At 41.2% G+C, this 144,179-nt stretch overlaps 2 protein-coding genes across 4 annotated transcripts; one reads left to right on the forward strand and one right to left on the reverse strand.

Annotated features, from left to right (window-relative positions):
• Positions 1-11,961: 11,961 nt before the first annotated feature.
• Positions 11,962-63,263, reverse strand: SLC9A6 (solute carrier family 9 member A6; the record flags this gene model as incomplete). 3 transcript variants are annotated; one of them, XM_079728622.1, is made up of 17 exons in its annotated part: positions 11,962-12,291; positions 16,010-16,115; positions 21,853-21,932; positions 24,209-24,239; positions 25,399-25,488; positions 30,398-30,551; positions 31,475-31,586; positions 37,379-37,492; positions 40,103-40,191; positions 40,488-40,593; positions 42,439-42,580; positions 48,625-48,730; positions 51,200-51,312; positions 51,616-51,692; positions 51,985-52,062; positions 53,927-54,126; positions 62,936-63,263. In XM_079728622.1, the coding sequence occupies 17 exons, from the start codon at positions 63,261-63,263 to the stop codon at positions 12,019-12,021; spliced, it is 2,199 nt and encodes a 732-aa protein (XP_079584748.1). In that variant the 3' UTR covers positions 11,962-12,018. The 3 variants fall into 3 exon arrangements, with proteins under 3 accessions (XP_079584748.1, XP_079584750.1, XP_079584749.1); XM_079728624.1 differs by lacking the exon at positions 25,399-25,488 and having other exon boundaries at positions 54,023-54,126; XM_079728623.1 differs by lacking the exon at positions 25,399-25,488.
• A 14,544-nt stretch (positions 63,264-77,807) lies between these two features.
• On the forward strand, positions 77,808-85,954 carry MMGT1 (membrane magnesium transporter 1; the record flags this gene model as incomplete). Its single annotated transcript, XM_079728625.1, has 4 exons — positions 77,808-77,886; positions 81,685-81,737; positions 84,070-84,173; positions 85,795-85,954. The coding sequence occupies 4 exons, from the start codon at positions 77,808-77,810 to the stop codon at positions 85,952-85,954; spliced, it is 396 nt and encodes a 131-aa protein (XP_079584751.1).
• Positions 85,955-144,179: the final 58,225 nt, after the last annotated feature.

Genomic DNA, 144,179 nt, shown 5'->3' on the forward strand with positions numbered 1-144,179 from the left:
TGATTCTGTTTATATGACATTCTGGAAAAGGCAAAACTATATAAACAGAAAACAGGTTTGTGGTTGCCAGGAGCCTGAGGTGGGGAAGGGACTACCTACAAAGGGACACATAGGGCTTCCCTGGTGGCGCAGTGGTTGAGAGTCTGCCTGCCTGCCGATGCAGGGAACACGGGTTCGTGTCCCGGTCTGGGAGGATCCCACGTGCCACGGAGCGGCTAGGCCCGTGAGCCATGGCCGCTGAGCCTGTGCGTCCGGAGCCTGGGCTCCGCAACGGGAGAGGCCACAACAGTGAGAGGCCCGCGTACCGCCAAAAAAAAAAAAAAAAAAAAAAAGGGACACAGGAGGATTTTTTGGAGTGATTAAAATGTTCCGTATCTTGATTGTGGTGATAGTTACATGATCGTATGTGTTTTTCAAAACTCACAGAACTGCACACTTAAAGGATAAACTTTATCATATATAAATTGTTCCTCAATAAATCAGATTTTTTTTTTGTTAGAGTCTGGATCATTTCTCTGGTTCTATTATTTTTTGAAGAATCTAATGGACCTAGGAAGATAGTGACAAATTTGGAGGATATGATCTCAAAAGGAAGATTAAAGAAAGAGATTTAAAAAATTTTCATATTCCTCTCAGTCTCTTCAGGTTCAGCCACAAATGGCTGGGGCTTGAGCTTGGTGTTTTGGTTTTACTCCCTTTTTAAAGTGACTTGAGACCAGGATACATGAAAGACATAGTTTTTCTTGGTATTTAATGAGGTGACTTGAGTATGAATTCAAGTATATGATTTGCAACTGGAGTGATAACTTTATGAAACATTTACATCTGTGACAACATCTAATAAAACTTTTTATTATTATTAGAAACATTGCTTGTATGGTTAGAACAGACTGTCAAAATAATCCCCCTTGGACCAGACACATCACAAATTGATCATTTACCTTGTTGCTCTTGCCAGTATCATATCTAAATTCAGGGGACTTCCCTGGCAGTCCCGTGGTTAAGACTTCGCCTTCCAAGGCAGGGGGTGCGGGTTCGATCCCTGGTCGGGGAGCTAAGACCCCACATACCTCGCGGCCAAAAAACCAAAACATAAAACAGAAGCAGTATTGTAACAAATTCAATAAAGACTTTAAAAATGGTCCACATCAAAAAAAACCTTAAAATTAAATAAATAAATAAATAAGTAAATTCAGTCTGATGGAGAATCGAGAAAAGGGCAAGCCACTGACACAATTTTCTTTACGAAGATTGGGGTTTTCATTTACTACAAGGGACACAACATAAAGACTATCTTTGAGTAGGAAACTACATGACCAGAAACTGGCAAGAACTTAAGATTATCTGTAGAAGGAGTGAGAGATGTCTAGACACAGACCCTCCTTCACACAAAAGGACTTGAGGACCCCCTGTGTGTATGGCATAGGGATGGGTGCTACAGTTCCTGTCCTGAGTGACCAGGGTAGACACTGCTGTTCAAATTCAGTCATATCATTTAAATATTTCAGGCTGCTTTGCCCTTTATTTAATATCGAATCAGATCATTGTCCATAAACACTGACATTAGATGCTGTTATAATTGAGGTAGCATCGAAGCTACTTTCATTTCTTCCTTAGGTAAACAGTAACAAGAGGAGATTCTAGAATAAATCAGTGTTATGGAAAGGAGATGGGCAACAGGCTCAATACAGACAGAAGAGCTGTTCCACTTACTTTTTATTAACCTGTAAATTCTTCTGTTTCTCCTCAGAAGTGGCTTCAAATGCGTGGTACAGAAACTGCATGTACAGATGCTCCTGGTTCAGATAAAATCAGTTGAGAAATCACAGAGAAATACCGAAAATCAGAAAATATCTAAGCGATGGGTCCTGGTTAAGGGCAAAATGAAAAGATGGCATGGAGTTTTCTACAGAAAAAAAATTGGCCATGTTAGTCTATTTTATTTACAAACTAGGAAATTCGAGCTCTGGACCCATAAAGCCAATGGCCCACGGGACATCTCCACTTGGGTATCCCATAGGTACATCATGCTCAGTGTGTCCAAACCTGAATTCCTTCCCTTTCCCTCTCTCCCTGCTCTGCTCCTCCTGGGTTCCCCATCTTGGTGAATGGAACCACCACTCACCAGTCACTCAGTCCAGAAACCTGACAGTCATCCCCAACATCCCACTCTTCCTCACCTCCCATATGCACGCAGTCAAAAGGTCTCCCCTAAACCTGCTTTGCCATTCCCTTACTGTTACCACTGGTCTCCATATTCCTGGATCCAATGGATGCTCTCCTGTCTTTGTATGACTTGATCTCTTTACAGAATTTGACATTATTGGCCATCCTTTCCTAATGAAAACTCTTTCTCCTTTAATATCTGTAACAGTGCTCTCATTTTCTACCAACCTCTCTAGTCTCTTTAAACATCACTGGTTTTGCTTGTTTGTTTGTTGTTGTTTTGTATTTTTTTCTAGGACTCTTCCTATTGTATACTTGCTCTTGGGGATCTCATCTGCTCCCAAAGTCCAGATTTTTCTCCTGTGCTCCAGGCTTATATATCTAAATTATCCTTTAAGGCTCAATTCAACATGAACTTCCTCAGGAATCATAGAATAGTAATTCATCTAATTACAAGTCTGTCTCTACTACTAGACTGTGAGCTCCTTGAGGGCAGGAACCATGCCTTATTCACCTCTGAATTCCCAATACCTTGCGTAGGCACTCAGATAAAGTTTGTTGAATGAATGAATGATTAGTAGAATCAAGTCATTGGTCTCCTATGAAAGGTAGAGGTTTGAATCACCCTACTGACATCCCTACCATTGGGTCAAAAAGAGTAGAGTTCAGCTGGATAGAGTATACTGTAATGAGAGCAAAGTTGCTGGCTACGTTATTACCCAGACCAGCCAAATTTGTCCTGGGCAGTAACTCTAGGCCAACTGTGAACTCTGACCGGCTGTCTTGTAAACGTAATGTTAGTCATCGAGAGGAGTGGGTGAGAATGCAGCATCACTAACCCCGATGGTGGTAGGGTCTCACCCCAGTAAGTAATCTTCTCCTCTCACTGGTGTCTCCATCTGAGCCCCCTTTTGGGGTGGGATTGGTGTTGGCTGAAGAAAACCTTGGGGAGAGGGAGAGGAGACTTTTTCTTCCTAGTGTCCCCAGTGGCTATATATCTAACCCCGCCTTCTACAGTGAAAGACTCAGGTAAGCCAATGAAGTTTTCTGTATAGGTTAAGGGCATACTTTGTGAGGTTCTGAATTTAATATACATTTTTAGATCAGCACATCAGTCCTACAATCTCTGGATGGGGGAATAAAATCCTGCTGAGGAAGGAATCTAATCATGAGTTAACATAAAAGCAATTTTAGGAACTACCTATCGGGATCAACGTTACCTTTTTTTTGTTTGTTTTTTAATGACAGCTCTCTGTGGATCATCTTTCTCTCAAGGTAGTTCTGAACTGACTTTTCCCAACAACTCCGGAGGCAACGAAGACTTCATTTTGGAAACACTGGCTGGGTGAGCTGATGACTCACACCTCAGATGAATTAATAGAAGTTAAGAAAACAAAAACCAGATGTTTCCTTCATCTTAATATAGGCCTCTATGCTTTCTTTTGTCAGTTATACTGTCAATTGCTGGTTTCCTTCTCTTGGGGCAAAAATCAATTTTTAAAAGTTTGAATCTCTCTGCATTTTTTGGTGAACTCTGTCCCCACAGTTGCTATTTGGCTCAAATGTCCACAAAGACTGCAGCTCCGGCACCGACGGTTTCAGCAAGCGAATGGCACACAGTGCTTGAGGACAGCATACCAGAGGGCTTTGGATGCTACACTGGATTTGCTAGAGAACTCCTGCAACAGTCTTTGGGGAAAAGCACAAAGTGAAGCAGTCTCCTTGCTCACACGTAAACCTCCCCAGAAACAGAAATGGTCTGGCCAACTAGCCGAGGCTTCCTTTCCAGATCCAGGATTTATTCTTTGGCCCTTGACCCTCCCGGAAAATGCTAAGAACTGCATTTTGAAGTGCCCACAACATATATTTTCATTCTCCTGGCCAGACCAGTGGAGGATACACCGAGATCCAGAGTGACGCACTCTCTAAAGTTTCCTAGTAATACCACCCATCACTCCCTGAGAACTTCGGAAGCATTCTGTTTTTTGTGAGGGAAAATCATTTATTTTTTCCTCCATCTATTGTACTTTGGTTAAGGCAATTATTTTCCCCAGACACCACCCCAAGCAGAAAGCTCCAGATGTTCTTTGGTCATAATGGGAGAATGGATTGCAAGTCCTGGTGTTTTCCAAGCTTGCATCCTCTCATCCTCTCCCAACTTTCTCGTTTGGAGCCCTGAGTTCCTTTCTCTCACCCCTCTTTTCCTGCTTGGGTTCCATCTCCCCTCACCTTCCAGAGGCAAATTTAGATTTGCACCTTTCCTGCCTACATTTCTGAATGTCTTTGTCAAAAAAGGTATTCTCTAAAACTGCACTACTACCATTCCACACACCCATTTGCCCAACCCAGATCGCTGGGAATCATCGTAATCCACCTCACCCCTCACTCATTCACAGCATTTAGTCTCCAAGTCCTGTTGAGTCTATTGACAACATGTCTCCTGCGTTTGTTCCCTCCACTCCATTCCTCCTGACGTTTCTATAGTCCAGGCCACGCCCTCTTTCACCTGAACCACCATCCCTGTGTTCGCTTCTCCTCTGTCTGGAAAAGCCATCCTTCCCACTGCAGCCACAATGAGAGTGATCCTTCTAGAACCCAAATATGGTCATGTCTTCCACACACTGCCACTCCCTGGTCAGATAGTGGGCGTGGAGGCCTGGGAAAATCCCTTACGCCAGTGAGTAATGTGGAAGTGTCCGTTAAAGCTAGGCTAAAGTCACAGAAATGGCAGGGCATTCCCCAGCCTCCTGACCCCTCTCCCAGCTGGGCGTTTATCATCCAGACTTTCCTCCATCCCGGTGCCATGCTGTCTGCGTACTTGCTAGTCTCCCTCACTGGACGGTGGACTCTGGATCTTGTTCAGTTCTGTACCCGCAGCACCATGCACAGTGCCTGACACACAGCAGACATTCAAAACTAAGTAAGAGACAAAATACCCTCTCCCTCCAAGGCAATGTGTTAGTTACCTACTGCTGCTATAGCAAATTACCACAACATAGTGCCTTAAAACAACCTGCACTTGTCATCTTATGGTTCTGTAGGTCAGAAGTCTGACACAACTTCACTGGGCTAAAATCAAGGTGTCGGCAGGGCTGCCTTCCTTCCAGGGGCTCTGGAGGAAGACTCTGCTTCCTTGCCGTTTCCAGCTTCTAGACACCGCCTTCCTCTCTCTTCAAAGCCAGGAATGTAGCATCCGTCTGCCCCTGCTTCTGTTGGCCATCTCTTTTTCTGAACACAGTCAGGAAATGTTCTCCAATGTTGTGGGCCCGTGTGATTGGACTGGGCCCACCTGGATAATCCAGGATACTCTCCCCATCTCCAGGTCAGCTGACTAGCAACCGTAATTCCATCTACAACTGTAATTCTCTTTGCCATGTCACTATTCACAAGGTTCCAGGCATTAGGGTGTGGACATCTTTAGGGTTCATTATCCTGCCCACCATAAGCAGTAATGGGTAAGGGCCCTGAATCCCATATAGCGGTCCCTTTCTAATGCTTTTCACATGATTGCAATGCTTTTACCTAATTGGCTGCAGCTGCCTTTATATCAAAACCATGATTTAAGTCACCACTGTGTTCCTAGTGCCTGGTCCAGGGCTCAGACCCTGTGAGGTGCTCAGTGTTTGCTGACTGGAAGTTAGGAAGTAAAATATTGGTTGGCTGGAATGTTTAAATAGCAACTTCTTGGTTCCCCTTAGAAAAGGGAGCTTTGATTGTTGGTCTCAAGAAAGTGTTAAAAAAAACAATTTTGTAGCACAATCGGGGGTCCTATCGCCATTATCTTGCCTTCTCACACTAAACCAGCTCTCAGATTGGAAAAACAGTCAGCTTCCATTATCTGACAGAAGTCTTCCAGATTTTTCAGATGAAAAAACAGCTCACATGCTTTCTGCCTAGTCCACATGGGAACACAGCTGTATAGGAAATTCAAGCGAACAAAAGAAAAAAAATCATGCAATAAAGCCTTGTGACTCCCCAGGCAACCAAGAACTGAATACTTCTCAAGCAATTTTGGTAGGATTAGTATTTAAACACACAGTGAACAACCTCAGTTCCAACAAATCTGGAGAAATTAAACCTTGTTTCCAAGAAGCGCTCACAGAGCTTTCAATGCGTTTTTCCATCACGGCGAAAGAAAGAACGTGCACAGCTAAGCTGCATCTCTTGAGTGGGATCCCACGGCCATTGGACAGCAGCAAGTTTAAAACGAGCAGGACACCAGGGGGCAGGGCTCCCAGGCTGCAATGGCGGTACGGGTGCCCGGTAAAGGAGAGGGGCTCTTTCACTCAGCAGACAGAATTGTCCAGAAACTATCAGGTCTCATGGAGTTCAGGCTCCAGCAATGACAGCCCCAGCCAAGCCGGTTCTCAGAGTTCAGCCTTCACCGTGGCAACCACTTGGGAAACCTCCAACTTGCTGAACTGGAGATTCTGAAGGAAAGTCACCCACAGTAGCAGCACGGTCTGCAGAGAGTTTTCCATATTTTATTCATATAGCACCTCATCAGCAAACCTGACAGAATACTCAAGCTCAATGTCAAGAGCCTTCTGAACCCCGGTCAAAACGTTTCAAGGTACATCACTTCATCTGATCCCCCAAACAGGCCTGGCAGCTGCTTGGGGCTGGAATCATACTCCAGTACCTACCACAGGGCTGGCACATGACAGGAGCTCAATAAATGTTTGTGGGATCCGTGACCTGTCATCATTTTATAAAGGAAGAAACAGCCTCAGAGAGGCTTAAGCAGCTTCCTCAGCATGCCCAGCGGCAGGCAGGGCTGGCCTCCGGCCTCTGTCTTCCCACTCCACCATGCTGGCCTCCCAAATCCAACTCAGTAAAGGGCAGGAGGACGTTTTGCTCCTTTTCGACAAACATTCATTGAGCGTCTACCCTAAAGCAGACCTTCCCACCACTCCTCGCTGTCCTCTGCCTGGGCAGTTCCTTCAAGCCTTGGTTTTAGTGTCACCTCCTGAGCAAGGCCTCCTCGGTGAGCCCTTCCACAGCCATTGGGCCACCACCACCTCGCACCCAGTACCCTCTATGCCGTTTCCTGTTTGGTACTTATCCCTGTCTCTAATTACTTGATGTGCGTATTTGTCTATTTATGGTTGGCCTTCCCCGACTGGAAGCTCCGTGATGGCAGGGTGCCGGCTCAGGCTTTCTGGTGATGCCATAAGATGAGGGAGATGAGGCCACTGAAACAAACAGCCAATGTGCTCTCAGGTGCATTCATAAAGATATCCAGAACAGTGGACTTCCGGTGCATGTCTGAAAGACAGGGAGGCGATGGGGTTGTCAGCGTGGGGGCGGAAAGACTCAAGGAAGACACACCAGCTCTTCTTCTCCAATGTCTAAAGGCTGCGACCCAGAAGAGGGCCATGGACTTGCCTCAGAGGGGCGGTGGGAGAGGGCTGGAGGGACGAAGTTGCAGGGGCAGGCTTGGGTTCAAGGTGCTCCTCGTTAGGATTGTTGGGTACTTCCTGTCTTGCACACTAACGTGTGAGTACTAAGAGGGTGGCCGGCATCCATTTTATTCCTCTCTATATGTAAATAGCGCAGTACCTGGCATGTTTGTCACTCCGTAACTATTTGATTGAATGAATGTTGTGTCGAAGATCAGTTACAGGTGGAGGCTGTCACTGTTCACTCTGCCTGGAATGTTCCTCATCCTCACCACCCTGCCTGTCATCTGCTTGACCCTCCGGTTACTCTGTGGTCTAACCTTAAATATCCCGTCGTCAGGAAAAGCTTCCCTATCCCCCTATCACCAAATTACAGTCCCCTCTCAGAGCCTCCTGTATTTTTCCATTGTGTGATGATTGTATTTGATGTTATTTGCTGGTTATTTGAGGTAGATATTCCCCTACCCTAAGGTACTCAGTCTCTCTTGCCTGAATGATCCCCAACAATGCCGTGAGATGGCTGTTGGCATCCCCTGTAGAATATGCTCTGTAAGAGCAGGAACTGCTGTTATTTGCTGCTATAGCCATCACGTGGGGCACAAAGCAAGTACGCAAATATTTCTTGAATGAATTAACTTTACAACTAAGAAATTGCTGAAGGCTCAGCAACATGTAAGTGGTCGATGTTACACAATAAGCCCGCAGTAGAGTCTAGATTTGAACCCAGGTCTGTGTAACTCCAAACCCTGGGTTTTTTCTACTACACCAAACTCTGCGGGTGCAGAGCCATTGTTCAGGACCTCGCGGTCTGCCATAAAAGGTGGGCCCCTTGGTGAAAATGTTAGAGGCAGAGTGTGAAGGCATGGCACTAGCCAGGTTGCCTCACCCATGGGCTCGAAGAGATACAGGAGAGCACTTCACTAAGAATTCGAGAAACTTCCCAACTAGGGGAACTTGTGTCTGGCAGCCAGCAGTGCAGTAGACGGAAGGACAGAGCTGAGACTTCATGCCCTACCCTGGCCTGATGGCAAGCAGGTGGTGGATGGGCAGCAGGATGGACGTCTGCAACTCCTTTCATCATCCTTCTAGTTATACTCAAGATGGACTAGCCCATCGCGTGCTACTGGAGCTGGGAGAGTAGTAGGTAACAAATCTAGACTTTGGATTTGAATCCTGGATCTGTCACTTACTAGCAGTGTGACAACTTCCCTCCACCTGAGTTCCCTCATCTGTGAAAGGAGAATAACACAAAGCATGATTAAGATTAGATTAAAATGTGGATGAAAAGAACACCTCCTATATACACTGCCTGGATCTAAGGGGGCTCAAAAAAATGAGAACTACTATTTTTATCATTCCCAGTTTACTTCAAGCCTCATACCTCAATGCTGCATTATCTGTGTGCAGTACTTCCTGGCAAGGACTTTCTGATTAAGTCAAGACATCTACATTTTCATATCCTTACACCTGTGCACTGAGTCAGGTAAACAAATAGACTTGCTCAAATCTAATGCAGGGTTTTATTTGTGAATTAGGAAACATGTGTTTGTTCAAGAAACGAGCAGCAAAGCTGCTGTCACCAAACCCCACCTACAAAACTTCTTACGTACAAAGAGAAAGACCTGTCTTTAACTTGGAAAAAGGACTATTTGTGTGATCGTGCTCTCAACCCAACTTGCAACTGCCTTTCTACCTAACTGGATACAGAATTTACTCCCCCCATATAATGGAACTAACATTTTCATGACATTATCCACCACTGAGCTAACAGGCTACAAATCAATGTAATAGAATTCGACTGCTTTGAGTCGTATTTCTTAAATGGTCCCATAAGCAAATACATCCAGCCTCACACATAAGCACCAAAAATTTGCCACCCCGTAAGTTACGTTCCGTAAGGTTTCTGTTTGTTGCTTTTTAAAACATCAGTCTTCCCCCTTTCCCAGTAGGTATATAGGTAGAAAAATAAATGAAGTCAGCACTCTTTACTTCTCACTAGAATAAACTGTGACTCAAACACTCTGAGTGGTTATTTGCAAGGCTATAATTTTTTTAATGACAGATTTTCCTAAAAGAAACCACTATAACATCTGTCCAAGAACTCCAAGGGAAAACAAAAAATACATAAGAGATTAAAAGTCTATTACTTTAACAGCACATTGCCAAACACAGACAACTAGGATAAAATGCCAAGGAACCTTAAAAAATAACTTGAAAAGATGCAACGTTCAAGTCATTCAAACGTGTAGGGTCCACAAAGAACAGAAAAACAAGTCCGAGAACAGTTCTACTTGTGCATGATGGGAACTCAGACTGTACCTCATCCAAGTTCATTCAGGTGTCTCAAACCAATAGATGTAAGAGCAGAGTTTGTTTTTTTCTTCTTTGCTTGGAGATGCGCACGCAGATTAGAGGAGAGGAGAATCTACCAGATGCTGATGTAAGCGCAGCAGGCTTGGTTCCCCTCTGATAAAGTACGAAGGCAGATTTAGTTGACTCAAGCTTTACCAGTTTCCCTAAGAAAAAGTCTTATGCATGCTGAAACAGACGAGTTACTGAATTTGTCATGCTAAGTATTTACAGCCATTTTCATAAAGTGAGCTCAGTAACTTGACAGGATAAAAAAGGTAGTTGTGAATTTCTTATATAACCTTTTACAATGTGAATGACTTCGTGGGTAAATGACGCTGAAGTTCAAAGCCCCTCAAACACACATTAACAAGAAATTATTGACTGCATGAAGAGGCACACATCGTAGAAAATGCACACTTCATGGGGTTCCTGCATAGCAGGAAAGTCGCTACCACTACATAACAAATGGCTATGCCAACAGTTAGAGCTGCCACTCAAGGGTCCAACAGTAGAATTCCCTCAAAATCGCAAGGAGTGTTTGCATCACAGCAAGGAAACCTTTGGGAAGACAAGTACATATTTTGTTTGCAAAGATATTTTGTGTTGGACAATTTGAACATCACATAAACAAATCCGTTTTTGAATTGGGTATGATTTAAGGCAATGCTACTCAGACCTGAGGGGGAAAAAACCCACAGAAGTTTCTAGTTTTCTTCTGAAACTTTGACGGGTCAGAATCAGTGTTGGAAAGGATCCCCCCACTAAGCATTCAATGCACCATTAGGTATCTGCAGCTTACAAGATAGAATCCACTTTCATACTCTGAATATGAAATGGGCAATGTTATGTACTCTTCCTTGAAAACTGTAAAAAAACAAAACAAACATGGCAGCTTAGGTGTTTCATATTAAAATGTCACATGAGCATGAAGACAACTACACCTGGCGCACGCAAAGGAGCAGCCGCCCTCACGGCAAGCTCTCCGCAGCTGTATTTCTCTCATGGCTGGCTGTGGTGTAGTGTGGAACGGTCAGGGATTCATAAATTAACTTTTAACATCAACTATAGACTAATGAATGACAATTAGACACAAGTAAGTTCAAAAGTTTTACATTTTGCTCCTGTTTGGCTGCTAAAGAGCAGCGATTTAAATCGATATAAAAACTTCTGACCACAAAGCTTGCTATACACATAAAGTACATAATCAAAAAGTAAGCAGCAACTGAATTTATTTAAACTTATCTGGTATATAGTATTTACATATTTGGGGGGAGAGCTCTCTGAAACCACCATGCTCCTCACTCCCCTTCCTGGCCTCTGCCCCCTCTCCGCCTGCCCCAGCCCCTCCAAATCGAAATCAAGTGCTCTGAACTATATACAACTGTACTTTGGCTAAGTGGGCTGGATGGCGTGACTCCTTCCCAGGTCTTGGAGTGGAAGAAAAGAAACAAAGTCTTGGAAGTCATGTGCAGCCTTCTTTTCCGAGTAGCAGTGTACTGTAGCCAACAAATCTGTTCTTTTCATGGCAAGGGGGGCAAAGGGCCCCCGCACTTCACTCCCCAGTGTGAATGGGGCAAGATCCAAAGCCATTGGCCTCTCGCACCACAACAGGCCACCAGACAAAAAGGAAAGGAAAAGGTCACGACAGAGGCAGCAGCAAATCAACACAAGTTTCTCGACAAAGGAACTTCTCCTGCTAGCACTCCCCCCTTCCTCTCCCTCCCCTCCCACAAACTCATTGCCTTAAAATTAACTCATATCACGAGAACTCGGTACTCCGGTTAAGTGTCAGGTAAATATTAGAAAGAGTAAATCTGTCACCGTGTATACTTGAACTGGGACATAAAGCTTGGACACACAACATCACTGAAATTAACTTCCTAAAACAGATCCGGTCTACATAGTGCAGCCAATAAAACGTAAGAGTTTGTTCAGAATCTGCCTTGTACAGGGTATTTATAGTCTTTCGATGCCATATAAATAGCATTTATACAGCTTAAACATCCAGAGACATGCACTGGGACTTTTTAGGTAGTACGAATTTCTTCACAATCACATGTGCAAATTTTACAGATCACTAAGTGAGTAATGAGTAAGCTTAGGCTGGACCGTGTCTTGTATTATCTAACAAATTTAACGGGGGTTCAGAGTCATCCATAGGAAGAACCAGGCGTGTTCCCCGAATGACCAGTTCATGGTCCCCGAATGCAAGCTCCCGATCCAGGGCATCTTCAGAACTGTTTCCCATAAATCTCCTAGGGGCACCGGACGATGCTGATTCAGTGTTCACGGTAGAATCTCCATACGTCAAACTAATATCACCATCATTGAGAATAAGATCAGAGTCATCATCTTTCAACTGCTCCTGGTTCTAAATTCAAATAAAATAAGTTGTGCAAATTGTTATGAAATTCAAGAAACATTTCCAATAGCAGAATTTTCAAGGATGCCCTATTTAAAACGCTTCAGGGGCTGCTCCCTGCCCTCAGGATAAAGTCGAAAGTCCTCACCTTGGCTTAAAAGACACTGTGCGACTTGGGCCCCTCAGCTTCATCTCCCACCACCATCTGTTTCTCTGACCTCACCCGCCCCACTGTGTGCCCGAAGACTGGAGTGCTGACAGCTGCCCCAAATCTCTCGTGCTTTCTCTTACGTCCTGTCCCCTCTCCCCTCCTTCATGTGACTAGCACCTACTTATCACTGAAGTCTTGGCTGAAAGGTCACTTTCTCCCAGAAGTCTTCCTTGATCAACCAAGGCTAGCTCAGGTGTCCTCCTGTGTTCTCCCCTAGCGTCCTGTACTTAGTCTTCTCCCTTTGCATAACTACTCAGGCAGTGGTCTGCGCCACACACACCCCCACACACTAGACCCTAAGTCCCTTGTACACTGTACTTCAATCACCTAATGGTTTGGGGGCACAGAGAAAGTATTCGCTAAATATAAGTTCAATTGATTGTTGAACAGAGTTATACAAATGAAGCTTTTACTGCCGTATCAACAATACCTAGAAATACTGAACCCTCACTACACACTTGTCACCCAGCTCAATGGGCTTTGGTTCTAATGGAAACTTTGGGGCCAAAAAGAATATAAATCAATAAAGTTCGAGAAAAGGGGAAAAATGTCTAGCATATATAGTGCCATTGTGGCAAATTAAAAAGTGTACATGTGCACAGGAAAGTCTAGAAGGTATTCAACAAAATGACAGCTCTGCATGACAGAATTGCTAGTGGTTTTTATTTTCTTATGTTTTTGTACTATCTGAAATTTTATTATAATGAGTACATATTACTTTTAAAAATCAGAAAGTCATTTTTTTAAAATGTAGAGTAAGAATCATTCTAAATACTCATATTGATCTAGCAAAAAAAAAGTCTGTGACTAATACTCCTTGAGGGAAGTAGAGCTGACAGAAACATCCTACACTCAGCTCTCCTATCCTGTGCGTGTTTAAAATCTTTAAATTTGTCTAAGAGGGTCAAATAGACTGAGGGCACGATTGGACAAAAATTTTAAAACTTAAAAAAAATTTGCTGTTGCTAAAAATTTGCCTAAATACTCAAAGACAAAGACATGTGAATTAAAAAACAAACAAACCCATTCCACCAACCAGCCATAATCCCTTCCTGCCCAATCCAGTTATAACAGTTAAGTTTAACAAGCGTGTCTATCGCTTAATTCAGCAATACTCAAAGCTCTGTGGTACCTTCATTCGTCAGCAGGAGCTCTTCAGCACCTTCTAATGCATTTATTAAGTTTCAGGTTTGGGGCAATATCTACCAAATTTTAAAATGCATATGACTTTTGACCCAGCAACTTAACCTTTAAAATCTATTCTTTATAACTTTATATTCTTGGGTAAATTTATATACACGAGGATATTCACTGTAAACATTGTTTGTAATAACAAAAACACAAAAGGAGGAACAATGTAAAGGTCTAGCCACAGGAGACTAATTAAATCAATCTTGGCAAAACCACACTGTGCAGCCACCACTAGAGAGAAGGTAAGGGATCTCATGGACTCTTAGAAACATATCCATGCTGTATCATTAAGTGGAAAAAGCAAGTAGCAGGACAATACTCTTATTATGATCCCATTTGTGTAAAACAATAACAAAGAGGGCTATATATACACATAAAAGTTTGTGTAGATAAACTATAGCAGGGAGTATCCAAAATAAACCCTTAATAAAGACTGCCTCTGGGGGATGGAGGTAGGAGAAAGAGAGCGACTTTTATTTTTCACTTTGTACATTCCATACTGTTTGAATATCTGGCTGCAAGCATGCTACTTTTATAATTTAATAAGTAGTTAACATAGCAAAACATAAAATTAAAAAATTAAGTTTTATGGTTGTTATGGGTTACATGGTATCTCCCCCCCACACACACCCCACCAAGAGATGTGAAATCCTAACTCCCAGTACCTGTGAATGTGACCTTATCTGGAAATAGTCTTTGCAGGTGATCACATTAAGATGAGGTCCTTGGTGTGGGCCCTGATCAAGTATGACTGGTGGGTGCCCTTATAAAAAGGGGAAATTTGGAGGCACAGACACACACGCGCACACAGGGAGAACGCCAGGTACAGATGAAGACAGAGATCTGTGTGATGCATCTTCAAGCCAAAGGATGCCAAAGACGGCCAGCAAACCACGAGAAGCTGGAGAGAGCCCTCGGAAGGCCCTAACCCAGCTGGCACCTTGACCTCAGACTTCTAGCCTCCAGAACTTGAAACAGTAAATTTCTGTTGTCAAGCCATTCAGTTTGGGGTACTCTGTTATGGCAGCCCAAGGAAACGAATAGAACAATGCCGTATTTTGCTATCCACAGGACACACAGGCATTGTGGAACTCTTCTGGCTTTTGGTGATGGCGAGTGGGTCTTTGGAATCCCAGAGCCAGACCTCACTGATTTAACTGACAAAGCTGGCTGACCCCTCAGCACAGAGCCACATGGGCTAACAGGGTAAAGAGGGAATGGGGGCCGTGCTTGATACGGGAGCCTGGGCAAAGTGGGAGGGAGGGACAAGACAACACGGGGTGTTCCCCCCAGCCTACCAGTAGTCTGTCGGAACTGTGCACTGACTCAACATAACACAACGCTGCAGAGTGCTCCTCCCTGACCCAGGTGCCACTCCTGCTAAGACTCCTCTTCCCCATCCATTCTCTGCGGGATCTGCTCGAAAACACCACGGAGGCAGTCACAGGGAACTGGAGGGTGCACGTCTACACTGCTTTACCACACAGCCTCATCTCTCAACTCAAGGTGTTGCATCAGAGTAGTCAAAATTGGTGGGTTTTGTTAACATGGGCACTTTATTTGATGCACCAGATTATTTTTGAAGGGTTGGGTTAGAAGTAAAGGTTTTTAAAAAAGAACTTGAAAAATTAAATGTTCATATTTTAAAATAAAAACCGGTTAGCATTTGTCATTTCTTTCTTTGTGGCAATACCTGCTGAATCACTAATCTTTTTTTTTTTAATCAGAAAGCGTTTACAGTATCATGACTTTATTCATACTGATTTTCTTCATCATATGCATGAATCACTAATCTTATGTCTGCAGCTAAGGAAAAAATATGGAATCTAGATTATATCTAGATATATCCATGCCTCCCAGCGATACGGTACACAGGTAGATAAACTTTCCCTAATACCTGAAATAAAAGAGCATCTGTTGCACTTTAGGGGCATCAAAAAATGTTTTAGTAATCCTCTCCACATGATTGTGACAACCCTGATTTATAGATTACAATATACGCAGTTAGTACTAAGCTCAGGCCACATGCTGCAAATAAATGAAAACCAGCATGGAAATAGAATTATTTACTAAAATCACTGACAGTAAGATGAGATGCTATTCTATATCTTTTTTCAAATGACGGCTCAAAGGCTGTGAATTATATTTATAGATTTCAGTGCATTTTCTGGCTGAGCAAAATATGTTTATATTCCTGCTTGTGGATTTTATACCTTAAACGCAAGCAAAGCAAAACAAAACAAAAAACAAGTAACCCATCCATAGAGCAGATAATTTTAAATTTAACTTAATGAAGAACTTAGGTTCTGGATAAAACCAACTTACCTCATAAGCCTGGGGGCTGGTTAGGCATCTCGCAATGGGTCCACAGCAGGCAGGGAGGGTTGTCGTAAGAGGAGGTCCACTGTGCGTCAGCAGAGGCTTTAGATAGCTGTGCCAGTTAAGGAAGAGCTGTGTTCCTTTCTTTACCAATTTAAAAGAACAATCTGTTTGATAACAATCACTGTCACAGTGTACCTACCAATTCAGATAGCAAATGTTGTCCCATTTCATGACCCTATTATGCAACGGGAGGGAGATTTTATTATTATCTCTGTTTTACAAATATGGAAACTCAGGCTCATAGAAGTCAATGATCTGCCTAAAGTCACACAATTAAGTAAACGGAGGACCAATACTCGAACCCAGATTGGTTTGATTCCAAATCCTATGCCCTTTCCACTACATCATATTGCCTTTCTGATTTTACTAGAGCCAAAATGAAGACAAAATCGCTCTCAATTTAGCATTGAAGGAGACACAGAAGAAAGTAAAGAATGGTAAGAGCCTAAAAAGAGATTAAATATTCCAGTAGTAGAATAGAGTAATAAAATGGTTTTAATTATTTATTGTAGATTCAGCTGGCCTCTTCAATGAGTTGAAACTTTAGTATCAAAGGAAACTCAATTCTAAAAACATTAAAAAAATTATGCATCATGAGGTCCTCTGTCATAGACTCTTATTTCAGTATTCATCTATTCTCCAAAAATAAAAATAAAAACAGATGCAACAATATATTTGATACTCAGAAGAAAAAAAGAGGGAATCATGAGAAAAAGCAGAAAAAGGGAGAAAGACACATACATATTCGCTACTTTCTAAAATTACAACTTAAGGTTGTTCTCAATTAAAAATGAGGAGGCCAAAGAAATTTACATAAATTCACATATTTATAAACTCTAAGATTAAAGTACTTCATATAAACACACTTACATAGTTCATAAAACATCTTGCCACACAAAACCACTGAAAATCTGGAATGATGAATTCTACTAGTGCATTAAGTATAGAAAGTACCAGATCGTAGTTTAGTGGTACTTAACAGGCTAGTACTGAGGCTAATAAGTCTTGGTATTTAACTCTATAAGAACAAATTCCCTAAAAACTAAAACTTACCAAATATTGACAAAAGGAAATCTGAATAGTCCTGTATTTATTAAAGAAACTAAAAACCTTTTCATACAAAAAGTTCCAGGCCCAGAAGGCTTCACTGGTTAAAATCTTCCCAGACTTAAGAAATAACACCAATCTTACACAAACTCCTCCAGAAAAATAGAAAAAGAGACAATTCTTCCCTACCCGTTTTATAAAACTAGCACAATCTTCCTATAGAAACTTGACAAGGACATTACAAGAAAAAAAAAATCATGAGCCAATACCTCTCATGAAAAGACACAAAAATCAGACACAAAATATTAGCAAATTAAATCTAGTGACATACACAATGAATAATATCATAATCAAGTGGGATTTGTTCCAGCAATGTAAGATTGACTTAACATTCAAACAATTGATGAAAATCAGCAAGATAACACACTAAAGGAGAAAAAAATAAATACATGACCATCTCAGTTGATGTAGAAAAAGCGTCTAATAATATTCAATACCTATTTATGGTAAGAACTCTTAGCAGACTAGAAATAGAAAGGAATTTTCTTACATTGATCAAGGATATCTCAAAAACTGACAACTAACATCATACTCAATGGTGAAATACTGAAAAATTTCCCCCTTAGGTCAGGAATAAGACAAGAATGCCCACTATCATCACTTATATTTAACATTGTACTGGGAATGTCCAGCCAATATAATAAGACATAAAAAAAAATTACAAGGTATTGGACAAGAAAAAATAAAACATTATTATTCACTTGGTTATATGCATAGAAAATAGAAACTAAAAACTATTAGAAATGTAAGTGAACTTAACAAGATTGCTGGATACAAGGCCAATATATAAAAATCCAATTGTATACCTATCTATTAAGGGCAAAAATGTAGAAAATAAAATAAAATGAAATACATACCATTTAAAATAGCACCCAAAATACCAAATATAGAGAGATAAATATAATGAAAGATGTGCAAGACCTGTCACTAAAAACTATAAAACATTAATGAGAGAAGTTAAAGAAGATCTAAATAAATGGAGGGATATACCGTGTTCATGGATTGGAAGACTCAATATTGTTAAAATGTCAGTTCTCTCCAAATTCATCCACAGATTTAATACAAATTCAATGATTTGCCAGCAGGTTATTTTCTGTGTGTGTGCGAGCATGAGTGTTCATGTATGTATGGAAAATGACAAGTTGTTTCTAAAATTTAGATGAAAATGCCATGGACCTAAAATAGCTAAGGCAATACTAAAGAATGACAAACCTGTAGAATTTCTCCTATTGGATAGCAAGACTTATTAAAAAGTACAATAATTAAGAGAGTGTGGTATTGATGTAAAAATAGACAAACAGAAAAGACGGTCCGGAAACAAGAACCCCCTGACTTATATGGCCAAGTGATTTACAACAAAAGTTCCACTGCAGTACAGTGGGTTAAGGATGGCATTTCCAATAAACGGTGCTGGGTCAACTGAATACTCATATGGGAAAAAATAGGTCTTGACCCACACCTCACACTATACACAAAAATTAATTTGTAATGGATCGAAGACTTAAATGTGATAGTTAAGACAATCATATGTTTAGAAGAAAACATAGGAAAATATCTTCATGACCTTGGGATATAAAAGATCTCTTAAGACACAAAAAGCACTAACCATAAAAGAAAAGATTAATGAAATAAACTTCATTAAAATGAAGAATTTCTGTTCCTCAAAAGACAGGATTACAAAAATGAAAAGGTAAGCTATAGATTGGGAGAAGATAGTCACAATACATGTAACTAACAAAGAACTCAATTCAGGAATGTAGAAAGAACTACAAGTAAATAAAAAAAAGATAAGACAGTTCAAATAAATAGTGAGCAAAAGAACCGAACAGACACACTTCATAAAAGAGGATATCCAAATAGCCAATAAACATATGAAAGGAAACCTCACTGGTCATCAGAGGAATGCAAATTAAACCACATGAGATATCACCACACACCCACTGAAATGGCTAAAATTTCAAATGCTGACCAATACCAAGTTTTGGAGGAGATGTGGAACAACTTAACTTGCTTGTGGGAGTGTAAATTGGTTACAACCACTCTGGAAAATGGGTTGGCAATATCTATTAAAGCTAAACATACACTTGCTCCAAATTCCACTCTTAGGTGGAAGAGAAATGAGTGCCTATGTTCATCAAAAGATGTACAAACAGGGAATTTCCTGGTGGTGGTTAAGAATCCGCCTGCCAGTGCAGGGGACACGGGTTCGAGCCCTGGCCGGGGAAGATCCCACATGCCGCGGAGCAACTAAGCCCGTGCGCCACAACTACTAAGCCTATGCTCTAGAGCCTGCAAGCCACAACTACTGAGCCCACATGCTGCAACTACTGAGCCGGTGTGCCTAGAGCCCATGTTCTGCAACAAGAGAAGCCACCGCAGTGAGAAGTCCGCGCACCACAACGAAGAGCAGCCCCCGCTCGCTGCAACTAGAGAAAGCCCACCCGCAGCAACAAAGACCCAACGCAGCCATAAATAAATAAATTAATTAAAAGATTATTTAAAAAAAAGATGTACAAACAAATGTTTAGCTTTATTTATAATCGTCAAAAGCAGGAAACAACCTAAATGTTTATCAACAATAGTTTCTGAGATATCCTTGACCAAAAAAAAAAAAAAAAAAAAGAAAAAGAAAACCCCCAAAAACCAAAACCCTGTAGTATATTCATACTATTTATGGAACACTACACAGCAATGATAAAGAATGAATTACTGGTACAGGCAACAATATAGATAAGTTACACAATGTTGACTGAAAGAAGCAAAACATAAAGTAATACATAGTATATAATTCCATTTATATGAAGATCAAAAATAGGTAAAACTAATCCATGTTGCAAGAAATCAGAACAGTGGCCGCCCTTTTGGCTGGGATAGGGTAGGCCTTCAGGGAAGGCATTACTGACTGCAGGGAACACAGGGAGCCTTCTGGGGTGCTTGAAATGTTCTTCATATCTTTATATGGGTGGCAGGCACACAGGTGTATACATAAGTCAAAATTCATTAAGCCGTACCCTTAAGATTTGTATATATTACAAATATATATTTAAGTTATATATTAAGATATATTTAAGTTATATCTCAATTATAACAAATGAACAAACTGACTGCACAAAGGAACTGAAATCTAGAATGATGAATGATTAATTCTACTAGGGCACTAGGTATTAAAATTACCAAGTCTTAGTCTAGTAGTACTGAGTCAAACAATTCTTGGTGGTCACTTGTATAATATAAAAAAATATTATTCTACTCTTTCTCTACATTAGGATCATTTAATTATTTTGTATATTATGCAGAAAATATACAAAACATTTATGAAGGAAAAACTAAACAATTTTTGTTAAATCAGAGGGATGAAAAAAATCCCAAGAGATATGGGAGTGGCTTATACCCAAAATGCTGATAATGGAGCCAAAAGCAATGACATAATCATTAAACAATTTTTTTTTTTTTTTTTTTTTTTTTTTTTTTTGCGGAACGCAGGCCTCTCACTGTTGTGGCCTCTCCTGTTGCGGAGCACAGGCTCCGGACGCTCAGGCTCAGCGGCCATGGCTCACGGGCCCAGCCGCTCTGCGGCATGTGGGATCTTCCCGGACCGGGGCATGAACCCGTGTCCCCTGCATCAGCAGGCGGACTCTCAACCACTGCGCCACCAGGGAAGCCCTCATTAAACAATTTTAAGGAGCCAGGATCTCTCTCCCTCTAATAGGAGTCTTAATACCATAGATAAGCGAGCATTCATGTTTCCATACATTAATTTTGAGTACTCGCAAAAAGTGAATGTAAAAACCTAGCAAACAGAATATAGTAAATAGTAGCTTCTAATGATAATTGTCAAGCGCATTTTTCTTAAACACAGAAGGTTTTGATCAGAAAGTCAAAAGCAAGGGGAAAACATTTTACATGGTTGTCCCAAATTTGCTTCAATGGAACATAAACCAGGTTTTGAATCCCTTACTGATAAGTCTCAGCCAGAAAGAACTCCATGGTCCCTTTTTCTAGTTCAACTTTCAAATAAGAAATTAATTTTAATAAATAGTGAGTGATAAAATGTTTTTTAAAAGGCATGATTTAAACAGGTTATTATATATAACCCGACCCAAAGTATAGCTATGAAGAAGACTGTTACGATAGGACAAGAAAGAAATCTGGTAAACAATGAAGCACTGGCATTCTGAATGGAGAGGACAATCTCCCAGTCTGTGGAAAGGTCAGAGAAAAAAAGACATCGCTGACTATTGCGGTACCTAGCATCACTGAATTTCTCATTCTCATGTTTTTTCCTAAGGCAGTCTTTCCTCTTTTACTGTAACAAGCACACTGACAAGCACCAACAAATCCCTTTTGCGGCATTCACTCGGTTAGCTAAAGGACAATAAATATTAAAGTTTGCTCAATAAATAAACCTATATATCAAAACAAGTCTATCATAAGGGCTCCTGAGTCCCTGCACACAGCAGGCTTCTGCAATAACCAGTCCTTACTGGTTCCATGGGTTTTCAGAGGATTCATCTGTGTGGGTTTCCTCTGGTAACCTTCTCTACTACACTGAAGAGGAAAGGGAAGACCAAAGGCAGGTTTTATATTCCAGTTCAGGAAGAGAGTGGTCAAAACCGTTGTTCCATTAAACTCTAGCTGTCCATGTCCATACTACCATTTTTTTTCTCAGTTAAGGATACTTATGATCAAAGTTATACCATATCCGGAAAAGCCAGGCACTCTCTGCTTTGGTAGTTCTTCTTTCACTTTCAGGAATACCCTGCAAACAGATAATAAATCAATACATACACAAAGATAAAAACACATTTATTTAAGAGTCATTTCTTTGTAGAATCAGGAACATAGTCTACCACATACGAGATAGTCTCCAACATGGGTAACATGAGAAATTTAATAGCTTGTACACTGCGGCTTGGGAATAAAAAATTGAAGTGTTTTTCTGAACACTTCTATTACTCAGGCTGCTTACTGATTTATGAGTCTACTGGCATTTAAAAAAATCAGTGTGGGATAATCCACCCCCTAAATCTGAAAGGCTTACACCCACGTGAACTGCACCTTAAGTAGAAAACATCCCATCAACATCCCGATCTTTGGGAGTTGTCATGGGTCCCAAAGTTAACTGGCATTTTCAAAGTTGTTACTATGTTCTTAGAACACTAGCAAAATGTAAGTAAGTAGGGAAATTCCATGTTAAGCCTGACTGGGTAGGAGGGAAAAGTAACACAGCAAGCAGGCCTCTTCAAAAACAGCTCCCCCAAAACATAAACTGGGTCCTTATGTGTGATATGATGTGGTCAGTCAGCAGTGGCGCTGTTAGGCCACCTGGTTCGTCTCGGCTCTGACATGAACTAGTTGGGCAACTCCCTTTCCCTCTCTCCAGGGGAGTTTTTTCATGTATACAATGTTACTCGAAGGCTCTTTCCAGCATGAATGCTCTATGTTTCCGGGATTTTCGAAGAGTATGGAGTTTAGATTCTGGGTTTTGGTTCCTGTTCTTCCTGATTTTCGAAATAAATGAATCTTCCTCTCAACATGTATCAAAACATAGACAATACAAAAATGTTTGAGAACACTGTATGGGTTTACAAGAGCGGAGAATCACCCATATTTCCTTTCACATCAGGAGGCATTGGTTTGCATGTCTCCGCTTTTTGAAGAGAGACGAATCTGTAAATCTCACACGATCCTCTCACCACATGAGCACCTGTACACCCAACTCCCACACGCTCCGTAGTTACTAAAATCTTTCTCTGGGCTTCCCAGCGGACACTCAAAATACTGAGCAAACAATATACTGAGCCAAGGCATCCATACGGTTTTGAGGGCAAGGTAAAAATGATATTTTCTTCCTGGATGTCACAGCTGCTACTCACCTACCTGGCTCTCTCCCTGCCACTCCATTTCCATTTGTCCTCTGTGGTGACAGAGGGGACATAGCAGGTGGAGACTTATGCAGATGGTGATCAAGCATTTGTCCAGGGACCTGTTTGGTAACTCTTCTTGTTTGGCCGTGGGGGTGGAGGCACTGAGGAGCTATTGCCCCTTGGAAAGCACCCCAGCAGCTCGCCATCATGGGAATTTATCCAGCCTTGTACAAATAGTTCAAGCCCATGAAATTATACTTTAAGGTTCTGACCACAAAAGGGGCAAGTACTTACTATGTCACGTACACACTCAGCACTCAATAGCTAGCAAAATTAGCATTCAGGAAATGAATCTGATAAAAAATTTTTTTAAACTACACTCTGAAGACAAATAAACCAGGGCTTGTTTCAGACAAGAAAAAGAACTGTGTTTTTAAAGAGATGCTTTCCATCTTCAAAAACCTCATTTCTGTGATTCCCCATCTCATGTCTAGGGCAGAGGCACATAGTCAGTGGTGCTCAGAAAGCATTAACAAGTGGCGGGAAAATACCAGAAAAGGGTGGTCAGTCTAGGGAAGGCACTGCGTCACACTGCACTCAGTCTACCAGGTTCAGGTTCAGAGGAACAACTGAGAAAGTGACACATGGAAGTAAGCAAGGAAACATGGGCAAGGCTGAGGCACGGGGTAAGAAAGCACATTCTCCTGAACAGGCAGGGAAGACTGGCTGAAGAGTCCAACACTTCTGGGCAGTTCTCAAGGGCAGCTGCTGGTCATCCAATTTGAAAGTTACACAGGAAGAGCAGCTGGAGTGGGGCTTACATCAGAGACAAGCCTTCATGCGCAAACCAAAGTGGAAAAAGCCTCCCCGTGCCAGAGCAGTCACTTGAAAACCCAGGAGCACTTAAGGGACTGCTCTCGTCTGTGGCCAAAGCCCAGGTTGGCCCAAAGATAGGAGAGCTGTCACCCTTGATAACCACACGCTGCCTAAAATTCAGTTTTGTCTCTATCGAGCAGTGAGAAAAGCCAGGAATGATGTCAGTTAAAAGCTGATGCAAATAGGACAGGATCTAAATAATAGTGACATGAAGTCTACAGTAGATTTGTTTTCTTTCCAAGCGACTACACATTTGACAGAAATGCCAGAGACAACACAAATGCATATTTACCAAATGTTCTTGGTCTGAATCAACACCAACCCTAAAGGAGAAACACAAAAGGAAAATGAGATCTTGAAGTCAAAAGAAAAATTGTCTATTCACATATGGGCACTGTCAGGCAACTACTTTTCTCAACGCAGAAGCTATGGAATGCTTAATATTTTCGTGCTTCTCGATGGCTGGTGACGTAGACTTTTGGCTCCCGCCACTCTCCTTAGCAGCAGCTTGGACCCTAAGGCAAGCAGGGTCTACTAATATTCTCTTCCTGCAACCCAATCCCACTTACCAGTTTCAGAAAAAGAACTTTTTCTTCTCTAAGTCCACTATAAGCAGGAGTCAGGGAAAGCAGCATTGCCCCAGTGGTTGAATAAGAACTACAATGTAGTTCCAAAAACAAGGCTGGCCCATTGCAGTTCCAGGAGGGAGCTGCATGTTTTCGGACCTCTCGGCTCTCACGGCAATATCCTCTTATGATGACTGCAGAGAGGGTCCAATTACAGGGGTTTTCCCATAGGCTAATGGATAGACATTAGCCTTGGTTCTTCAGAATTCTTTCTTATCTGCTTTCCATATCCCAGGGAACAGCTTCATTATGAAGAAGCTCCCTTTGACTCCTCTACCCCTCAGCACAAGCACTCACCAACCCCGCTCATTCTTCCTCTAAACTGTTTCTCAGGTCTTCTCCCCTTTCCAACTGCTCAAGCTCGGGCCTCATTCCGACTCATGGGGTCTGAAGCAACTGGCTGTAAGGTTGCCCAGCTGCCAGGCTCTCCCCTAGAGTTAGCCGTCTAAAGCAGACAACTAACTCACTGGCTTGTTCCCTGGACAAAAGACTCTGAGAGCAGCTTGCAACCCAGAGGGTCAAGTCGCAAGTCCTTTGTGTGGCATGCAAGACTCTACAAATTAGCCTCCCCCGCCGCTCCAGCCTAGATTTCCCCTCATCCTGGCCCACATACCCACTGTTAGCCAGACCCGACTGCTCCTCTCCCCAAATCCTGTCCTCTCCCGAGCCTCCATGCCTCTGCTCACGGTGTTCCCTCTATCGGAAATGTACTGCCCCTTATTTTTCTTTTTGTCCTCCTTTTTCAAGTTCCAAAGGAACCATTCTATGGTTCCTTCAGGCGGGATTTTTCCTCTGTGCTTTTACAGCACTTTCTAGATTCCTTTATTATAATACTTAGCACAGTACAGTTATTTACCCGTCAGTCTCCCCCAAAAGACTGTGAGCTCCCTGAGGGTAAAGGCCATGTCTCAATTCATCTCCGTATCCCCAGAGTCTAGCACAGTACCTGACACACAATAGGTGCTCAAATGTTTATCGATTAAGGTCACTACTACAGACAATACAGAAAAAATAGCAGTGTGAGAAGCTGTAGCAGGAGCAGCCCAGTAACACCGAAGGGAGGAAAATGATGCACGACCTTATCTGGAAGGCAAGTGAATCAGGGCCAAAGACTTGAAAACAGATGGCCACGACCAGATTCAGAATTGAAAGAAACGCTCATTTCTTCCTTGTTGAGATGGCCAGAAGCTGTTTAATATCTTCTTAGCCAGATTAAACTCTAATCACATTTGTGTATCTCAAGTGACATCTAGTGGTCTTGAAGACAGCACATTTGTTTTTTTTTTTGTTTTTTTTGTTTTTTTAAAATAAATTTTATTTATTTACTTATTTATTGGCTACATTGGGTCTTCGTTGCTGTGTGCGGGCTTTCTCTAGCTGGGGTGAGCGGGGGTTACTCTTTGTTGCGGTGCACGGGCTTCTCATTGTCGTGGCTTCTCTTGCTGCAGAGTACGGGCTCTAGGTGTGTAGGCTTCAGTAGTTGTCGTATGTGTGCTCAGTAGTTGTGGTTTGCAGGCTCTAGAGCTCAGGCTCAGTAGTTGTGGCGCACAGGCTTAGTTGCTCCATGGCATGTGGGACCTTCCCGGGCCAGGGCTCCAACCTGTGTCCCTTGCATTGTTAGACAGATTCTTTTTTTTTTTTTTTTTTTTCGGTACGCGGGCCTCTCACTGTGTGGCCTCTCCTGTTGCCTCTCCCGTTGCGGAGCACAGGCTCCGGACGCGCAGGTTCAGCGGCCATGGCTCACGGGCCCAGCCGCTCCACGGCATGTGGGATCTTCCCGGACCGGGGCACGAACCCGTGTCCCCTGCATCGGCAGGTGGACTCTCAACCACTGCGCCACCAGGGAAGCCTGGCAGTCAGATTCTTAACCACTGCGCCACCAGGAAAGCCCCCTGAAGACAGCATATTTGTAATTCTCAGATGGAACAGTACTGGAGGCCAAGTCAAGGTAATAAAATTTCTCAGAGCAGTTATTATCTGCCAGGCACTGTGCTAAGCACAGGGCATAGACATGAGTTAGACACGGCCCTGCCCTCAAGGAGCTCACAGACTAGTGGGGGAGACAGACACAACTAGAGCGTAATCTCTAAGGGCTTTGCAATCCAAGAGAGCTGGGTTCCAATCTGACCTCATCTCCTTTCTAGCTGTTTGAACTCAGTCAAGTTATGCGGCCCTATGAACCACAGTTCGATCACCTGGAAAATGGGGATGACAGACCCCATACAGAGTCGCTGCAAGGATTAAACAAGAAAATGTGTCTAAAGATTTTAAAACAGTATCCCATGCAACACTAACATCTCTAAATGGTAGCTCTTATAACAATATCATTATTACAAGGCTGACTGAAACATGTGTTGTAACAGAGGTACTCCATGTTAAGCAGACGGAAGAGTGGTGCCGAGAGAAAAGCAGAGGGCAAAAGGAGGAGGCATTTGAGCTGTGCCATCTCCTGGGAGTGAAAGAGAATTCCAGGCAGAGGCAACAGTGAGCAAAGGTTCAGAGATGGAGAAATGCAAAGTATGTGTGGTAAATGACAAGGAGTCAAGGGTGACTGTCACAGACTATGCGAAAGGACCTACGAAGAGCTGGCTGGCTCTCACTCACTGAGGAGCCGTTGTCCATGCAACAGGACAGATCATGTCACTTTCTTGCTTTCAAATCCTACAAGATTGTCAATTTGGATTTTAAAATCCAAACTCCTTACCGTGTCCTACAAGACCCAATAGCAGGGGTCCACAAACTATAGCCCACAGGCCAATTCGGTGCACCTCCTGCTTTTGTGAATAAAGTCTTGTGGGAACACAGCCATGGCAACAGATTCACATATTGTCTATGGGACTTTCACGCTGGAGTTGAATAGCTGAGACAGAGACCATACAGCCTTCAAAGCCTAAAATATTACTCTCTGGCCCTTTACAGGACACGTTTGCCAACCCCTGCCCCTAAAGGATCTTGCCCACCTCGTTTCCTACCTACCTTTCAGTCACTGTAGTCCAGCTAGGTGGGCTTTGTTTCTTTTCATTCAATAGGCTACATTTGTGCCTACCTCAGGGCCTTTGCACATGCTCTCCCCTCTGCCTGGACTGCTCTTCCTCCTGCTCACCATTTAACTGGCATCAACTTGTCATTCAGGTAGACTGAGCTCAAATCTAACCTCGGAGAGACCTTTCTTGACCTCCACCTATAAAATACATCTATCCCCATCTACTATCATAGTACCTTGTTTGCCATCATAGCATTTAACATCGTCTAAAATTGTCATCTTCATTTATTTACTTGCTAGCTTACTATCTGTCTTCTTCCACCACAGTATAGACTTTATGAGACCAGGGACCTTTTCTATCTTATTACTATCACTGCACCTCTCCAGACCAGGGTCTCTTAACCTTCATATCACCAACATCTTGGTCCAGATCATTCTTTGCTGTGAGGGCTGCTCTGTGCACTGGAGGACGTTCAGCAGCATCCTTGGCCTCCCCTCTTAGATTGTGACAATCAAAAATGTCTCCAGGCACTGCCAAATGTCCCTGGCAGGGGGGATCACCCCCAGTTGAGAACCACTAAATTAGAGAACCACGGCACATAGTTGGTTCTCAATCAGTATTTATCGAATGAATGAATAAAAGGCTTTATAGACATTAGCTCACTGAATCCTTACAACAACCCTGGGAGGGAGGTACTATTACACACATCACAAATGGGGAACCTGAGGCTGAGAAAGGTTAAAGAACTTGCTCAAGATAACAGAATTACTAAACGAAGGGGCAAGAACTCAAAGTCAAGTCTGATGCTGCGTGAATCTTAAACCTGGAGGACTTTTTAGTATCCTCACAGTTGTACTACACAAATTTGGGGGGAGGTAAGAAAAACTTAAATTCCGGTCTCTGTTTGAAAAGAGGCCCAAAAAAACCCCCCAAACAACAACAACAGTAACAAGAGTTAACCTAAGACTGTAAGGTAATGGATACAACTGAACGCCAAACTATGCTACAGGACAGGCAAGATGGAGCCAAAAAGCTTGCAAAGCTGGTGAGGTAGATTTGACTTTATGTGAATAGGTAGGTTTTTGTGGGGTTTTTTTTTTGGGGGGGTAAGCGTGGGTATTTGGTTTGGTTTATGTGGAAGGCAGTTAGGGAAGAGAACTGATTCTACTTAAACACTGAGACTCCACTTAAGACTGTTATTTTTCCTAAATTATCTTACATTTAATTTTGTTGTTCTTAGTAGAATAAGGAAGAGCCTTCATTTACAAGCTCTTGAGGAAAAAAAGGAGCTTAATCCTTCGAAAATGGACCACCCTCATTTCTTGATGCAGCATTCTAGGAGAAATTAAGTGAGACTGGAGGCTCCTCTGTCCACCATTTAATGATATGTATAACCTTGAATAACTTAGAAACTTTCTAAGCCTCTATTTCCTCACTTGTAAATGGAGCGATTGTCATTAGACAAATACGTAAAATGTACCTAGCACAATGCCTAGCACATAGTAGGTGCTCAACAAATGCCAGGTCCTCCCTGAAGTAATAATCAGGGTTACAAGAACATTATTTTGGTGTATTTTCAATTATCTACAATAATAGCACAGGAATTGTAAGAAAGGGATTTGAACAGTAAAGGGAGAGAAAGGCAGTAACAACATTCAAAGTCTGATTGAGCGCCGGTTGCAATTTAGAGTGTTAAGAGAAAGGCATAATAGAATGAAAAAAAATGGAGAACAGATTCTGTAAGATGTGAAATACTGTTTTCTCTAATGAACCTTACACATGCTGGAAGCTCAGTAGCTCTTAAGGTCTATGAAGTTACAGCCAAACACAGAAGTAAAATCTACAAAGGCTTTAGCAACATACACTGCTATACCCATGGAAACAAAGGCAGAACTCTTGAGATACAAGGGAGCTTTCCAATTGAATACATTAACTAGTGTGCATTCAAGACTAAGACGTCACAACCTTGGCCTTGGATTGTCAGGTCAGGAACCATGCTGATCATGAAGATGAGAAAGAATGACAATATCCAGTTGTGATTGGGGTTGGGATAAACCGGACTGCCTCATATACTGCAAATATAAGAAAATTTTTGATCCGGTCTGGTAATACGGATCATAAACCTTAAATAGAGGCATATGGGCTTCCCTGGTGGCGCAGTGGTTGAGAGTCCGCCTGCCGATGCAGGCGACACGGGTTCGTGCCCCGGTCTGGGAAGATCCCACATGCCGTGGAGCGGCTGGGCCCGTGAGCCATGGCCGCTGAGCCTGCGCTTCCGGAGCCTGTGCTCCGCAATGGGAGAGGCCACAACAGTGAGAGGCCCGCGTACTGCAAAAAAAAAAAAGAGCCATATCCCTTGACCAAGCAATTCCACTTTTTAGGAATGCATCCTAAGGAAACAGATAAGTGCACAATGGTGTATGCATTTACAAACGTTCACACTCAGTAAGAGCAAAATCCTCAATTGTTAGCCTTAACAGCAAAATCCTAGAAACAATACAAAAGTCCAATGGTAGGGATTTGGTTAATAAGTTATAATATATGCAGCCACTAAAATAGTGATATTTACTAACATAAATGTCTATGCTATATTACATTTAAAAATCAGTTTACAAGAGTACCTGAAGTGTTGCCCCTTTTTGTTCAAAGAATATGTAAAAGCACAGCAAGAGGCCTGGCAAGACATCCCTCAAAAGTGTTAACAACAGTTTTTATTCTTCTTTTGCATATTTTCCATTTTTTTCTGTACTACGTTATATACTTTTTAAAAGGAAGAAATGAAATATTACCTGTCAAAGCTCAAAATTGTCTCATGATTAAAACAACCCATATTATATTTTAATATTAAAATGAGGGCCCCTCGCTACTTACCTTATATGCAAGCATGACAGCATGGCGGTGGTGCCACCACCAAACACCCACACAGTAAAAAACACGATCAGAAGCGTGGTGCTGAACATCATTTGGCGGGCGTAAGTGGCGGTATCTCTAATGGCCAAGGCAAATGCCATTGCACCACGAAGGCCTACAAGGGAATGGAAGAAGGACTATGTGAGCTTCATAAATTCAGAGAAATAGGGCACATTCTGAGACCTTAGAAGAGCATGAACAAATACGTAACATATTTTAACATACAAAAGTATATACAAACAAATACAAAAAGAATTAGTAGATGATACAGGCATTGATCGTTTAACAATTTTTTGAAATTTGTTTTAAAATTTACTTACACTAAAGTTCACTCTTTTGGGTGTACAGTTCTATGAATTTGACAAATGTATAGAGGTGTGTGACCACTACTACAAGTGAGACACAGAGCGGTTTCATCGCCCCTCTCCCAAATTCGTTTGTGCTACCCTCATTTTAGTCTAAACTCTCGTCACCCTACCAAACCCTAGCAACCACTGATCTGCTCTGCATCACTGGGCTTTTGTCTTTTTGAGAATGTCGCGTAAATGGAACATATGGTATGTAACCATTTGAGCCTGGCTTCTTTCACTCAGCATGATGCCTCTGATGTCCATGCATGTTGCTGTGTGTATCACTAGTTTGTTCTTTTAGTGCTGAGGAGCATTCCATGGCATGGATGTACCACAGTTTGCTTATTCCCTCACCCACTGGAAGACAGACGGTTGGGCTGTTTCCAGGTTTTGGCAATTACAAATTGCCATAAACGTTCACATACAGGTTTTTGTGTGAAAATGCATCATCTTTACCTCCTCCACTACATGTGACATAGTTCCGAACTGGGAATTTGGAACCAGAACATGAAAAAATCCCCATAGAAGGGAATGGCACACTTTTAAAAAGGATTTTCTACTGGAGGTTGCAACTTTAATATTTAAGGGAGTCTCACATTACCAGCATATCATTTCCGTCTAAAATCAAGTTGGTGTACGCACTGTGAATTGTTTCTTGGAGTAAGCGAGAGAGGGAATTATAACTTACCAGCAAACATCATCATGTGTTGAAAATTTGATCCAATCTTACTTCTTCTACCCAAATTAAGTAGGAGGGACAAGGGATAAATATTTGCAGCTCTTCCCAAGAAAATAGCAATCTAAAATTATTAATAGGTTAAGGATAATTCTTTTTATTATTAACATTCTTTACACTAACCCTTCAAGATGGTGAAACACTATCTTAGGGAGCTCAGTTTCTAATACACAGTCTTTATTTATTTTTTTAATTAAAAAATTTTTTAACATCTTTACAGGAGTATAATTGCTTTACAATGGTGTGTTAGTTTCTGCTTTATAACAAAGTGAATCAGCTGTTCCCATATTCCCTCCCTCTTGCGTCTCCCTCCCACCCCTCTAGGTGGTCACAAAGCACCAAGCTTTTATCCCCCTGTGCTATGCAGCTGCTTCCCACTAGCTATGTATCTGACGTTAGGTAGTGTTTATATGTCCATGCCACTCTCTCACTTCATCTCAGCTTACCCTTCCCCCTCCCTGTAACAGTCTTTAGATTCCACTCTCTGACACAGCACCGTCCAATGGAACTTTCTGCCATGATAGTACTATAGCTGCACATGGTGAGTGCCTGAAGTGTGGCTAGTGTGACTGAAATTTTCATTTAATTTCACTTTAATTAACTTAAATTTAAATAATTACAAGTGGTTAATTGCTACCAAATTGGACAGTGCAGGTCTAAGATATAGGACATTCATTAGATGAATAGGAACATGGTTAAAAACAGAGCTTCTTTGGCATAACTTAAGATTACTAACATAACAGTCTAGTTCATCTTAACTGACAATGTTGGTAGGGGGAAGAGTAATACTGGCTAAACTTGCCCTTGCTTCCTCAGAACAAAGGGGCAGCTCAAACACCTCATACCACTGAAATTCCTGCTAACCTTGATGTACTCCTCTGAGTTTACACTTTCGCCCTGCTTCAACGGGAAGGCTTAATTGGAATTAAGAATGGTTTTAACTAGAAACCAATTTTAGTGTCTTTTTCTGCAGTTTGCTCTCTATAGAGACTCTTGCTTTAAAATACAATTTTGGTTTCAGGGGTTACAATACAGTCTCCACCTCATTTTCTGAAAGGAATATAAAGGAAAATCTAAGATTAAAAACAGAAGAAGATGGGGAAAAAAAAGAAGGTGGGGGAAAACAGTGCTGACCTAAGTAACTTTGGAAATGGGTGGAGTTTGTAGGACTAAAGGCAAAAGGAACTGCACATAAGCATTACATGCTTATTGATAAAGTTGCTTCCCATGGGAGCACTGGATAACAATCCTGATATTACTATGCATGCTGGAATGGAACAGTTAAGTAATGGATGGTAGAAGGTTGGAGCCAGGTTTCCCACTATTGGAATGGGGATTCACAGATCAGCAGGGGAGGAGCTAGAATGACCCATATGGTAACGGATTAGAGTTGGAGACATTGGTATCTGGCTTAATAGAAATACAGATGGCTACCTATGTAAATATTTATAGATACACATATATTCAGGAGCTAATATATACATATATATTCCTCCTCTGTCAGCTGGAAGGGCTTAGAAGCCAGGACACCCAGTAGCACTGAGCATACCTAGAGCCCAGATCTTGGTTTCTAATACCATTCCCCAATAAAATGAACCAGGGCTCCTTGGAGAAATGGCTGATTCTAGGGCTGGGGCAGAAAATATATAAGATGAGCCTGAAGCACCTTATAGTTCCAGAAAGTGAGGAAGCACTCACAAAAATTTAAACAAAAACAAAACAAAACAAAAAAACACAAGGGACACAGGAGCCCACTGAAAGACCTTATAGTGGCCAAAGCTGGAACAGGTCAAGCAACACAATTTTAAAAGAAGTACTGTATTATAACCTGAAGTATAAAATAAACATCAATGAGTCTGTACTGATATAAATAAGTGATAGCTTAAAACAATAAATGGGGGAGAATAGAAAAATCTCCCGTGGAAAGAATTTCAAATAATTCTCTAGATACTCTGCCTTCGAGGCGGTGGAACTGAACTCCTCAGTCCCTAAGTGCAGCTCCCTGTAGTGACTCCCTTCTAAGCAGTACAACATAGAAAGGGGGGAAATTGAGGAACTTTACAGTGGAGCAACCTGACAAACACTATCTAGGCTAAGTGATTAAGACCAACACAGTCAAAAATAAATAAATAAATTAATTAATTAAAAAAAAATGAACAAGAAGTAGTGAGGCATAAACTTAGGGGGGGTTTTCCTGGCACATTCCAGGCTAACTTACAACCTAGGAACACGACTTCCAGGAAGGCTCTGCTGTCCTAGTAACCAGACTTGGGAATGGAGAAACGCTGCAGCCTTTTGGCCGTTTCCTGCAACAGCAGCTTTAAACACAGTGCTAATGGTCACTTAATATTCACAATAATTGCAGACCCATAAATGACACCTCCCCTCAAAAAAAACTGGGGCATCGAAAATCGACCAAAAATTTCCAAAGAAGGCAACCTTTCAAGAAGACAATTTCAAGAGGCATATTTTACTCACATTTTTTTCTTTTTCTTTTTTTTTTAAACAATAAAGGGCATGGAAAATGCTCAATATCATGAATTAAGAAAGACGTGCAAATCCAACATTATTAACATGCTGTTAAGTATGTGCCCTTGCCATGATGTGACGAGAATGGCACTTTACTTCTGTGGTCTTCCTCCCAAAGAACGCACAAGCCCGGTCTAAACACGGGAAAAACATCAGGCAAATTCCAGTCGTGGGACACCCTGAAAAATACCTGACCGGTACCCCCTCAAAATTGTCAAAGGTCATCAAAAACAAGGAATGGGGCTTCCCTGGTGGCGCAGTGGTTGAGAGTCCGCCTGCCGATGCAGGGGACGCGGGTTCGTGCCCCGGTCTGGGAGGATCCCACATGCCGCGGAGCGGCTGGGCCCGTGAGCCGTGGCCACTGAGCCTGTGCTCCGGAGCCTGTGCTCCGCAAGGGGAGAGGCCACAACAGTGAGAGGCCCGCCTACCGCAAAAAAAAAAAAAAAAAAAAAAAAAAAAAAAAAAAAACAAGGAATGTCTGAGAAACTGTCACAGTCAACTGGAACCTCCAGAGGCATGATGACTCGACAAAATGTGGCAGCCTGGATGGGACTTTGGATGAGAACAAGGACATTAGAGAAAAACTCTGGGGATCTGAATAAAGTGTGAACTTCAGTTAATAATAATGTATCAATATTGGTTTATTAATTTTGACAAGCATGCCATGCTAATGTAAGATGTGAACAATAGGGGTAACTGGGTGTGGGGTATATGATAACTCTCTGTATTCACAATTTTTCTGTAAATCTAAAACTAGTTTAGAATCCAAAGGTTATTAAAAGTAGTGATTCCCTGAAAAAAAACAATAAACAAGAAAATAAAACAGTAACAACAAAACATGTGGGTCAATGTGGCAGTGACCGCTAGTTATATCCCCAATATCTATTTTTTCTTCCCTCAATAGCAGTAGATACTCCTCCCCGTCACCTCCAATTTTCATCTGAGTATATAGACACCCAGCCTCCTCTGCTGAGAGGTGTAGCCCATGGGTGTTAGGTGGAAGTGATGTGTGCATATTCTGGTGGGGGTGAGCCACCTGGCACCCTAAGAACAAGGGCAACTCCCTAAGGATGCTCGTAAGGCTGCTTGGGTCCCTGCTGACTTTGTGGAGCAGAGCTTGCCACATCAGTCCAGACTTTCCCATGAGAAAGAAACACACTTCTATCCTCTTTAAACCTTGGTTAACTTGGGTCATTGCCACATGAAACCAAACCTATATCCTAACAGACATAGCAAGCAAGAGAGCAACTCTCTCCTGGTAAGAGTCAATTTCCATGGTAGGATTCTGTATTGAGGAACTTCAATTCCTAACAGACTCAGAAACCTAGAGAATATCTAGCCTTGTTTCTGGATAAGTATAGTGGATCAAGCCACTTGACTGCTCAAAAAATTTCTCATAGACTAGCAGGATATGAAGTTACTGATCTCATGGGAGTCTTCCAGCTAAGGTTCTTCTCTTATGAATAAGGCTTTATCTTTTTTTGCCTGAAGTTAATTCTCAGAAGACTAAGACTGCAGAATGGCATTTCAGTAATACTTCACTTTGTAACACAGATCCTACTTAGAGCTTTAATTAAAGAAATATTTCTGCCAATCTCTTTTGGCAGAATCTTCATTCTGAGGTGTTTTTTTTTAAAACAGTACTTCTTTTGAAAATCACTAATTCAAACATCCCTCTCTCTGACCACAGTGTTTCATGTTCATCTATCCCGGATAATTCTTCCACCTCACTGGGACCTCCAGTCCAAAGATCCTGCTACTTTTCCATCAGTCAGTCCTCTCCTTTCTTCATTTCCTTTTTTAGCCACATCTTAATAAAACTCATTCCAATACCCTGCATTCACTTACCCCTCTGTTTTCATTGCACCGACTTGACAAAACACCAAACTCAGACGGACTCGGCTATCTATTTTCTCCACGCTTACAGCTAAATTCTCCTGCACAAAGTCATACAACGGGGCAGATTGATTCTACTGTTAATACTTATTCCTCAAACTCAAATGGGTCCCTAACACTGCTCAGCGATTCTACTGCATTCCTTTGGTCAACTCACTTTCCCACTCTTGCAATAACTATTTCCAAACCTTCTCCTCAAAACTCCTATCACCTATGGGAGCCAGCCTCCTAGAGGGTTCCCTAGTATTCACACCCTTGTGTAGCCTCCGCTAACACCGTACCAGGTTTTGTCTGTGTGACCAATAGAAAATGGCAGAAGGGGTGATGGTACATCACCTCCAAGATTAGGTCATAAAAGGCTCTTTGGCCTCCATCTTGGTGCTCTCTCAGCTCACCCCCTCTGGGGAAAGTTATGTTGTGCGCTGCCCCATGGAGAGGTCCATGCGGAGAAGAACTGAAGCCTCCAGGTAACAGCCGTGTCAGTGAGGTTGGGGTGGCTCCTCCATCCCCAGTCAAGTCTCGAGAGAGTGAAGCCCCAGCCCAGAGCATGACTACAATCTCAGGAGGGATCCTGGAGCCAGAACCAGCCAGTGAAGCTGCTCCTGGATTCCTGACTCTCAGAAACCACGTGAAATAATACATGTTTGTTGTTTTAAGCTGCTGAATTTTAGGGTAATTTATTATATAATAGATAACTGATAGGCCACCTGCTCCTATCTCACTTTCAGCAGATGATCTCACCTCCTACTTTACAGATAAAAATAAAAGTAATCAGACAGGGACTCCATCTTGCAAATGTACCCTCATCTCTACATACCCTACCCTTTCCTGGAACAATGGCGGAGCTGTGCTCCCTCCCACTGAAGGCCCGTCCCTCCCCACGAGCTTTGGATTCCATCTCCTCCTGCCTTCTCATGAGGCTGGCACTATTGATTGCTGTCTTTCATGTAATCAGCTTCTCCTTTTCAGCTGGGTTTTAAAAACTCAATGAGAGAGAGAGAGAGAGAGAGAGAGAGAGAGAGAGAGAGAGAGAGAGAGAGAGAGATGGGGGGGAGGGAGGGGCGGGTGAGCCTCCTTCCATCTTTCATCATCTTTCAACTACTGCCCTGTGGCACAGACTGCAAACTGCTCCCCACCATCCAATCTCTCTTTCTTCCCTTCAGTAATAAAGGACAAACAGTTTTATCTTTTGGGGTTGGCAGAATGGCAGGAGACTTTTTTCTGTCATTTCAATCTGTTAGTATTATTTGTGTGATAAACAAAAAATGGAAATAGAATAGAATATATTATAAAGTTGAAATCCTTATTTGCTTTACTCAGAGGAAAATTTTATATATTTAACTGTATTCTTATCAATCACCCCTCCAGAAAACCCATGCAAATCTCAATTTAAACAGAAGTTTCCAAAATGGAACACATAATAAAGGATACAAATGCTCCTACTACAAATGTTGGGTTAAAGACATGATTCTGGAATGTGAACAGTGTCAGTCCCATGTAGGAGAAGATGAAATTCTCTGCCAAGAAATTGAGAAGCTCAAACAACTGAAACGAAATTTTAAAAGGTTAGTCCAGTAAACAAAGTTACATAATTTGAAAACATGAGTATTACTAAGATATTGAAACAGATACTTCAAATATGGAACGTTCATGTATATCCCCCAAAACTCATGATTCAGAGGGGAGCAAATGTAGAGATGGCATTTTTCTGGTCCCATAGAAAAAGCCAGAAATGTTACCCCTTCACTTCCCCAATCAGCTTCCCTTCTTCAATCCCCATATTCAGTCATTCTTATCCTCATCCTGCAAACCCTGCCAATGTTTTCTTTTGCAATGTTCTTTGCTGTCCCTGCCACTGCCTTAGTCTAACTTTCCTCACTTCCCACCCATAATGCTGTGAAAGGGCCCTAACTGGTAACCCTGCAATCCCTAAAAATATGGCAGTTCCAAGATATGTCCCTCTTTACGGGCTGTAAGATCCAGTTCAAATCCTTTTATCCTGGCACAGAATGCTTCATGACGACTCTCACAACAGCACCTTGCCATGTGATTTCACTTTTTACATGGTCTCAGCCCTCACTGAGGGAGTAGGGGCTTACACATTATAGTCCGGTGCTCTGTACCCTCCCCTGCTGCCTGCCCACCTCCACCTGTTCACATCACTGTGATGAAAAGGCCACAACTAGAAGCACGAAAATTACGAAAGAAGAAATCTCATTGGTAAAGGCAAATATACAATAAAGGTAATAAATCAACCATATATAAAGCTAGTAGGGGGCTTCCCTGGTGGCGCAGTGGTTGAGAGTCCGCCTGCCAATGGAGGGGACACGGGTTCATGCCCCGGTCCGGGAAGATCCCACACGCTGCAGAGCGGCTAGGCCCGTGAGCCATGGCCGCTGAGCCTGTGTGTCTGGAGGCTGTGCTCCGCAATGGGAGAGGCCACAGCAGTGAGAGGCCCGCGTACCACACACTCACAAAAAAAGCTAGTAGGAAGGTTAAAAGACAAAAGTAGTAAAATAATCTGTATCTGCAATAAGTAGTTAAGGGATACATAAAACAAAAGGATGTAAAATATGATGTCAAAAATAGTAAACGTGGGGGCTTCCCTGGTGGCGCAGTGGTTGAGAGTCCGCCTGCCGGTGCAGGGGACACGGGTTCATGCCCCGGTCTGGGAGGATCCCACATGCCGCGGAGCGGCTGGGCCCGTGAGCCATGGCCGCTGAGCCTGCGCGTCCGGAGCCTGTGCTCCGCAACGGGAGAGGCCACAACAGTGAGAGGCCCGCGTACAGCAAAAAAAAAAAAAAAAAAAAAAAAAAAAAAATCGGAAAAAAAAGAAATAGTAAACATGGTGGGGCTGAAATGCATTTGAACTTAAGAGCTCAGCAAATATATGCACCCCACTGTTCACTGCAGCATTATTTATGATAGCCAAGATACAGAAGCAACCTAACTGCCTATCAATAGATGAATGGATAAAGAAGATGTGGTGTGTGTGTGTGTGTGTGTGTGTGTGTGTGTGTGTGTGTGTGTGTGTACCCAATGGAATATCACTCAACCATGAAAAGGAATGAATTCTTCCCATTTGCAACTACACGGATGGACCTAGAGGGTATTATGCTAAGTATAATAAGTCAGAGAAAGACAAATACTATATGATTTCACTTATATGTGGAATCTAAAAACCAAAAAAAGAAGAAATATAACAAAACAGAAAAAGAGTTACAGATACAGAGAGCAAACAGGTGGTGGCCAGAGGAGTTGGGGGTGGGGGAAGGAAAGAAATAGGTGGTGGAGATTAAGAGGTACAAATTTCAAGTTACAAAATAAATGAATCATGGGGATGAAATGTACAGTGTGAGGAATATAGTCAATAACTATGTAATATCTTTGTACAGTAACACATGGTAATTAGACTTATGGTGATCATTTTGAAATGTATAGAAAAACCAAATTGCTATGTTGTATAACAGGAACTAACATAGTGTTGTGGGTCAATTATACTTCAAAACAAACAAACAAACTCATAGAAAAGAAATCAGATTTGTGGTTACCAAAGGCAAGTTGTGGGGAGAGGGGGAATTGGATGAAGGTGGTCAAAAGGTACAAGCTTTCAGTTATAAGATAAATAAGTACTAGGGATGTAATGTACAACATGATAAATAGAATCAACACTGCTTTATGTTATATATGAAAATAGTTAAGACAGTAAATCCTAAGAGTTCTCATCACAAGAAAATTTTTTTTTCTGTTTCTTTAATTTTGTATCTATATGAGATGATGTGATCATCATTTCATGATGTATGTAAGTCACATCATGATGCTGCACACCTTAGACAGTGCTGTATGCCAATTATATCTCAATAAAACTGGAAGGATAAAAAGCCATTAGACAAGGGAAACAAGGAAAGGAAGCTAACTGACTGACCACTGGAGCCACAATAATAAGAGCCCCTGGCTATTCTGCTGACCTATCTATACCCTAAAAGCTGTCACCCTTTAATCTGACAATCCCATCTATCTCTGGAGTCAACAGAAGAGGGGTTGAAATGAGCAGACATCACTTTGAACAGAACAAAGATTATTTTTCAGTAAAGAAAAAATTTGTTTTGCTGCAAGGAGGAGAAGTTTATTCACAAACTATAAAGTTTCTCTTACCTGTTTAGTTATATGCTGAGACTCCGTGGACAAATTATTGTATGTATAATGGGCCTGTGTGATGCCACAAAACAACACTGCAACCACACCTATAAATACAACAAGTTCCAAGTTCACATAAAAGGAGAGTTCCCAGCTTTTATACGGAGGCTCTTATTTTATAGAAGTAAATTAGATGCTTAGTGTTAAAATTTTCAGTTGTGACTTACTTTGTTGAGAGGAACTGCTTCCATTGAAACTCTTTTACATTCTAAAGTGACAGCATAAATCCCAACCCTAACAAGTGTGTTCAAACACTAGAGGAGTTGGTCCACACCCAGAAAAAAAATCACTGGCTAAGTCCCTCCTTGTAAGGGTTTACAATTAAAAGGAAAAAGTAACCTACCTGTGAAACCCCATGCTTCAGCCAAGAGGAAGGTACTCCAGGACATCAAGAAGAACAGGCCTGTCTCCAACAACTGGAACTCTCGTAATTTGGTGAACTTTGTCACGTAAGACTGTCAAGGTTGATAACAAGATCTCATAATACAGAAGTGTGACTAGAAAAAACAGTAGTCGAAGCAAGGCAAGCATAAAAGCAAAAGAAGGGTTCTCCAGTCTCTAACACAAAAGTCACAGAATAAGGAGGTACCAAAGCAAAGAAACTCTGAATACAAGCATTGTACTAAGGAGTCAGCAGCCTTCCCTTCCATGAGAAAGTCCTACAGCTTAGTCCATCCAATTGTTTTACGGGTATCACATGCCTTGCTAGAAACCACACAGTAAAGAATAGATATGACAGTAAATGACAGGAGTGACAGATCAGATACCCAACATGCCAACTCTATTAATTTGTGACCCAAAGCAAGACAGCTTCCATAATGATAGCAATTTACATCTATTAAGAAATATGTCATTTCCATGAGATTTCATGTTTACTTAATCATCTAACACCTCTGTGATGTGGAGAATTCCATGATGAAGAAACTGAGGCACGTCCCTCACTCATACTAGTCTAACAAGTATATGTTACTTGCCAGTGGAAGGGCCCGTGTCAAGCTGTGGCGAATCTCAGGCTGGAGTCTACATTCACTTCAACAAGTGTGTACTACAACACAAAGATTAAGTTCCTCAAGGAACTTATGCTAGGGAAGAAATCCTGGTCCTTCTTCAGAACTCTTTTTACTGTCCTTTTATGCCTCAGTTCATCTGTAAAAAGCCCGAGGACAAGTTTCTTCCACCACAAAGCTGAAGTATAGAAAATGAATATATTCTCAGAAAAAGTACTTGTTTTATATGAAAGTACCTTAGAAGTTTTACAGCTGGAAGCTCTTTAGAGATCAAGCCCCACTCATCTTCCCTGCTGTCCCAGCCCTCTACCTTCCTACACTAAGGTCCCATGAGGTGAAGTGTCAACGCTTCTATATCAGAAGCTCCAAAAGGCAGAGGCCACGTCTGTCTTGTTTATCTTTGATACACAGGGCATAGCATGTGGCAAGTAGCAGGCAATCAAGATTTCTTTTTGAAGAATGAAACATTGATATAAAAAGGAAAACTGAAGTTCCAGAATTTTAGGGATATTTGCACTTAAAGAATCCAATAACAGAAAATTTAGATCCATTTATTAAACTATCATTTTCTATTATATTTTAACGTATGAAAGTAAAACAACAATGAGTAAGAAAAAAAGAGGGTTTGTTTTTGAATGAATACAAGAATGACTTGCTCAATATTTCTAACAGCAAATTAGTGGCAGTGCATAGGACTCGAGAGCAGAAGGTTAAAATCGGTGACAGCTGAGATAAACTCCCAGATATCCTAACCTGGGAACCTTATTTTGTTCAACTGGCATCGAGGTCATACATTCCTATTTGTCCTATTAAACGAAGAGCAAAAGACTGCCAGGATGAACAGCCGTACAGAACAAGCAGAGGCTCTTTGGAATATATCTACCTTTATATCAATTTAGTCTACAACCTTAAAGTTCATCCCCATATAAAGCAGAAACTAACACACCACTGTAAAGCAATTATACTCCAATAAAGATGTTAAAAAATAAAAAAAATAAATAAAGTGGATGGATCTTAAAAAAAAAAAGTTCACCCCCAAAGGGTCACTGTGTCCAATTAGAATTCTGTAGTGAGTGTTTGAGGGCATGAAGTCCTACACAAAACAATGAAATTCTTTTATTTATTTATTGTTAAAGATAATTGCCTAATGTTTTCAAACCAAGTACTTGTTTATAAGGTTCATAATTATAACACGATGTCAATTATGGAACTAGTGGAGACCATGGAACACAGTATTCAATGACTCTGTGAGGTTAACAAGAAAAGATAAATAGAATAAAAGGATATTAAAGCTGTCACCACTCCAGTAGCAGCACCCATCGCGAAAGAGCCACTGAAGATTCCAAGGAAAATCCCGATAGACTTGAACATGGCTGTGACATCAAAGGTGTGGCTGTTGTCTCCGGCTGGCTGGTATGCTACTATTGAGCTACAAAAGAGAGGTGGTTCTTACTTCTAGAAGCAACTTTTACTTTTAAAACATTATCTAAAAAAAGAGTAAAATAAATTTAAAAAGATTACCTAGTGTAGAGCTTGAAGATGAAATCAGAGGGCGTAAAAACCAAAAACTTTGGATTTGAATTGCCAAAATAAGGTTGGACCAAGCCTTTTCCTCCAGCCTCAAGATACTGTGCAGTACTATTCTTTTGTGACTCTGTTTATGACTTACTGGTACTGAGTGCCTCAAAGCCCTAATGTACTAATGTGAACAAACTAATGAAAAATTCCCCGTATTTCCAACAGAGGCATAAGAATATAAAGGATATTATTCAATACTCAACCCGGTCACATTTTGTTTTTCCTGTGGGAAAAAAAAAGATGACTAAAGTACCCTTTCAACTTTTAGAATAGCAGAATGGGCCCAATGCCTCCTATCTATTCATTCACTGAAATGGACTTTTATAGATAAAAGGGCTTGAAAGGCCTGCCAAGGAATTAGAATCCACTTGACAGTACTTTTAGCATACCCAGCTGGATCCTCCACCTCAAACTTCTGAAAGAAAGTCCTCTGTAAGAGGCCAAGACAAGCAATTAGAAGGGACACTCTCCATCTTGAACTCACAGTTCAAACCTAGTCTAAAAATACTTCTTATAAAACAGTCGCCCCAGGAAGTAAATACAGCGGAGAAAATCACTGTTGCTAGTGGGTCTCTGGCAAGAGCGCCTACCATTACTAAATCAGTTCTCATCTCAGTTAATTGAGGTGCCAGTGTTTCTATAATAAATCCAGACTCAAAGACATCACGCAAGTCATGTCGAAGAAAAGAAGCAGAAAAAACACATTCCGAAGAATATAACGAATTCTCCCTGTGGTTACTGCAATGTTTTTTATGGTTCAAGGCTAAAAAATGGCCTTGCTATACCATGTTTACCAAGTTCTCTTCATACCTCCCTGGTTAAGCTAAAAAACAGAACAAAACAAAACAAAATCTAAGACCAAGCTAAAATTTCCTAATTTTACCTACTTTATTGAAGTATGACTCTAACATGAATTTCCGGTAGTGGCATCTAGAAATTTCTGAGACTCAATCTGAATTGAAAAATTTAAACATTTGCATTTAAATCTTCAAAGTGACCAGATCATTTTGGGACTGGTAGATTTCATATTATTTCAGTGAATAGGAAATGGCCTTTAATGTCATGCTATCTTACCTACACATAAAGGGCTCGACCACTGTAAATGAGATTTTACTACATTATAGCATGAAAATATAGCAGCTGGCTGGAGAAGAGAAAGGATATTGCTACAATAACCTTCCTCCCCGGCGATAGTTTTCAAAATGCTGGCAAGAACAAAATATCGATGCCATGCCTCCTGAGACTGCTTTCCCTGGATTGGTTCATGGAAATTCAAGATTCACACTAATCATTATTTTATTCTTTAATCACTAAAATGTATAAGAACACAGGAAAAGCATGGTGGGCTGAGAAGAGATGACAGGTTTGTTTCCTTCCTTTTCCAGTCACATGTTGGCCTCTGGATTGAAATCTTAATTCATCTTTTCTACATCAGTCAACATTTTATCTTGAGGCAGTAGCATTTTTATGAATACTTAAAAAAATCCTGAGAGTAATACAATGTACAATTTAGGGGGGAAAATCACCCCATCATTCCACTACCCGGACAGATCTATTATTTTCCTTCTGTATTTCTTTCCCCTCTTTTTGTTACATGCATGCTATTTCATGTTTAGTTGTAATCATAGTGAACATATGGTTTTGAATTCTGCTTCTTCAACTGACAATGACATAAGAATTATTACAGTCTAACCGTGGTTTTTTAAGACTTCAAAAATGATCCAAACGGACATAGCATAATTTATTTAACCATTTCCTCTCTGTCGGACATTTAAAAGTTTTGCTTCTATTATTTTTGCTACTATATATAACAGTGTGAAGGAACTTATTTGTGCTTTCTACAAATTTTGGACGATTTTCCTGTGCTACATTCCTAGAAATAGGGTATTACTATACTTATGGCTCCTTTTACATGTTGAACAATGGCTTTCAAATAGATCTGTATTACATTTCAGGAGGGAAATATGACTACATCTCTCAATGTTTTAGTGATCATATCCATTGGCCTAGAAATTCTACTTCTAAAAAATATCCTACAGAAATACTCTCAAGGATTCACATAAATATGTTCACTGCAGTGCTATTCACAATAGTACGATATTAGAAAACACCAAATATTAATCAACAGGGGGTTGGAGAGGTAAATTTGTAGTGCATTCATACAATGGGATAATGGAGGTATTAATACAGTACAATGTCTATGTGAAATAAGCAAGTTACAGAAAAGTATGTATAGTGCTATGCCTCTTTTTGTTTAAAAGTTAATATATTTATATGTATGCTAATATCCTAATGGAAACAATCTGGATGAAAACCTTAATAGTGGTTATTTCTGAGAGCTGAAATTTCAGGAATTTTCTACTTTCTAAATCAACTACTTTGAATATTAATCTTATTATCATAATGATAAAAAATAAAATATAAAAGAGTAGGTAATACCAATTTCAATGTCAACAACAATGTACAAGTGATATAGTTTTACAACTCCAGGGTTTCTCAATCCTGGCATTATTGATATTTGGGGCCAAATAATCATTTGTTGGGTGGTGGGTGCTGTCCTGTGTATTGAAGGATATTTAGCAGCACCCCTGGCTTCTACCCACTAGATGCCAGTAGCAGCCTCCTCCCATTCATGATAACCAAAATGTCCCCAGACATGGCCAAATATCCCCTGGTTGGGGGGCGGGGGCTGCAAAACTGTCCCCAGTTAAGAACGACTGTACTAGACCATTACCAGCAGTAACTATTTTCACTAACAATTTTTTTTCTTGTTAACTGAATAGGTAAAAATGGCCACTAATTTAATATGTATATCTCTGATAATCAGTAAAGTTAAACAGTTTGTCAGCCATGTTTGTTTACTCACACTTATATTTTATAAAATGTAAATGACCCTAAAAACATATTTTAAAGTAGTATGAATTTAGGTCTCAAGGGTAATCATGGTATATCCATTCAGAGGTATACTATGCAACTTAGACTTCATCTCTAACTAGATATGTATGACACTATATCAGTACACACAGCTCTACCTCATACAGCAATATATGAGGGAACCAGTTTCACTCCACCCTCACCCGATTAAAAGCATTAACGTTAACAAAAAAAAAGTCACTGCTAACCTAACAGGTCAAAAAGCAAACAAAAACAACTTCCAACATAAATTTCAACAACAGATGTCTTAACCTGTTAATTGCCAAGCAGAAGTCCTTCAGAAAGGGGCCCCCCTCTTTGTAAAAGGCTGTTTCTATAGAATATACACATTAGAAAATCATCAAACGGAAGTCAACACAAGGTAGACTATTTCTATCTAACGTACTTTTAGAGGCAAATGAAAGATGATGAAAAACATAACGCCAAGCACTACAGCTAGTGACCTCCCATAGCCAGCAACATCACTGGTTTCCCTTCATCTTTTGGGCAGGAACTCATTTGCTCACTTCTATTAAGATACTCACACAGCTAACGATTCCCCGGGTATGATACTCTTTAAATACAGTCCTTCTCCACCACAGTTCCACCAGACTATGGAATGAGTTAACTCACCGCCTGTGAATCTAGAGTAGTACTAGCTATGTACCATCCTTAGGAAAATCGAGGAAAGAATCACTTGAATCGTTCTCTACAAGGCTTAAATTCTCTCACACGACCCTGTTTGAGAAAGGTTGCAACAGAAGGACAAGAAGCCCTTTCCCCTTTGTGAGAAGTGTAACGGAAAGGGCATTCTCTTTCTAACACATTTATTCTTCACCAACACTGATACGTACATCCCCAAGCTCAAAATTTTCCAGTGGGTTTTCTTCTTTTAACACTATTCAACTGTTCTTAAAGTTGCAGGAAATAAGTTACTCTATTAATGGAAAAACTAAGGCACAGGGCACATCAGCTTAAGATAGGACCAGGAAAGAGGTTTTTCTGACTCTTATCCATTAGGGCAATGAGGAAGGAACACATATTAGTAAAGATGATTAAGTAGCAGAATAATTATCTAGGATGGCGAATTGATGCTAAAAGTAACTGCCTGTACCCTATTCTCTTCGTCTGGTAGCACTGATGATCTTACATGTTCTTATGTGCTGAAAACTTCAACAATCTTTGTAGCTTCATTTTTTTTATAACACGTAAGTTATAACCACACTATCCATTTCTTCCTCCCTTCAAACAATAGAAAACTTTTACTTTGCACCTATCATCCTTGAAGGTACATACATTTAGTATCAATATTAGTTCTAGGCTTTGAGCTTTATTTCTTAAATTAAATTTACATTAGTTGTAGACAGCTGCAAAAAAAATCTGGCAATAAATATGGTGGAGGGGGTAGAATTTATATACATTACATTCACAAAAGAAGATTTGATCTTTCGCACATCTTCATAAACAACATTTAAGGGATTAGTGTTACATCTCAGAAAGGATAATTTTCCACTTTGAAGTTAGACAATGCGGGCAATCAAGCTGTGCAAACCAGAGTCAGTGACTGATTACTCTTTTATAGTTAATGAAGTGGAAATTAAGGAGAGAAATAAAAGTAAGGAGGAAAGGTGAAGGGGTTTTACTTCTCTCTTGTAGAAAGTTCTGGTGTGGAGTAAAGGCAACTGTCTATAGGGTTAGATATTTGCTTAGTAGGAGTGAGTTGGCAGGACTGAGTTCCTCAGAGGTTCAGACCCATTCTTTCACCTGCAAACACCTTCTGGTAGCATGTATAGTAATTTCTACAATTAGATTAAAATATTGCTCATTTTCATTGTCTTTAAAAAGTATATTATTTAACACTTCTAAAAATTAAAAAGTTTCTGAAATGATTATGTTAAATAAGAGAAATATGAATTAAACTATGAGGTATTTCTCAATCATCAAATTGGCAAAGATACCAAAGCCTGACAAATACTCTGTTGGTGAAGCTGTGAGGAAACAGGCACTCCCACAATTTGGTGGTTAAAATGCAAAATAGCATAATACGTTTGACAGGCAATTTAGCAATGTAACAAAATTACAAATGTATTTACCCTTTAAGCCACTCATCTCACTTCTGGGAAGTTATCCTACCAATATACCAGTGCATGTATAAAACAGGTTAAGTTCAAGGTTAATCACTGCAGCATTATTTGGGATAGCAAAGAATTGAAAACCCTTTATGATTCCACCAATAGGAGACTGATTAAATAAACTATAATACAGTTCATAGAATAATATGCTCCTGCAAACAATGAATGAGAAAATTCCTTGTTTTGATACAGAAAGATCTCCAGAATATAGTTATGTGACAGAAAGTCAGGTAGGTATAGAACATATACAGCAGGCTACTTTTAAAATAAGAAATAAGAGGCAAATAAGAATATTTATTCATATGTGTGCTTACATTTGAATAAAGAAATACTAGGATACACAAGAAACTAATAAAATGGTTACCTATATAAGGGGCTACAGGGACAGGTGGATGAGGACAGGAGTAAGAATGTGACTTTTCAATGTATACCTTTCTATATCGTTGTGATTTTTGAACCATGTGAATATATATCTACGCCAAAAATTTAATTTGATGAAAAACTAAAATGTCCATGTTATAATGTTAAAACAGAATACAAAATTATACATACACTACAATCACAACTATGTAAAAATACTATGCATAGAAAAAAAAAAGAATTTTTAAAAATGTCCTAGAATGTTTACAGTAATTGTCTTTAGATGTCAGGAGTACATATCATTTTTTCCCTTCCTTTTCTTCCGTGCATTTTCCATGTTATCTATAAGTATATATTTCTTCAAGAGGAAAAAAATGCTTCAGTTTTTCAAATGTTTCCATTCATAATGCACTTCACTCAATAAGTGACTTTTGGTTCTTAGAACCCTAACATTCAATATACAGAATATAATAAGAAAACAAACACTTACGAAGATAGCACTATGGCAACAGCATCATTGAGGACACTTTCACCAAAAAGAAGTGCATAGAGTTCAACGTCAACTTGAAGCTCGTGGAATATGGCAAGAACAGTCACTAGCAAGTAGAAAGAGTCAGAGGAATATTAAGACATTACAAATATAACATTTTTCCCTCCACAGATGATCGTAATAGCTATTTATAAATTCATTTCTTTTTTTTTTTTTTTTTTTTGCGGTACGCGGGCCTCTCACTGTTGTGGCCTCTCCCGTTGCAGAGCACAGGCTCCGGACGCGCAGGCTCAGTGGCCATGGCTCACGGGCCCAGCAGCTCCGCAGCATGTGGGATCTTCCCAGCCCGGAGCACGAACCCGCGTCCCCTGCATCGGCAGGCGGACTCTCAACGACTGCGCCACCAGGGAAGCCCTATAAATTCATTTCTTCATCTCAGAATTCAATCCTAATAAACATTCTCTTACCATATCAAAGATTTAGTAATTTTATGTCAATATTTTTCTTTTCCATAACTGTGTAAGTGTAATATCTCCCTTCTCTCTCTTACAAACAGCTAAAAATAACCTTGGAGGACTGAGTTGGCCTACATTCTTCATGCAAATGCTAATAATCTTGTCTTGTACATTTCTTTTCCATAAAAAATACATGCAGAATTTCTTACAGACCAGGTGATCATTAATCTTTGATGAAGAAAACTATTATGAAAAGCATTTCCTGCTGCAAACTTCATTTTTTCCTCGGAGCCTTACAACTCACTTCTATTTGACTTGCAAATTTCAAGCACACCAGTTTAGCAAAGACAGTAGGAAATGAAAACACAAGTTTGGTTTTCGGTTGGGATAAAATTTATGACCAGAATTACAGCTGCTATATTTAACTTAATAAGAATCCAATCATTAGGCTATTACAGCTTGAGAAGAAAAAAAAAACCTTCTCTTAGGAAACAATTACATGAGAATTCTTAGAAAATCAGAAGAGACTGAAGTTGCATTATAACTTTAATTGCTGAGTCACGTACAGCTCGCTTGCTAAATAAACCCAAGCAGACATGAAAGATTATTATAACCAGAGTTGGGAGAGCCTCTTCAAATGCCAACCAAAAAACAGGAAGCCTGTATTTTAAAAGATATAGTTTCTACTGCAAAGCATTTCATCTGGGATATCCTGATATCAAAGCTAACCAAGAGAAGGAGAAAAGGAGGGCAGGAGCAATGCTGTAGAATTTTAAAAAGAGAACCTATGGCTCATCCTTCTATCAAGTGAACAACTGCAAAATAATAGAATTATTTATGGGAAAATACCTATATAATTCAGAAGAAATATAACTATCCAGCTGTATATAAGCAGAACAATTTTGCTTGAGCCATCCAGGCAATACTCCTATCAAAACAAAACCAGTTTTAATTAATGTAGCCAGTCGAACTGACTCAGATTTCTCATAGATTTTGAAAAGTCGAGGACCTTGCTTCTAGTAAGAGAACACGGAAAACAGAGACCACTGGCTTCCTGCAAAAACCATCCCACCTTCATACTGATAATGGGAACAGCTACAAACAGTAAGGTGGCAGCCCTGACTATCTTTAAGGAAGCGATTGCTTTTCAGTTCTAAAAATGCCAAACTATACAAATACCTCTCTAAAATGTCCTCTGAGCTTCTAAAATCATCTCCTGTAGAGTACAGAGCATATTTTCCTATTTTCTATAACACCTGTGTTATCAGAGTTAACATAGGAATTCAGAGATAACCTTTGACTATGCTGGATGATAATTAAAGAAGATTATTAACTTACAAGGTCAAAGGGTAAAAGAGAACAAACCTCTACCAAGGATCTAAAATCTAGCATCAGTAAAAGAAAACTTGCATCCTTAGTTCAAAAAATGCAGTCTCTGCTCTTCAGCCCATATATTCTCTAAGTTCTTAATCTGAATGTAGCTGTGAAGCTCACCAATACTATATTAGAAAAACTACAATCTAACTCATCTAACTCAATACAATTAAATTCATTCTCTAGTTATGCTAATATCAAAACTATTTTATAATCTGAAAGCCAATTTTATAAAAACAATTCTTTAATGTATATTACTGCCCGCCAATGACCCCAAATCACACTTGTTCTAGCACAACAGCCTTCTAACAATCATTTTAAAACTTTTTTTCTTACTCTTAAATGCAGATAGCTGAATGTAAATAGATTTTTAGGGATCTGTTTTCTAGAAGCTTGAAAGGAAATGTATAATTATTACCCATCTTAACTAATATAGTTCATCTTCTATACCCAGTCACTAGGGATAGAGACCAACCTGAAATTCTGAAGAAAATACCTTACGGCCCTCATTTAAACATCATCAAATTGTGGACTAGTAATAGGAAATACAGTAAAAAGAAAAAAAATGTGTGCTTAAGCCAAAAGGAGCCATTAATTTTGTTTTTTTCCTCCACAGTTGGAAAGTATAGTAAGATGGGGAGTACCTAATCCTGAATTCTACACCTCAAAGAAATACGTACATGTGTGTTGATGGAAAACCACTGTACAACTTAAGTACTTAAGCTCCACACTCATGTAAAACATACCTGGATCAGTTGCTGATACGATGGCACCAAACAGTAGGCAATCTGTAAAGTAAAAATCTCCCGCAAGTTGTCCAGTTACTTTCATCAGTGTTACACAGCCATACATTATTGATCTGTTCAATAAACATATGTCTACTTTAGAAAAAAAATCAACTGTTAAAGAAGTTACAATACAGTAAGAACAGAAAGATGGGTCTACTGTAGTACTTTGTGACTAATCCCAAATTTACTGCATGTCATTTAAATATGGTAATGCCTTAGCCTTAAGGAAAATTCAAACAACTGATCTGTGTGAATACATTTTACTGCAAAAGTTCTTGGACTCATTCGAGAATACAATGCTGCAGAAGTCAAATACATATTATTTTAGAATGATAATTTGAAGGCTAAAAGTGTTTTAAGCTTCAAGTACTTACCCAATTACAAAACAAGAAATTGCGGTTCCAAGAAAAGCATACGCTAAGATAGACCCAAGGTTTCGAAAGAAATGTCTCTGACAGAAAAAAAAAAGTTACACTGTGTTAGAATACTCACCAATTATTTAAAAAAGAAAAGGTTTTCTATTCTAGTGTGCTATGCTCATATTAAATGCATTATTCATTCAAGGAAATAAGTAAGAGAAAGAATTTTTGTATGGGCATAAACTTCAGCATGTCAAAAGGATAGGAGAGGAGGGAGGAGGGAGGGGAACCTGGAAGGAACTGCCTGTTTCTGAAGGTGTCAAAGATGATAAAGCCCATGGAGTTTAAGACTGTTCAAAGTATATGAAATACAAAAGCACTTACTCTTTTCAGACTATATCCCGCATAAAATATGATAGGAGGAAGTAATATGTTGAAAAATACTTCTGGATCAAAAGTAACCTGTTAAAATAAAGAGTGTTCTTTTAGATGAATTCCCTCAGAAGATTTCTTATTACATTATCAACTGAGCAAAAAGAAAAAAAGATTAAATGTTAAACTGGCAAAAGGCAAGAATATTACCACCGTGGTAAGTGAAAAATATTTCATATAGGATAGCTGTTATTCCACTTCTCAACCAAATAACAAGGAGATGATAGCGTTGGAACAATCAGTTAAGTCCTATCTGTGCAAAGTATCTTAAAATATTATGATAGCAAAAATTTTTTAAATAAGAGAAAGTATGAACATGTCTGCTTTAAATAAGAGACCCAAAACTGGTAACATAAAATTTGGGGGTACAACATTGTTGTTGGCAAGAGGAAACAGACTTCTTGCATAGGTAACATCTCTAAAGGTATATAATATAATATTGTGGTAAAAAGTTTCTGTACAAGTCAGATTTCTAGTCCTGACAGCCCATTCCTTTTTTTTTTTTTTTCTTGCGGTACGCGGGCCTCTCACTGTTGTGGCCTCTCCCGTTGCGGAGCACAGGCTCCAGACATGCAGGCTCAGTGGCCATGGCTCACGGGCCCAGCCACCGCTCTGCGGCATGTGGGATCTTCCCAGACCAGGGCACGAACCCGCGTCCTCTGCATCGGCAGCAGGTGGACTCTCAACCACTGCGCCACCAGGGAAGCCCCAGCCCATTCCTTTTAATACCTATTCCCTATAATAATACAGATGCCCCCTTCTGTTCATAAGGCTGTAGTATTTGACATGAACACAGAGCAGCTACACATACTCATGCTAAAATTTCATTTCCTAGAACTTTTAAGGAACTGGAATTTTCCACAGGTGGAAGAAAAAAAACTCTTGCTGCAAAGTAAACTGTAAGTTCATATGAAATTTTTTTTTTTTTTTTTTTTTTTTTTTTTTTTTTTTTGTGGTACGCGGGCCTCTCACTGCTGTGGCCTCTCCCGCTGCGGAGCACAGGCTCCGGACGCGCAGGCCCAGCAGCCATGGCTCACGGGCCCAGCCGCTCCGCGGCATATGGGATCCTCCCAGACCGGGGCACGAACCCGTATCCCCTGCATCGGCAGGCGGACTCTCAACCACTGCGCCACCAGGGAGGCCCCATATGAAATTTTTAAAAGCATTAAAGATGGTCAGGAATACAACCAAGTAGCTATAAAAGCCACGTCCTGCCAATGTAGAAGGCAGAAGTGCAGGCAAATGGCCAAGGGTGGGCGAAAACAAAGACATGAGCAAAGAGGCCCTGAGAAGCTTCAGGATGGCAACTATGGGGAGGACAGGAGAAAGCAGCTGCAGGAATGTCTGGATGCCAGTAAGACTGCAACCCAACCTACACCAAGCTTCACGCACACCGTGGTACAGTACCTGATACTCAGGCTGAGGCCCCTGAAGTTGTGCCAGATTATGAGTCAAAGAAAGATTAACTTGTGCTCAGCACAGAACACAATCAAGGCAAGAAAGAATTCAAAAAAATATTAATAGAATATTTTAGGTATTATCAAATAAACTCAATGTGCTAAAGTACGATAAAACGCTAAGGGCCATAAGCAAATTGAAAGAAACACTTATAAATTCTGCTTCACTCAATACTGGTCACCATTTATTACAACTGTAAACATTACAGAGTGAAACCAAAAGGGTTGTAGTACTTAGCCTCAATCAGAAAAGCAAACTATAGACATGTCAATTTCCTTAGCCTTGCATTACATTCGTTAATTGAGGTTTTACTCCATTTGAAAAGACTGATTATTCTAAATATCATTAAAAATGCATTATGTTTCTCCTGAATCACTTTGCTGCTATTATATACCTTAAAAGAAAATCCAAAGATTCCCTTTAACGAACAACTTACCTTTCTAAGCATTTCATTATCTTGAACGTTATTGAGCTCATGTGAACTGATCTCTCCTTTCAGCGTATACTCATAAAATTTTCCACTAACATTTACCAATAAGGTAGTTGGGCTTGACTGCACTTCACAGCTCAGGGTCACATTATTCACATCACTTGGAACATGAATGCCATATCGAAGCACAAGGCCCACCAAAAGACCTGGAAATAATAAAATAATAATATAATCTCTTCTTTCAGACAGAGACTACTTCTTTTGTACCCCACACATACCTTTGAATTGATAACAGAAAATCTCTTATGATAGTCCCTTGTGATTCTAAACTCATTTTTAGACCAAATGAAGTTACATTTTAAAGTATTACTAAATTCACAAATCTAAGAGTTCGATATTCATATAAGCCAGTGGGACAGGAAGGGAAAACATTCCCTAGGGTAACAACGTGTATCATTGCATCCCTAGATCAAGATATAAATAAGTGATTCGGAAGGTAACAAAATGAGGAAATACCTTCAAGTCATCTGTACACAGAATATGCTCCAAGGTGTCCCAAGCTAACTGTGTAATCATGTTAGAAATGTGTTTACCACCTCCATCCATCAATTCACAAGACTTAAACACATGCATTTCTCAAGTTATTCCTAAATCACATGGCTGGCCAAATAACACAAATTTTACAAATTGGAAAGTCAATAATTTTTCTAGATTGATTGAGTTCTTCTAATACTAAAAGGTCAGATTTTAATTTTAAAATATGTTTCAAAATCAAAACATGGAACAGAAGTCCTGACTTTGACATTATGATGTCAATGTATTGCTGGAATTTTACTTAGATCATCATATTGACATTCAAATATGCACAATGATCTAGGTACTATAAACCTATACTGATCAAAATGTTTAATAATGATTTTATTGAGATATAATTCTATACCACAAAGTTTAACCTTTTAAACTGTACAATTCAGTGGCTTTTAGTATATTTGCAAAGTTGGATATTGATCATTACTATCCAATTCCAAAACATTTTCATTGCTCCACAAAGAAACCCTAGACCTATTAGCAGTCACTCTCCATTTCCCCTACCCCGACTCCCATCCCCTGGCAACCACAAATCTACTTTTTCTCTATATAGGTTTGCCTATTCTGGACATTTCATATAAGGAGAATCCTACAATATGTGACCTTTTATGTCTGGCTTCTTTTACTTAGCATGATGTTTTCAGGGTTTATCCATATTGCAGCATGTATCAGTGCTTCATTCCTTTTTACGGTCAAATAATGTTCCAGTGTATAGATATACCTCAATTGCAAATTGAACTCAAACGTCTGGAACTTTCCTTAACTCCACTATTAGTGGCATTTTACCTTCCTGTCTCCTTTCTCCTTTCTCTTTCACCCTGACCAGTCAGCCTTTCTTTTAATATATGTGAATGGACTACTATGCTAAGTAGGCCCCCGGGGTTCACAGATGAAAACAAGGTCCCGCCTTCAGGGAGCTCTCAGTCCAGTTGGTGAAAACAGACTGAATAAACAATTATAACACGATATATGTGTGTGTGTGTGTGTGTGTGTGTGTGTGTGTGTATAAACACACACACACACACACACACACACACACACACACACATACACATATATACAAGGTATTATAAAAACAGAAAAGATGTACCTAAGCAAGCCTGAGGGAGTGGGACATTAGTAAAGTCCTTCCAGAGGTGTCACCTAAGCAAGTAACAAAGTAAGAGAAAATGGTTTTCCAGGTAGGAGGAATAGTAGTACATACCCAGTCAAGGAAGAGTGAGAAAACACAGCCCGTTTAGGGAATCATAAATAGTTCACTATGGCTGGGATATAAAGTGGCAAGAGTTGAGGTGTGAAAGACTGGCAAGGGCTGAACCACAAGAGACCTCGCATGTTGGGGAAGGGAGTGTAGACTTTGTCCTGAAAGCAAAAGGAAGCCACAGAACCACAGATGTCAAAGGGCTTGACATCAGATTTTTATTTTACCAAGACTGGTCTAGACTACAGAGGTTCAGAAAGGCCAGATAGAAGGCCACTGAGGTGATCCACGCACTAAGAGTGCAGGGCCTAATCTAAGAGAGCAGAGATAGGGAGAGAGGGGGATTTTTTTTTAGAAAGTATTATCTTGTAGAAGGATGTGGTGACTGACTGGACTGGGAGGAAGGGAGATGAAAAACTAAGAGGAACCTAAACTGACTTGGCAACTAGGTGGGTAAGCTGGCCTAGGCAATCAGGGGGGCAGGAGGGCCAGTCAGTGGGACAGGGAACAGATTTACAGGGGGAAATGCGCAGCTCAGTTTCGGACATGTTGAGTTTGATGTACCTGTGACACATGCACAGCTGAGTATGTGGGATCCGGACCTCAAGGAAGCGGGTGGATCTGGACTGGAGATATACACTTAGCAGTCATAAGATGGTTGAAGTGAAGCACAGATGGGATTACTCAGGGAGCAAACAAAGCGGGAAGAGGACTATGGATACATGCTCGGAGTTTTATGCCAAAATTAAGGGGTTGGTAGAGGAGGAGGAGATGATGAGGAGTCTAAGAAAGAAAAGCCACAGGAGTAGGAAGAACAGAGGAGGAAGTGGTGAAAACTAGCAAATGCTGCAGCAAAGTCGAGGAAGACAGGCATTAAGTGTCCATTGAGTTTGGCAACAAGGAGGTCATAGGTGACCTTGCTAAGAGCAGTTTGAGTGAAGAGGTGGGAGCAGAAGCCAGACCAGAGTGGGAAGTGATAAAGCAGAAACGGGGAGTGTGAGAGCAGTAGTTGGCTGAGAAGGGAGGAGGAAGCAGAGATGAAAGATCCTTCTCGTCAACTTACAGTCACGTGTATTTTTTTTAAGTGAGGAGCAACGAGTAACTGGTATACAGTACAATGACATCAACTCTAAAAAAACGTTTTAACAAAGGTTCAGGTTTAAAATAAATGAAAGATAAAATATTTGCAAATCACATCCTGATAAGGGGCTAATATCCAAAATATATAAAGAACTCATACAACTCAAAAGCAAAATAACAATCTGATTAAAAAATGGGCAGAGGATCTAAATAGACATTTTTCCAAAAAAGACACACAGATGGCCAATGGTACATAAAAAGATGCTCAATATCACTAATCATCAGGGTAATGCAAATCAAAAGCACAATGAGATATCACTTCACACCTGTTAGAATGGCAATTATAAAAAAGACAAAAAACGGCAAGTGTTGGCAAGGATGTGGAAAAAATAGAACCCTATGTGCTGTTGGTGGGAATGTAAACTGGTGCAGCCAGTATGGAAAACAGTATGGAGGTTCCACAACAAATTAAAAAAAGAGCTACTATATGATCCAGCAATTCCACTTTTGGGTATTTACCCAAGGAAAATGAAAACATTAACTCAAAAAGATATATGCACCCTTATGTTCATTGCAGCATTATTTACGATAGCCAGGATATGGAAACAACCTAAGTGTCCACTGATGGATGAATGGATAAGATGTGGTACATATACACCATGGAATATTATTTAGCCATGAAAAAGAATGGAATCTTGCCATTTGAAACAACATGGATGGAGCTCAAGGGCATTATGCTAAGTGAAATTAGTTAGACAAAGAAACACAAATACCATATTCTCTCTCTTATATATGGAATCTACAAAAAAAATCAACAACAAAGCTCAATAGATACAGAGAACAGATTGGCGGTTGCCAGAGACATGGGGACGGGGATGGGAGGTGGTAGAAATGGGTGAAGGGGGTATAAATTTATTTAAAATTTAAAAATAATAAATGAAAGATACACTTTGAAAATATCTCACCTCCAAAAAAAAAAAACAAAATTAAAAAGTGATGGCTGGATATCAACCGTGTTTGATAAACATAACCTGGGAGAGAAAAGGCTATCACTCTATAGTCATCCTGCCCATATGATACAGGAACAGCTCTTTTCTCTACTATCTCACAAGACCTTCTAATTAAGATGTTCAGTAGTACTAAGTTGTCCCATTACATTTATGTGTAAAGATCACAGTTAAGCTACTACAAACAGTAAAAATATCAGCATAAATTCTTTCCATATCCCCAAGCTTGACTGTGTAAGGAAGAGTACCCACTAGTTCTACCGTGCCCTGACCCAATGCTGAAATGTCACTGGGTGCCCTGAGGAGGGCTCAGCACTTGGACAAATCTGAAACACACACCTTGGCAGTTAGAACACCAGCAAGGAGAATAATTACTTAGGTTGGAAAAAATCAAGATCCTTTTATTACAGCATCAGACAGCTGAAAAATTGGAATTTCTTTGAATATAGTTGACAGATCAAGTTAACTTGGGTTCTGTGAAAGGTCAAATCCTAATCACGGAGTTAAAGCAATTCTCACTAAACAGAAAGTACACAAAAGGAGTGCTTTGTTAAGGGGATAAGGCAGAAAATTCTAGCCTCCTACATAGACAGAGGCACAAAAACTACTGATATCATGAAATTTAAAATTACCACTAACAGGCAACAAAGAGTACAACCACAAAGAGATATCTTTCACAAAACAGAGAAGTCCCATTCCTCCTACACATTCCTGACCCTCTTGTGCTAGAGACCCTCCCAGGGATACAGAACTCAGTATCACCCAAGGCCGCAACACTGTATGAGTCTCACAGTGGAAATTGGTTTTCTAATGGATTTCAGCACATTCTTCCAGATTATCACACTAGAAGCCTCTAATAGTCAAAAATATGGAAGGAACATCACTGGGGTGTTGAGTGTGGCCAAAATTGATAAGATTTCTACAGATTAAAAAGTGTATGTATGTGTGTGTGTGTGTGTATTTATGTGTGTGTGTATATTGTGTGTATGTACATATGTAACACTTATCTACTTCTTGAAGAATGCTGTTAGATTCTGTCTGAAAAGCTAATAGAACTACTACAAATCTCTCAGTCATTATTTTCTCATCTATAAAATGGGGATAAATGACTTGCCCAACATTATTTGGCATTAAGTGGCAAAACCAGAACTGAAATCTGGGTTTTCTATTTCCAAAGTCTCTATAATTTTCTAATCACCTCCTTGCTCTCTCATCACTACTAACTTGCTCTCCGGTGGTCAAGTCTCCATTCTCTCATAAGCTTCCCTCACAACTCACCTCCAAAACCCCTGTAACTTTAAGTGTTAACTCCCTTCATATCCAACCTTATTAAATTTAGTACAGCAGAGTGTAGGAGAAAAAGCACAAGTTTGGAAGGCAGATAGAAGTATGAATTCTGGCTCCATCAAGTTCTAGTCTGTGATCCTAGGGTACATAACTTCTCACTGAACCTCAGTTTCCTCATATGTAGTGATGATAATACTAACCTGTTTTGTCTTTATACATAAGTTTTACCTCTTCAACATGAGGCAATATGGTTCAAGGGGCTAAGAGAATGGGGCTCCTGAGGCCGATTGACTGTGTTTGAATCCTGCCTTAATACTTACAAGTTATGTGACTTCAGGCAGGTCATTTAACCTCCCTGTGCCCCAATTTCCTCATCTGTAAAATGGGAAAGATAATAGTATCCATCCCACAGGGTCGCTATGAGGTTTAAATGAGATGATATTTGTTGAGCATCTAAGCAGTGTCTAACACATTATAATGCTCAATAAACACTACCTATTCAGTCACTAGATTGTAAGTGCTTTGTGGACAGGGATGATGACTCATATCCGTATTTCTTATCATATCGCATACATCAAAGACACTTAATATATATTTATTGATAAATCACATTAGTTAAACCTAGGACTCTGGATGCTGTAGTTTGAGGCATAATAAATATTGCTTCCCTGTCTTCTGCTTTGTATACCATCTGTAAGCATACTGCAGTGAGTGATCACTTTTCAGACTTACTAACGGTGACTCACTTTTAAGCTTCTTAAGCAAGCTTGCCCAATGAACAGAACACTTGGGTGCTTCAACATTGTAACTGGGGCAATTAGGCTATATTACAATCTAGAAACTGACCACATTGGCAACTTAATCTCTCTCTCTCTTTTTACCCTGGCTTCTCAAAACAATAAAGGAGAAGCTTATTTTAAGTAGCATTTTTCTGGGATTTAGATAGCTAAATCATCAGTGGGCTGAAACTTGGAGGTCTGGACATTCCCAGAGTAAGAAGCCCTTTCATCTGGAAGCCAAGCTGAAAAATAAAGGTCTTCAAACAATATGTTAACGTAACAGCTATAATGGTACAAGAGTCATAAAAATAGGTAAATGGCAGATGGTAATTAGGATTAGAAAATGTCCATTTCCATGGCACTGAAAATACTTTGACCCAGCCCCATCTTTTCTCAAACTGGACTTGGGAGTCGGTCAGGAGGCTGCTCACCCACAGCCCCCATCACCCATATTGAGAAAATGGGACAAGCGAAAGAATGCCAAGTCGTGGCAAATCAACCCAATTTGACTCACAGATAACACTCTTTCACTTTATATTCCACAAGAGACACCCTTGCTTTTCCTTCACAAAATACCAACACTAAGGTACTCCATCACTTTTCATTAACTTAGAAACATCAGGGAAAGCAATCAGTAATCCCACTTTTCTCCTTCAGCCCAAGAGTTAGAGGAGGTTAATGATTATCAACTACCAAGGAGCAAATATTTTCAGGGAAATTCTAAGTCCCTATTTGATTTTTATAAAAAAATACTATACCTGCCTCTTAACTTACAAGACTGAATAATTAAAAGAACTATTCTGAGCCTAACCTGAGAAAATGCAGTTATAACAGCAATAATAATAACAGTATTGCAGCTCTCATTTAATGAGCATTTACTTAGGGGTCAGGTACGAAGCTAAAAACATTTCTTCCTCACAATAATGCTACTATCAGTGTTCCTAATTTATAGATGACAGTGTAAAAAGGTAAGGGACTTGCCTAAGATCACACAGAGTTATTGGCATAGTAAGGCAGGAACCCAGGTCTGACTTTAAAGCAGGGGTTGGAAATCACAGTGATGGTCTGTTTTTGTATGGTCCAAGAGCTAAGAATGGCTTTTAAATTTTTAAACGTTTACAGAAAGGAAAAAAGCAAAACAAAGAAGAAAACGCAACACATTTTCACAACACAGAGATTGATGTGATCCACGAAGCCGACAATATTTACTCTCTGGTCCTTTACAGAAAAAATCTGCAGACCTCTGGTCTAAAGCCTTACATCTTTAACCACTTCATCACACTATATCTCTCTACAGGAAAGAGGTTTCTGTGATCAGTTCCTTCCTTTAACACCGTAATACTCACTTGGCATTTAATGGAATTTAAGATGCCTTTATTTTCTTTATATGACCTGTCTACCCAAGAAGGATAAGTTCCCTGAAGGTGGGGATCATATACTTCTTTGTATTTTCTGTGCATAACATAGTAGGCTGAGTAGCAAAGGTTTGTTGAGGATAGTAAATAAATCACACACAGGTATACAGAGAAATTATATAGAGATATATAGCTTATCTGGCTAATTTAGCTTAAGGAGCACTGCAAATAGAATGCAAAAAAAAAAAAAACAAAAAACCATGAAATATGCAAACCACCCAATATGCCTAAAAACTAAGAATCCTAGGGAGCAAAGATATTTTGCACACAGGCTTAGAATTTTATTACCTTACAAATGAAAAAATAAGCCTGAGTTCCTGCATTTTCCTGATGGACACAACTACCTTTCCTTGCTATGCTACCCTTGAGCTGCACATTCCAGAAGTCTGTATTTACTGGAAAGGGGCGGGGGGGGGCGTGTGTGGAGAGAGGTCCTTTTGTGCCAAGGCTTCTCCCACCTATCTGCAAGTCTGAGACACAAAGCTCAACAAGCTCATCAGTTTAAGCCTGTTCCAAATGAAGATAATCTTCACTCATGTACTGCACAGAAAGGATTGTTTGTCTGCCCTCAGCTCTCCAGCCATATATGCCTCCGCGGTCATCTTAGATTAAGACAGTCAGCAATATGCATCTTTTCCTCTCATGAGGCCAAAATGCCTCTGAGTCCATGGTTTGATTTGCCCTTCTCTCCTCATGACCAAAAAATAAAGATAATTAAGAAACCTCGCAAAGAAAGCACACTAAGACACAAGAACTGAAGCCATTTACTAAACGATCTGTCAATGATCTTGTGCTACCAGGAAGTCACCCATAATACTGCATATGCGTGGTGCTCCTAATTACTGTTTGGCCGAACTGTCCTGATCATCCTACAGTACAACATGCTGCTGGAAGATCTTTACCTCTTGTCCTCACCGCGGCACGGCCTGAATTAGAAGAGGCAACCATACGTCTCCATATCAGATATTACAGGCATAGTACAATACATCAGGACGTCATCAAAAATGCCCTAAGCCGTCTTCGGCTTCTTTCCTGTTCAGGTTTTTACTTGGGGTACACGGGAGTCAGCTTTTCATTCTCAACCTCCAAAGGACAGGGCGTAGCAAGATCTGGGTGATGGGGACAGGTGGACTCTGGCTCCAAAAGAACGCCAGATGCTGAGCAGCAGAGATACTACTGCAGCTTCAAAGGACCTTAAACGAACTGACACCCAGAGAAATGGATAGCTATGCTGGCTTCCCCTCCCCCAGTCCTCAGCCCAATCTGAGACACCGCACCCACTCCCTTCCCATCCTCAGTCCCGGGTCCCGAGCTCGGTAGGCAGAGGCGGAGGGGGTGGCGGGTGCGGAAGAAAAAGGGGGTGGGGTCGGAGGAAAAAAAGGTGTGGACCGGCAGAGGAAAGGGGGGGCGCGAGGCGGAGAAAACGGGGGGCGAGGCTGAGGAGGAAACGGGGTAAGGCAGAGAAACGAGGGGCGTAGCAGAAAAAAGGGGGGGCGAGGGAGAGAAACGGAGGTGGGGGAGAAAGGCGAGACGGAAAATGGAAGGAACTGGAAGGGGAGCCGAACGTAGGCCGTGCAGGGCCAGGAGAGGAGGCGAGGCAGCCGGGGACCAGAGAAGGGGGAGAGCGCCAGGGGCGCACACGGTCTTGAGGCACTTGCCATAAATCATAGCCAGGCCGGTTTCGTGCAGGAAGCGGGCCCGGCGGTGTTTGAAGAGCCAGATCGTGAGAATGGTGAGCGTGAGCAGCAGGATGAAGATGAGCAGATTGGCGCTGTCCTGCCGGTGGCTCTCCTCCGCTTGCTTCTCTGACACGATCTCCTCGTCCATGGCTCTCGCTTCTCCGCCAGCGCCGTCCGAAGCCCCGGCCCAGCCAAAGACTCCCACTGCGAGGAGCAACCAGAGCGGCCGCGTGAGCCGGCGGGCCCGGGGGCCACCGCCGCCGACGCCGCGGCGGAGGGGCGCCCGCAGCCAGCCGCGCCGAGCCATGACTCCCCCCGCCCCCCAGCCCGCTCCTCACCCGCAGTCGCCCGCTGTCGGACCACTCCCCGAGGCCTCACGGGAAAGGGGCGGGGCCCCAGGGAAACCTCCGGAGCGCGCGCGCGCCGCCGCCGCCGCCGCCGCCGCCGCCGCCGCCGCCGCCGCCGCCGCCGCCGCCGCCGCCGCCGCCGCCGCCGCCGCCGCCGCCGCCGCCGCCGCCGCCGCCGCCGCCGCCGCTCTTAAAGAGGACGCGACACTCCCAGCTTGCAGGGCCCCAAGCCTTTGGCCTTCTGTCCCCCACTGCACCAGCTCCCGGCTCAGGCTCCGCTGCCAGGCAATGAAAGACCGTCGAATCTAGCCCACTGCCTTCTGGAAAAGAAACCTGGGCTCAGCGTAATCAAAGCGTGGCAGATTGCGCTGTGTCTAGTTCGATCCCATTCTTAGAGCTCTCAGGGGAATCGATCTTTCATAACCCATCTCAATATTGTCCCCCAGTGTCTCTTAACAGGATAAGAAGTTGTCCTCTTGGGAAGGGCCTAAATCTCCATCTGTAATTTAAATCGGAATCTGCTTGGTCTGTCCTCGTAGGGAAAAAAAACAACAGCACTGTAGTAGTTCACAAGTAATTGACTCAAAGGCAAGGATTATGTGTGTGTCTGTGTGCTCGGTTTTCTTTACACGTAAATTACCTGGTGTGAGTCATCTCTTGCAGATAAACTCCTCAATCTCACAAAGATTCAATCGGTTTGTGCTCGGATTTACCCGTGCTCCAAACACTCCCCTCCCTCCCCAGGAAGAAATCTTCTCTGCTGTGATCAGTTTCTCCTCCCCCTCTTGCTCCTTTTCCCTTCTATCTTAAAGCAGATTTCCCCAGCTCAGAAGCCACCTTTGACACCATATCTCATCTCTCTTCCTCAAAGGGTATTTTCCCTGTTCTCAGCCTCTCAACCTTGCACACCAGAATTCTCACAGTTCTCACCTCTTTGAGAACAGCAGGTTTCTATTTTCTCCATTCTCCTCAGATCACTCATTAGTCTTTGTGGGCTTTTTGTTCCCTCTAGACTTTCTCTAGAATGTTTCATTTCTACCTCTGCAGGAATGAACTCCAGATCCCAAGTCCTGACCTGCCACCCTCCCTTCAGGCCTCTACCTGTTGGATGCTGAGCATATCCTGCTGAGGCTCCTACCAATCTCCAAAACTAAAAATGTTTTTAAATGAGCTCATTTTACCCCTACCGACATATAGTCTTTCTCAATTCTTTCATACCATTGATGACACTAGCTATCAATCCAATTCCTATCATTCTGCCTAGAAGTCATGATTCTCAAAAGTTTTGGCCACGTTAGGGCCATATAACCTCTTTGCTAAGGCAAACGACAACCAGGCAACTCCCAGCTGTCCCAGTGTGGATTCACTCCCATTAACCAGCTCATTAAGTTCTGTGAGGATGGTGAGCTAAAAAAAAAAAAAAAGTGCTGGAATGGTGCTTAAGTCCGAGTTCTATCCCTGTCGGGTCAGGAGCTGTGCCAGTGACTGAGCCCAGTCTCTCCTCTTAGTCCTGGGTCTGCCTGTCCCTTCCCAACCTCATGGCTGCCGGTCCCCTATACCCTGCCTCCAGCCTAACCTCACGGCCTTGTGTGAACAGGGCTGGGCTGTGTAGAGACAAGAAATCCAAGTGAGGATCCTTCCCAGTCTCCCCACTGCCCCCCCTCCCCAGACCTACCTCTGTCACCCCAGAAGACCTAGCGAAGGAGTATCCCCGCTTCTTCAGGCCTAACCACCCAACCCAAGGCTGTTTTGCCCCAGCACAAAACCATTTTTCATTCTCCTAGTGTTTGGAGCTCAAGAAAAAACCAAAACAAAATGAAAGTCACAGATTTCTTGCCTGGCAGGAGTTAACAAACGTCTCCAAGCTCCAGACTCTACCTCTGTTTACTGGCCCCAGCGATTTAGTATCCCCACTCTCACCCTTTCCCCAGCAACCTCGTTAGAACAGAGTTCCAGGAGGAATCTTGAGAGGCCGATAATTTTATCAGGCAGGCCAACTCCATGAGCCCTTGGCTCCCCTCAGAATGTACTTCTTTCTCAACCCAACAGTGCCCTGTGTGCCTCTCGCCCTCCAGTTTCTCCTCTCACTACTGCTGCCCCCTGCCAAGCCTTGTCATGTGCTTTCTGGAGTACCCTCCACTAGGAGCAAACTGCCCAGCCCTCTCAGTTGCTGCACTGATGCCCTCTCCATCTCCTCCTTTTCCCGGTACCTGAATCTTGCTCAGGACATCACAAGCTCTGCCGCTGTTTCAAGTGGAGGCTGCTTATTTCCTCACCACTCCACTGCCCGCCCCCCCCCCCCCCACACACACACTCATGATCACGCTCACGCTCACGCCCTGTATCAGGTGGCCTGAAGGAGGAGCGGGCACTCCGCTCACTCCCCATTGATTGTTGTTCCAGGCTCCTCACTGCTCCACCCTGCCTCGAAGCGCTAACACCCTCCCCTTTCCCGGTGTTCTAACGACTTCCTGGTCTCTCTCGCACTTTCACCAAGCACTTGGGTATCTGCTTCACAGCTTCCTCTCACCTCCCCCCACGCACCGCCCCGCGCCTACCCACCTCAGCCCCGCCTTCGATGCTCCAACAGGTAAGTCACACGGAATTCGAGACTTGCCTCCTTTTTTACTGGGAAAATCAAGATCCTCAGGAAAACAGTCCTCACCGTCCTCACCGTCCTCAGCCTGCGGTCTCCCTTCAATATACCATCAGTGCCCACGCGTTCCTCCTCCCCTCCAGCCTCAGTGCTAGAGCTGTTCCCTCCTCCCTTATGAAACGTAAGCCCCAGTCTACGCTCCGCATCCCGCCACCTCCTTCCTGCCTCTTCTAGGACCTACTCCAACTGTCATCTCCCTCCACCATCTTCAGCGGCTCCTTCTCCACCCCCTTCCTGTTCTCTAAAACCGCCTTCAGGTCTCTTTTAAGAAACAGCACCCCGCCCGCGCCCCTCCAGTCCACGCACCCCTCTTCTACCGCACCATTTCTCTCCTCCCGTTCAGACCGAGCTTCTCAAAAGAGTCGTCTATACCGCCGCCTGTTTTGGTATGGCATGCTTTTGACATTTTTTAGTGGTTGAAAAGTAAAATCGAAAGAAGACTGTTTTCTGACATGTGAAAATGCCGGGCAATTCATATCGCAGTGTCCACCAGTAAAAGTTGACTGGACACAGCTATGCCCATTTGTTCACTGATTATCTGTGGTAGCTTTGGGACTACAAGGCAGAGTGAGTGGTTGCAAAAGAGACTGTATATTAATCTCCAAAATTTACAAGCAGCTCATGCAGCTCAATATCAAAAAACAAACAACCCAATCCAAAAATGGGCAGAAGACCTAAATAGACATTTCTCCAAAGAAGATATACAGATTGCCAACAAACACATGAAAGGATGCTCAACATCACTAATCATTAGAGAAAGGCAAATCAAAACTACAATGAGATATCACCTCACACCAGTCAGAATGGCCATCATGAAAAAATCTGCAAACAATAAATGCTGGAGAGGGTGTGGAGAAAGGGGAACCCTCTTGCACTGTTGGTGGGACTGTAAGTTGATAGAGCCACTATGGAGAACAGTATGGAGGTTCCTTAAAAAACTAAAAATAGAGCTACCATTCGACCCAGCAATCCCACTACTGGGCATATACCCTGAGAAAACCATAATTCAAAAAGACTCATGGACCACAATGTTCATTGCAGCTCTATTTACAATACAGGACATGGAAGCAACCTAAGTGTCCATCGACAGATGAATGGATAAAGAAGATGTGGTACATATATATACAGTGGAATATTACTCAGCCATAAAAAGACAGGAAATTGAGTTATTTGTAGTGAGGTGAGTGGACCTAGAGTCTGTCATACAGAGTGAAGTAAGTCAGAAAGAGAAAAACAAATACCGTATGCTAACACATATATATGGAATCTAAAAAAAAAATGGTTCTGAAGAACCCAGGGTCAGGACAGGAATAAAGATGCAGACGTAGAGAATGGACTTGAGGACACGGGGCAGGGAAGGGTAAGCTGGGATGAAGTGAGTGAGTGGCATGGACATATCTACACTACCAAACGTAAAATAGATAGCTAGTGGGAAGTAGCCGCATAGCACAGGGAGATCAGCTCGGTGCTCTGTGACCGCCTAGAGGGGTGGGAGAGGTAGGGTGGGAGGGAGACGCAAGAGAGAGGAGATACGGGGATATATGTATATGTATATGTATAGCTGATTCACTATAAAGCAAAAACTAACACACCATTGTAAAGCAATTATACTCCAATAAAGATGTTAAAAAAAAAAAGAAAATATGAGGTGGGGGGAAAGAAAGAGAGAGACTGTATAGCCTGCAAAGCCTCCAGTATTTCCTGCCTGGTCCTTTACAGGAAAGGTTTGCTGACCTTTGCCTCGGCCTCTGCCAATCATTACTCTACACTTTTACCAGCGGGATCTTTCTGAAGCACAAGTCTGATTACATATATCACAGCCCTGCTCCAACCCTCCACTGACCCCATGGCCTTCAGTTCTGGCTCCTTAGCTTGGCACATGGAGCTCCACACATCCTGACTCCAGACTGTTTCTTCACCATATATCCTGTCTTTCTCCCCCAAATATATTGTGCTTCAGCCTTTCTGAACTCCTTGTCGTTTCCTGAAAGCTTCATGTGCTCTCATGTGTCTATGTACCTTGCCATGTTCTCCCTCTGCTTGGAGAGTCCTTCAACACATTCCTCACCTAACTAGCTTCTCATGTGACAAAACTCAGTTTAAAGGTCACCAAGCTTTCCAGGATGCCCTCAGGCTGAGTTAGGGGCTCCTTTTATGGGCTTCCAGAGCCCCGCCCCCTCCCCAGGCAAGTCTCTCTCTTAGCCCTCCTGAAATATTATGTTTGATTGAAATGTTTCTGATGCCACAGGTCTTGAGTATCTTGAGGGCAGGAACCAGGTGTTACTTATTTCTTTACTGACAGCCTCTAGCCGAAGGCCTAACCAAAACAGGTACTCAATACAACATATCTGAGCATCAGTGAGTGTCTCTTCAATTTCACTGAGTACCAAGGAAATCTCCATGTTTGTAGATGACATTATATTCCCCTAGGTACCTAGATTCAGTTCAAGGATAAAAGAAAGAGGACTTTACAGTACTGGGTACATAGTAAGTGCTCAGGAAGGACTTAATAATTGAAAAGTGTACAGAAGTTTAGGCCAGCGTTTGCTTCAGTCCTTGGTTATTTGGAGGTGCGTGATAAACATTGAATTAATTAATTCATATGTTGGGGGAAAGGCTGAAAAAGCTAAGTTGAGGCCGTATTGTGGAAGGTCTTAATGCCGCAAAGAATTTTAACTCATTCATTTCCCTGCTCAAAACCTCTCCAGTATTAATTTGGCAACAGAAAGGGGGATAAATGAAATGCAGAGTGATGGGCGATGTGGGAGGCCAGTTAAGAGGTTGGAAAGGTAGTCTTGCTGAAAAGCAGTGAGGCCTTAATTTTTGGGATGCAGTAGGGATGGAAACGGGAGGCTGGGTGAGAAAGCCAACGTGGAGGGTGGTAGGATAACCTGTTTTAGCAGCTGATTTGGTGGGTGGATGGGGAGCGCTTGAGGAAGAAGGATTGAAAGATGACTCCAAGGTTTTGAACCTGGACAACTGGAAAGCATAAGACTACTAATAGCATTAAAATGGGAGTCAGAAGGTAGAGCTCAGCTCTGGACAGGTTGGATTTAAGGGACTGGTGTGATATCCAAATGGAGGTATCGAGATGGGTGGTTAGAAGCTGGAGTCTGGAGTTCAGGAGTGAAGTCAGGACCAGTGATAGAAGTTGGAGCTATGTGCACAATACTGAAGCATGGGAGTCATGTGTTCTCCAAAGAAGAGGGAGTAGAAAGAGAGCCAGTACTAGGACAGTAGTATAGGGAAAGCCTATATTCAAAGAGTAGAAGGAAGAATAGAAGGTAACACATATCAGTTAGAACTCAACATAATTATGCTGGAGTTTTCAGTTTATTTCCTGAACATACCAGCCCAATGTGCTAAAAAAAGCAAATAAGATTTTTGGTGTCATTTTCAGTGTCAAGGCTATTTGAAATGAATACTCGTATTAACCTCAGACAAGTAACCTAGGATACTTTGTGCAGATGTACTAATGAAACCCCATGAGAAATATTAGTGGATCTGGAAACAGTCCAGAGAATAGCAATTAAAATAATCAAAGGGGTGGAACAACTGATGTTTTAGGAAAGACTAAAGGGATAAAGAACCTATTCAGTCTGGAAAAATAGCTAGAAGGATCAACAGGAGCATCAACAACAATAATAACAATGGCTAACATTTATTGAGTGCTCCCTGTGTGTGAGATTATTGCAAACAACATGTAGGCATCATCTCACTCGATTCTGACAACAGTCTTATCAGGTAAGTACTATTATTATTCCCACTTTACAGATGAGGAAACTGAGGCACAGTGAAGTTAAGTAACTTGTCCAATCTGCCAAAGGTAGTAAAGGAGAAGCCAGGATTTCAACCCAATCTGATTCTAGGGGGAGTGGCCAAGATGGCAGAGTAGGAAGACCCTGAGCTTACCTCCTCCCATGGGCACACCAAAATTACAGTTATTTGTGGAGCAACTATTGATGAGAAAGACCAGAAGACTAGCAGAAAAGATTTTCTACAACTAAAGATATAAAGAAGGAACCCCCATGAGACAGGTAGGAGGAACAGAGATGCAGTATACTCAAGACCTGTACTCCTGGGTGGGCAACCCACAAACAGAAGGATAATTACAATTGCAGAGGTTCTCCCCAAGGAGCAATGGGTCTGAGCCCCACATCAGGCTCCCCAGCCCGGGGGTCCTGCACCAGGAAGAGAAGCTCTCAGAATGTTTGGCTTTGAAGGCCAGCAAGCTTACTTTTGGGAGAGCCAGAGGGCTATGCGAAACGGAGACTCCACTCTTAAACAGCACACACAAAATCTCACACACTCTGGCACCCAAGGCAGAAGCAGTAATGTGAAAAGTGCCTGGGTCAGACCCGCCTGCTGATTTTGGAGAGTTTCCCGGAGAGGCGGGAGGCAACTGCAGCTCACCCTGGGGACATAGACACTGGCGACAGCCATTTTTGGGAGCTCGTTCTACCACGTGGACACTGGTGCTATCAAGTGCCATTTTGGAATTCTCCCTCTAGCTTATTAGTGCAGGGACCTGGCCCTGCCCCTGCTCACCAGCTTGTTGGCACCAGTACTGGGACACCTCAGGCCAAGCAACTGGCTGAGAGGAGATATAGACCCACTCACCAGCAGGCCTGCTGCCTTAAGAACCCCTGAGCCCACAGCTGCCCTGGGACCCAGCCCTGTTCACCAGAGGGCTCAGGAGCTGGCCTTGCACACCAGTACACTGGCACCATCCCTGGCACACTCAGGGCCCTTCAGCCAGAGACCCTGGGACCTGGCTCCACCCACCAGTGGACTGGAAGTAGCCCTGGGATCACCATCACCCACCAGTGGGTGGGCACCAATCCTGGGATCCCCAGGGCCCTGGCCCCACCCACCAGTGGGCTGACACAGTCCTCAGGACCTGGCCCTGTACACCAGCAGGCCAACACCAGCTCTGGGACACTTTGGGCCCCTTAGCCAGTGGCCTGGGATCTGGCCCCACCCATGCGTGGGCTGACACCAGCTTTGGGACTTCCAAGGCCCTGCAGCCAGATATCCAAGGAATTGGCTCTGCCCAACCAGCAAGCTGGCACTAGCCCTGGGATCCTCTGGGCCCTAGCCCTTCCCAGCAACAGGCCAACACAAGCTGTGAGACACCTTGGACTGCTCAGCTAGCCACCCTGGGTTTTGGCCCAACTCATCAGTGGGCCAGTGCCAGCTTTGGGACACCTCGGAAACCACAGCCAACCTTGCCAGGAACCAGCCCCACCCACCAGCAGGCCAACAGCAGATCTGGGAACCTCGGCTCTCCAACCACCCACCCCAGAACCTGGTTCAGCCCACCAGCAGGCCAACAGCAGATCTGGGAACCTCGGCTCTCCAACCACCCACCCCAGAACCTGGTTCAGCCCACCAGCAGGCCAACAGCAGATCTGGGAACCTCGGCTCTCCAACCACCCACCCCAGAACCTGGTTCAGCCCACCAGAGGGCCAGCACTAGCCCTGGGACCCACTGGGGCTCTCAAGCCAGCAACCTTGTGACCTGACCACACCCACCAGTAGCCTGCAGCCTCTGCACAAGTCAGGACCTAGAAACCAATCAGACTGGGGGCCAGCCGTGCCTAGCAGACTACCCACCACAATAGAAGGACCCACACATCTCACATAGGGGGCATCCCTAGAGCATATAGCTCTGGTGACCAGAGGGGAGTGTGCTGCTGGGACGCATAGGATATCTCCTACAAATGGCCACTTATGCAAGGTCAGGAAATGTAACCAACCTACCAGATACGTAAAAATAAATACAGCAAATTAGGTAAAATGAGGTGACAAAGAAACATGTTCCAAACAAAGGAACAAGATAAAACCTCAGAAGAACTAAGTGAAGTGGAGATAGGCCATCTACCCAATAAAGAGTTCAAGGTAATGATTGTAAATATATTCAAAGAATTTGCGAGAAGATTGGATGAACAGAGTGAGAAGTTAGACGTTTTTAACAGAGTTAGAAAATATAAAGACCTAAACAGAGATGAAGAATACAATAATTGACATTAAAAATACACTAGAAGGAATCAACAGTAAATTAGATGATACTGAGGAACAGATCAGCGAGCTGGAAGACAGAGTAGTGGAAATCACTGAAGCTCAGCATATAAAATAAAAAAGAATAAAAAGCAATGAGGACAGGGACTTCCCTGGTGGGCCAGTGGTAAAGAATCTGCCTTACAATGCAGGGGTCGCGGGTTTGATCCCTGGTCAGGGAACTAAGATCCCACATGCTGCGGGGCAACTAACTCCCATGCCACAACTACTGAGCTTGCGTGCCTCAACTAAAGAGCCCACATGCCACAAACTACAGAGCCCACACACTCTGGACCCTGTGCGCCACAACTACAGAGCCCACGCTCCCTGGAGCCTGCACACCACAACTAGAGAGAAGCCCGTGCGCCGCAACAAAGAGCCCGCGCACCTCAGCGAAAGATCCTGTATGCCTCAACGAAGATCCCTCTTGCCGCAACTAAGACCCAACGCAGCCAAAAAAAAAAAAAAAATCTTAAAAAAAGCAATGAGAACAGCTTAAGAGACATCTGGAACAACATCAAGCTACTAATATTCACATTAAAGGGGTCCCAGAAAGAGAAGAGAGAGCGAAAGGGACTGAGAACATATTTGAAGATATGATAGCTGATAACTCCCCTGACCCGGGAAAGGAAACAGACACCCAAGTCCAGAAAGCACAGAGAATCCCAAGAAGGAACCCAAAGAGGACGACACCAAGATATACTGTAATTAAAATGGCAAAAATTGTACATAAAGGGAGAATATTAGAAGCAACAAGGGAAAAGCAGCATTACGTACAAAAGAACTCCCATAAGGTTATCATCTCACTTTTCAGCAGAAACTCTACGGGCCAGAAGGGAGTGGCATGATATATTTAAAGTGATGAAAGGGAAGAACCTACAACCAAGAATACTCTACCCAGCAAGGCTTTCATTCAGATTTGATGGAGAGATCAAAAGTTTTACACACAAACAAAAGCTTAAAAAGTTCAGCACCGGACTTCCCTGGTGGTGCAGTGGTTAAGAATCTGCCTGCCAATGCAGGGGACACGGATTCAATCCCTGGTCTGGGAGGATCCCACATGCTGAGCAGCAACTAAGCCCATGCGCCGTAACTACTGAGCCTGCACTCTAGAGCCCACGAGCCACAACTACTGAGCCTGCGTGCCACAACTACTGAAGCCCTCGCGCCCAGAGCCCGTGCTCCGCAACAAGAGAAGCCATCACAATAAGAAGCCAGTGCACTACAACGAAGAGTAGCCCCCGCTCGCCGCAACTAGAGAAAGCCCACGTGCAGCAACGAAGACCCAAGGCAACCAAAAATAAATAAATAAATAATTGTCGTCTCTCAAACCTCTTTAAAAAAAAAAGTGTTCAGCACCACTAAACCAGCTTTACAACAAATGCTAAAGGAACTTCTTGAGGTGGAAAAGAAAAGGCCACAACTAGAAACATGAAAATTATGAAAGGAAAAATCTCATTGGTAAAGGCAAAAACGCATTAAAGTAGTAAATCAACCAAAGCTAAGAAGGTTGAAAGACAAAAGTTATAAAATTATCTATATTTGCAATAATTAGTTAAGGGATACAGAAAACCAAAAGATGTAAAATATGATATCAAAACAGTAAATATGGGGGGAGGGGAGTAAAAATGCAGGGTTGTTAAAATGTGTTTGAACTTAAGAGATCAGAAGCCTAAAATAATCACATATATAGATTAAGAGGTACAAACTTCCAGTTGCAAAAATAAATGAGTCATGTATATGAAATGTACAGTGTGGGGAATCTAGTCAGTAACTATGTAAAATCTTTGAATGGTGACATCATAACTAGACTTATGGTGATCATTCTGAAATTTATAGAAATGCCAAATCACTATGTTGTGTAACAGGAACTAGCATAGTGTTGTAGGTCATTTATACTTCAAAACAAACAAACAAAGTCATAGAAAAAGAGATCAGATTTGTGGTTACCAGAGATGGGGGCTAGGGGGAGGGGGAATTGGATGAAGGCGGTCAAAAGGTACAAACTTTCAGTTATAAAAGATAAATACATACTAGGGATGTAATGTACAACATGATAAATATAATTAACACTGCTGTGTGCTATATATGAAAGCTGCTGAGAGTATCCTAAGAGTTCTAATCATAAGAAAAAAAATTTTTTCTATTTCTTTAATTTTGAGTCTATATGAGATGATGGATGTTCACTAAACTTATTGTGGTCATCATTTCATGAGGTATGGAAGTCAAATCATTATGCTGTACACCTTAAACTTATACAGTGCTGTATGTCAGTTAAATCTCAATAAAACTGGAAGAAAAAAATAAATAATAAAATAAAAAAATAAACCCAATCTGATTCTTGCGCATATGCTCTTAACCACAGTAGTATAAACCTTCCAGCAAAATAATCTTAAAGATATGAATCAAGTAACCAGTCTTTTTACTAAGATTCAAAACTCAAAATACCAACACACCACTTAATGTTTTAAGAGGAAGACACATTGCTTTGTTGTTTGAATTTCTTAGACTGAGCAGACATTACTTTTGTAAAGAATAATATATATATATATATAATATATATATAATATATATAATATATATATATATAATATATATATATATATTATATATATATATATATATATAACACTAGTTTATATAGTAGTAAACCTCTAGAATTTGTGATCCAGGGGGGTTGTAATAAATAGCTTGAAGAAAGGTTTAGCATCTACAATATATATATGGCTCCTATAGATACCTATAGTAGTCAGGAATGTATTTCTAGGGAAGGTGGGTTTTTGAACTAAGTAGGAAAGGACAGAGTGTGCTAGGTAGAGGGAGAATCTGCGTGGGAAATGGGTACATGGATGTGGGGTATGAAGTTACTCCTCCAGTTGGGTGGCATGTAACAAAGTTAATTAACTTGAAGACAATTCTGGGATTGCAGTGCTTTCTCTATTCAACCAACTATCCTGGGGAAACAGTGATGAGCCTTCATAAACAACCTCTCCATCTCCATAGGAAACGCTTTAGAGATGGTTATCCCCACCTTTAATAACATCCACATCATTTATCCACTGTGTATGTGGACGACGGCTGTTTCTTTGGGAAAACTAAAGGCACTTCTTGGGTCACCCAGGAATTTAAATGCTCTTTCTCATGAGGTTTGACTTTTGTTCTAAGAGCTCGTGAAAACACTGCTGCCATTAGCTGTAACTTGCATCTTTGGGATTAACCCTAACGTAGAGAACACTGCATGAGTGGACCCAAGGTACTTAGTAACTGTGACTTAGTAAATTCCTTAGTAATTGTGACTATGAATATCTTGGCTTCCTTTCAGGGTGGAATCTATATATGAGACAAAATCCCACCTCATGAATATGAGTTAACCATTTATTTCTAGAAAATGTAAAACTAGGTAGCTTGCACTCAGTATGTAGGTAACAGATTCAAAAGAAGAGAGTGGGGAATGCATTTTAAGAGTGTAATGGAGAAAACAAAATTCAAGGCCTGGACATAGGTCACTTCCCTGAAGACTAGGATAATGTATTGGTGGTTTATACAAATACCAGATTCCTTACTGGCTCTCTCTTTTTTCTATAACCTCATCTTTTTAAAAGAAAGTCACCAGATCTCAGCTCCTTTAAGAAACCTCCTAATCATTTTCTGCTTCAGATAAATTAACAGAAGTAATTTAATAGGGTACCTGAAAAAACTAATTTCAATTTGACTATTATCAAAGCCAAAACAAAGTTTTAAGATTTTTTTTTGATCACCTATGTTTTCAACCTTGCCACCTCCCAGCGGTGGAGAAGGAAGCACTTTCCTGTTAAGTGCAGAGAGATTATTTCCTGGTTCTTCCTGATTGTGAGGTCTATAAATAGGGCTACATTTGTAAGGAATACAATATACTGTACTTGACATTGATCAATTACCGTGTCAACTCTCGGCTTAGAGGTGAAGAAATTGGAGAGGGCCTAGAGAAAAATAATGACTATAATTAAAGGTTTGGAAAATGGGATCCAGGACAAAAACTATATAGGTAAAGTTGAGGAAATCTGATGACTCTTGGATGCCTTATTTTCTCAACTTTTTCAGCTTTGAGGAAGCTCAAGTATATCGGAAAATGCTTATCATCAATCAAAGTGCTACCAAAATCTAAGGGTGTGTACAAGTCCACAGGGATTTTTGAATCCACTTCAAAAATAATGGACGGACTCTCTATAGAGATTCTTTCAAAGGAGGATACATCCCTCTCCACTTCTTTCCCATAATTCATTCATTCATTCAGCAAACATTGAATGCCTACCATGTGACAGGCAACGTTCTAAGTATAGACAGAAATCTCTGTCCTCTTGGAACTTACATTCCTGGAGGAAGAGAGCTGGTAAACAATGATAACACAACAAACATAATAAATAGGTAAATTATAGAGTATGTTAGAAGGTGATATAAAAATAGAGCAGGTGAGGGGGATCAGGAACGGAAAGAATGCAAATTTAAAAGGGTGGACAGGATAGGCGTCTAGTAGCCAGTAAGAGTGAGCAAATTGATGCAGCTAAAACGTAGAATTCTGACAGGGCTAAGGGCAAAGGATGGGATGGTGGTCACACTTTGCATTTACCTTGTGATATGCAGTTTACAACATTGTGCCAACCAGTCAGGAGGCACTGGAGGAGTTGGTGGAGTTTGGAAAAAGGGGTGAATTCTGTTTCGGCCATAGTAAGTGTTAAGGGCCACAGGATAGAAATAAATGATCAGCAGGGAGTTGGAAATGCAGGTCTGGAGTGCGGGAAAGACATTTGAGATAGAGATGTCGACTTGGAATCACTAATATTGACGATGGCTGAAAGCAGTGGGAATGAATAGGTGAGTTGGCCAAAGGAGAATAGAGTGGAAAGAGGTCAATGTAAAATGTCTATAGTGTAAGGGATGAAGACAAAGAAAAAAATCGAGAAAGGAGAGTATATTTTATTCTGATCAGAGAGACAGAAGATGGATGGGCCTTTGTTGTTAGCATCATTTTATTCCTCTACTTTCATTTCTCCCTAATGTAAACTGGTTCTCTTTGTGACGAAACACTCCCACCGCGCTACATCCTTTTGGGCGCGAATCTTTCTCATAGACCTTTTGAAGGTAAGGAGAAGGGAACTAACTTTTACTGAGTGTCCCCCGCGTGCGACGTGTTTGCGGCTCCAAATGCCAGGTGGTTTTCCTCTACACCCCACCCGCCCCCTCGCTTTCACACCCTTGCCTCCTTCTGCAGTTCCCAGTAGTCTGAAGTACAGGAAAGGTCCACAGAAAACAAAGGGCACAGCTTTAGGGAAAAGCAAAACAAACAAACAAAAATTCCCAGACCAGGGGTAGGGAGCCAGCACTGACCGCCTTTAACCACCGCCTGCAGTGCCCAGTGTCCCTCTGCCCCGCCCGGAACTCTCCACAGGCCCCGCCCCCTACCCCGCGGCCCGCGCTCATTTGCTGGCGCCCTTCCACTCCACTTCCCCATTGATCCGCTTGCGCCTCTTCTTTTACGCCGTCCACTCAGCTCCGCCCCTCGCAAAGCGGCAGCGCGGCGCAGGCCCGGCCCCTCGGTACTCGCGGACTTTTTTCCGTGTCGCTTCCTCTTCTTCCCGGCATCCCCGTTTCCGCTTTCTCACGGCTCTTTGGTTTTCCCACCTCTCAGGCGCTTCGCGCCCAGGGGTTCACTGACGTCATCTCTCTGCGCTGCGCGGACACCCGCCGGTGGAGGAAGGAACATTTCCGCCGCCCTTCGCTTCTTTTGTTGGGCTGCTACTCCTTCGGAGTCATGGCGCCGTCGCTGTGGAAGGGGCTGGTGGGCATCGGCCTCTTTGCCTTAGCCCACGCGGCCTTTTCCGCTGCGCAGCGTAAGTGCCTGAGGGACGGCACCGCTTCCGTGCAGGACTCCGGGGGCGGCGTGTGGGTGCACCCTTGAGGGAGTGTAGGACCGCGTGTCCCGGGGACGGTCATTTGAGACCTTAGAGTTTGGGGTGGCTGTAGGAAGCAGTGCGGGGCTCCCCAGTGGAAGGATTGGAGTCTGAGTTTGAAAAGAGTGGGGCACCTGGGGTTGCAGCAGGGTTGGAAGGGGGTGTTGGGGAGAGGGCTCAGTACGGGACCGGTGGGCTGCAGGGTGGGCAGAGAGGGGATGTATCCGGGAATCCGGGACAAGTGATGTCAGATCCAGCGTGGGGCTGGCAAAGTGTCAGATCGAGGACCTCGGATGCTCATGGTCCCATGACAACTAGGTGGACAACGTCTTGGGCACTCCTGGGCTGTCCAGGCGGACTGATAAGTTAAGTGACCATTTGCCTCAGGGAGGCACTGTGATGCGGGGCAAAGAGCACCGCACTGGGGGGCTGGTTCTTAAAAACTTGGTTTACTGCTATATCTGTGACCTTGAGCACATCACGTCCCTTCTCTGAGGCTTCATTGAGGTGGATTTTAATTCTTGCACTTTCTATGTCAGAGAGTGATTGGGAAGTTTAAATGAAATAAAACAAAAGTGCTTTATCACACATATACAATTGTATTGTCAAGAGGAAACTTGGAGTCCAGCAGAGGATGCAGTGCAGTGAGACAGCTGATCTGTTTTGAGGTCTACCTTCTCTCCGAGACCAGGAGTTAGCAAAGTCTGGCATGTGGGCCAAATGCAGCCTCCCTCCTGTTTTTGCCATGAGCTAAGAATGTTTTTAGATTTTTAATTTGTTGGGGGAAGAAAGCAAAAGAATATAATTTTATGACCCATGACAATTATATAAAATCCAAGTTTCAGTGTCCATCAGTGAAGTTTTATTGGCACACGGCCACGCCCATTCGTTTAGGTATTGTCTGGCTGCTTTCTAAGGGCAAAGTTGAGTAGTTACAGTGGAGATAGTAAGGCCTGCAAAGGCTAAAATATTTATTATCTGGCCCTTTACAGGAAAAGTTTGCTGAGCTCTTTCCTAACCTATAGAGCCCATGAGGGCAGGGACAATGTATATTTTGTTCATTGCTGTAATGTCAGTGCCCAGCACAATGTTCCCAACTAGTTACTCAATAAATTTGTTGAATGAAGGAAAGAAATTCAGAATTGAACTTTATTCCTTTATTTGCTACATTACTTTCCATCTTCAGGAATAAAGTAGAAAATGAAATGTGAATTCCTCAGAGCTCCAATTGTTTTCAAGATAAAACCTTTTGTTCTATTTATTATACATAATTAAAATGATCCAATTATTAAAATTACTTTTTACATACAGGTATTATGACAACATTTGTCTGGCAGAAATTCAGCTTTATTTATCTTTTTAATTTATTTTGAAATTTTAGATTTACAGAAACATTGCGAAGATAGTACGGAGAGTTACTGTATACCCCTCACTCAGCTTCCTCCATTGGTAACACCTTACATTACTATGTTATAATGTAACAACTAGGAAACTGACATTGGTATACTACTATTAAGTAAAGTCTAGCTTTTATTTGGATTTCACCAGTTTTCCCATTAGTGTCTTCTTTCTATTCCAGGAATCAATCCAGGGTATCATATTACATTTAGTTGTCATGTTTCCTCAGGCTCCTGTTCCTGTGACAGTTTCTCCAAAACTCCAATCTTGAATGAAAACAATAATAATAGCTAACATTTATTAAGTGCTTACCATGTGCCAGGCACTGAACTAAGCATTTTACATGTATTATGTAATTCAATACTACCAAAAACCCTGGGAGGTAGATATTATTGTTATTATCGTCTTTGAAAGATGAAGAAATTGAGACATACTGCTAGGAAACCTGTGCAAAATTACAGAGATGATAAATGGTGGGGCTGGGCTTCAAAGACAAGCAGTTTGATTCTAGAGCCTGTGTGCTACACTGCTTGGTAAAATTCAGTCTTGAGTAATTGGGTGAAAGTGCGCTATGCTTAGGTGCTAGAAGGTGCAGTGATGTCCTGAGGGAGTTCAAAGTCAAGTGGAGAAACAAGTGAGTCAAGCAACAATCACCATAAAGTGATATAGATGCTATGCTAAAAGCATGTAAAATACAGGGAGATGGGAGTAGTCATTTTTCAGGAGGTGGGGGGAAGGGGTTAAGAAAGGTACCTAGAGTCTGGCTGATCAAGTGTGGTCTTTAGACCAACATCTTGGAAATCATCTGGGAGCTGGTCAGAAATGCAGAAGTTCAGACCCCCCCACCCCAGATCTATGGAATCCGAATCTGCTTTTTAATAAGATCCCCACGTGATTTGTATGTACATTCATTTTAGAATAGCTGCCCTAGAGGAGATTAGGATACAGTGGTGCTGCGTCATTTTCTACAATAGACTTCAGCTGTAAAATCTTACTGTCCTAGAGCAAGGAGATAGTTGACTGAAGTCCAACCCCTTCGTTTTACAGATGAGGAAATGCCCTGCTAAAGCTGGAGTTAGAGTCAGATTAGGCTTCATGCAAAGAAGAAAGGTAGCTGGGAATTCCACAGGTAACTTCAAGTAGGAAGTTAGCCAAAACCTATTTGGGTATTGGTTTGATTTTTCTTTTACACCTGTCCTTATGATGAAACCTGTGAGATAAAACTTCAGAAATGTCTCTAAACATTCTCTTTTAAGAGTCAATGCATGCCCACTCACAATAATTTGAGGTTTTAAGCATGTTATTAAGTAGGGATTGTGCAAGATTCCTCTAGAATTAGGATTTTGTGTTTTTATGTGAGGTGGACATGCCTTGTGGCATTTGTCACTGCAGTGGGACCTCTTTATAGTCCTCATGTTGGAAAGAGACCAATATTTACCTTTGAGGCTAATTGTGTCCTGTCAGATTGTGGCAGCAGGTAGCACCCTGGGGTGCTGTGACATGCTGGTCTTTGCCGTGATGAACTTTGTTATGACAGAGCTCCTATCCTGTGTCTCATTTGATCCTCATATTATTCCCAATTTACAGTTGCAGAAATTTAGGCAGTGAAAAGATAGATACTGTATTTTTTTGATTCTCAGGCACATTCCACCTCCCACTCCTACATTTTAACACTGAAATTGAGATACATGTTACAATCCACGAAGGTGTCTTACATTGAATGAGATTACGATAAATTGAAGAGCTGGTGTTATGATCTAGGCTTTTCAGCTTCCAAATCCTGATCCTTTTCCTTCATACCTTGCTGCCTCCTGAGGCTAAGGCAGTAGCAGAATTATAATTAAATCACAGAAGCAGCAATTGATGTCCAAGAATTTCTCCTATTCCAACACCCCCCCCAGCATATTGTCTCAGGAAAAACATTTCCATAACAATATTACTTTGTCCATATTATGTGATGGTGGTGCTGTTTCAGAGTTGAGATTTTCTGTAGACTTAATTTTTAAATAATTGTGATTTCTTTGACCAGTTAGTGAAAGAATTTCAGAGAATTCTAGTTTTCCTGTAGTAATGAAAGAAAAATTATGTTTAGGTATTTCTCCCTCATATTTGCTCACTTTTCACTCTTATCCTGTTTTATAAGGTGACAAAGCAGGTCATGATGGGAATAGGATAGTTCAAGATCAGACTGACTGCCTTAGAAGATAGAGGTTTTTGAGGAATCCGGGATTAGCATTACTTTTTGTAGCACGTGTCAGTTTCTTCTTTGGTATATAGATTTGCTTACATTTTAAGAAAAATGGGCTACAATTTCTTTAATGGTATACTTCTGGTTTATAGATCGTTCTTATATGCGATTAACAGAAAAAGAAGATGAATCACTGCCAATAGATGTAAGTTGGTCATTTATATTCCATTAAAATATATATAACCGAATCACTTTGCCATGTACCTGAAACTAACACAATATTGTAAATCAACTATACTTCAATAAAAAATATATATGTATATATATTTTAAAAATCAGCCACATAGCTTAAAATATATTTTAAAAATGTTTTGGTTTTTTATTCTCTTAATTTTCCAGACATGAAATAGCATATCTGTTATCTACTTTTTGTCACTCATTATAAAACCCAAAGATTTGGAAACAAAAGACTTCTGTTAGGTTTCTAGAACTTAGTTTATTTTTTTGGCTACGCCGTGCAGCTTGCAGGATCTTAGTTTGCAGGATCTCAGTTCCCTGACCAGGGGTCGAAACCCGGGCCCCCTGCAGTTGAAGTGTGGAGTCCTAACTACTGGACAGCCAGGGAATTCCCTAGAACTTAGTTTATAGTAGTCTTTCTAGAAGTTGCTCTGTCTGTAGTCTGAGATGGACTTAAGTTGATTATTTGACTTTATTTTTTTTTAGAAAATTCCTTTTATACATAAAGTTTAAAAACAAGTAAAACTAACAAAACATTGTTTAGGGACAGATACATAGGTGGTAAAACTAAAGAAAAATAGGAAGTGCTTTTTTTTAAAGCTGAAATAATATGTGAACTTCACTCACAGTTTTTTATCTTTATTGGATTTTTGTTTTGTTTTTTTTGCCTGCGCCGTGTGGCTTGCGGGATCTTAGTTCCCCGACCAGGGATTGAACCCGAGCCCCCTGCAGTGGAAGCATGGAGTCCTAGCCACTGGACTGCCGGGGAATTTCCCCTCCCCCCCTTTTTAAATCTTTATTAGATTTTAAAGAACAAAAGTAGTAAGTTCTTTGTAATAGAATCAACCAGTAAGTGTCAAAAGTAAAACTGACCCCATTGCTCACAATTCTACCTCTACTCTGAACAGTTTGTAGTATATCAGTAGTTTAGTTTTCTTCTCTGCATAAACAACATTATCTTTGTTTGTGTATGTATAGTTTTATGTAATCAAAACACAGAGTGTTTCTTTTAAAAAAGTTATGTGCGTATATGTATACTTTCATAACTAGCTTTTTATTACTTAACAATTTATCTTGACATATTTTCATGACAACTCATAGATTTATCACATTCTTGTTAATGATGCCTATGATTGCATTGTATGAAATGGGTCTTGGTACACTGGTGGTGGGGATGTAAACCAGTATAACAGATGACATTAGATTTTACTTTAGAAAGAGTAATAGCTTGTGGCTAATTTTGACTTTAATTGTCATAATTAAAGACATGGTAGATGTGGCTATTAACTCATTCTCCCATCACCTTTGTTTTGTGGTAGATGAGTGCACACACACATGCACACACACATATACACACTCATTTATATCTGTTTAAAATAACTTTCTTCTGTTTACAAATGGGAAAATTTGAAAAATATGGAAAATCACAATCAAGAAAATAAAATATGCCTGTAATCCCATGTTGGTTAATATCAAACATTGCAAGTTTTTGCTTGCAGAACCTCTTTGGAAAGCAGTTTCGTATTACCTAATAAAGTTGAATTTGTGTATACTCTACGCCAGTGGTTGCACTCCCATGTGCCAGGAGACATACACAAAGATATCCATCCTGATGTTGTAAAAGTCACAGACAGGAAACAGCCCACATAGCCATCAACAGTAGACTGTATAAATTGTGGGATTTTCGTGTAATGAAATACAATGAAAATGAATGGACTACAACTATGTACTTCAACCGGGAGGAATCTCACCAAAAAAAAAGCTCAAATGGGAAAAAGTAAGCAGTGTATGTTTTAGAGGTACATACAGAGCTGGTAAAATTATAAATAAAAGCAAGGAACGGATTAATAAACAATTGGGGACAATAGTTAACTGGGAGGGAGGGTGAAGGATATAATTGGAGGGGGATACCTGGGCCTTGAAAGGTACTGGTAATGTTCTATTTCTTAAGCTAGGTGGTGGCTAAGGGGTGTTCTTTTTATACTCTGTGATATTTAACAATAATACATTAAAACATTCATAGTTGCTCTTAGAAGCTGGTAATAGTTGATAACTGAGTTCTGAATGGCTTGGTACCTGTTTTTGCTATTTGCGCAAAACCCAGAAGTATTTTTGCAGCCGATTCACAGAACTTATAGAAGATACTGTTTTGTCTGAGTCCAAATCATTTAAAGTGAGACTCCTTGATAGGACCTAGAAGAAATACCTGTTAAGAGGCTAGAAAGAGATGGAGAGAAAATTGTAAATTTTTATAATAATATTTGTATGTTGTTTAGTAATTTCAATCTTTATACTCACAGATAGTTCTTCAGACACTTCTGGCCTTTGCAGTTACCTGTTATGGTATAGTTCATATTGCAGGGGAGTTTAAAGACATGGATGCCACTTCAGAACTAAAAAATAAGTAAGTCTTTTCCTTTTCATAGGCATTTAATTTCATGGGGGTTTTGCTTCATTTACATAATTTAAAATCTATGTTTTTTATGGTACATAAAAGTTGGTTTTGTTTTTACATTTCGATTATGCAGTTTGTATGAGTAATGAGGTAAAAAAATTGAGGCAGTGTTTGATGTGACAGGAAAAATGGAAGTTGAATGACAGATTATTGACATTAGAATAAGATGTTATGTTATGGTTGTTTAAACTTACTTGTTGGCTGGTTGGATAGATAGGTGGATGGAAATAGATATATAGGAAGATATTCCCTCAGGAATTTTTTCCTTCTTTCTTCCCCACCCGCCTTGCTTCCCCCTCTCCTTCCTCCCTCCCTTCCCTCCCTTCCCTCCCTTCCCTTCCTTCCCTTTTCCTCTTCTTATCCTCTTGACCCAGCTTAATCTTTGGAAGATTACGAGGTTTTCTGTTTCCTCTATCACTTGAACCTAGCCTGTGACATAAACTCTGCTCTTAGGCTCTTTTCTATCCTTGGACTAAAGTATATTTGTTATTCTGCTTTCTTTTTTTCTCCTATACTATTTCTAAGCTATTTTCATGAGCTTTGCTTGCTTTTCTTTTCCGTATTTCTGACTTGCATAAAATCATCCCTTGGCTTTATTCAATTCCGTCTCTGGACTTTACCCATCTTCTTGATCCTAGAAATTTTAACACAGTATTTCCTTAGAAGAATTCACAATAAACATTTATGTGTTAGAGGAAATTCATCCCCTTTTTACTTTTACTTTTTAATTTACATTTTAAATAGTCACATCTCAGGCTTCCCATTTTATGTTGGGGTATGCTTGGATTTTTAGGTGGGCTGACTTCGAGATTTGAATTTTTATCAAAAGGAAAGTTCTCTTTCCTTCCAGGAAATTAATATTTAAAAACAAACCAATACCAAAAGCCATACACTTAGGTGTTTGTGAACTTTTCTTAGACTGCATATATCTCACTGGAAAGATGAAAGGATACTCCACTATCACTACCCACTACAGTTCTTACAAAGAGTCTACCAAGAATCACAGGCAAGGGGCCTAGAAAGAAAGAAGTAAAACAGAATGGCATTAAGTAGGTGGTAGCAAAATACATGAATTTAGTAGGTGGTAGCAAAATATACGAGTTTGGGCAAGAGCAGGTACAGAAGGGCGAAAAGGAATTTTTCGTTGTACTTGATTCTTGGAAGGCAGATCTGTACAATGATCAGATGGCTTGAATAGTGAGGGCCAGGTGAGAATAATCAAAGTTATAATCTATGTACTATTTTTTTAAGGACTATTTGGCATGGGCTAGAGTTAGATTTATAGAGCTGATTAAAGTTGAGCAATTATTTGTGTTTTCATAGGCATCTTGGAAGGAATGCCTGAATTAAAAAATTTCAGGGTTTTATGTTGCATTTCCGGGTTTCTTATTTTCCTTGTACAGGAAGAAAGTGAGATACAGTATGTTTACCAATTATAGTCTGATTTTATGGATTTAAATTTAGTTAAAACTCTAACCCATAGCAAATTCATAATTTATTAGAAGCCTGCTTATTTTAAAATAGGCTTTTATAAAGGTTTATCTAAAATTGATGCTTTTTTTCTTTTAAGGACATTTGACACATTAAGGAATCACCCATCATTTTATGTATTTAATCATCGTGGTCGAGTACTGTTCCGGCCTTCGGATACAACAAATTCTTCAAACCAAGATGCATTGTCCTCTAACACATCATTGAAGTTACGAAAACTTGAATCACTGCGTCGTTAAGATTTTTACAAATTATAATAACAGAATAGGACAGGACACAGAGCTGGAATATTGGAGTTTGGGGTACAAAACACTCCCCCCCGTCAGTATTTATATTGATCTTTCAGACCTAATTAAAAAAGTCTATGACCCTTGTTTATACACTGTTAATCCAGTCATGAATGCAATATAAGTTATCTGTGAAATGAGTCTTTGATCTTTCATAGAGAGAATTCTTTTTTCATCTAAAATTCACTTGTTTTGTAAAAGTCACTGTTTTGAACACATTTCTTTGAAAAATGATGGTTTTGTAATTATTTATTTTCTTAGATTTCTTTTCTTTTGCACTACAGTTTTTAGGATCCTTTTGGAGATAGTGTGACTACTGCATTTTGCAGCATGAATGATAGTAAAATGGTCTTAAGTTCTTAACAACAAATGGACTTCTCTAAAGAGACTAAAATGGTGACTTATCAGTTTTTCTTATGCCCCCTAAAAAGTGGCTCTGCTTCAGCAGATACTTGCCAGTTTTTAATTTATCCATTACTTCTCACCCTACCCCGCTCCCATATACCTCCTAACATCAGTCTTATTTCATCACTTCTCTGGGGTTCTGTGTGCAGCGAGCAATTTTTGTGTCAGAAATCCTTTGTCATAACAAGTATACTTAACAAACTCAGCTTGCTGTAAAGCTACTTGTGTTCTCTTCATTTATTGGTAAAAAATGTCCCAAATTGATTATGTAGTGTAAGAATAGTTGAAGATAGACCAAAAAGAACATCCATGAATTAATTATCCTGCTTGTGTAGAAGAATAGTAGTCATTGAGGAAAACTGATTATTTGTCATTAGCCAGTTTAACTTATTCAAAAATCTCTGTTATTTTGTTGCATACTAAACTAATAAATTAGTAAAAATATAGGAAACCTTCTCGTTGAAGGTAGACTTCAATGGAATTGGGCCAAATATGTTCTAAATATTTGGAACTCATGTCTTTAAAAAAAATTAAGGTCATTGAAGAAATTGTTTCATAGCTTCTGATTTGTTTTCCATCTTCATTGTATGTTGCTGAAGGTGAGGATGAGGGTACAGAGAAGAATTTTTTTAGAAACGGTAATTTCAGTTTTAGGGGAATTTGGCTAGCTCTTTGATCTTCAGGAAGCTTAACATTTCTACATTTCTTCGTAGAAAACATTGCTTTTGTTGAATCATACAGGTATGGAAACATTGCTTTTGTTGAATTGTATAGGTATAAAGGGAATAACTGTATGCAGATTTGAAAAGGAAATGTGCTTTAGGCAAGAGTCATGAGATGTCCTTATCCTTGAAGACATTTTTTTCCATTAGTAATGAACCTCAGCTCTTCTCTTCTGCCTGGTAACACAGCCTGAAGTACAAGATTATTTTGTCATTGGGTCTTTATTCATTGTTTAATTTTGTTTTGCCAACCCAATCTGTCTGTGGAACACTGACTCTGCTCTCTAAGGAGAACAAAGTTAGAAATCTGTTGAAAACCTAAAATAATTTAGAAATGAGTTTAAAATGTGAAGTCAGGGGTTAAAGTGGTTGTATTTAAATCAGAACAGTGTATGAGAAACAAGCTCCTTACATCAGGCCTGTGTACCGTTTCCTCAGGTATGACTTGATTCACAAGAGCGTCTTATTTTCTTCTCTTTGGGGGCCTGTCTTCCTTTCCTAATATGTTTTAATAATAACTTTACTGAGATATAATTCACATACCTTACCATTCACCCATTTAAAGGGTACAATTCAGTTGTGTAATATATTCATGATGTTGTGCAACCATGATCACAGTGAATTTGAGAACATTGCCATCAGCCCAGAAAGAAACCCTGTGCCCTTTAGCAGTTACCTGTCTTTTTCCCCCAGTGCCTCCCAGCCACTAATCTACTTTCTGTCTCTGTAGATGTGTCTATTCTGGTCATTTAATATGAATGGATTCCTGCAGTATCTGGGCTTTCATGACTGGCTTCCCAAATATGGTTTTGTTCTATGTAGAGTGAGAACTCCTCTTGAGAACTGATTGCTGTAAAAGGAAGTGGTTTGTAAAAATCAGTAGATGTAAGGAGGGAGGGTCACATACCTAACAGGTTTCTCAGTCTGTCTTATGCTGAATAGTTTTTTCTCAGAACCAAGCATTCATGATATGTTACTACTTATAGTATTTTTGTCTAGTCTCTAGAATGGATATTGATATGGATTGCCCAGTCAGGAAAGTCCTGCTAAGTATGATGCCAAATAACGTGGCAAATAATTGACATAGCAGTCTTCAGTTGTGTCTAATTTTGCTAGGAGCTTGTATACATCTGGTCAGGTGAGCTTCCATACCTCTGGTCAGGTGAGCTTCCCAAATTTTTTCTTTAATTTCCTCCAATGAATTTATGCTGTCTTTTAAAAGTAGGTACCAAAGGATTTGGGTGATTTGGGTGCTTCATAACAGTGCTAAATGGGTTAAGTTCAGAATTCTATTTATACTACTATGAGGCAGTACTAAGGTAGCCAAAAATGTAGTCATGCGAGCTAGTGAAGCCTGCAGTTGACTGTGATTTCAGTGACATTCAGAAGTGTGTACTGTTGAAGGCTCTCTAGAATATAGGAAGACGTAATGACCAGGGAACCAGCCAAATGCTACGGCCTAGTGGGCCAGCTGCAGAAAACGCAGATTGGTGAATTAGAGACTGTGATGCTCTGTAACTCCCTAATGATTGTTTTCTAAGCATTGTGGCTTATTTTTGAGTGGCATGACAGCATCCCCCTGGTTGTATGTGGACTGTTTCCATGATGTATTGAGTAGTGTTGTTTGTTGTGAGCATCGATGCCTGTAACACCAAGCTAAACACATTCTTTTGGATATGTTTCCTCTCTTTAAATGACCTTGCCCTGTCCAATAAATAAATGATTGTCTCACCCTGTTTTTGGTAGTGGTTTTTTTTTGTTTTGTTTTGTTTGTTTGTTTGTTCGTTTTACTTTTAATCTCATTTTCTTCCGTTTCTCTGTCCCCAGAAAAATGTAAGATCTAATTTTAATGACTGTATTTTTTCCAATGTGATGCTGTTTTACTAAATTCAGTGGATACTTTACTTTTCATTGTACATGTAAAGTCTTATTGCAATTTTATGTTTTTTTAGAGTTGAAATAGAATGTGTAATCTCATTTATATTTATATTTATGAATTATCAAATGTCCTTTGGAGTATAAGAATATTGGTCTTTGAGTAGCAATGTCTAATCATTCCAGCACAAATGTGTTGTATAGCCAAACTGCCATTACAAAATGGCAATTTATACTTAACAGGAAATCATTATGATTAAAGCATCACGGGACAAATCTAGAGTTTAATGGAAATCCAAGAGGAAGTTCTGGTTTGCAAAGCTTGGCGTTTATCTGCAGTATTTTGAAAGATAGCACTACTAGTATTCAAATCTACATAGGAATATCTCAAACTAACCTACTAATCAAATATTCTTTTAAAAGGAAAAAAGAAATATATGCACATGGCAAAAACCCCAGATGGTACAGAAAGGCATGAGGTTAAAACCTGCTCCCTTCCCTCCTCCTAATACCTCTCTCCAAAGGTCACCAGCTTTAAGTGTCTTGTATATTCTTTCAGGAAAAACGTTATTTGCCAGCAAATACATACTTAAAAAGTTTTTACATTAATGGAATCAGACTGTATACACTCTTCTGTACCTTGCTTTTTTTGCTACCTGTGTCTTATAAGATCTTTCTGTATCAGTATGTACAGAAATACCTCATTCTTTTTAATGACTGTGTGGTATTCTAATATATGATGTGTAATAAATGTTCAAACATTGATGGGCTTTCAGGTTGGTGGCAATGTTTTACTATTGCTAAACCATATTGCAGTGAACTTACTTGTACATATAATGAGATTAAACTAACAAGGTTACTTCCTAGCAATAGAATTTCTGGGTCAAAGGATAGTTTTCATTTTCAGGTCAGTAGTTGTTGCCAAACTGATCTCCAGAAATCTTTGCCCAATTATGCTTCCACATATAATGTATAAGAATAATTATTTATGAGGCTCTTGCTAATACTGGGCCCTCAGCTTTTTAAAATTTGATCATCTGAAAGTGAATAAATGGTATTTTGCATCTTAATGAAGTTATAATGCATTTTAATGAAGGACATGGAACACATTTTCATGTTTATTGGTTACTTATATTTCATTTCCTGTGAACTGTGTGGTCATGTTCTGTTTTCTATTAGATGATTTGTTTTTTTATTAGTTTGTATGAGCTCTTTGTAAGCTAAGAAAATTGGTCCGTTGTCATATGTTTAATAATATTTTCCTGAGTTTTATTTATTTATGTAGTTAAACTTATCAGTCTTTATGGCTTCTGGGATTTGTGCCTTGCTTTAGAAAGGCCTTCTTTACATTTAAGAATAAATTTAATGTATTTTTCCAGTACTTTTAAGTTTTTTTTTAACCTTTAAATCTTTGCTTCATTTGGAATTTATTTAGGTGGAAGGAGTGAGGTAAGAATTCAAGATTTTTCTCTTCCAAATAGCTATCTGGTTATCCCAACCCTATTTGTTGACTTTTTTCCACATTGATTTGAAAAACCATCCCTCATACATTGTTTCCATATATATTTAGATTTGTTTCTGAACTCTGCAGTCTTTTGCAAAAATTACCAGTCTTTTAATTATTTTAAGTTATTACACATTTTCATATTTGGCATTGCTAGTCCATACCACAATATTATTTCAGGATTTTTTCCCTAGTTATTCTTGCATGTTTATATTTCTAGATGAACTTTAGTATCATTTTATCCAATTCTAAAATCCTATTGATATTTTTCCTAAAATTTTATTTTGAAAAATTTCAAACTTACAGAAAGTGTGAAAGAATAGTTTGAGTGCCAAAATACTTTTCATTTAGATTCACCATTCCTAACATTTTGTTACTTTTGCTTTTGTTCTCTCCAAATGTGCTTCTTTCAAAACCCTCCTGAATTGTTTGTAGTGAGTTACAGACTTCATCATCACACTTCATCATATCATGACGTTCCTAAATATGTCAGCATGCCTCTCCTATGAGAGTGAAGACGTTTTCCCATTTAACCACAATACCATTCTCACACTTAAGGAAAGGATGAACCATCTAATCTATTCAAATTTACCAGTGCATCCCCAGAATGACTTTTATAGCTGCCCCCACCAAGGTTCACAAATTACATTGGTTAGTTTGTCTCTCTAGTCCCTTTTAAATAGTCTTTCTACCTCCTTTTTAAAATGGTATTTTCTAAATAAACTTATTTTTTAGAACTGTTTTAGATTTACAGAAAAATTGGGAAGATGGTGCAGAAAATTCCCACGTAGCCCGCCTCAGTTTCACCACTGGTTAACATCTTATGTTAGCGTGGTACATTTGGTAACAATCCTTGAACAGATATTGCTACATTATTTTTAACTGGAGTTAATATTCGGATTTCCTTAGTTTTTACCAAATGTCCTTTTTGTGTTCCAGGATTCCATCCAGGATACCACATTGCATTTTTAAATTTCATTTTAAAATATTTATTTATTTATTTATTTATTTATTTATTTATTTATTTGGCTGTGCTGGGTCATTTAGCTGTGATGTCTTCCTAGGCTTCTCTTGACTGTGACAGTTTTTTAGACTTTCCTTATTTCTGGTGACCTTGACAGTTTTGAGGAATACTGGTCAGGTATTTTGTACAATGTGCCTCTACTGGGATTCGTCTAGTGTTTTTTACCATTATTAGACTTGGATTATGTGTGCCATTGTTATCATACCCAGGGCATACATTTATTAACATGAATTATAACTGTTGATTTTTTTTTTGGCTGCGCCACGCAGCTTGCAGGATCTTAATTCCCCGACCAGGGATTGAACCTGGGCCATGGCAGTGAAAGCGCGGAGTTCTAACCAATGGACTGCCAGGGAATTCCCTGTTGATGTTATTTTTGATCACCTAAAGCAGTGTTTGTCAGGTTTCTCCATTGTAGAGTTACCCTTTCCATACTGTCCTCTTTGGAAAGAAGTCACTGTGCACAGCCCACACTTAGGGAGTAGGGAGTTATGCTCCACCTCCTTGAGGATGGAGTATCTACATCAATTATTTGGAATTCTGCACGGGAGGTATGTCTCTTCTCCCCCACTTGTTAATTTTTTCAATATTTTATTTATATGAGTTTGGCTCATGGATATTAATTTATTTTGTACTCTGGGTTATCATGTAATACTACTTCATTTTGTTGCTGAAATTGTTCCAGTGTTTTGTTTTTTTTTTTTTTTGCGGTAGGCGGGCCTCTCACTGTTGTGGCCTCTCCCGTTGTGGAGCACAGGCTCCAGACATGCAGGCTCAGCGGCCGTGGCTCATGGGCCCAGCCGTTCCGTGGAATGTGGGATCTTCCCGGACCGGGGCACAAACCTGTGTCCCCTGCATTGGCAGGCAGACTCTCAACCACTGCACCACCAGGGAAGCCCAGTTGTACCAGTTTTGAACATTGGTAGCCGTTTCATTTGACTCTTGTGTTCCTTTGACATCACTCCCTTTGACATCACTCCCATTACTGTGGATTTTTTCCCCAGCATTTCTCACTTTCTGGCACTACGAGATGTTCCAGGCTCATCTTGTATATTTCCTTCCCCAGTCCTAGAGTCAGCCTTTTCTCCAAGGAACCTGGTTCTTTTTATTGGAGAATGGTATTAGAAACCAAGATCTGGGCCCTAGTTGTGCTCAGTTGCTCCTGGGGTTTTGTCTCTTCAAGGCTCTTCCAGCTAACAGAGCAAGGACATATATGGGTGTGTACTAACCTGTGCCTATACACATATGTATAAATATTCCTATATGTAACATCTGTATTTCTATTAAGTGAAACACAAGTTCTTACTGATGTTTGATCCACCATCACATGTATCATTCTAACCTCCTCCCCTTGCTTATCTGTAAACCACTCCAACGCTGAGAGACCTGGTTCCCACCGTCTGCTACCCACTTACTTGAATTCTTTAATTCCAGTATACAAGTGCAGTGTTTTCAGAATTGATAACACGTATTCCCATGGGAAACAACTTTTTCAACCAAAGCACAGTGATTGTGTAAGGTTTTTTTTGCCATTCGTTTTATAGACTCCACTCATTTCCAAAGTTACTTAGGTCAGCACATTTCCCGCTCACTCTCTTCAGTACGTTTGTTTCAAAAATTTGTAATATAGTTAGATTGTTTTGTCATGTTCTGCATTCTATCCTGGGATTCCCCTGACCTAAATTTTTTTTTAAAATATACATCGTTTCACTTTTTGTGATCTAAAGTTCAGTGGGTTTTGACAAATCCATGTGTTATGTATCCACAATTGCATTATCATATAGAATAAATTCACAGCCCTAAAAATCCCTTGTGCTTCACACGTTCAACCCCCGCCTTCCCCTGAGCCCCTGTTCACCACTGATCTTTTTATTGTCTCCATGGTTTTGCCTTTTCCAGAGTGTCATATAGTTGGAATTATACAGTATGTAGCCTTTTCAGACTGGCTTCTTTCACTTAGCAATATATGCATTCAAGTTTCCTCCATGTCTCTCTGTGGCTTGATAATTCATTTTTAAAATCTCTGAATAATAGTTTCTTGTATAGATCTTCCACAGTTTGTTTATCCATCACCTATTGAAAGACATCTCCAGTTTTTGATGATTATGAGTAAACACTCACATGCAGATTTTTCTATTTTTTCAAATTAGTTGGGTAAATACCAAGGTGCATGATTGCTAGATCATATGGTAAGATTATGTTTAGCTTTATAAGAAATTGCCAAGCTGTCTTCCAAAGTGGCCTTACCATTTTGCATTCCCATCAGCAATGAATGACTTCCTGTTACTCTGCATCCTCGCCAGCAATTGGTACTGTCAGGTTTCAAATTTTAACTATTATAACAGATGTGTAGTAATATCTCATTTTAATTTACAGCTCCCTAATGACAAAGGATGTTGAGCATCTTTCATATGTATTTGCCATCTGTATTTCTCTTTTGGTGAAGTATCTGTTTAGATCTTTTGCTTAATTTTGAAATCCGGTTGTTTTCTTACTGTTGCATTTTAAGAGTTCCTTGTATATTTTGAATACAAGTCCTTTACAGATACTTGTTTCGCAAATATTTTCTCCCAGTCCATGGTTTGCCTTTTCATTCTCATAACAATGTCTATCACAGAGAAATTTTTATTTTACTACAGTCCAACTTATCAATTTTCTCTTTCATGTATCATGCTTTTGGTATTAAATTTAAAAGCTCATTTCCAAACCCAAAGCCATCTAGATTTTCTCATGTTTTCTTACAGAAGTTTTATTGTTTTTCATTTTAAATTTAGGTCTATGATTCCTTTCTAGCTAATTTTTGTGAAAGATATAAGATGTGTCTAGGTTCTTTTTTTTTTTTTCATACGGACACCCAATTGTTACAACACCATTTGTTGAAAAGACTGTTTTCTCCATTGAATTGCCTTTGCTCCTTTGTCAAAAATAGGTCAACTATATATGTGTGGGTCTATTTCTGGGCTGTCTACTCTATTCCGTTAATCTACATGTCTACTCTTTTACCAATACCACACTGTCTTGATTACTGTAGCTTTACACTAAGTCTTAAAATTGGGTAGTGTTAGCCCTCCATCTTTGTCCTTATTTGTCAGTATTACGTTGGCTATTCAGGATCTTTCATCTTTCTCTATAATCTTTAGAGTCAGTTTGTCAATATCTACAAAATAATTTGCTGGGATTTTGATTGGGATTGCTTTGAATCTATAGATCACATTGGAAAGAATTGACATCTTAATAATATTGAATCTTCCATTTTGTGAACATGGAATATCTCTACATTTATATAGATCTTGTAGTTTTCCACATAGAGATCCTGTACATATTTTGTTTGATTTATATGTATTTCATTATTTTGGTGCTATTGTAAATGATATTCTTTCTTAAATTTCAAATTCCAGTAGTCATTGTTGGCATTTAGGAAAGCAATTGACTTTTGTATATTAACCTTGTATCTTACTCCTTTTTATCATTATTTTAAAAATTCAGGAATGGATCTTGAATTTTGTCAAATGTAATTTTGGTATTTATTGAGATAGTCATGTGTTTTTTTCTTCTTTTACCTATTACAATGGTGAATTATAAGAATAGACTTTCAAATGTTGACCCAGTTTTGCATTCATGGGGTGAAGCAAATATCCATTAAAGATAACAGCTTGCTAGGATTTTTGGTTTTTATGATTTTCTTTAATGTTAACCCTGCCTTTATAATACTTTCTTTAAACCACATGTTCACTAGTGAAACTAGATTTCTGCTAAAAGTTGGGTTATTTCTTCCTTTGTTATTAAGGGTACTGACTTCTTTCTCTGCCGTAATTTATATGCCTTTTTTTTGCAGTCAAACATTTTATAATGTAGTATTTGGTCCATACAAAAATGTATGGAGCATATATGTAAGCTGAAACTTAACAAAAGGGACTTGCGTAAACTCACATCAAACTTAAGAACAAGAGTATTACCAATACTATTGCATCAACCTTTTCTGTTATGTTTAGTGGGCTTTTTTGTGTGTCCTCTTTAAGAAATATTTTCCTATTTTTGAAGTCTTAAAGATATTCTTCTCTAACTTCTTCTAAAGTCTTAATTTTTCTTTCACATTTAAGTACTTAATCAATCTGATTTTTTTTGTATATGGTGTGAGGAAGAGATCCAATTGTATTATTTTTCACATAGATTGCCAGTTGTCTCAGCACCATATGCTGCAAAAAGAAAGTCTAGTCTTTCCCCAGCGATCTTCAATGACACCTCTGAAATGTATCACATTCCCATATATGCATGAGACTATTTCTGGACTCTGCTATTCTATATCATTGTTCAGCTCGTGTACCTCTGCATCTATATCACACTGTCTTTATTACTAAAGGTTAATAATAATGTCTTGAGATAGTAAGGCAGATCCCCCTAATTTGTTCTTCTTTGTGTTTGTCTTGGCTATTCTTGGGCATTTACTTTTCCATATAGATTTTAGAATCAGCTTGTCAAGTTCCATGAAAAACTATTGGAATTTTGATTGTAAGTGTGTTAGATTTATACATTAAATTGAGGGGTGGAGGAAGTGGACACTGAGTCTTCCTACCTATGTGTAGACCTTGCTTTAAGTCTTCTCCGGTATCTTTCAATAAAATTTTATAATTGTCTGCTGTTATTACACATGTTTAGTTATATTCATTCCACACACACACACACACACACATTCTCTCTCTATATATATTTCATATATGCTATATATTCCTATATATATATATATATCTTTAATATTTATTTATTATATAATCTTGCTAATTTTAGTAATAGCTTAAAAAACTTACATTTCCTGAATTTCTTGTGGCTGTTATATAGAAATACTGTTAATTTTTATGTGTTGATTTTATATCTATTCTCTTTGTGAAATTCTTTGTCTGTAGACAACTTTGAGTTTTAAGTTTAGCCAAATAACTTATTTATCTTTTATTGTCTTAGGGTGCAAGCTAGGGATTCTTGGAGTGCAGTGTTGAATAGAAGTGGTTGACATCCCTGTCTTGATCTTGCAAGGAATACTTCTAATTTTTCACAACTAGGAATAATGTATACTATAAATTTCTGGTAGATTCACTTCTTAACAAGTGCTTTTAATTTTGTCCTCATGAATAGTTGTTGCATTTTATCGCTTGTGTTTTCTGCATTGATTAAGATGATTGTATGACTTTCCTCCTTTATTTGTTAATACAGTGTGCTGGTTATCCATTTCTTGCCTCTCAGCTCCAAATTAATCTGTTTGTTCTGATCTGTGGAAATGGTGGGTTCCTTTAATTTTTGTTTTTTTCTTCTTCTTATAACAGTTGTCACAGAAGTTTGTCTGTAGAGGGAGCCAGAGACATTGTAAGGGGAAAGTTTTGCTTCTGGGTCCTGGGTTGCTGGCACAGAGGGTTCCTGCTGGGCACCAGGCTTCTCCAATGCCAGGCCCTGCACTGCACACAGCTTCTCCACTGCCAGGTTGGTGCAGGGCATAGTGGCCAGCAGCACTCGATGGCCAGCAGCTTCCCTTGAAACCCTCTCAGGCAGTAATATACATCAGACTGCTTCTGGTGAGACATCTCTGTATACAACATTCTCAGATACCCCAGAGGCAGATTTCTAGAAATTTCCACTGGTGTGGTGCCACAACTTTACTGCCATTCTCTGAGTTGCTTCTAGTTTCCTTCAGTAAGGTCAGGATTTCAACCCTTGGGCAGGGGTAATACTTTTCCTTGGGTGCTTTACCCTGCAAGGGGGCTCTTTCTTGTGTGTTCTCAGTCTAGGGGGTGGTACTATTCCTTGGGCGATCTACCTCAACCCTGGGAGGGGGAACTGTTCCTTGGATACTATAGATCAGCCATGGGGTGGGGGGACTCTTCCTTGGGTGACTATCTCTCTCACTGCAGGAGAACTTTCCCTCAGGCACTGTCTCTCAGCTGTGTTGATGAGGGGGCTTTCCTTGAGTGCTCTATTTCAGTCCATTGAGGAGGATCTCTTCCTTGGGTGATTATCTCAGTGCTTGGGGAGGACTTTCCTGTGGGTGCTCCCCATCTCAGCTATGTTGGGGGAAAGGATTTTCCTTGCTTGCTTATCAGCCATGTAGTGGGGAGTCTCTTCCTTGATTGCTCCATATCAGCCCTGGGTTTGGAGCTGTTTCTTAGATTTTGGGAGGAACTCTACTTTGGGTGCTTTATATTAGCCCTGGGACAGGAGCTCTTCCCTAGATGCTCTATCTTTGCCATGGGTGGGAGGTGCTTGAGTGCCCTGTCTCAGCCCCATGGCAGGGAGGAGCTCTTCCTAGGGCCTTCTATCTCAGTAGTGTTAAAGGAGGGGCTTGCCCTTGGGTGTTTGATCTCAGCCCTAGCCAAAGGGATTTTTCCTTGGGTGCTACATCTCTAATCCCAGAGGGTGGGTTTGTGGCACCACAAAAATTCTCTGCCACACATTGAGTCACAGCTGGGTCTCTCCAACAAGAACTGGATTTCAACCCTTTTGGAGGGGAGTATTTTCCCCTTACGTTCTCTCTAAGCCCTGGAGAGGACTTTTCATTGGGTACTCTATTTCAGCCAAGTTATGGCACTCTTTCTTGGGTGTTTATGTCAGTACTGGGGGAGGAAGTTTCCTTGGGGACCCTATCTCAGCTATGCAGAAGCAGGGCTTTCCTTGGGAGCTGTTATCTCAGCCCCGGTGGGGACATTTCTTTGGGTGTTCTAACTGTCCTGGGAGTGGTACTTACCCTTGAGTGTTCTTTCTAAGCCCTGAAGCATGGCTCTTCTTTGGATCTCTATCTCAGTCCTGGCAGGGATGGGAGAGGCACATGATATCTGTACTCATGGAAGAGACCATTGGCATTAAGGTACAGAGCATGCAATAATGCTTGTCTAACAAAAACTAGATATAATTGTATTCCATCTACCCCAATCCTCAATTAATTAGATTTTTCCTTAATCTTTCTGTGCCTTGGTTTCCTCATTTATAACAATGAGGATGGTAATCACGCCTAACTCATAGGGTTCTGCAGAGGATTAAATGAGTTAATAGATGTAAAGCATTTAGAATTGTACCTGGCAGGTAGTAAGTGCTCAGTGAAATGTCTTCACCCTCTTTGGACTCTTCTATTATGGGAAATGCAAACATTCTTTATCATGACTCTATTCAAATAATGGGAGGACATAGTCTTTGTTATCCTTGGATGATAACAGCTTAAGGATGGCCTTCTATACTTCTGATCCTTATCCCGCAACATTGAAAAGTACCTCACACCGACCCAGCACCTAGGTGGGCATATTTGAATCTCCTTGTGTTTGGGAGTGAGGGGACTTACATTTTCAAACCACCCTACCCTTCACCATCTATGTGTAGCACTGGGTAAAGTGGTAATTAGTATTTGTTAATGATGAGTTTAAAGTATAAAAGGACACACACAAAAAAGAATGACTTTCTCTAAAAAGGGTTGATGCAGAATGAGTTGTACTTCTTCAATGGGTAATTATGCGTTTGTTCCCTTTTGGTTGATGAGAGCTGCTGTTTCCCCAAACATTCTGATTAATCATGGTTGTACCATGTTTGGCTTTGGACAATACCTTGCATTTTAACTTCCTTATTTCACTTAAAATGGATTAAAATTAAGTCACATTTCTGAGAACAGAGTGTTTCTTGGGGGATGGCAAATTTTTGCCCCATGATTAAAATCATATCAATGGTGCAAATGCATGGTTGTATACACATTTGAAGACTTTGAATTTTGTGATGGTTGTATTTTTGTCATTAATGGAATATGTTGATTGATTTTTTTCAGTGAATGATGACTGATGAAGCTGATGACTTTGCTGCAGGACTTGAAAACAAAATGAAAAGTCCTAAAGAACCCAGTAGTCTTTCCTCATCTAAAAGGAGGTAGAGTATGACCTTGCTGTTGATGAAATAGGAAGGAAAATGGTAATTATGTCTTTGAGGAACAGAGAGATATGAACATGTTTGCAAGTGGAAGAGAAAGAATCCAATAGGTGCAACAATTTGGAGTTGCTGCAAGTGTTAGGAGGATGGAGCAGGTTCCTGAAGCAGTAGGAGAGGATGGGCTCAACAAGAGGATGGATCTGCACATTGTCACCTCCTGTTCATATTCTAATCCAGAGGAGTCTGGCTTCTGCAACTTCTACTCCACTGAAACTGTCATGTCAAGTCCCCAGTGTCTGCTCCATGTTGCTTTTAACTTCTCAGCAGTATTTGATACAGTTTTTCACTCACTCCTCCCTGGAAATCTTCTTGGGTTTCCAGAAACCACATTTCCCTGATTTCTTCCCTGTTTGCCGATACTCTTTTCATTCTCCTTTTCTAGTTGTTTCTTTTCATTCCCACCACTAAATATTGTAGGGCCCCAAATCTGGATCCTGGGCCTTCTTCCCTTGAATATACTCTCTCCCTAGATGATCCCACATAGTCTTAGAGCTTTAAATATGATGTGTATTTCAACAATTCCTAAATTTATACCTCTAGACTACAACTTACTCCTGAACTCCAGACTTAAATTCAAATACGTACATGTTATCTCCACTGGCATGTCTAAGAGACATTTAAAACTCAATCCATTCCATGTGTTTAATCTGAACTTCTGAACTCATTCCCCTGCAAAAGCCTTTTCTGCATTACAGCGTTTGTTAATTTTTGCTTTTGTTGTCTGTGCTTTTAGTGTCATATCCAAGAAATTATTGCCAAGTCCAATGTCATGAAGCTTCTCCCCTATGTTTTCTTCCAAGAGTTTTATAGTTTAGGTCTTACATTTAGGTCTTTAATCCACTCTGAGTTAATTTTTGTTTATGGTGTAAGATAAGAGTCCAACTTCATTCTTTTTTTAAAAATATTTATTTATTTATTTGGCGGCACCAGGTCTTAATTTCTGCATGTCTTCGTTACAGTATGTGGGATCTTTAGTTGCGGCATGTGAACTCCTAGTTGCAGCATGTGGGATCTAGTTCCCTGACCAGGTATCAAACCTAGGTCCCCTGCATTGGGAGCACAGAGTCTTAGCCACTGGAGCACCAGGGAAGTCCCTTCATTCTTTTTATGTGGATAAGCAGTTTTCCCAGCACCATTTTTTTTTTTTTTTTTTTTTTTTTTTACTTTTTGGCCATGCTGCACGGCATGCAGGATCTTAGTTCCCCGACCAGGGGATCAAACCTGCACCCCCTGCAGTGGAAGCATGGAGTCTTAACCACTGGACCACCAGGTAAGTCCCATTTTTTTGAAGACACTCATTTCTCCATTGAGTAGTCTTTTTCTTTTTAAAGATTTTTTTGATGTGGACCATTTTTTAAGTCTTTATTGAATTTGTTATAATATTGCTTCTGTTTTATGTTTTGGTTTTTTGGCTGTGAGACATGTGGGATCTTAGCTCCCTGACCAGGGATCAAACCCATACCCCCTGCATTGGAAGGCGAAGTCTTAACCACTGGACTGCCAGGGAGGTCCCTCCATTGAGTAGTCTTGATACCCATATAGAAGAGCATTTGACCATATATGTGAGGGTTTATTTCTAGGATCTCTATTCTATTCCATTGGTCTATTTGTGTGCCTTTACGCCAGTAACACACTGTTTTAATTACTATAGCTTTGTAATATGGTTTTTGTTTTTTGAGGTACGCAGGCCTCTCACTGTTGTGGCCTCTCCTGTTGTGAAGCACAGGCTCCGGATGTGCAGGCTCAGTGGCCATGGCTCACGGGCCCAGCCGCTCCATGGCATGTGGGATCTTCCCGGACTGGGGCATGAACCCATGTCCCCTGCATCGGCAGGTGGACTCTCAACCACTGCGCCACCAGGGAAGCCCTGTAATATGTTTTGAAATCAGGAGTGTAAGTCTTCCAATTTTATTCTTTTTCAAATTTTTTTGTCTATTCAATGTCCCTTGAGATTCTACAGGAATTTTAAGATCAATTTTTCTATTTATGTGAAAAATGACATTGGGATTTTGATAGGGATTACATTGTAGATTGCTTTGGTTAGTATGGGCATCTTAACAATACTAAATCTTCCAATCCATGAACATGGGATGCCTTTCCATTTATTTGTGTCTTCTCAAATTTCTTTCAGTGATATTTTGTAGTTTTCAATGTACAAATCTTTCACCTTCTTTGTTAGGTTTATTTCTAAGTATTTTATTCTTTTTGATGCTGTTATAGATGGAATTATTTTCTTAATTTACATTTCAGATTGTTCACTGTTAGTGTATAGAAATGCAAGTGCTTTATGTGTGTTGATTTTGTAACCTGAAACTTTCCATGGGATTTCATTTTATAATCCCAGGTAGATTGTAAGCTCCTTTTTGTATCCCTCACAATGTCTTATACAACAGAGGTGTTTTAGGCATCTTTTGGTTAGTGAAATACCTGTTTATTTTCAGATTTAAAAGAAGATTCAGGACCTTGAGAAGGTACTAGAAAAATAAATTCCCACCATCTTCACAACAAAGTTAATTACATCAAAACATAATCCTATTACAACCATCAGTGAGAAACAAAGAAAAGCTTGCTGTGCTGTAGGATGGTGCTGGATATTGCTGAAGTTTCCTAGAATATGGCATTCAAGGGAATTGCCTTCCAGAAAGAAAAAGCAGTGGAGCTTTTTATTGCTATGATCCTATGTCAGTAAAATCTGGCTTTGGCCCTAAGAATTTTCTTTGAAAATATAGTTTGCTTTCCTATTTATTTGTTTTCCCTTTGAGGAGTGGTATGTTATTAACTCATCAGGCTAAATACTATTACAGTCCTGGTTTGTGCAGCAGGTCACATTGCTGGTATTTATAACTACCTTCTTTCAATACCATTGTCCTCAGCCAGCACTCAGTTCTTCATGGTTCTTTCCCTGGGGAAGTGACTCAACGTTCATTCTTGAATGCTTTGGCCATTAGTTGTTCTGCCTCAATTAGGTTATTATAATTATCCATTGACTTTTCTCCCCAGCTTTATTGACAAATAAAATTGTAAGATATTTAAAGTGTACACTGTGATGATTTGATATACATACACTGTCTGCTGACTTTAATCACAAAACATGGGAGTATCAAGCAGTTCTCTAGATGTATCATAGTCCTCCATAGCCCCTTTAGTAGTAGGTAATCAATTTGCCTTTGATAGTCTGGTTAAATCACTCAGGCCAGGACAGTATAGCCTTTCTTTGCCTGTTGATTGAGAGGGATGGGGAGTCCAAAGTGGTCAGCTGGAAGTTCCAACTTCCCATTCAATGAAGTCATTGTTGTATCCCATGGTGAAAGCACTTCTTTCTTTGGAACTCAGATCTCTACCTCAGAAGAGCTAGAGCTCTTGTTGTGGGGACAAGACACAAAGTTTCTCTATGGTATCTCCAGGGTTAATAGTGAGGAGAGGCACTCCCATTTACATACCTTGATTGCAGGACCTGTGAATCCATTTGATGGGAGAAATAGCACCATATATCTATGCATATAAATACTTAGATAGAGCATTATCATCTCCTAGAGGTTGTTGCCCCAGCCCCTCAAATTTTTACCACCTAGCTAAAAACATATGTGAGTCTTCCAAAGGTCATTTCACTTCAGGATGAGGGAAAACACAATAAGACCAGTGACTTCCATGAACACTGCTCCATTGCTGCACTCGTTTCCTGTGAAATGGGTTCCTTATTTAGAAATGATGCTGATTGGAATACCATGATGGTGAATAAGGCATTTTTCAAGTCTATAAATATTCGTTTCTCCAAAGTACTTCAGGTGGGAAGGAAAATCCATATCTAGAGTGTCTATTTGAGTGTGGACAAAGCACTGCCCCTTCCTTAATGGAAGTGGTCCAGTGTAATCACCTGCCACCTGGTAACTGGCCCATCACTCTGGAGACTGATGCCATATCAAGGGCTCATTGTTGGTCTCTGCTTCTTGCAGATCGGGCCCTGAGCAGTGATTATAGTGACATCAGCCTTGGCGAGTGGAAGCCCATGTTGCTGAGAAGAACCTCCATCCTTGCCACTTGGACACTTGGTTCTTGAGCCCATTGGGTTGTGACCTGAATGCTGGGGAAAGAGGCTGATTGATGTCTAGGTAATGAATATCCTATCCATCAGATTATTAAAATTCTGCTCTGCTAAGCTTATTTGCTGAGAACTCTCGTAAGACACAAGTAACTTCATATCATCTATCCATTTGGACAGGTGTATCCACATACTTTTTCCCTGGACCTCCTTGTCGCAAATGTTCAATCATGCATCCTCAAAGTCCCTGACCCTTTAGCCAATAATTCTGACATGACCTATGCATGGATATGCACTCATACTTGTGGCCGTCTCTCCTCCAGGTGGAATGAACAACCAGGTGCACTGCTCAAAGTTCTTCCCTCTGGGAGGCTTACCCTTCACCATATCCTTCCGGGCTGTCCAAGAGTATACTGGAGTGCTGCAGCTGTCCACTTTTGGCCTGTGTGGTAGGCAGGGTTCTAAATGTGTCCCTTCAAGATTCCAGTCTTCTGGTTACTCAATCAAACACTAATATAAGTACTGCTGTAGTGGGATTTTTTAAATGGAAAATGAGTTTTATTTTGGTAGCATTGAAGGAAGAACAAAACAACGGTATTTCTACATTGAGGTGAAAGCAATGTTTAAACTTTCTTAGCAATGAAATATATTCCAAAGGAAAGTATGTTTCATGAACATTCCAAAGCACAGGTGAATCTTAACAGTATAGGAATCTGTAATACTGAAAATGACTCTCTTCTGACAGGGTGTTTAACAAACATATTTTTAAAATTATAGAACCAGTAAAGCAATCCCTTCCAAATAACTGTGTCAAAGTGAAATGGCTTCTTACATTAATACTCTAACAATTTCTTTTTAATACTTTTTACTGCTATGACAATTTTACATAAATTCTGCTGTACTGAAAGTAAGCTTTGCAATTACACTTAAAAGCTTTTGCACAGCAAAGGAAACCATAAACAAAATGAAAAGACAACCTACAGAATGAGAGAGAATATCTGCAAATGATGCGACCAACAGGAATCAATTTCCAAAATATACAAACAGCTCATACAGCTCAATGCCAAAAAATCCACCCCCAAACCCAACACAATCAAAAAATGGGCAGAAGACCTAAATAGACATTTCTCCAAAGAAGACATACAGATGGCCAAGAAGCACATGAAAAGCTGCTCAACATCACTAATTATTAGAGAAATGCAAATCAAAACTATGATGAGTTATCAACTCACACCAGTCAATGGCCATCATCAAAAAGTCTACAAATAATAAATGCTAGAGAGGGTGTGGAGAAAAGGGAACCCTCCTACACTGTTCAAATGTAAATTGGTGCAACATCTATGGAGCTTCTTTAAAAAACTGAACCATGTGTCCAGCAATCCCACTCCTGGGCATATATCCTGAAAAGATGAGAACTCTAACTCAGAAATATACATACACCCCAATGTTCATAGCAGCACTATTTACAGTAGTCAAGACATGGAAGCAACCTAAGTGTCCACCAACAGATGAATGGATAAAGAAGATGTGGTATATTTATACGATGGAATATTACTCAGCCATAAAAAAAGAATGAAATAATGCCATTTCAGCAACATGGACGGACCTAGAGATTGTCATACTAAGAGAAGTAAGTCAGGCAGAGAAAGACAAATATCATATGATATCGCTTATATGTGGAATCTAAAAAAATGTTACAAATGAACTTATATACAAAACTGAAATAGACCCACAGACACAGAAAACAAACTTATGGTTACCAAAGGGGAAAGGATGGGGAGATAAATTGGGTACTCAGGATTACCAGATATACACTACTATATATAAAACAGATAAGCAACAAGGATCTACTGTATAGCACAGGGAACTATACTCAATATTTTGTAATAACCTATAAGGGAAAAGAATCTGAAAAAAATAGATATAGATGTATGTATAACTGAATCACTTTGCTGTACACCTGAAACTAATACAATATTGTAAATCAACTATACTTCAAAAAAATGTGGTATATACATACAATAGAATAGTACTCAGCCATAAAAAGAATGAAATTCTGCCATTTGCGGCAACATGGGTGGACCTAGAGATTATCATACTAAGTGATGTAAGTCATACAGAGAAAGACATATATCACTTATACATGGAATCTAAAAAAATGATACAAATGAACTTATTTACAAAACAGAAATAGACTCACAGACATAGTAAACAAACTTATGGTTACCAGAAGGGAAAGTGGGGGGGGGAGATAAATTGGGAATTTGGGATTAACAGATATGCACTACTATACATAAAACAGATAAACAACAAGGACCTACTGTGTAGCACAGGGAACTATATTCAATAGCTTGTAATAACCCGTAAGGGAAAAGAATCTGAAAAAGAATATCTATCTATCTATCTATCTATCTATCTATCTATCTATCTATCTATCTATCTGAATCACTTTGCTGTACACCTGAAACTAACACAACATTGTAAAACAACTATACTTCAATTAAAAGAAAAACTATTTTCCATACACACAAAAAAATAAGCTTTGAATTCTGGAAGGACGTTGGTGTTGAGGAGAATAACTACCATGGCTTCCAGTTCTTTGACGAAACCTCAGATGTGTGTCTTTCTGGCCAAGCATCTGTGATTTCACATTGTTGGAGCATTCTTTATATCCCTGGGGGCTGCAGCTTTCTATACTTTTGCTGTGGCTTAATCAAGTAAAAAATAAGCTTTGAAAGTGAAAAGGTGTATAAAGTTCCAGATCAAAAGATTAATAGATGCAACTTATTAAGATTTCTTCTCCCCTATCTATCAATTAACAATAATGATTAGCTTTAGCAGACAGGGGTTGAACTTTTAAATAAAATCCCCCAAATGAAAAGTTAAGTTTTGAATCTTATTCAGATATCACTAGAAATCTTTAGTCTATTCGGACACCTTTTACAAGAATGGTTTCTTTCTTTTTCTTTCTTTTTTTGGTATTAAAACAGAAACCAGGGCTTCCCTGGTGGCGCAGTGGTTGAGAGTCCACCTGCCGATGCAGGGGACACGGGTTCGTGCCCCATTCTGGGAAGATCCCACATGCCCGGAGCGGCTGGGCCCGTGAGCCATGGCCACTGAGCCTGCGCTTCCGGAGCCTGTGCTCTGCAACGGGAGAGGCCACAGCAGTGAGAGGCCCGCGTACCGCAAAAACAACAATAACAACAACAACAAAAAAACAGAAACCAATTTCTAAACCCTTTTATTCAATTGTATATCCTGATTGGACAAATATGAAAAATAGAAGACTGTCTCTTTTGCTTTTGTAATTGTGATTTTCACTGCAGTCTTAGCTTATTAGTGGAAGAGAAATACTCCAATTTCTCTAGGATTATAGGACCGCAGCTCTGAACTTGCACTAATTTCCTGGAGACAAACATCATTCTAGTACATCTGAGAAACATTTGCCTTACTCCTGGGCCTTAGTAGAGACTGAATGCTTGACCATGGGACACGAAGTTCCCATGCCACCTGAGCTGCCCATCCTAACCCAGGTGTTTTCTTACCTACCAAGTCACAGTGGAGGGTATGCACAGAAGCAGTGTGCTATCAAATGGAAGAGGTATGTACAAGAGTGGATTCAAGTAGGTCCTGAAGCCACAAGTACTCTGCATGAGCAAGTGGCCCCAAACTCATGGCTCTGCCTCCTGCTACATTAACTCCTCTCCCTTGCTTGGAAGAATTTTAAGATTAAAGCAGCAGGTTCTCATTAGTTATCTATTTTGTACATAGTATCAATAGTGTATATATGTCAATCCCAGTCTCCTAATTCCTCCCACCCACCCCCTTCCCCTTGGTATCCATACGTTTGTTCTCTATGTCTGTGTCTCTATTTCTGCTTTGCAAATCATCTCTACCACTTTCTAGATTCCACATATATGTGCTAATATACAGTTTTCTGAGTTACTTCACTCTGCATGACAGACTCAAGGTCCGTCCACATCTCTACAAATGACCCAATTTCGTTCCTTTTTATTGGTGAGTAATATTTCATTGTATATATGTGCAACATCTTCTTTATCCATTCCTCAGTTGATGGACATTTAGGTTGCTTCCATGTTCTGACTATTGTAAACAGTGCTGCTATGAAAATTGGGATGTGAATATCTTTTTGAATTATGGTTTTCTCTGGGCATATGCCCAGGAGTGGGATTGCTGGGTCATATGGTAGTTCTATTTTTAATTTTTTTGAGAAACCTCCATACTGTTTCCCACAATGGCTGCACCAATTTACATTCCCACGAACAATGTACAAGGGTTCCCTTTTATCCACATCCTTGCCAACATTTGTTATTTGTGTTCTTTTTGATGATAGTTATTCTGACAGGTGTGAGGTTAGGTATCTCATTGTGGTTTTGATTTGCATTTCTCTGATGATTAGTGATGTTGAGCATCTTTTCATGTGCCTGTTGGACATCTACATTTCATTTCCTCTTTGGAAAAAATGTCTATTCAGGTTTTCCTCCTATTTTTTAATTGAGTTGTTTGTTTTTTGATGTTGAGCTTTATGAGCTGTTTATATATGTTGGATATTAACCCCTTATCGGTCATATAATTTGCAAATATTTTATCCCACTCCATATCTTGTCTTTTCATTTTGTTGACAGTTTCCTTTGCTGTGCAAAAGCTTTTAAGTTTAATTAGGTCTCATTTGTTTATTTTTGCTCTTATTTCTTTTGCTTTAGGAGACAGATCCAAAAAAATATTGCTACAATTTATGTCAAAGAGTGTTCTGCTTATGTTTTCCTCCAGGAGTTTTATGTTTTCTTGTCTTATATTTAAGTCTTTAATCCATTTTGAGTTTATTTTTGTATATGGTGTTAGAGAATGTTCTAATTTCATTCTTTTACATGTAGCTGTCCAGTTTTCCCCGAACCACTTATTGAAGAGACTGTTTTTTCTCCACTGTATATTCTTGCCTCCTTTGTCATAGATTAATTGACCATAGGTGCGTGGGTTTTTTTCTGGGCTTTCTATCCTATTCCATTTATCTATATGTCTGTTTTTGTGCCAATACTATACTGTTTTGATGACTCTAGCTTTGTAGTATATTCTGAAGTCAGGGAATGTGGTTCCTCCAGCTCTGTTCTTCTTTCTCAAGATTGTTTTGGCTATTCTGGGTCTTTTGTGTCCCATGCAAATTTTAAAATTATTTGTTCTAGTTTGGTGGAAAATGCCATTGGTATTTTGATAGGGGTTGCATTGAACCTGTGGATTGCCTTGAGTGGTACGGTCATTTTAACAATATTGATTCTTCCAATGCAAGAACACAGTATAGCTTTCCATCTGTTTGTGTAGGAATGCAGGTTGGCTAAAATCTTGATTTCAGCCTTTTAATACCTGAAACATAGAACCAAGTCAAAACTATCCAGAGTTCTGAGCTATAGAATTGTGAAATATGAAATAATAAATGCATGTTGTTTTAAGCCACTAAGTTTGAGGTAATTTTTAAGCCACTAAATTTGGGATAATCTGTTACACAAAATAAAAAACTGATACACCCTCTGAATAAGAACTTATGTCGTCACTGGATTTCACTATAACCACTTGGCTAGAGAAGCAGTATATGAGGTCTGGATTTTAAGTAGTTCTTTATAGTATGCAGGAAATGCCCATATTAGTTTTTTCCAGAAGAAAAAGAGAAACAGTATACATAATTTACACTCTGATTCATTGGATTTATTCTTAGTTTAAGATGTACCATATATATGACTTATCTATATAAGAGTCACTTCTGGATTGGTAGAGTAAGGGCCTGTGAAAATCTACTCCTGCATCAAAGCAATGAGGATATGGGCACATATTGTTAAATATTTCCCAAACTTTGAAAGTTAACCAAAGGCTTGCAACAACTTGGAGAGCATTTATTCAAGAACAATGTTTATTCTATTAAGCTAGATCACGATAGGACCAGTGAGCTTTGGGATGTTGTAACCTGTGCTATACCACCCCCTCCATCCTCAGCTCCGCTGTAGCCTTGACACCAATGACTTCACATCTAGAGTAGCTCAGAACACCAGCAACCTATCAGCCAGTGGAGGGGGCAAAACTGATTGGAGCTCCCCAGCAATCTCTATTCCCAGACAATTGTCAGTATTGAACACGCCTGGTGACTCCCATCAGCACTATTCTCAGGGCTTGTCTGTAATTCAATAGTCTGAGAGCTCGCTCTGTGTGCACACCCCCATTCACTACAGGTACAAGGCAGGAATCCTGTAGTGCAGTGATGTATAGAAAGGGTGACAGTGGCAATCTTGTCTTGCTTTTATTTTATTTTATTTTTTTTAAACATCTCTATTGGAGTATAATTGCTTTACAATGGTGTGTTAGTTTCTGCTTTATAACAAAGTGAATCAGCTATACATATACATATATCGCCATATCTCCTCCCTCTTGCATCTCCCTCCCTCCCTCCCTATCCCACCCCTCTAGATGGTCACAAATCACCGAGCTGATCTCCCTGTGCTATGGGGCTGCTTCCCACCAGCTATCTATTTTACATTTGCTAGTGTGTATATGTCCATGCCACTTTCTCACTTCATCCCAGCTTACCCTCTCCACTCCCTGCGTCCTCAAGTCCATTCTCTACATCTGTGTCTTTATTCCTGTCCTGCTCCTAGGTTCCTGAGAACCATTTTTTTTAGATTCCATATATGTGTTAGCATACAGTATTTGTTTTTCTTTTTCTGACGTACTTCACTCAACGTGACAGACTCTAGGTCCATCCACCTCACTACAAATAACACAATTTCGTTTCTTTTTATGGCTGAGTAATATTCCATTGTATATATGTGCCACATCTTCTTTATCCATTCATCTGTCAATGGACACTTAGGTTGCTTCCGAGTCCTGGCTATTGTAAATAGAGCTGCAATGAACATTGTGGTACATGACTCTGGGTATAGATTATTTTTTTAATTAATTTATTTATTTATGGCTGGGTTGGGTCTTCGTTGCTGTGTCTGGGCTTTCTGTAGGTGCGGTGAGCAGGAGCTACTCTTCATTGTGATGTACGGGTTTCTTATTGCAGTGGCTTCTCTTGTGGTGGGGCACGGGCTCTAGGTGCACAGGCTTCAGAAGTTGTGGCATGCAGGCTAAGTAGTTGTGGCTCACGGGCTCTAGAGCGCAGGCTCAGTAGTTCTGGTGCACAGGCCTAGCTGCTCTGCGGCATGAGGGATCTTCCCAGACCAGGGCTTGAACCCATGTCCCCTGCATTGGCAGGCTGACTCCCAACCACTGTGCCACCAGGGAAGCCCTGGGCGTAGGTTCATGAACACGATGCAAAAAAAAATCATTGATTAGTCAGATTTAATTAAATTAAGAACTTCTTTTCATCAAAAGACACTATTAAGAGACTGAAAATGTAAAGCAATTATACTCCAATAAAGATGCTTTTTAAAAAAGTAAATCAGAGACTCATAGAAGATATTCGTAGTATATACATCCAGCAAAGGAGTTGAACTCAGAACTCCTACAAATTGGTAAGAAAAAGACAATCCAAATATGGGCAAAATTCCTTAAAAGGTACTTCACAAGGACATAGCCAAATGGCTACTAAACATAAATAGATGCTCCAACTCATTAATCATCAGAGAAAAGCAAATTAAAGCCATAATGAGATACCATTAAACACCCACCAGAATGGCTACAATTAAAGACAGACTACACCATATATTTGAGAGGATATGATGCAAGTGAACTCTTGTGCATTGCTGGAACCATTTTGATACACTGGCTCCCCACTATTTCAGTTGGCACTTTATGGCCATCATCCATCATGACAGTTTTACAAATTGTGATGTCACTTCATGCCATGGATTACTTTCATCCCATTTCCCATTAGCAAGAAGCAGAGCACTGTACTCAAGCCCAAAGGCACAATCAAATAAGTTCCCAAATCTCATCCTAAGGGTCTACCTTAGGGACCATGCATGGCACCAATTCTGTTTCAGACTGTGTTGAGTCAAGAGACAGAAGCCAGATAGTAATTTGAACAGTGAACCCTTAATATAAAGAATTATTGACTATATGGGGAATAGAGTATCAAGAGATTGTCTAGTAAGAAGTCAAGAGAGCTCTAAATATAGAAAGAGCAGATATAAGGAGCTGTCACTATCTCCAAAGCTGAAATAGAGCACCTGCAGTGGACTGAATGTGCCCACCCCTCAGAATTCATATACTGAAACCCTAATATCAGTGTGATGGTATTTGGAGGTGGGGTCTTTAGGAGGTAATAGGTGATGAGGGCTCCACCCTCATGGGAATGGGATTAGTGCCATCATAAGAAGAGGCCAAAGAGCTAACTGGCTCTCTTTCCACGATGGAGGATAAAAGGAGAAGTCATACCTGGGAGAGAGCTCTCACCAGAACCTGGCCATGCTGGCACCCTGATCTCAAACTTCCAGCTTTCAGACTGTACAAAATAAATTTCTGTTGTTGAAAAACAACCCAGCCTATGATAATTTGTTATAGCACCCAAGGAAATCCATCCCCTAACCACCATCCCCCAGCCATTGCTGAGACAGAACATTCAAGGGAAAGACACTCCCCCCCAACCTTGGCGTTCTATTGATCTTATGCTTTCACATGAACTCTAAGAGGTGTGCTACTTCATAATTTTATCTTAATTCCCTTGGGTAAGAATTGAAAAGTCATAAATGAAGTTTGCAGACGTTTTAGATTACTCCTTGTGATTGTTAATCCACTAAAAAAAGAAAAAAAAAACTCATCCTAGGTATCTTAAAGAGACCAGTAACACAAAATGGTGAACTTTGTGAGGGTGGAATCAAACTGAATCATGTCTTTGCCCAGTTTACTTAAAAATATGTGGTGGGCTTCCCTGAGGGTGCAGTGGTTGTGAGTCCGCCTGCCGATGCAGGGGACACGGGTTCGTGCCCCAGTCCGGGAAGATCCCACATGCCGTGAAGCGGCTGGGCCCGTGAGCCATGGCCACTGAGCCTGCGCGTCCGGAGCCTGTGCTCTGCAATGGGAGAGGCCACAGCAATGAGAGGTCTGCGTATCACACACACACACACAAAATGTGGTTATGAGAGTCTTTAACCATCTGCTGAAAAAACACTTCAGCAGGCCACAGACTGTCAAATAAGTTTCTGCAGTATATTAGGGGGTCAATTTCTAAGAATTTTTTAAAAAGTAGAAGACTCAGGTAAGCTAGATTTCTTTTTTGTGGTCTTGGCTGGTAGTATTTCTTGAAGCTTGTGGATGAAAATTGGTGGACTGAACCACAGAATGGTAACATTCAGAGTTCTCTGGGAGAGAACTGATGTAATCAAATAAAATGGGCTTCGAGTCTCTTAGCAAGTTCAGGACACTAAGAAGTGCCCCTGGGGAAGTAAATTTGACAAAAAGGAATCCAAGAGAACTGGATATTTTGTTGTTGTTTTTTTAACATCTTTATTGGAGTATAATCGCTTTACAATGCTGTGTTAGCTGCTGCTGTATAACAAAGTGAATCAGCTATATGTATCCATGTATCCCCATATCTCCTCTCTCTTGCTCTCCCTCCGACCCTCCCTATCCCACACCTCTAGGTGGTCATAAAGCCCCGAGCTGACCTCCCTGTGCTATGCAGCTGCTTCCCACTAGCTATCTATTTTACATTTGGTAGTATATATAAGTCCATGCCACTCTCTCACTTCATCCCAGCTTACCCTTCCCCCTCCCCGTGTCCTCAAGTCCATTCTCTAGTAGGTCTGTCTTGATTTCATTTGATTTGATTTGATTTTTTTACATCTTTATTGGAGTATAATTGCTTAACAATGGTGTGTTAGTTTCTGCTTTATAACAAAATGAATCAGTTATACATATACATATGCTCCCATATCCCTTCCCTCTTGTGTCTCACTCCCACCCTCCCTATCCCACCCCTCCAGGCGGTCACAAAGCACCGAGCTGATCTCCCTGTGCTATGCGGCTGCTTCCCACTAGCTATCTATCTTACGTTTGGTAGTGTATATATGTCCATGCCTCTCTTTCTCTTTGTCACAGCTTTCCCTTCCCCCTCCCCATAACCTCAAGTCCATTCTCTTGTAGGTCTGTGTCTTTATTCCTGTTTTACCCCTAGGTTTTTCATGACACTTTTTAATCTTCTTAAATTCCATATATATGTGTTAGCATACGGTATTTGTCTTTCTCTTTCTGACTTACTTCACTCTTTATGACAGACTCTAGGTCTATCCACCTCATGACAAATAGCTCAATTTCGTTTCTTTTTATTCCTGAGTAATATTCCATTGAATATGTGTGCCACATCTGCTTTATCCATTCATCTGATGATGGACACTTCGGTTGTTTCCATCTCCGGGCTATTGTAAATAGGGCTGCTATGAACATTTTGGTACATGACTCTTTTTGAATTATGGTTTTCTCAGGGTATATGCCCAGTAGTGGGATTGCTGGGTCATATGGTAGTTTTATTTGTCGTTTTTTAAGGAAACTCCATACTGTTCTCCATAGTGGCTGTACCAATTCACATTCCCACCCACAGTGCAAGAGTGTTCCCTTTTTTCCACACCCTCTCCAGCATTTATTGTTTGTAGATTTTTTTGATGATGGCCATTCTGACAGGTGTGAGATGATATCTCATTGTAGTTTTGATTAGCATTTCTCTAATGATTAAAGATGTTGAGCATTCTTTCATGTGTTTGTTGGCAGTCTGTATATCTTCTGTGGAGAAATGTCTATTTAGGTCTTCTGCCCATTTTTGGATTGGGTTCTTTGTTTTTTCGCTATTGAGCTGCATGAGCTGCTTATATATTTTGGAGATCAATCCTTTGTCAGTTGCTTCATTTGCAAATATTTTCTCCCATTCTGAGGGTTGTCTTTTGGTCTTGTTTATGGTTTCCTTTGCTGTGCAAAAGCTTTGAAGTTTCATTAGGTCTCATGTGTTTATTTTTGTCTTTATTTCCATTTCTCTAGGAGGTGGGTCAAAAAGGATCTTGCTGTGATTTATGTCATAGAGTGTTCTGCCTATGTTTTCCTCTAAGAGTTTGATAGTTTCTGGCCTTACATTTAGGTCTTTAATCCATTTTGAGCTTATTTTTGTGTATGGTGTTAGGGAGTGATCTAATCTCATACTTTTACATGCCCCTGTCCAATTTTCCCAGCACCACTTTTTTTTTTTTTTTTGGTATGCGGGCCTCTCACTGTTGTGGCCTCTCCCGTTGGGGAGTACAGGCTCCGGATGCGCAGGCTCAGTGGCCATGACTCACGGGCCCAGCCGCTCCGCGGCATGTGGGATCTTCCTGGACCGGGGCACGAACCCGTGTCCCCTGCATCGGCAGGCGGACTCTCAACCACTGCGCCACCAGGGAAGCCCTTCCCAGCACCACTTATTGAAGAGACTGTCCTTTCTCCGCTGTACATTGCTGCCTCCTTTATCAAAGATAAGGTGACCATATGTGCGTGGGTTTATCTCTGGGCTTTCTATCCTGTTCCATTGATCTATCTTTCTGTTTTTGTGCCAGTACCATACTGTCTTGATTACTGTAGCTTTGTAGTATAGTCTGAAGTCAGGGAGCCTGATTCCTCCAGCTCCATTTCTCGTTCTCAAGATTGCTTTGGCTATTCGGGGTCTTTTGTGTCCCCATACAAATTGTGAAATTTTTTGTTCTAGTTCTGTGAAAAATGCCAGTGGTAGTTTGATAGGGATTGCACTGAATCTGGAGATTGCTGTGGGTAGTAGAGACATTTTCACAGTATTGATTCTTCCAATCCAATAACATGGTATATCTCTCCATCTATTTGTATCATCTTTAATTTCTTTCATCAGTGTCTTATAATTTTCTGCATACAGGTCTTTTGTCTCCTTAGGTAGGTTTATTCCTAGATATTTTATTCTTTTTGTTGCAATGGTAAATGGGAGTGTTTTCTTGATTTCACTTTCAGATTTTTCATCATTAGTATATACGAATGCCAGAGATTTCTGTGCATTAATTTTGTATCCTGCTACTTTACCAATTTCATTGATTAGCTCTAGTAGTTTTCTGCTAGCATCTTTAGCATTCTCTATGTATAGTATCATGTCATCTGCAAACAGTGACAGCTTTACTTCTTCTTTTCCCATTTGGATTCCCTTTATTTCCTTTTCTTCTCTGATTTCTGTGGCTAAAACTTCCAAAACTATGTTGAATAAGAGTGGTAGAGTGGGCAACCTTGTCTTGTTCCTGATCTTAGTGGAAATGGTTTCAGTTTTTCACCATTGAGGATGATGTTGTCTGTGGGTTTGTCATATATGGCCTTTATTATGTTGAGGAAAGTTCCCTCTATGCCAACTTTCTGCAGGGCTTTTATCATAAATGGGTGTTGAATTTTGTCGAAAGCTTTCTCTGCATCTATTGAGATGATCATATGGTTTTTCTCCTTCAATTTGTTAATATGGTGTATCACGTTGATTGATTTGCGTATATTGAAGAATCCTTGCATTCCTGGAATAAATCCCACTTGATCATGGTGTATGATCCTTTTAATGTGCTGTTGGATTCTGTTGGCTAGTATTTTGTTGAGGATTTTTGCATCTATGTTCATCAGTGATATTGGCCTGTAGTTTTCTTTCTTTGTGACATCCTTGTCTGGTTTTGGTATCAAGCTGATGGTAGCCTCGTAGAATGAGTTTGGGAGTGTTCCTCCCTTGCTATATTTTGGAAGAGTTTGAGAAGGATAGGTGTTAGCTCTTCTCTAAATGTTTGATAGAATTCGCCTATGAAGCCATCTGGTCCTGGGCTTTTGTTTGTTGGAAGATTTTTTATCACAGTTTCAATTTCAGTGCTTGTGATTGGTCTGTTCATATTTTCTATTTCTTCCTGATTCAGTCTTGGCAGGTTGTGCATTTCTAAGAATTTGTCCATTTCTTCCAGGTTGTCCATCTTATTGGCATAGAGTTGCTTGTAGTGATCTCTCATGATCTTTTGTATTTCTGCAGTGTCAGTTGTTACTTCTCCTTTTTCATTTCTAACTCTATTGATTTGAGTCTTCTCCCTTTTTTTCTTGATGAGTCTGGCTAATGATTTATCAATTTTGTTTATCTTCTCAAAGAACCAGCTTTTAGTTTTATTGATCTTTGCTATCGTTCCCTTCATTTCTTTTTCATTTATTTCTGATCTGATTTTTACAATTTCTTTCCTTCTGCTAACTTTGGGGTGTTTTTGTTCTTCTTTCTCTAATTGCTTTAGGTGTAAAGTTAGGTTGTTTATTCGAGATGTTTCCTGTTTTTTAAGGAGGGATTGTATAAACTTCCCTCTTAGAACTGCTTTTGTTGCATCCCATAGGTTTTGGGTCGTCGCGTCTCCATTGTCATTTGTTTCTAGGTATTTTTTAATTTCCTCTTTGATTTCTTCAGTGATCACTTCGTTATTAAGTAGTGTATTGTTTAGCCTCCATGTGTTTGTATTTTTTACAGATCTTTTCCTGTAATTGATATCTAGTCTCATTATGTTGTGGTTGGAAAAGATACTTGATACAATTTCAATTTTCTTAAATTTACCAAGGCTTGATTTGTGACCCAAGATATGAACTATCCTGGAGAATGTTCCATGAGCACTTGAGAAAAATGTGTATTCAGTTGTTTTTGGATGGAATGTCCTATAAATATCAATTAAGTCCATCTTGTTTAATGTATCATTTAAAGCTTGTGTTTCCTTATTTATTTTCATTTTGGGTGATCTGTCCATTGGTGAAAGTGGGGTGTTAAAGTCCCCTACTATGAATGTGTTACTGTCGATTTCCCCTTTTATGGCTGTTAATATTTGCCTTATGTATTGAGGTGCTCCTATGTTGGGTGCATAAATATTTACAATTGTTATATCTTCTTCTTGCATTGATCCCTTGATGATTATATAGTGTCCTTCTTTGTCTCTTCTGGTAGTCTTTATTTTAAAGTCTATTTTGTCTGATATGAGAATTGCTACTCCAGCTTTCTTTTGGTTTCCATTTGCATGGAATATCTTTTTCCATCCCCTTACTTTCAGTCTGTATGTGTCTCTAGGTCTGAAGTGGGTCTCTTGTAGACAGCATATATATGGGTCTTGTTTTTGTATCCATTCAGCCAATCTGTGTCTTTTGGTGGGAGCATTTAGTCCATTTACATTTAAGGTAATTATCGATATGTATGTTCCTATTCCCATTTTCTTAATTGTTTTGGGTTCGTTATTGTAGGTCTTTTCCTTCTGTTGTGTTTCTTGCCTAGAGAAGTTCCTTTAGCATTTGTTGTAAAGCTGGTTTGGTGGTGCTGAGCTCTCTCAGCTTTTGCTTGTCTGTAAACGTTTTAATTTCTCCATCAAATCTGAATGAGATCCTTGCTGGGTAGAGTCATCTTGGTTGCAGGTTTTTCTCCTTCATCACTTTAAATATGTCCTGCCAGTCCCTTCTGGCTTGCAGAGTTTCTGATGAAAGATCAGCTGTTAACCTTATGGGGATTCCCTTGTGTGTTATTTGTTGTTTTTCCCTTGCTGCTTTTAATATGTTTTCTTTGTATTTAATTTTTGACAGTTTGATTAATATGTGTCTTGGCATATTTCTCCTTGGATTTATCCTGTATGGGACTCTCTGTGCCTGCTGCACTTGATTAACTATTTCCTTTCCCATATTAGGGAAGTTTTCCACTATAATCTCTTCAAATATTTTCTCAGTCCCTTTCTTTTTCTCTTCTTCTTCTGGAACCCCTATAATTCGAATGTTGGTGCGTTTAATGTTGTCCCAGAGGTCTCTGAGACTGTCCTCAGTTCTTTTCATTCTTTTTTCTTTCTTCTGCTCTGCAGTAGTTATTTCCACTATTTTATTTTCCACGTCACTTATCCGTTCTTCTGCCTCAGTTATTCTGCTATTGATCCCATCTAGAGTACTTTTAATTTCATTTATTGTGTTTCTAATTGTTGCTTGATTCATCTTTAGTTCTTCTAGATCCTTGTTAACTGTTGCTTGCACTTTGTCTATTCTATTTCCAAGATTTTGGATCATCTTTACAATCGTTATTCTGAATTCTTTTTCAGGTAGACTGCCTATTTCCTCTTCATTTGTTAGGTCTGGTGGGTTTTTATCTTGCTCCTTCTCCTGCTGTGTGTTTTTCTGTCTTCTCATTTTGCTTATCTTACTGTGTTTGGGGTCTCCTTTTAGCAGGCTGCAGGTTCGTAGTTCCCGTTGTTTTTGGTGTCTGTCCCCAGTGGCTAAGGTTGGCTCAGTGGGTTGTGTAGGCTTCCTGGTGGAGGGGACTAGTGCCTGTGTTCTGGTGGATGAGGCTGGATCTTGTCTTTCTGGTGGGCAGGTCCACGTCTGGTGGTGTGTTTTGGGGTGTCTGTGGCCTTATTATGATTTTAGGCAGCCTCTCTGCTAATGGGTGGCGTTGGGTTCCTGTCTTGCTAGTTGTTTGGCATAGGGTGTCCAGCACTGTAGCTTGCTGGTCGTTGAGTGAAGCTGGGTGTTGGTGTTGAGATGGAGATCTCTGGAAGATTTTTGCCATTTGATATTATGTGGAGCTGGGAGGTCTCTTGTGGACAAGTGTCCTGAAGTTGGCTCTTCCACCTCAGAGGCACAGCACTGACTCCTGGCTGTAGCACCAAGAACCTCTGCAATTTGGGATGATTCGTTGTCTATTCATGTATTCCACAGATGCAGGGTACATCAAGTTGATTGTGGAGCTTTAATCCGCTGCTTCTGAGGCTGCTGGGAGAGATTTCCCTTTCTCTTCTTTGTTCTCACAGCTCCCGAGTCTCAGCTTTGCATTTGGCCCCGCCTCTGCGTGTAGGTCGCTGGAGGGCGTCTGTTCTTCGCTCAGACAGGACAGGGTTAAAGGAGCAGCCGCTTTGGGGACTCTGGCTCACTCAGGCGGGGGGGGGGGGCGGGGAGGGAGGGGCACGGAGTGCGGGGTGAGCCTGCTGCGGCAGAGGCCGGTGTGATGTTGCACCAGCCCGAGGCGCGCCTTGCGCTCTCCCCTGGAAGCCGTCCCTGGATCCCGGGACTCCGGCAGTGACGGGCTGCACAGGCTCCTGGAAGGGGTCGTGGACAGTGACCTGCACTCGTACACAGGCCTCTTGGCGGCGGCAGCAGCAGCCCCAGCATCCCACGCCCGTCTCTGGGGTCCACGCTTTCGACCGCAGCTCGCGCACGTCTCTGGAGCTCCTTTAAGCAGCGCTCTTAATCCCCTCTCCTTGAGCACCAGGAAACAAAGAGGGAAGAAAATGTCTCTTGCCTCTTCGGCAGGTCCAGACATTTTCCCGGACTCCCTCCTGGCTAGCTGTGGCGAATTAACCCCTTCAGGCTGTGTTCACACCGCCAGCCCCAGTCCTCTCCCTGCACTCTGACTGATGCCCGAGCCTCAGCTCCCAGCCCCGCCCGCCCCAGCGGGCAAGCCTACAACCTCTCGGGCTGATGAGTGCTGGTCGGCACCGATCCTCTGTGCGCAAATCTCTCCGCTTTGCCCTCCGCACCCCTGTTGCTGTGCTCTCCTCCGCGACTCGGAAGTTTTCCCCCTCCGCCTGTGAAGGGGCTTCCTAGTGTGTGGAAACCTTTCCTCCTTCACGGCTCCCTCCCACTGGTGCAGGTCCCGTCCCTATTCTTTTGTCTCTGTTATTTCTTTTTTCTTTTGCCCTACCCAGGTACGTGGGGGGGGAGTTTCTTGCCTTCTGGGAGGTCTGAGGTCTTCTACCAGTGTTCAGTAGGTGTTCTGTGCTTTGATTTTAAATTGAATACTTCTGTTTCTCCCCTAGGAATAAAGTGGGTTGTAGATTTCCGGTAGACACCTGTCTTAACAAATACTTTTAATTTATCCTCATGCATATCTGTTGCGTTTTTGATGATATAACTTTCCTCTTTTTCTGTACTGTAGTGTGCCAGTTTTGGATTTTTGTGTGTGTGTGTGTGGTATGCGGGCCTCTCACCGCTGTGGCCTCTCCCGTTGCGGAGCACAGGCTCTGGACGCGCAGGCTCAGCGGCCTTGGCTCACGGGTCCAGCCGCTCCGCGGCATGTGGGATCTTCCCTGACCAGGGCATGAACCCGTGTCCCCTGCATCGGCAGGCAGACTCTCAACCACTGCGCCACCAGGGAAGCCCCAGTTTTGGATTTTTTACCTCTCAGCTCTGAAGTCATCCTTTTGGCCTGATCTGTGAAAGTGGTTCTGGTCCCTTTAAGTTTTTTTTCTTCTTGCTGAAGTGAACACAGAAGTCAGCCTGTAGAGGGAGCCAGCGGCAACACAGGGGGAAGCTGGCTCTGGGTTGCGGGCAGCAGCCTGTTTAGGCGGCAGCAACCCCAGTGCTCAGTGGTCAGGATTGACAGTGGGAGTGTGGACTCTTTTCCCCAGGGGCTTTCTCTCTGCCCCAGAGGGTGTCAGTCCCTGGGTATTTAACGTCCAGGGTGGGACCCCCTAGGCTCTGGGGAGATGCTGCATTGGGGGCTGGCCTCAGCCCCGGGGAGGCCATTGCTCGTGTGCCTTAGCTCAGCCTTGTCAGGGACAGGCCACTCCTGGCACTCCTGCTCAGGTCCGGGAGGGTTTATCTGGTGTGATTCTCCCCACGCGGGTGAGGGGGCACTCCCGCTGGGGCCCATGCCAGGCCCGGGGGCCGAGCGCTTCTTGGACTCTATCCCAGCCCTGAGAGGGGAGGTTTCCTTGGTGGGTCACCCCAGGGCTGCGGCTCCCTCTCTCTTGGCTCTCCCTCATTTTTGAGAGCCTCTCCTCAGGTGCCCAGCTCAGCATTGGGGGCACTTGTCCATCGACCCTCTGTGTCCGCTCTGATCAGGTGGCTTTTGCTTGTGATCTGCTTGTGGCCCGTGGGGACTGTTAGTGGGAGCGCTGTTCTCCATTCTGAGAGGACTTAGCATTGGTGCTGTCACAGCCGACGGGGTGTCGTTCCAAGGATGCTCTGAGACTAGGGTGGACCTCTCCCTTGGGGGCTGTGGCTCAGCCATCGCGGGAGAGAACTTTCCCTTGAGCACTTTCTCAGCACTGGGGGTTTGAGTTCTTTCTTGGGGTTCCCTGTGGGATCTGAGGCAACTGAGACTGTTCCTTGGAAGGTTGGCCCCTTCCCAGGACGGGGACTCTGTCTTGAGTGCCGTTTCCTAGACCGAGGTGAGGACGTTTTCTTGAGCACTTTATCTCGCTTATGTAGGGGTGGCTCCTGGTTCTTGGGTCCTCTGTTTCAGCCATGGCTGAGGACTCTTCTTTGGGCTCTTGTGTCCGCCTCATGGTGTGGATTCAGCTTGATGTGGTCTCTCAGCCTTTGGGGGGACATCTTTTTTATTTTATTTTATTTATTTATTTTTGGCTGTGTTGGGTCTTCGTTGCTGTGCGAGGGCTTTCTCTAGTCGTGGCAAGCGGGGGCCACTCTTCATCGCGGCGCGCCAGCCTCTCACTGTTGCGGCCTCTCATTGCGGAGCATGGCTCCAGACGCGCAGGCTCAGTAGTTGTGGCTCACGGGCCCAGTTGCTCCGCGGCATGTGGGATCCTCCCAGACCAGGGCTCGAACCCATGTCCCCTGCATTAGCAGGCGGATTCTCAACCACTGCGCCACCAGGGAAGCCCCTGGGGGGACATCTTAGTTGGGTGCTCTAACGCTGTTACTTGGATGCTCTCTCTCAGCCCTGGGGTGGTGAGGTACTTCTAGATTTCTGGGGCTTTGTGTGTTTTTTTCTTTTCTTTTAGTTGCATACTTTTATGCTGATTTTAAAAACAAAACTTCTATTGGGAGAAAATAAAATTGTATAATTACAAACAGAAAACAGTAAAACATTTGTTATCTTTCCTTCTAGTCGTTTGTTTTTTACTTCTGCTTCTTTTATTCCTTTTTGAAATTGAAGGATAGTCGATGTACAGTAATATATAAATTACAGGTGTACAATATAGTGATCTGCAGTTTTTAAAGGTTATACTCCATTTATAGTTATAGAATATTGGCTATATTCCCTGTGTTGTATAATACAGTATATCCTTGTAGTTCATTTTATAGGTTATAGTTTGTACTTCTTAGTCCCCTACCCCTATATTGCCCATCCCCCTTCCCTCTTTCTGCTGGTAACCACTGATTTGTTCTCTGTTATCAGTGAATCTCTTTTTTTTGTTACATTTGCTTATTTGTTGTATGTTTTAGGTTCCACATATAAGTGATTCATACACTATTTGTCTTTCTCTGTGTGGCTTAGTTCTCTTAGTGTAATACCCTCCAAGTCCATCCATGTTGCTGCCAATGGCAAAATGTCATCCTTTTTTATGGCTGAGCAGTATTCCATTGTATCTATCTATCTATCTATCTATCTATATATATATATATATATATACCACATCTCCTTTATTCATTCATCAGTTGATGGACACGTGGATTGCTTTTCATATCTTGGCAATTGTAAATAACGGTGCTATGAACATAGGGGTGCATGTATCTTTTCAAATTAGTGTTTCTGCTTTTTTCGGATATATATCCAGGGGTGGGATTGCTGGGCTTTTAGCAGTTTTTTAATGTGCAAATATTTGTGCTTTTTACCCCAGGTCGAGATCATACTACGTATCTTAGAATTTGCAACATTTTTTTCTAACTTATGTCAGAAGCCTTTTCTCTAGATCATAAATGTTATTCTGAAACTTATGTTTTAATGGTTGCAAAGTATTTAATCATATAACTATATAATGATTTTTATTTACTTCTGCATTGTTAAGCATCCAATTTATTTGTGATTTTTCAATTTTATAAATCTTTATGTATAATACAATATTTATATGTAAGCATTTATAAAATTTATCTCTATAAATTAGTGGAAGTAGTATCTCATGGGAAGAAATCATGAAAGATGCACCTCCAGAAAAATTGCAGCAATTTAGAAGTTTCTGTGAAGGCATATTTTCTTATCAACTTGACCATAATAACTCCCGGTTATTATTTAATTTTAACATTTGTAGGGAAAGTTGTGTTGTCTTGCCTTCCTTTTAACTTCTTTCCTTATTTTCTGTATTAGGTTTATTTCATTCCAAATATCTTAAACAGCAAAAAATTTTAAAGAAAAGAATACTGCATAGCTTGCAACGAGCTAGGGGAAAAATTTACAATAAATATTAGAGATATGAGGTATATGTTCTCAACATATAAAAAGATGTAACTCAGTATGAAAAGGGCAAACATAATAGCTGGGAAAGTCAAGAGCATTTCAAGAAGAAGCAATTCACTAAAGGAGAAGTAACAATAGCCAACATATGGGGATACGCTTTCTCTTCACTAGCAAGGTTGATGTCTGCTGTTTTGGTCTATTTTTTTCCTTTGAGGGGAATATGCCTCCTCCCTCTCACAGGGTCTTATTAAAACTGTTCTTCTCCTGAAACAGACGAGGGCACAGCACACGTTGTGCAGAGAGAACTCAAGGCTGAGTTGTTCACACAGCAACACCTTAAAGAAACTCTCCATTAGTTCATGCTTTCTATTGCTCCAAGAATTACCTTGCTGCAACTCAAAGCAGATTGCTCAATAGTATTTTCTTGATTTCTTTATCTCAGCCTTAAGAGAGTTCTAGGTAACCTTTCAACTATGTCCTTGAGCTTCTAGGTGGAAATCTGGGTTCAGCAAACAATGTATGAGAGTTCCACTTGGACCACATACTCACAAACACTTGCTCTACAGGCAGTCTTTCATTTCACTCTGGTGGGTGTGCAGTGACTTCTCATTATGTCTAAACTTGCATTCCTCTGCTGATTAACGAAGTTGAACACCTTTTAGATATGGATTGGCCATTTGAGTATGTCTTATACGAAGTGCCTTTTCAGGTCTTTTGCCCATATTTTATTAGGATGTTTGTAAGTTTTAAATTGATTTACAGTTCTGCATATATTCTGGATTTCACTGATTTTTTGGAGAGAGGGATATATCCAATTATATATACATACATAAATATGCACAAGTATTTATATGCATTGTTTAAATTGACTATATAATACATAGATATATATGAATATATGAATAATTAAATGTATAAATGTTTATCCAATTTATATATCTACAAAATTTTGAGTATCTTCTATATACATGTTTTGCTTTTTCATTCTCTTAATCATGTCTTTTTGGTAAACAGAAGTTTCAAATTTAATTATGTCTAATTAGACAATCTATTATTTTTGGTTAGTCCTTTTTTATCCTCAAAAATAAATTTTTGCCTACCTTAAAGCCATGAAGATAATATTCTAAATTTTCCACCAGGTCTCCTATTCATCTCTAATAAATTTTTGTGGAATGGGATGACATAAGAAGCAAGCTTTATTTTTTCCCATGTACATAACTGGACATATTAAAAACACTATCTTATCCACAGTGGTTGGCAGGGGACCTTGTGTCATAAATTCAGCTTTTTAGCCTATTTCCAGATCTGTGTCTAGATTCTCTGTCCTCTTCCATTTGTGTATTGGCCTATCCTTGCTCCATTACCAGACTGTTTTAATTACAGTACTTTTGTAGTAAGTCTTCAAATCCAGTAGTGCGTGTCCTCCAACTTTGTTGTTTTTCTTAAAGATTGTCTTGGCTATTCTAAGCCCTTTAATTTCCATACACTTTTTACTATCAGCTTGTCAATTTTCACCAAAATGCAACATGGTGGGATTTTATTTTCTGTTTCCTTCTTTTTCTTCTTAATCTTTATTGGAGTATATTTGCTTTACAATGTTGTGTTAGTTTCTGCTGTAAAACAAAGTGAATCAGCTATACGTATACATATATCCTCATATCTCCTCCCTCTTGAGGCTCCCTCCCACCCTCCCTATCCCACCCCCCTAGGTGGTCACAAAGCACGGAGCTGATCTCCCAGTGCTATGCAGCAGCTTCCCACTAGCCATCCATTTTACATTTGGTAGCGTATGTGTGTCAGTGCTACTCTCTCACTTTGCCCCAGCCTCCCCTTCTCCCCTGTGTCCTCAAGTCCGTTATCAACATCTGCATCTTTACTCCTGCCCTACCACTAGGTTAATCAGTACCATTTTTCTAGATTCCATATATATGCATATGGTATTTGCTTTCCTCTTTCTGACTTACTTCACTCTGTATGACAGACTCCAGGTCCATCCACCTCACTACAAATAACTCAATTTTGTTCCTTTTTATGGCTGAGTAATATTCCATTGTATATGTATGCCCCATCTTCTTTATCCATTCATCTTTCAGTGGACATTTAGCTTGCTTCCACATCCTGGCTATTGTAAATACTGCTGCAGTGAACATTGTGGTACATGTATCTGTTTGAACTATGGTTTTCTCAGGGTATATGCCCAATAGTGGGATTGCTGGGTCATATGGTAGTTCTATTTTTAGTTTTTTAAGGAACCTCCATACTGTTCTCCATAGTGGCTGAATCAATTTACATTCCCACCAACAGTGCAAGAGGGTTCCCTTTTCTCCACACCCTCTCCAGCATTTATTGTTTGTAGATTTTTTGATGATGGCCATTCTGACCGGTGTGAGGTGATATCTCATTGTAGCTTTGATTTGCCTTTCTCTAATGATTAGTGATGTTGAGCATCCTTGCCTGTGTTTGTTGGCAATCTGTATATCTTCTTTGGAGAAATGTCTATTTAGGTCTTCTGCCCATTTTTGGATTGGATTTTTTGTTTTTTTGATATTGAGCTGCATGAGCTGCTTGTATATTTGGGAGATTAATCCTTTGCCAGTTGCAAATATTTTCTCCCATTCTGGGGGTTGTCTTTTTGTCTTTTCGTCTTTTTTATGGTTTCCTTTGCTGTGAAAGAGCTTTTCAGTTTCATTAGGTCCCATTTGTTTATTTTTGCTTTTATTTCCATTTCTCTAGGAGTTGGGTCAAAAAGGATCTTGCTGTGATTTATGTCACAGAGTGTTCTGCGTATGTTTTCCTCTGAGAGTTTGATAGTGTCTGGCCTTACATTTAGGTCTCTAATCCATTTTGAGTTTATTTTTGTGTATGGTGTTAGGGAGTGTTCTAATTTCATTCTTTTACATGTAGCTGTCCAGTTTTCCCAGCACCACTTATTGAAGAGGCCGTCTTTTCTCATGGTGGGATTTTAAATAGGATTAGTAGAGATCATTTTGGAGAGAATTGACAGTAACGACTCAATAATGAATCTTGCAATCCATGCAAAAAGTATTTCTTTCTGTTTCCTGAGGTCTTCACTTTCTCTCAGTGATGTTTTATACTTTTTGTGTTGTGCTCTAGCACTGTTTACTCAGATATTTGATGTTCTTGATACTATTATCAATGGCATTTAAAATTTCATATTCCAATTATTTGTTGCTATTATATGGGAATAGAAACTGGTAATAATAATAACCACAAAGTGGTTTTTATTATAACTAATAAGTTGATTAAGTTCACTTATTAACTCTAATGATTTTATATTCTTTTGCATATTCTATGTAATGCCATCTGTGAATAATGACAGTTTTACTTTTTCCTTTCCAAACTTTACAACTATTATAATTTTCTGGTAATACTTCACTTTTTAGAACCATCAGTAAATTGTTGAGTGGATAGTGAACACCCTATTTTCCAAACGCAGGGAGAAATGTTTGATATTTCGTCATTAAGTGTGACATTTGCTATAGATTTTTAGGGGGTGGATACACTTTATCAGACTAAGGAAGTTGCCTTCTATTCTAGATTGTGGATAGTTTTTATCATGAATAGGTGCTGAAATTTAACCCATCTATAGAAGTGATCATAAGGTTTTCCCTTGGTTTGTCGTTGTTGTTAAGTATTGTTAAGCATTACATTGATTTTTGAATTTTAAACCGATCTTACCTCCCTGCAGTATACCCTCATCAAGACAGGATGTATATCCTTTTTATATATTATTGTATTTTATTATTCTTTGGTTTAGGATTATTGGGTTTAAGTTCAGGAGAGGTATTAGTATAAAGACCTATAGTTTTCTTTCCTTCAAATGTCCTTGTGAGATGTTGTTATTGGTTTATATTGGCCTTCTAAAATGAGGACAAAGAGGCACAGTGGATGAGAATCCACCTGCCAGTGCAGGGGACACGGGTTTGATCCGTGGTCTGGGAAGATCCCACATGCTGTGGAGCAATTAAGCCCGTGCACCACAACTACTGAGCCTGTGCTCTAGAGGCTGCAAGCCACAACTACTGAGCCCGTGTGCTGCAGCTACTGAAGCCCACATGCCTAGGAGCCCATGCTCTGCAACAAGAGAAGCCCTCGCTCGTCACAACTAGAGAAAGCCCACTCGCAGCAGCGAAGACGCAACACAGCCAATAAATAAATAAATAAATAAATAAAAAGGAAAAACTAAAAAGAGTAAACTGATTTGAAAAATAAATAAAATAAAATGAGGACAAGAAAAGGGAATTATTTCCACTTCGAAAAGTAATGCCCATTTTTGTTGAGAGTTGCCCATTCCCCAAGCATCCTGATTACTCATGGTTACACCATGTTTGGCTTTGGACAGCACCTTGTGTATTAGCTTCATCCTTTGAAAATTTTTATTTATTTATATATTTTTAAAATATTTATTTATTTACTTCTTCATTCATTCATTTTTGGTGGGGTCGGGTCTTAGCTGTGGGACGTGGGATCTTTTGTTGAGGTGCATGGGCTCTTCATTGCGGCGCTCGGGCTTCTCCCTAGTTGAGGTGCGTGGGCTTCAGGTCGCACAGGCTCAGTAGTTGTGGCACGCAGGCTTTCTAGTTGTGGCACATGGGCTCCAGAGCGCATGGGCTCTGTAGGTGCAGCACGTGGGCTGCCAGGTTGTGGTGCGTGGGGCTCAGTAGATGCGGTGCATGGGCTTAATTGCCCCAAAATATGTGGCATCTTAGTCCCTGACCAGGGATCGAACCTGCACCCCCTGCTTTGGAAGGCGGGTTCTTAACCACGGGACCACCAGGGAAGTCCCAGCTTCCTCCTTTATTAAACTATAGACTGGATTAAAATTCAGGTGCATTTTCTGAAAAGAGTATTTGTTGAGGTATGGTAAATATTGGACCATGGTGAAAACTCAAATTAATGATTCAACTTTGTGGTTATATATACATATGCACACTGTTTGCAATTTTGTGATTGTTGGAGTTTTGTTGCAAATGGAACATGTGCATTGATGTTTCTCAAGAAATGAGTGATGAAGTGGAGTTTACTGTAGGGCCTGAAAACCAAATGGAACTTTGTGGAGAACCCGAGAATCCTTCTTCATCTAAGGAAAAGCTGAGTATGGACCTGCTGTCCGTGAAACAGGAAGAAGAGGGAGGATCCTCTGTTTGGGCCTCATCCATGTCCATGGAAGGTGGTAAGAATGACTGTTCTCACCTCCTCTTCACGGTCTTACCCAGTAGAGTCTGGAGTCTGCCTCCTACACTTTACTGGAGCTGTTCTCATCGATCTCACTAGTTTTGGCTGAGATTGCCATTAATTTCTCAGCCATATTTGATGCAGTTGTTCACTCTCTCCTTCATGGAAACTTCCTTGTATTCCTATACCCTGTGACCTACTGGTTTTCCTCTCATATTCGTAACCCCCTTTCATTCTTTTTTTCTGTTTACCTTTGTCGTTTTCCCTGTAAATATTATTGTAAAGATTCCTGAATCCCACCATTTTTTCTCTGTCTACTCCCCTCTAACATGATCTTTCAACATGACTACAATAGCTTCTTATTTGATCTGATTCCTATTCTTGCTAGAGTCTGACCCTCACTGTCAAACCCTGTAGCCGGAGTGATCATGTCAACACAGAAATGAGATAACGCCACTTCCATACTGAAGACCCATCATCACCATTCCCAGGCACTCAGAACACAATCTGAGCTCCCGACTCTGGTCTACCAGCTGTGCACGACCTGGCACCGCCAACCTCTCCTAACACGTGGCCTGTCGTCTCCTCCTTGCTCTCTCTGCCTCTGTCTTTTGCTCTGTGCTCCCTGGCCAGTCCCCTCCCCGGGGCTCTGCACGTGCCCTTGCCGCAGCCTGGAGCTCTTCCTCTGCATGTGCACAGGCCGGCTCTCTCTCCTCCAGACTCTGCCCAAAGGACGCCTCCTCAGGAGGGCCTTCCCGACCACGTGGTCCACTGGGGCTCTCCCTCGTGCTCTCTGTCCCATCCCTGCTTACTTCTTCCCTAACACGAATTCAAACTGTAATAATTGTGTTGGATCATTGTACACTTACTGCCTGGCCTCCCCATGAGCATGGAAGCTCCATAAGTGTGGGGATTGTTGGCGTCTGTCCTGTTGGCTGCCGCTCCCCAGCCCCTGGCACGGACCCCAGCACAGAGCAGGACGAGTCAATGGAGAAGAGGTGTCAGACCTGGAGTAAAAAGAAACTCACGCTTCCGAGAGAGAAAAGATGGATGAGGAGGATCATATACTGACAGGGATTTGGGGTGGCGTGATGGGGGCCATACAGAACCTTCAGATCTAATGGGCACCCCCTGTGCTTCCTCAGAACTTTTGAGGGAGAGAGGCGGGAGTTTGGCGGGGGCGCCATATAATCTGATGTCAAGCTCGGTAGAGCATGGCGTTTCATAGGTAAAGGACAGAAATCATGACACCAAGTGAGACGTGCTGCTTTTCAGCTTGTAGAGCACAAGCTGCAGCTAAACCCTCAGCACCAGGGACCTGAGCCTCTTTATTAGTTGTACTGTCTTACTTGGTTTCCATATGCATTCATGGTGCCATGAAGAGAAGAAAGTGTGTTTGTCGTATTACCTTCCTGAGCTCAATTTGAGGGGTCTCAGGCTCCATCTGGTACATCCTCTTGGTTTATGAAACAATTTCCTCAAAACTGAGGAGCACCGGGCTGTCCCTGAGGGGTTGCCATAATGCACCTACATCACAGCTCCACTTGTTAATTTGGTTTCCAGATGTTACTGTCACTCACGATGTTGATGTGGTGAAGACGGAATATGGTCCAATCCCACCCGATGGCTTCTGGTCAAAGTCTGCTGCCCCAGAGCTTGTGAACGTGGCAGGAGATAGTATCCTGCCCGACTAAGTGGATTCTCTGTCTGATGATTTCACTAGTCTCAGGAAAGATGACCTGATGCACAATCCTGGTAGTAATGCACTCGTAGGAGGAACCAAGAGCTGCAATGTCTCTGTAGATGATCGAAAAGTCTCGGCAACATCTGCTTTGGAAACTGGGCCAAATACATCGCAAATAAGTCCTGCTATGGCACAAAGAATCAATGATGATATAAAATACCAGTTAAGGAAGGAAGTTCAAAAATTTGGGTGAAGTAAGTAGTGAAAGAACATCTGTTAATAATATAATGGTGGTCCCTTTCCCTTTAGGATTCAGAATAGATTCAAGGTATCTCTTGAGGTGCATTTTTGGGAAGTATTGGGTTTTCACATAATTTAAAATGATTCCTCCTGCCTTACCTAAAAAAGACACAAATACACCTTTCTCTTTTTCCCCTTACTTGCTGTAATAGTTTCCTTTTGCTGCTGTAACCAGTTATCGCAAACTTCGTGGCTCAAAACTGTATTATCTTAGAGTTGTGGAAGTCAGGTCTGAAATTATTTTCATTGGGCTAGCATGAAGGTGTTGGCAGGCCAGGGTTCCTTCTGCAGGCTCTAGGGAGAATCTGTTTCCTTGCCTCTTCCAGCTTCTACAGGCTGCCTGTGTTCCTTCGCTCGTGGGCCCTTCCTCCATCTTCAAGCCAGCAATTTAGCCCCTTCTCTCCTCTCTAACGTCTGCTCCCACCCTTACATCTTTTCTTTCTGACCAGCTCTACTGCCTCCCTTTTATAAAGTTATTTGTGGTTACGTTGGGCAACATGTATAAAGATGGATAATCTCCCCATCTCAAGAGCCATAACTTAATTACATCTTCAAAGTAAAGTCTCGTTTGCCATATAAGGTAACATGTTTACAGGTTCTCAGAATTAGGATATGGACAACTTGGGGGGCCATTATTCAGCAGACCACATTTAATTAGCGTTTAGAGTTTCCCTGGCAGATATGTGCAGATGTCTTGATTTGAGTGTTTCAAATACAATCTATACCTAACTTTCCACACACAAGGAATGATTACTGATGATGTGTAAAGATTGAATTTTATGTTTCATCCATATTTTTCAAAATAGTAATTTTTTTTCATATCTTCAGAGTATGAAGGAATTTTCAATTTGCTTGAAGGAGTGCAAGGACCTCTTGCAGTGAGGAAACAATTTATTGAATTTACCATCAAGGAAGCTGCAAGGTGGGTGTAAAGAGGAACTCTTCATTGTGTTTTTTTTAAGCAGGAGGGCCCAGTGCAAGACAGCCGGAGGGATTGGTTCTGACTTTTCTTTTTCTTTTTTAAAATTAATTAATTAATTAATTAATATTCGGCTTCGTTGGATCTTCGTTGCTCCGCACAGGGTTTCCCTAGTTTTGGTGAGCGCGGGCTACTCTTCGTTGCAGTGCGTGGGTACTCATTGTGGTGGCTTCTCTTGTTGTGGAGCATGGGCTCTAGGTGCACTGGCTTCAGTAGTTGTGGCACGCGGGCTTAGTAGTTGTGGCTCACGGGCTTAGTTGCTCCACAGCATGTGGGAATTTCCCGGACCAGGGCTCGAACCCGCTTTCCCCTGCATTGGCAGGCGGATTCTTAACCACTGTGCCATGAGGGAAGTCCTGCCTTGCTTTCCTAAGCCCTGGCCCTCAGTCATAGTTAAAGTCTGTTTGCAGAGTCCTCTAGATTAATACTACTTGAGGCCAACTCATTCATCCAGGTCTGTGGAGCCTTCTGCACTCCTCACCATCTGAGGTGTGCTTCGGCTCTCAGCTGGTAATCTCAGTATTATGTAAGCCCTATGTTTACACGGACATATATGTTCTATTTCCCATGTGAATGGCCAGTCCCACTTTGTACCCTGCACGGTGCCTCGCACATCATAAATGCTTTAAGGAACTTTTGGATAATACAATTTCTTTTTCTTTTTTAGGTTCAAAAGATGACTCTTAATTCAGTACTTTGAGAAGCTAGTAGAAGAAATAGAATCCCATCACCTTCTCAAGAACATTTAATCACATCAACAGCAGATTATGATGTAACACAACGACCAAGGGTGAAAAAAGAATAAGTGTTCTGTGTTGTAGGATAGAATGCGATATTGTTGAATATCCTACGTTGTTTTAGTCAAGGGAACTGCCTTCCAGAGGCTAAGGAATAGCAGTGGAGCTTTTTGTTTTCAGATTCTCTGGCAGTAAAAGCTGGCTTTTGCCCTATGAGTTTTCTTTGAAAGTATTAGTTGGTTGTTTTGTTGTTACTTTTCCCAGTTGAGGAAGGTGATGTTATTAAGCCAGCAGGTTAAAATCAGTCAACCCTGTCGCCCCTACCACATGTGATAAGGGTTCACTCTTGAACTTGGCCGTCCTGGGCATTTCCAGAGTGACTAGGGGCCACGTGCAGGTGGGGCACTACTTGGTGCTCTTACTATGTCCTTTAGAAAGAACAGGTGTTCAGAGGCCAACTGGTAATCTTGTGTGTGCTGAACAAAGTTTTCAACCATTCCTAGCTGTGCCTTTAAAACCATGCAATATTCAGGACAGTTTGGATCAAAGAGTAAGAAAGCTGCTATTTGGGTAGCTTATTTCTCCGTGGGAGGTTCAGGGGGAGTCACCAAACAATGTACGTCCAACTCTCTTCAGTTGTGTCTAGAGGCATTCCAAAGTGCACCTGAGGCTGCCTCAACCCCTGACATTTGTTCTGGCATGTGACGACAGAACATCTTCAGGTGGACTTGTGCATTCTGTGCTTCAGAAGCACTAAAAGGAAAAATAATGTACGTATTTCCTTTAATATTTAAATGAAGGTTTATATGGAGCAGTATTGTTATGTTTGTATTAGTTTGCAAAAATGTAAGTGTGCAAAGAGATCTTGACGTTGCATATATAAAGTAAATCATTTTATTGATTTTTCACAAGGTAACTGATGCTAGAGAAATTTCTAATTTTCTCTTTCTTCTGATTTGTTATTCCTTTCAGAAAACAAAGTGCGCACTGTTGTTTTTTTAAATAAATTTATTTTATTTCTTTATATTTTGGCTGTGTTAGGTCCTCCGTTGCTGTGCGCAGGCTTTCTCTAGTTGCTGCGAACAGGGGCTACTCTTCGTTGCGGTATGAGGGGCTTCTCATTGCGGTGGCTTCTCTTGTTGCTGAGCAAAGGCTCTAGGAATGCAGGCTTCAGCACTTGTGGCACACGGGCTTCAGTAGTTGTGGCATACGGGCCTAGCTGCTCTGTGGCATGTGGGATCTTCCCGGACCAGGGCTCGAACCCGTGTCCCCTGCTTTGGCAGGCGGGTTCCCAAATACGGTGCCATCAGGGAAGCCACCACACTGCTCAATTTAGATGTTAGCAGAAGGATGTAAGCTTCAAAAACTCAGTTCATGGAACTGAGTGATATTGGTGAACATGGTGGTGTAGGGCACTCTGAGTAGGGTACTCCAGGAACACTGGAAACACTGGGAAAACAATGATCGGAGTCAAGTTTAGTGGAACTCTGGAAGATCATCAGAGGTTTATAGCAACCAAGCGACTGTTAAGTCAGAAGAGCCATGAAATGTGACAGGAGAATTTGCTGGCATTTTAAGTTATTCTTGCCCCAGCCCTTCCCTAGTAGAGCAGCGGTCTTGAAGATGTCAGGCTGCATTCCAAGTGAGGGTTCCTGGCTCAGGAGGGAGGAGAGTAGACCTTACTCCCAAGGAATTGTGTTTGTTCAAAGCTGTCTAGAAGGCTCCCTGAAGGATTGACGCAAGGGGATTTTTTGCTTTTCTGTTGTCTTAACTCTAAGCTCTTTTAGAGTGGAGAAGCAGCTATGTGAAGGATATTCCTCAGAAACATTGAAAGGCAAGTGAGTAAGCTGCCTATGCTATGGCAAACAACAGACAAATAGGACTGAGCAAAGAGTGTACAGATAGGGCACTTTTTCTTTCTTGTCACTCTCAATACATACAGAAATGAGCTGGACAGTTCAACAACTAAGCAAACGTTCACAGAGTTCTGACACTCATGATTTAATGTCTCATCAATGACCTTTACAAGTTGAAAAGCTGAAACTCTCACATAATGTCAAGATGTCTGAAATTCACACTCTATCACCCCAAATCCCTGTCAGTATATCATCCTCCTCATCCATCTTTTCTCTCTCACAAGCGTGAGTTTCTTTTTACTCCAGGTCTGACACCTCTTCTCCATTGACTCGTCCTGCTCTGTGCCGGGCACCGTGCCAGGAGCTGGGGAGCGGCAGCCAACAGGACAGACGCCAACAATCCCCGCCCTTATGGAGCTTCCATGCTCATGGGGAGGCCAGGCAGTAAGTGTACAATGATCCAACAAAATTATTACAGTTTGAATTCGTGTTAGGGAAGAAGTAAGCAGGGATGGGACAGAGAGCAGGAGGGGGAGCCCCAGTGGACCACGTGGTCGGGAAGGTCCTCCTGAGGAGGCGTCCTTTGGGCAGAGCCTGGAGGAGGAGAGAGAGCCAGCCTGTGCACATGCAGAGGAAGAGCCCCAGGCTGTGGCAAGGGCACGTGCAGAGCCCCGGGGAGGGGACTGGCCAGGGAGCACAGAGCAAAAGACAGAGGCAGAGAGAGCAAGGAGGAGACGACAGGCCACGTGTTAGGAGAGGTTGGCGGTGCCAGGTCGTGCACAGCTGGTAGACCAGAGTCGGGAGTTCAGATTGTGTTCTGAGTGCCTGGGAAAGGTGATGATGGGTCTTCAGGATGCAAGTGGCGTGATCTCATTTCTGTGTTGACATGATCACTGCGGCTACAGTGTTAGACAGTGAGGGTCAGACTCTAGCAAAAATAGGAATCAGATCAGATAAGAAGCTATTGTAGTATCTTGTTGAAAGATCATGTCGGAGGTGAGTAGACAGAGAAAAAATGGTGGGATTCAGGAATCTTTACAATAATATTTACAGGGAAAACGACAAAGGTAAGCAGAAAAAAAGAATGAAAGGGGTTTATGAATATGAGAGGAAAACCAGTAGGTCACAGGGTATAGGAATACAAGGAAGTTTCCATGAAGGAGAGAGTGAACAACTGCATCAAATATGGCTGAGAAATTAATGGCAATCTCAGCCAAAACTAGTGAGATCGATGAGAACAGCTCCAGTAAAGTGTAGGAGGCAGACTCCAGACTCTACTGGGTAAGACCGTGAAGAGGAGGTGAGAACAGTCATTCTTACCACCTTCCATGGACATGGATGAGGCCCAAACAGAGGATCCTCCCTCTTCTTCCTGTTTCACGGACAGCAGGTCCATACTCAGCTTTTCCTTAGATGCAGAAGGATTCTCGGGTTCTCCACAAAGTTCCATTTGGTTTTCAGGCCCTACGGTAAACTCCGCTTCAACACTCATCATTTCCTGAAAAACATCAATGCACATGTTCCATTTGCAACAAAACTCCAACAATCACAAAATTGCAAACAGTGTGCATATGTATATATAACCACAAAGTTGAATCATTAATTTGAGTTTTCACCATGGTCCAATATGTACCATACCTCAACAAATACTCTTTTCAGAAAATGCACCTCAATTTTAATCCAGTCTATAGTTTAAAAAAGGAGGAAGCTGGGACTTCCCTGGTGGTCCCGTGGTTAAGAACCCGCCTTCCAAAGCAGGGGGTGCAGGTTCAATCCCTGGTCAGGGAATAAGATGCCACATGCTTTGGGGCAACTAAGCCCACACACCACAGCTACTGAGCCCCACACGTCACAGCTTGAGAGCCCGCGTGCTACAAGTAGAGAGCCCATGAATAAATAAATAATTTTTTTAGATAATAAGACTTTAAAAAGGATGAAGCTAATATACAAGCTGCTGTCCAAAGCCAAACATGCTGTAACCATGAGTAATCAGAATGCCTGGGGAAAGGGCAACTCTCAACAAAAAAGGGCATTCCTTTCCTTAGGGGAAATAATTCCCTTTCTTTGTCCTCATTTTATTTTATTTATTTATTAAATCAGTTTACTCTTTTTACTTTTATTTATTTATTTATTCATCTATTTATTTTTGGCTGCGTTGGGTCTCCGTTACTGTGAGTGGGGTTTCTCTACTTGTGGCGAGTGGTGGCTACTCTTCCGTTGCGGTGCACGGGCATCTCCTTGCGATGGCTTCTCTTGTTGCGGAGCATGGGTTCTAGGCACACGGGCTTCAGTAGTTATGGCACACGGGCTCATTAGCTGTGGCTCACAGGCTTAGTTGCTCCGCAGCCTGTGGGATCTTCCCGGACTAGGGGTCAAACCCATGTCCTTGCATTGTCAGTGGATACTGAACCACTGTGCCACCAGGGAAGTCCCTCCTTACTGATCTTCTAACTAGTTGTTCTTGTCATTTATTTTCCTGACCCTAAAGGTTAGCCAGAGGTGAAATCTTATGGTCTTCTCTGGTCTTTTCTGCCTGAGTCCTGCCCTGGGCATGCACACCCAAATATACATGGGAGCATTTCAAAGCCCTTCTTCTCCAAAGTATCTCACTCCTCAGTTTTTCTTTCCAGGATTCTGGCATGTCTGTTGTTTGCCATAAGCTTCAGCAGCTTACTCACTTGCCTTTCAATGTTTCTGAGGAACATCCTTCACATAGCTGCTTCTCCACTCTAAAAGAGCTTAGAGTTAAGACAACAGAAAAGCAAAAATCCCCTTGCGTCAGTCCTTCAGGAAGCCTTCTAGACGGCTTTAAACTAACACAATTCCTTGGGAGTAAGGTCTACTCTCCTCCCACCTGAGCCAGGAACCCTCACTTGGAATGCAGGCTGACATCTTCAAGACCGCTGCTCTACTACGGAAGGGCTGGGGCAAGAATAACTTAAAATGCCAGCAAATTCTCCTGTCACATTTCATGGCCCTTCTTCAGACTTAACATTCGCATGGTTGCTGTAAACCGCTGATGATCTTCCAGAGTTCCAATCAACTTGATTCTGATCATTTTATTCCCAGTGTTTCTGGAGTACCCTACCCAGAGTACCCTACTCTGCCATGTTCACCAATATCACTCAGTTCCATGAGTGACATTTTGAAGTTTAGATTCTTCTGCTAACATCTAAATTTAACAGTGTGGTGGCTTCCCTGGTGGCACCGTGTTTGGGAACCCGCCTGCCAAAGCAGGGGACACGGGTTCGAGCCCTGGCCTGGGAAGATCCCACATGCCACGGAGCGACTAGGCCCACGTGCCACAACTACTGAAGCCCGTGTGCCACAAGTGCTGAAGCCTGCACGCCTGGAGCCTGTGCTCCGCAACAAGAGAAGCCACCGCAATGAGAAGACCTCACACCACAACAAAGAGTAGCCCCTGTTCGCGGCAACTAGAGAAAGCCCGCGCAGAGCAACGGAGGACCCAACGCAGCCAAAAAATAAAGAAATAAAATAAATTTATTTAAAAAAACAACAACAGTGCACACTTTTTTCTGAAAGGAATAACAAATCAGAAAAGTAGAAATTTCTCTAGCATCATGGACCTTGTGAAAAATCAATAAAATGTTTTAGTTTATATATGCAACGTCAAAATCCCTTTGCACACTTAAATTTTTGCAATCTAATACAAACATAACAATACTGCTCCATATAAACCTTCGTTTAAACGTTAAAGGAAATACGTACATCATTTTTCCTTTTAGTGCTTCTGAAGCACAGAATGCACAAGTCCACCTGAAGACGTTCTGTCGTCACATGCCAGAACAAATGTCAGGGGTTGAGGCAGCCTAAGGTGCACTTTGGAATGCCTCTAGACACAACTGAAGAGAGTTGGACGTACATTGTTTGGTGACTCCCCCTGAACCTCCCACGGAGAAATAAGCTACCCAAATAGCAGCTTTCTTACTCTTTGATCCAAACTGTCCTGAATATTGCATGGTTTTAAAGGCACAGCTAGGAATGGTTGAAAACTTTGTTCAGCACACACAAGATTACCAGTTGGCCTCTGAACACCTATTCTTTCTAAAGGACATAGTAAGAGCACCAAGTAGTGCCCCACCTGCACGTGGCCCCTAGTCACTCTGGAAATGCCCAGGACGGCCAAGTTCAAGAGTGAACCCTTATCACATGTGGTAGGGGCGACAGGGTTGACTGATTTTAACCTGCTGGCTTAATAACATCACCTTCCTCAATTGGGAAAAGTAACAACAAAACAACCAACTAATACTTTCAAAGAAAACTCATAGGGCAAAAGCCAGCTTTTCCCGCCAGAGAACCTGAAAACAAAAAGCCTCACTGCTTTTTCTTAGCCTCTGGAAGGCAGTTCCCTTGACTAAAACATCGTAGGATAGTCAACAATATCCCATTCTATCCTACAACACAGAACACTTATTCTTTTTTCCTCCTTGGTCTTTGCGTTAACATCATAATCTCCTGTTGATGTGATTAACGTTCTTGAGAAGGTGATGGGATTCTATTTTTTCTAGTACCTTCTCAAGGTACTGAATTAAGTGTTGTCTTTTGAACCTAAAGAAGAAAAAGAAATTGTATTATCCAAAAGGTCCTTAAAGCATTTATGATGCACGAGGCACCGTGCAGGGTACAAAGTGGGACTGGCCATTCACATGGGAAATAGAAAATGTATGTTCATGTAAAGATAGGGCTTAGCTAATACCGTGATTACCACCTGAGAGCCCAAGCCCACCTCAGACTGTGAGGAGTCCAGAAGGCTCCACAGACCTGGATGAATGAGTTGGCCTCAGGTAGTATTAACCTGGAAGCCTCTGCAAACACCCTTTAATTATGACTGAGGGCCAGGGCTTAGGAAAGCAAGGCAGGACTTCCCTCGTGGCACAGTGGTTAAGAATCCGCCTGCCAATGCAGGGGAAAGCGGGTTCGAGCCTGGTCCAGGAAGATCCCACATGCCGCAGAGCAACTAAGCCCGTGAGCCACAACTATTGAGCCCGTGTGCCACAACTACTGAAGCCTGTGCACCTAGAGCCCGTGCTCCACAACAGGAGAAGCCACCGCAATGAGTACCCACACACTGCAACGAAGAGTAGCCCGCGCTCACGAAAACTAGGGAAACCCCGTGCGGAGCAACGAAGATCCAACGAAGCCAAATATTAATTAATTAATTAATTAATTTTAAAGAAGAAAAAGAAAAGCAAGTCAGAACCAATCCCTCCGGCTGTCTTGCACTGGGCCCTCCTGCTTAAAAACAACACAATGAAGAGTTCCTCTTTACACCCACCTTGCAGCTTCCTTGATGGTAAATTCAATAAATTGTTTCCTCACTGCAAGAGGTCCTTGCACTCCTTCAAGCAAATTGAAAATTCCTTCATAATCTGAAGATATGAAAAAAAATTACTATTTTGAAAAATATGGATGAAACAAAATTCAATCTTTACACATCATTAGTAATCATTCCTTGTGTGTGGAAAGTTAGGTATAGATTGTATTTGAAACACTCAAATCAAGACATCTGCACATATCTGCCAGGGAAACTCTAAACGCTAATTAAATGTGGTCTGCTGAATAATGGCCCCCCAAGTTGTCCATATCCTAATTCTGAGAACCTGTGAACATGTTACCTTATATGGCAAAAGAGACTTTACTTTGAAGATGTAATTAAGTTATGGCTCTTGAGATGGGAAGATTATCCATCTTTATACATGTTGCCCAACGTAACCACAAACAACTTTATAAAAGGGAGGCAGTAGAGCTGGTCAGAAAGAAAAGATGTAAGGGTGGGAGCAGAGGTTAGAGAGGAGAGAAGGGGCTAAGTTGCTGGATTGAAGATGGAGGAAGGGCCCACGAGCGAAGGAACACAGGCAGCCTGTAGAAGCTGGAAGAGGCAAGGAAACAGATTCTCCCTAGAGCCTGCAGAAGGAACCCTGGCCTGCCAACACCTTCATGCTAGCCCAATGAAAATAATTTCAGACCTGACTTCCACAACTCTAAGATAATACAGTTTTGAGCCACGAAGTTTGTGATAAGTGGTTACAGCAGCAAAAGGAAACTATTACAGCAAGTAAGGGGAAAAAGAGAAAGGTGTATTTGTGTCTTTTTTAGGTAAGGCAGGAGGAATCATTTTAAATTATGTGAAAACCCAATACTTCCCAAAAATGCACCTCAAGAGATACCTTGAATCTATTCTGAATCCTAAAAGGAAAGGGACCGCCATTATATTATTAACAGATGTTCTTTCACTACTTACTTCGCCCAAATGTTCGAACTTCCTTCCTTAACTGGTATTTTATATCATCATTGATTCTTTGTGCCATAGCAGGACTTATTTGCGATGTATTTGGCCCAGTTTCCAAAGCAGATGTTGCCGAGACTTTTCGATCATCTACAGAGACATTGCAGCTCTTGGTTCCTCCTACGAGTGCATTACTACCAGGATTGTGCATCAGGTCATCTTTCCTGAGACTAGTGAAATCATCAGACAGAGAATCCACTTGGTCGGGCAGGATACTATCTCCTGCCACGTTCACAAGCTCTGGGGCAGCAGACTTTGACCAGAAGCCATCGGGTGGGATTGGACCATATTCCGTCTTCACCACATCAACATCGTGAGTGACAGTAACATCTGGAAACCAAATTAACAAGTGGAGCTGTGATGTAGGTGCATTATGGCAACCCCTCAGGGACAGCCCGGTGCTCCTCAGTTTTGAGGAAATTGTTTCATAAACCAAGAGGATGTACCAGATGGAGCCTGAGACCCCTCAAATTGAGCTCAGGAAGGTAATACGACAAACACACTTTCTTCTCTTCATGGCACCATGAATGCATGTGGAAACCAAGTAAGACAGTACAACTAATAAAGAGGCTCAGGTCCCTGGTGCTGAGGGTTTAGCTGCAGCTTGTGCTCTACAAGCTGAAAAGCAGCACGTCTCACTTGGTGTCATGATTTCTGTCCTTTACCTATGAAACGCCATGCTCTACCGAGCTTGACATCAGATTATATGGCGCCCCCGCCAAACTCCCGCCTCTCTCCCTCAAAAGTTCTGAGGAAGCACAGGGGGTGCCCATTAGATCTGAAGGTTCTGTATGGCCCCCATCACGCCACCCCAAATCCCTGTCAGTATATGATCCTCCTCATCCATCTTTTCTCTCTCGGAAGCGTGAGTTTCTTTTTACTCCAGGTCTGACACCTCTTCTCCATTGACTCGTCCTGCTCTGTGCCGGGGGCCGTGCCAGGAGCTGGGGAGCGGCAGCCAACAGGACAGACGCCAACAATCCCCGCCCTTATGGAGCTTCCATGCTCATGGGGAGGCCAGGCAGTAAGTGTACAATGATCCAACAAAATTATTAGAGTTTGAATTCGTGTTAGGGAAGAAGTAAGCAGGGATGGGACAGAGAGCAGGAGGGGGAGCCCCAGTGGACCACGTGGTCGGGAAGGTCCTCCTGAGGAGGCGTCCTTTGGGCAGAGCCTGGAGGAGGAGAGAGAGCCAGCCTGTGCACATGCAGAGGAAGAGCCCCAGGCTGTGGCAAGGGCACGTGCAGAGCCCCGGGGAGGGGACTGGCCAGGGAGCACAGAGCAAAAGACAGAGGCAGAGAGAGCAAGGAGGAGACGACAGGCCACGTGTTAGGAGAGGTTGGCGGTGCCAGGTCGTGCACAGCTGGTAGACCAGAGTCGGGAGTTCAGATTGTGTTCTGAGTGCCTGGGAAAGGTGATGATGGGTCTTCAGGATGCAAGTGGCGTGATCTCATTTCTGTGTTGACATGATCACTGCGGCTACAGTGTTAGACAGTGAGGGTCAGACTCTAGCAAAAATAGGAATCAGATCAGATAAGAAGCTATTGTAGTATCTTGTTGAAAGATCATGTCGGAGGTGAGTAGACAGAGAAAAAATGGTGGGATTCAGGAATCTTTACAATAATATTTACAGGGAAAACGACAAAGGTAAGCAGAAAAAAAGAATGAAAGGGGTTTATGAATATGAGAGGAAAACCAGTAGGTCACAGGGTATAGGAATACAAGGAAGTTTCCATGAAGGAGAGAGTGAACAACTGCATCAAATATGGCTGAGAAATTAATGGCAATCTCAGCCAAAACTAGTGAGATCGATGAGAACAGCTCCAGTAAAGTGTAGGAGGCAGACTCCAGACTCTACTGGGTAAGACCGTGAAGAGGAGGTGAGAACAGTCATTCTTACCACCTTCCATGGACATGGATGAGGCCCAAACAGAGGATCCTCCCTCTTCTTCCTGTTTCACGGACAGCAGGTCCATACTCAGCTTTTCCTTAGATGCAGAAGGATTCTCGGGTTCTCCACAAAGTTCCATTTGGTTTTCAGGCCCTACAGTAAACTCCGCTTCAACACTCATCATTTCCTGAAAAACATCAATGCACATGTTCCATTTGCAACAAAACTCCAACAATCACAAAATTGCAAACAGTGTGCATATGTATATATAACCACAAAGTTGAATCATTAATTTGAGTTTTCACCATGGTCCAATATGTACCATACCTCAACAAATACTCTTTTCAGAAAATGCACCTCAATTTTAATCCAGTCTATAGTTTAAAAAAGGAGGAAGCTGGGACTTCCCTGGTGGTCCCGTGGTTAAGAACCTGCGTTCCAAAGCAGGGGGTGCAGGTTCGATCCCTGGTCAGGGACTAAGATGCCACAGGCTTTGGGGCAACTAAGCCCACACACCACAGCTACTGAGCCCCACACGTCACAGCTTGAGAGCCCGCGTGCTACAAGTAGAGAGCCCATGAATAAATAAATAATTTTTTTAGATAAATAAGACTTTAAAAAGGATGAAGCTAATATACAAGCTGCTGTCCAAAGCCAAACATGCTGTAACCATGAGTAATCAGAATGCCTGGGGAAAGGGCAACTCTCAACAAAAAAGGGCATTCCTTTCCTTAGGGGAAATAATTCCCTTTCTTTGTCCTCATTTTATTTTATTTATTTATTAAATCAGTTTACTCTTTTTACTTTTATTTATTTATTTATTCATCTATTTATTTTTGGCTGCGTTGGGTCTCCGTTACTGTGAGTGGGGTTTCTCTACTTGTGGCGAGTGGTGGCTACTCTTCCGTTGCGGTGCACGGGCATCTCCTTGCGATGGCTTCTCTTGTTGCGGAGCATGGGTTCTAGGCACACGGGCTTCAGTAGTTATGGCACACGGGCTCATTAGCTGTGGCTCACAGGCTTAGTTGCTCCGCAGCCTGTGGGATCTTCCCGGACTAGGGGTCAAACCCATGTCCTTGCATTGTCAGTGGATACTGAACCACTGTGCCACCAGGGAAGTCCCTCCTTACTGATCTTCTAACTAGTTGTTCTTGTCATTTATTTTCCTGACCCTAAAGGTTAGCCAGAGGTGAAATCTTATGGTCTTCTCCGGTCTTTTCTGCCTGAGTCCTGCCCTGGGCATGCACACCCAAATATACATGGGAGCATTTCAAAGCCCTTCTTCTCCAAAGTATCTCACTCCTCAGTTTTTCTTTCCAGGATTCTGGCATGTCTGTTGTTTGCCATAAGCTTCAGCAGCTTACTCACTTGCCTTTCAAAGTTACTGAGGAACATCCTTCACATAGCTGCTTCTCCACTCTAAAAGAGCTTAGAGTTAAGACAACAGAAAAGCAAAAATCCCCTTGCGCCAGTCCTTCAGGAAGCCTTCTAGACAGCTTTAAACAAACACAATTCCTTGGGAGTAAGGTCTACTCTCCTCCCTCCTGAGCCACGAACCCTCACTTGGAATGCAGGCTGACATCTTCAAGACCGCTGCTCTACTAGGGAAGGGCTGGGGCAAGAATAACTTA

The sequence above is a fragment of the Hyperoodon ampullatus genome (genome assembly GCF_949752795.1).
Source record: "Hyperoodon ampullatus genome assembly, contig: scaffold_355, whole genome shotgun sequence".
Taxonomy (NCBI): domain Eukaryota; kingdom Metazoa; phylum Chordata; class Mammalia; order Artiodactyla; family Ziphiidae; genus Hyperoodon; species Hyperoodon ampullatus.